Source organism: Phragmites australis, chromosome 3, assembly GCF_958298935.1.
Source record: "Phragmites australis chromosome 3, lpPhrAust1.1, whole genome shotgun sequence".
Classification (NCBI taxonomy): domain Eukaryota; kingdom Viridiplantae; phylum Streptophyta; class Magnoliopsida; order Poales; family Poaceae; genus Phragmites; species Phragmites australis.
The window spans coordinates 1384380-1512139 of record NC_084923.1 but is presented as its reverse complement, the minus strand read 5'-3'; the positions used below and the strand labels follow the sequence as shown (position 1 = coordinate 1512139).

Genomic DNA, 127760 nt, shown 5'->3' with positions numbered 1-127760 from the left:
AAAGGTCAATTTACGGTTGGTCTTGTTGTTCGAGTCGTCCCGGTTCTTCATCATCAGGCATCGCCTTCAGTTCCTTCATTGTGTTCTTGCTTAGAACCTTGACTTCGAGCCTACGCAGATTAACGACGAAAAACTCACAATGACTAAGCAACAAAACAACAAAACAAAACCAAAGGAAACAATAAAGCGAAAGAAAAACGACTGAGGAAACGACGAAAGCTAGCCTATCATAAAGATGATTGACAACTCTAAGCTAAGCGAACTAACATACAGAGACTAGCGATGTTATCTAGTGAAGCTAGGTTAAGTTGTTAGCCTAATTATTTTATTAATTTAAGAGAAAGCATAAGCAAGTTACTATTTACTAGGCGAGCATCTATTAGCTTACCTGCCAGAATGCGACAATTTATGGTTTCTACGTGTAAGCGAGTGCACGTGTATCGACATCAATGTATGTGCGATACTTATGTCTATATGTATGTGAGCACGTATACATATATATGTAAGTATACCTCTAGGCGATTATATGTGTTTAAGTGTCAAGATTAATATTCTAATCTATAACACTATTTTAAGGTTATCGAGTAATTAATTTTAATTACCTAGTGTTACTTAATTGTTACTCTAATTAAGCTATATTTTATTACTGGCATAAAAACATGCATGTAATTAATTAACTAGGTTAATATATTATTTAAAACTAACTAGTTAATTATTAAAATGGTATTCAATTAATTAATTACCAAATTAAATTATTCTATTACATTCTAATGACATGTATTTATTACCTAAGCAGCTACACTAGTTAATCTTATTAAATTGATAAAACTAAGATTAAACCTTATGGATTAAGCATGAAATAACAAACTATTCTAAACATTTAAATTAAAAGATTAATTCTTTAGTTTATTCCAAAAACTATTCTTTAATTAACAAAAGGATTAAGCCTATACCTATGCTAGACTAACATATGCGACTAAACTACCATTATAACCTAAACATAATTATGGAATTAACTAACTCAACTTTATTTAATAAAATACTAAATTAAATTTAGGTTCAATACCTCGACATGAATTAAATACTAGATGAGAAATTAAACGAACTCCAAAAATTATAAGATTTAGCTAAAAGATAGATTATAATTTTAGATGAATATCAGCAAAAGAATCACAAAAAACGGAGTAAAACGGAGAACATATGGCTTGCGAAGGATTGCTAGAATAAAAATCCTAAAAATTGGAAAATGGCACCATGTTGCGGATTCGGTCCATAAAGCTTGTGGACTGGTGGGGCTTGTGAGGGAGTCCGCTGTGCACCGAATTCGGTGGACTCGGTCTGCAGCTCAGTGGATTTGGTGGACTGACTGGCCCATGTGGGCGGTCCACCATGGGCCCGTAGCCATGGACCGGTCGGTGGACACGTGGGGCCCACCTGTTGGTGTGAGCCAAAGGGATAAGGGAGAGGAGGTCGGCTGTTTCATTCGTGCGGCTCACAGAGAGGGAGCAGACGAGAGGGAGACGCTGGCAGAGAGAGAGAGAGATAGAGAGAGAGAGAGAGGGAGAGAGGGAGGGGGAGAGAGAGCTCGATGGAGAGATAGCCGGAGGGATGGAGGCAGCGGGAGAGAGGGAGCGGCTGGATGGCGGTCAGGCTTCTCGGCCAGGCGTCGTGGAGAGAGAGAGGGAGCCAACCAGGGAGGTGATCGGCGATGTCGACGCACGTGGCACGCGAGCGACAACGCGGGTGGAGGGGAGAAGGCGGAAGGGGCGACCAAGGAGAGAGGACATCAGAGGAGGGTGCTCGGGAAGGGAGCGGCGCACATGGCTTGATGGCAACACGTGCACGACTACAACATGTGGGACGGCGCGACGTGGCGCGATAGCGCAGTCGAGGGCGCGAGTGGCGGATGGAAGATAGGCGCATGATGGTGATGCTATGAGGCAACACGTGCGGCTTAACACAGAGGAGCAGAGGAAGATGGGGAGAGGGAGGCTCACCGTGAAGACGCGGGCGGGAGAAGCAGCGGTGGCTCCTCAGTAGGACGACGAGTGTGGTGATGGCATGAGCAACTGCATGCACGGCAGAAAGTTTGGCGGTGGCTTGAGGCCGGGCTAGGGCGTGCCGTGGCTGGGTCTGGCCCGACGGCGCGGAAGGAGGACGACACTGATGGGGAGGCCAAACCGGTGCGGCTGAGCGTGGGTGAGCGGCACTTTGGTGACGACGAGAGGACGTGGGGATGCAACGATGTTGGCACGGACCGTGGCAATGTGCACAGTGACGGTGGCCTAGACAGTGCGGGCCAGTAGTGTAAAACATCAGGAGCACGCGTTCTCGGCTGCTGGCCGGGGCGGCGTGATGGAGCTATGCGGCTGTGTGCTGTGTTTGTGTGTATGCCTATATTTGTATATATGGTGTGTGACGTGGGGAAGCTTGCAGTGAAGGAAAGGGAGGAGGAGAGCAAAATGGCTTTTTCCTGCTCGGTGAATATCAGAGGGAGCCATAGCAGCAGTGTGCTTGGTTTTGGTTGCTCGGGTGAGAGGGCAAAGGAAGAGAGGCATATGGGTCGATGGTGCCAAAGAGATGAGAGAGGACTTTTGGGCTGACCGTGTGGAAAGATCAGAGGGAGTGTGGGAGATAGAGTGATGGGCTGGTGGCTATGTGAAAGTGAGAGAGAATTTGTAAACTTGATATATAAAGATTCAATTTGAACTAATTATGTTTGAAATGATTTTGTAATAATTCAAATTGAGTGATTTGAATTGGAACGGATTTGGATGATGCAACATATAAGTATCCAAATTTGAAAAGAGGTGTATGATGATTCAACTGAAAGTATTTGAATTTGAAACTGAGTTTCAAATTAAATATTTGAGTTTGAATTGATTTTGGAATGAAGATTCAAAATACGAGATTCAAACTTAGAACTCGGTTTTAATTGAATTGTATTGAAATGAATTTGCGAAAAGATCAAACTAGAAGGTATTCGAATATAACTTGAATGATTCGAATATGAAATCAATGGTGATTTGAATGAATCTAGATTTGAAGCTCTGACTTTGGGAGAGGAGTTAGATTCAAGAGAATTGAATTTGATTGGATTTCAGATGAAAAGAATCTAAGAAATAGATTTGAATTTTGAGATGTGTTCAATTTCAAATCTCCACTCAAAGAACCATAAAAGCTATTAAACCAAAATGCATATGATTCAATTACTGCAACGATTAATTTAGAAAGTAATTTGGTGCTATCTGGAATACTTAGCCAAAAAAATATATTTGAATATATACACACGAGTATATATACATTAGATATATATTTGTTTGGTTTTATAAATTGTTTAAATAATTAAAAAAAATTAAACATGAGTGAATTTTGACTATTTTCTAAATGCTAAAATGCATGATGTTACATAGTCAGTCTGGAAACGATGATGTAGATAATGTATGAGCTAGAAGCATGGAAAACATCAATTCTAATGCCTAGAGGAGAAACAAACCAAACAGCTCTAGCAAAAAGGGTAGAGGAAGAAGAGGTGTTCATCATTTTCAGTGTAATTGCAACACGAACAATTAGGAGAAATCTTTGCCATTCTTCTGTGAACTCTTTGCCCACTGGAGATATTTTTTTTAAGGAGATGTCACATGAAAACCTGCACTATAGGGAGGATCTTCTTGTTTTTCCAAATACTATCTATCAAATTATTAGTATGAATATGCCTGTTAAGACTTCTCACAATTTCATTGATCTTACCTTGACATAGAAGCTTGTATGCACTTTGAGTTGTCCATGTACCTCTTTTGTTTGGTGTCCATACAAGAATATCCTCTCCTCCTGCTTTGGTTAAACGTACCTGCATGATGTGTTGAACAAAATCCTCTTTGAAAATGGATAGTAGAAGATCCGTACTCCACCTTTTTGGGTTAGTAAGCCAAAGATCTTTAACTTTGGTGGGGAGATTTAAGTGAATGGTCTCATCTTTCATTTTTTTCATAAAGATCTTGCCATCGCGGACACCAAGGATAATTCCAAATAGATAAGTTACCATCAAACAACTGCCACTAAGAATTATTAAAAACATGCTTACTTACCTTTAAGATTGAATCTCATGTCCAAGATTTAGGGCCTTGAGGAGAGACTCTCCAGAAAGATGTATCTGGAAAGTATTTACCTTTAATAATCTTTGCCCAAAGAGCTTCTGGTTCAGCTCCTTTAGGAATGCAAAGCTTATTCCAGGCTAAGAGGTAGAGAGGCTTTTTTTGTCATTGTTAGAGGGGTTTTCTTGCCACCAGAAATCCCGGATGATGGTAGTAAGCTCATCCAGGAGAGATTTAGGGAGAAGAACATTTGACATACGTAGATATGAATGGAAGAGAAGATGGATTTGACTAGAGTAATGTGGCCTACATGAGAGATGGAATCAACCTTCTAGCCACCTAATTTAGTTTTAAATTTGCCTTTCAAGAAACCATAGGAAAGATTTTTTAGGTTCGTGGGAGATGAAGAGGGGGTGACCTAGATGAGAGGAGAGGGAGTCCGTAGTTTGGATTTGAAGGATGGCAGAGATGTCTCTTTGGATATCAGGGTTTGTATTAAAGCTGAAGTGAATAGAGGATTTACTCCAATTAGGAGTTTGCCCTGAATCCCTACAAAAAATCATTAGAATGTTTTTTATTACCTAGGCCTCTTCAACCGCCGCCCTGCCACATATGATAACATCGTCTACAAGGAGGAAGGGTGGAGTTCATGGGGCCATCTGAATTCCTGAGATTCTCTCGCCATCAATTGTGTCCTATAACATGCAAATGAGGTCATTTATGGCAATGATGAAGATGTACGGAGACAAATGACATTCCTATCGTAGTCCTCGACTGCTCTGAATATTCCCAAAAGATTGGTCATCAATGAGAATAGAAAATTCCAGGCCTGCAATGCAAGTTGCAACCAAAGAAATAAAGTCTTACTAGAAACCAATACGCTTCATATCATACTTAATAAAAATCCACTCAAGTCTGCCAAAAGCTTTAGCTAAGTCTAACTTAAGCATGAAAGCTTGATGGTGCCGGTTCTTTAGATGGAAGGAGTGCATGATTTCATGAGCAATGATGATATTATCAGTAATCATGCGGCCTTTAACAAAAGCATATTGAGAATTAATGATGGAATTAGGTAAATAAGGCTGCATTTTATTGGCTAAAGATTTTGCATAGATTTTATAAATAACATTGCAGAGACTAATATGCTTGTAATTTGTGGGAGCATGACGTTGTTTCTTCTTAGGAATAAAGACAATATTAGTCTTTTTAATGTTTTGAGGAAAATACTTGTGAAAATACAAGTTTCTTACTGGATTGCAAATATCATCACCAATCCAAATCCATGCTAATCTATAGAAGGTCACATTAAAACCATCAGGCCTTGGAGAAGCATTACTTTTCATACTTTTTAGGATACATAAAATGTCGTCTTTAGTAGGAGGAAGTAGCAGGTTCATATCCTCAATGGGATTGATGTGGGCGTTGTCCAGTCTTAATTCAGGTTCCTACGTAGAAGTTGTGAAGAGATCTGAAAGATATGAGATAAAACAGTTACCAATATCTTCATTTGTGTGAAGCTCTCTTCCTACCGAGTCTAAAATGTATCTTCTCTCATAATTCCTCCTCCTTCTTTTGATGACATTCTTATGAAAGAAAGAGGTGTTTCTGTCTCCTTGAGAAATGTACTCTTCTTGCAACGCTACCTATAATACTCACAAATTTTGTTATTTATATGCTCGTGCTAATTAAAAAGGTGCTCTTCCTCACAATGGTCATAAAAGTCAGGAGAGAGAGATTGAAGATTAGCAATTATGTGCTCTATGATCTTGAGTTGATTATTCAGAGAGTTTTTATTATTCCTAGCCCAACTTTGAAGATGATAACCAAGCTGTTTAGTTCTTTTGTGAAAGGGGAGGTGATCATACCTTTTTCAAGCATCTTGACTTACCTGTTGAAAATCTTTCTCATACAACCACCAATTCTCAAATTTAAAAGATCTTTTATTTTTACATTGTTTGTTGAAGGGATAGCCAAAATGGGTGCATGATCTCTATAAATAAAGGGCAAGTGGTAGACGTTAGTGCTAGGAAAATCTCTGCACCAAGAGGCGTTAGCTAAACATCTGCCCAATCTTTAAAAGTTGGTCTAGAAGAAAATCTTTTATTAGTCCAAGTGTAAGCAGGGCCATAATAACCAAGATCAATCAAACCACAATTATTAATAATAGTATTAAAAAAAAGCAATACGATTCCAATTTGGAGCAAATGCACTAAATTTTTCATCACTAGAAAGCTTGTCATTCATATCACCCATACAAAATAAAGGGCTGCCATCAGCCTGAACAAAAGAAGCAACTTCTGATCAGATGTTGTCTGTCCTAATATGATAAGGGTCTCCATAGAGACAAACTAGTCTAAACCTATAAATAGAGCGATTATCCCTAACATTAGCTAAGATATAATTATAGGTAGCCCTAATAACAACTACTTGGGACCACAAAAGCCAAAGACCAACCAAAATACCTTGAGCTAGAACTAGATAACAACAATAAGCAGAAAAAGTGTCAATAATCATATCTGAAGTGTATTTGTTAGACCTAATTTCAAAGATAAAAATTACCTTAGCAAAAGATAATGAAATCAACTTCTTTAGGTGGCACGTCCTAGGACTGCAGAGGGAGCCACCCACCCCTCGATAGTTCCAAGACAAAAGATTCATGGTGCTCGCGGCGCCTTGTGGGCTGGCGCCAAAGCCCCAACAACCATAACAACATCTTGAGAAACAGCAGGCACATTACAATCAGAGCCATCTTCTTGGATATGAGGTAGGTTACAATCTCTCTAACCACCATCTTCAATATCTGCAACGGCTTCTTGAACCATCTAAGCATCTGCAGCAAAGTGCTCATGTGAGCCAGATGAGCTGATGTCCTGCACATTGTCACCACCGAGCACACTAGCAGCATCAGGGGGCAGGTCACCATAGCCTGTAGCAGAGAAGCCATAACCGCAAGGAGGGAAAAAGCCTATGCTGAGATTAGGGAATCCTCCCTCGGCTTGAGAAGTACCACCAGGATTAACAGGGTGGACGATAATGCAGCTAAGAGGGCAATCATTGGTGTCCCTATCCCACCTATTAATAAAGCTTCCAAATCTCCTTCTAGTTATTAAGGGTGGAGTAAGGGATGGAGATGGTGCAGAAGATGCATTAGGCAAAGAAGGGGTTAGGGAGTGGATCAGAGGAGTGGCAGCAGCAACAAAGTAAAAATAGGGAGGCGGAGTGAATTTCTTAGGAGGGGGTGACAACAGAGGTGAGCCTTGGTTCTTGACCAAATGCTTAGAGTGGATTTTTTAGGGTTTTTCTTTTGGCTTGTAGAGTAGGATCTAGGTATCTTAGCATGCTTCTCCCTATGGAGTATTTGATAGAAAGATTGATATGAGTTGATGTTCTTCGCCATCAGAATATTGGTTTGTGAGTTAATAGGGTTAAAATCTCTTGTATTTGGCCTAGGGTTATGGGGGAGAGAGAGGGAGTACCTGGCTTATGATGTGATGTTGAGGGAGAAATCTATGTTGCCTTCATGCCTTGCTTTTGCTGCTTTAATCCTAGCATCTTCTCCTCTCTGGTCTGTGTGTTGTACTGGGTAATGGCTTGAAAGACAAGGGATTTTTTTACTGCTGCCATTGTTGATCCAGACTGAACAATAAAGGAAGACAACTGCGTTGGGTGAACTGGGTCGAGTTTGCATGGGCTTGATAGTTGAAAACCCCACTTAGTTGCATAGCTTGTTGAGAGCCAGTAGAATTATGTACTTGCTCACCCTGGCCAACTGAAACTGGCTCAAAGTAAGAGCATATACATTCTTTGTGGGCTGAACTTCTTTCCAAATAAAGGGTCTGATCCCAGCTCCTTTTGGAAGAGTACTGATATTTCTGGATCTGCTTTGAATGCTATGAGAAAATGCTTGTTGTTGAGCTACAACGGAGAAGATTAACTGCGAGGTTAAACTTGGACCAATCTTCTCGGTGAGGCTCGCAGCTAGAAACAAATAACTACTTTGGAAAAAATCTTTGAAGGATTGAATGAAAGAGTTCTACGATTTTACCTCATGTTCCTCCTTTTCCTCTATTGGGATGTCTTGCTCCTGAGTTCTCCATTTGCCTTAGATTTCCTGAGGAACTTGTGTTGCTTTACTTGGAGTGAGATTCCAAACAATTTGCTGCCACTGAGAACAACTAGATACATTATGTAATAGTTGTCCACACAAGTTGCATATCATGACAATCTTCTCATAGAAAATATAGACTCTAATATTTTTTCTGCTAAAATACCGATGTTGACACTGTCCAGCATCCAAATGGAGAAATTATTGTGATTTGAACATGGTAGCTTAAGAGAAAACCACCAACTCATCTCTAACCCCAAATTTTTGAATAATTTTGTTCACTAAATCCAGAGAGCGAAGAGGTTTTGGAATGCCATATAGGTGTATATTCACTGGAAGGTACCTGAAAGTGAGTGAATCCATAGGTTTGTTCCCCTTAGGATCAATCCACTCCACAAGCATGGTTCCCTCTCAGCAATCCATGGTTACCTCCTCCAAACCCATTTGAGATCTTCCTCATCTCTGAATTGAGCCATAAACAAGTTAGGAATAATTTGTGTAGCTTTGTAATACCTTCTTCCCTAGGATAATCTCATGGCCTTCTCAAAGATCTGGATAGTGATGCTTCTGAACATTGGACCACATGGAGCACCAACCTCAAACAACAGATTGAATGGAGTGACTTGCTTCTCAGTTTGCTTTTCTTCGAGATCAATCTAGATCTCCTCTTTATGGGAGAGATTGAGGCTTTGAAAGTTGAAATCAAGCTCTGTAGTAGTGGTGGGATGATTGGGTGAACGAGATGGAGATTCAATCTCCATGGAGCTTGGCAAATGGGGTGGGAAAGGGGATGTGGTTGGAACAGGGGATGATGGGTGTGATTGAGAAGAGTGCATTTTAGCGATTAGGGAGGAAAGGCATCCGCCTACAAACCTTAATGGCCCAAGATTAGATCGTGTGGCCTAAAGTTATTGAGTAGGTCGTAGTTGGGTTTTGAACATAACATATAGGCTATGGGATGTTCGTCCAAAGAACAATATGGCTTGAACTGTGCTGTTGATGTGTTCACCCATTCGTTGGTTGCCAGGACACTCTTCAATGTGAAAAGCATTATTCTTGATTGAGTTGAAGCTACACTCAACTGCATTGATCTACAAAGATTGCCTTGCTTTGTCTGGGTTGGTATCACATTGGTAAACCAAACTACACTAGCCATACCCAACTTAAATTTATTTCAAACTTGCTAGTATACATGTCATAGGAAGCAATCGTGTACAACAAAGGCGAATCATAGGGGGGTTGGGTGGGCTCAATCTCCTCTACTAGTTATAACACCATTGAAAGAAAGAGGGGAAGGAGGGGAGGGAGGAGGAGGGAGAAATAAGAAGAGGGGAAGGAGAGAAGAACCTATGCACTTTGTTCCTATGTCGACCACTAGTGAAGTAGGTGTGGTTTGATTAGTAGGGACACCCATGGTTAATTGCTAAGACGAGTAATGGAGAATGATTTGCTAAAGGAGGGAGAAGCAAGCTAGCTAGCAGTAATTATAGGCATATCCTCATGTAGTACGTGGATCAGTTGTATGCATGCATGTTCCAGAGCTAGTCAATACTGCAACAATGCTCAAATACTACCGGAGGGAATACTACAATGCTCGTGGTCCCGGACATGTAACAGAGAGGGAGTTAGGGACTGGTCTGACACAAGCCATGGAAACAAACCAATCAAGCAGCGGGCAGCTGGATGGGCACCCCACCTCTCTTCTCCTCTCCTTATGGATTGGTTGCGCGCCCCACAAGGAATTCTTCTTGCGATATCACGAGGAGAGGCGCAAAAAATAGCCAGAGGGGTGACGATGATGATGACCCAAAAGCCTTTCCCTTGCCTGCGGCAGTAACATCATCGATCAGCATGCATCACGACCACTCTTCCCATCGTGTTCTCGTGTTGGATTTACGGCAAAGGTTCACGCTAAGGTCGATGTCTAGCTTCCTTTCAGGTGGCAGCTACACCTACACTTGGGTTGAGCGTTTTTGTAGAATGGGTCATCATGTCCTATTGGTCCCTTTCCAGGATATGGGCGGCTTCAATTCCTTGTCCAAGTTTGATCATGGAAATGGATTTGCCAAGATTTTGGAATGAGAAATGAGCATGGTGCCTGCCGGCAAACTAGGCCATATGCTTTCTCATCGTGGTGTGTGTGTGAGAAATATACTAACAACAACTGCTCAATGATGCTTGCATGCCACAAACAGCCTCTGAGGCTCCGCTAGCCTACTGATATGGCAAAAATCCATCGCAGCGAAACCACCACTAATGACACTTTGCACCAGCTGCTATGGCACTGATAGAATGTACCCCAGGACATGCCACGACATGTGTCACAAGTACTGCATCACATGACACACGAAAGCTTCTCCTTTATACTTATCCCCACTTGCCCCTCATCCATGTTTTTCGCTTTGCACCCGCCTTTGCACTTGTTGCTCCAAGAAAACAAATATTGAGTACAGGTGGACACAATAAACAATCTTGCCGCAGAATGAGGGCCTTCATGCCTAATTTTTCCATAACTAACCTTAGGCAAAATGTGATGAACACAATGGTTCATTGTTATTGATATGTGTACTAATGTCGAATGTTACAATATCATATCTTGATCAGCGGGTATCAAACTATGCGAAGCAAACTTTTAACTTGTTAGTCGTGATTGCCCAATCTCGGAATGTCTAGCTGGAATTTGCTATTGTCGTTGGAATGTTAGGCCGACTCTAGCATAGTCCCCAAACACACGATGTATAACTGTAGCAGGCGCATTTGCCGCCTTTGTTGCCCCGTATCGCACTCCAGCAGAGGTGGCATCCATTGCTACAGTGATTTAGCTACTCTAAATTTAAGGTCATCTCTCTACTTCATCGATACTGTTCACAAAGGATGATTGTGGGTCTAAAGAGAGGAAGAGGGTAATGAAATATAGAAAATAAGATAGTTGTTAGAGATAAAAAAAATAAAAGGTCTATAATAATATTAGAGAATACTGTAATAATATTATAAAAAAAAAAAATTTAAAATATCAACCGGAGATGATCTTAATACAGCTAGAGCAGGCACATCTGGTATCCGAACGCGGTGAGAGGTCATCGTTTTGGAGCTAGATAGACCAACCAACATTACCATTTTTGTACTTAGTTACATGAATTGTCTTGTCCACTATGACAAAGAAATACCTTTTTAGTTACCGCATATAAAACAACACTTATTGTGTGGTCAAGTGGTGTAGATGTACCATCATGTCGAATATCACACAGTATTTTAACCATATCCTACGCACTGTCAGTCAGCACGACTTCACTTGTTTACACCGGAATATGTTTTGATCTTCAGACCGCTTTCCCGCGCCACCTTCAGCTCATACTTTAGTATTGCAGAAACATAATAGATCGATATCCCCTTGAAAAAAAATATGCGCTTGAATCTCTAAATTTCTCGAGTGAAAGAGACTCAATTACATGATAAAAAATGTATTGAATCTCTCCTTATCTTCTTTAGGAAAATTCTTTTGCCCTTTGAATCGATCCTTGCAAAGTTTGGACAAGGATAAAAAAGCGGGAAAAAGAAAGGGAATAGCTATGCAAGGTTTGCTATAAAAAAAAGTTCGCCAAAGAAATTAAGGTTGTTCAATGGGTTAGTTATATTATCAGACTATCATGGGGTCACCCTTAGCCATTAGGTTGTTGAATGGCAAATTAAAAGTCAATACTTTTCTTAATCGAAATGAGATAACAGTCAAAGAAATACGCATCTCCTAACCCCGAAGTAACTTTTAAATCATGTTAACATCATGCGACTAATTTCATCGACTGATATATTTGTGAAAAATAGCTCAGAAAGTACATAAACTAGTTAAAAAGTATCATACGGATTTCTATCTGCGATTTCAGGTGTAAAAATATTTTTATATCAACATTTTAAATAATGGACCCCCAAAAAAACAACTTGCTGAAGTTTTCTTTTTGGAGGAAAGCACACATGTTGTACTACAGGAGTCCTTGAATCATTTTTACTCCATCCGTTCTAAAATATAGAGTATAATTTAATGAACAATTAGTTAAATTATACTTATATTTTAATATACAAAAGTTATATCAATACATTCATATTTTAGATCTTTTAATAAATATTGATTTTGTAACAATTTATAATATAGTACAAAATAAATTGGTGATCAAAATATATATTCAAATACTTTTTTAAATCCTAATATATTTTGGGACCGTGGGAGTATTTGAGAAGGTTTGTCGTGCATACGCTTCCCTACAAAGGTCTCGCCACAGTAGATCCATCCATTTCTAAAGAGCGGGCACAGGCCAGGCTCCAACGCAAGTGACCCATCGTGGTATTCCACGTGTCGCACCGCAAGTGGTTTTCCGTACCTTCCCTGGTCCGAGGACACCGACAGATTCGCTACCCTCGTACACGCACGTGGGTCCCGCCCGCAAGGCTGCTTCTCAATCAAAGCGTGGCCCCACGCTGACTTTATTCACACGGCGTGGTCTCTTCGCGGTTGCACTGGATGACATGTGGCTTGCTTGCCGTTGCCGGTCCCATCTCTCATTGGGAATCTTGATGAGCCCAGGGGTACATCACGAGTCCGTGGAAAAGTATTCGAGGGGACAGTTTGACGGCGAAAGCCACTCGTCAGCTCGCAGCTGACGGTGTCCCCTGGGACGTGAGATTTTCGGTTACCCCCTTGGAGTTACTTCTTTTACACATTTGGCCTTTGTAGATGAACCAGTTTAGCTTGTCAAGAGTTCACGATGGATAATTTTACTACATGCTACCGGATAATTATCTAATATTTAATATATTATTTGTTATAAAGATGAGATGTAGAATTTAGATCTATATATTATTAATATAACGATAGCATATAAGAAATATAATAAATTATTTATGATAATTTGCGGAACCTCCGGTTCACGATACCCTATCAAAGTCAAGTGCACATCGGTTTTTTATTTTTTAAAAATCAAAGGTATATGTCAGTACATGGTACATTTCTCAGGAATAAGTTGCTGACATTTGATGTTCGTGTGATTCTATTTTTATCCGTAATCCTTGACGCGAATGATTGATTGGTGATGGGTTACCCTAGATTCCTAGGGTCTTTTTTTTGACTGAGCTTTAATGTTTTATTTTTTTGGCTGAGAAGCTCCTTTTTTTAGTGTCTCAATCTAATACTTTTCTTTGCAGTTCGTTTTGTGCTCTGTGCCTCTGAATGCTTCAATTCGAACACTAATCACTATCATAATCATAGTATAATCTGTTTGTGAACAGTAGCTTGTCTTGTTCACACATCGAATCGGATCAGGAATGCCACTCAAATACTTCTACCCTGTCTTTCTCGCGATGGTGGATGTTATATTTTTGAGAAACGTACACTGACACTAAAATAAACCTGCCTAGTCATGGGTCTAATACGCGTCAGTGATCATGACCAAGACTGTGAACAGAGTTGTCCTTTCAGTTACTCCCTTCGTTTATATTACTGGTCAACTTTGACCACTTTACTTTTTTACAAATACTTAACTCTACATGTGTCTCAAAATTTTATTTCCAAATTTACTTCTAATATGGCTTACCATATCAACCTAGATCCACATAAAAAAACGACAGACACCCGTATTAAAAAAAATAGAGAAAATCAGGTGGTAACTCCCATTGTAGTTCCTAGAAAAAACACAGAGAAAATTCTCAGGCAACAAGAGGAGCCAGTGAGCCACAAACATCACTTGCAATCTTTATTCCATTGTCGTGTGGAGCGCAACAAGTTCACCCACCTAGATTTAAGTCGAAGGGCAGGGTCATCTAATTTGGTAACGAACTGGACCATTTTTAGGTCCCCTACTTACACTGAAGAGGAGCTCAGTGTAGTAACTCTTGCCTTGTCCTTCTAATATCAGAGCCGTTTGAATTTTGGTTAAGACAATATGCTTGCCAGACTCAGGGGTATTTTTGTCAATCTACTCAAAAAGATGACTGCCTTGGGGTTTTTGTCATGGTCAAAATGGCCAATTAAATGGAAACGGAGGGAGTATGATCCTTTTTTTTTTTAGAGTTGTGCTTTAGCGTAAAGAATTCATGTAGGAATCGGAAAATTTTCCCTGTGTTTCAAACAGGGACCAAGTCTTCTTAACGAGATCATGCCATTTTTTTCTTGTTTGGTTAAGTCTCATGTTGAGATTACTGTATTGCATTGCGAATATAATGGGCAGACGTGCTACAGTATCCATGACTTTAGCCCTTCCGCCTGCTGTGGAGCGAGAAGATCGAGATTTAGTGCTACAGTATCTATGACTTTAACCCTTCCGCCTGCCGTGGAGCGAGAAGATAGAGATTTTGTGCTACAGTATCTATGACTTTTATCCCTTCCGGCTGCTGGTGGGGGAGAAGATCGAGGTTTAGTGCTACAGTAATGTTACAGTATTTGCTACAGTGTATTTGCTACTGTAATTTGTGATTCACGGTAAATTACTGTATCACCACTCGTGTTTACTGTTCAAAATAATGTAGCGCGGTGACTTTGCTTGGCAAAGGTAGAGGATCCCAATCCGTTCCATTTGATAGTTTGAGAGGTCCTGCTAACCAACTCTACGACTTGCTCCATCTTGCATCATAATTGCCCTAGGTGTTGTGATGTCAACAGTGAGGTTTTCATTTCCTTTTAGCAAATAATCCATTATCCTATGCAACGATTATAATTTTTAGTTAACTGTGAATGTTATGTATGTGGACATCAGAGTTTTGTTCATTGAACAACGAGACAAAAGAATCAAAGCATAGTTTTATTTATGTGATACAAAGATATATACCTTTCTTTGTGATGAGGACCGGAATATTAATTTCACTTTGGGTGCTCCAATCACAAGACATGTATACAAGTATATTTTTTATTTAATTCTAAAAGACAGTACCTTCCTTATGACGCCTGCATATGCAAAATTACAAAGGGCAGTAACTGAAACTCCATGTTTTTCTCATCCCCGTCATCCAAAAGTAACATACTATAATATAGAATAATAGTATCCCAAGATGCTTGTCACTATTACATAGTAACGAGCATATGTGGAAGAGTCATACATATCTTTATCAAATCCACGTGATGGTCGTGCAGGGAGGACCGGAGGAGTGGGATTGGTGTGAAAAAAAATCTGAGGTTCCATCCAGCAATGCAACGCTAACGACATGTGAGAGTTCTTCGTTAAGTCCAAAACGAGTACTCCCACTAGCGGCACTGGAAAACGATGCTTTCACGTTACAAGATATCTCTATCCGATTATCTAAATCTTGCTCTCTATATAAAAAGTCTTTTAAAAAAATTCTCTTTTTATTTCTCTATGCACTTCAACCGACTTATTAAATCTCGCTCTTTAAATTCCACTCGTCTATATTTTATTAGCATCCTATAAATAAAATTATTGTAACAGCTATATTTTCAATGATTAAATTTTATATATGTTTGAATTCAAATTGAATTAAAAGAAGAATATCACATGAAATGATAAAAAAGCATACAAATAGAGCATTATAAAGTAACTCACTTTTTCACCATATAACTTAGGGTTATAATTAATTTTAGAAATAATTTCATCACATAAGAAAAATAATAGTGATTTTTCTAGATTTTTGGGAATTTATTTGAAGCCATAACAATTATTAGAAGTTATAAAATAGCTTTTTTAGATAATTTTAGTTCAATTCTACATAGGCTTTTTGAGTGAATACAATTAAAATGTGTTGCACATGCATTATGGAACACATCAGAAAGTTTTAGGATTTTTTAATCAACAGAAGACCACTATTTTGAAAAAAAAAAGATGAGAAGAGAAATTAGAGCTATCAAATATTGTTTAGCAGGTCCACATGTCATTGTCTATTCTGGAGATGGCGAGCGTGTCGCCGTTCGAAGAAAGTAGTGAGCCATCGGAGGAGATGGCTAGCCCAAAAAAGATGGTGTTGAGCATTAATCACTGACAATACTTCCGGGGTATAACGGACGTTGGGTGCGTGATCGACGTCCATTTGGGGTGTGTGTATGAACTCAAAACATTAGGGTCATCCAGATTCAGGCCTCCCATGTGATAACAGTCCTATGTCCTTGTATTCTTTTATGAATTATATAAAACTGTTTACAAAAATGTTTCCCTTTTTACAAGCCCGATCCTCCCCTATTTATATAGCATGAGTGATGTACATACAAACAGACCGTACCAACAATGTGACCGGTCTAACCCTAACGAAACAACTACCCCTAGCTAGTGTTCGAGCTTGTGAGAGGTCATTAGAACAACGTATAGTAGCTTCTGAGCCTATTGATACCGAGCTTTTACGTCACGTAGGACCTCACTAATGAAGTACACTAGTCACTGAAGACCTTCTCGTTCGATAACTAGGGTTGCGCTCGTGACCTATAGGGTAGCTGTAGTATAGAGCAAGAGTTTATCGTCTGTTCAAGGAGTGGTTAGTACAGAAGAGGACGACAAGTACCTTTTGAGATCCTGGAAGGTTGTTTCTGTTTCCGACGTCCACAAGAAGTGATCGCTTTTCTTCACGAGCTTGAAAAGTGGCATCCACTTCTCTCCTAGTCTTGAGATAAACCTGCTCAAAGCCACCATACATCCTATTAGTTTCTGGATTTTCTTTAACCTGGTCGGAGATCTCATCTGATTGATGGCTCTGATCTTGTCAGTGTTTGCCTCTATTCCTCGACTAGATATGAGGAACCTGAGCAATTTCTCTGATGGGACTCTAAACATGTACTTCTCTGGGTTCAGCTTCATGCGGTACTTCTGAAGGTTGTCGAACATTTCTTAGAGGTCCGTGACCAGGTCGTCCCTGGTCCTACTCTTGATGACCACATCATCAACATATGTCGATATTTCTACTGAGCTGTGGTCGAAGAATGAGCTAAATACAACGCTGGTAAGTGGCACCGATGCTTTTTAAACCAAAAGATATTTTTACATAGCAAAAGACCTCAAATGATGTTTCAAAGGCAGTCTTCTCCTCATTTTCTCTATACGTGCTAATTTGGTGGTACCCCGAATTGGCATCTAAGAAGTTTAGAAGATCGCTACCGGAGATTGAGTCAACAAGCTGGTCGATCCGGGGTAGAGGAAAGAGATCCTTTGGGCACGCCTTGTTGAGATTTGAGGTCAGTGTAGTCAATGCACATCCTCCACTTACCATTGTATTTCTGGACCATGACTGGGTTAGCTAGCCACTCTAGGTATTGCACCTCTCGGAAGAAGCCTGTTTCCAAGAGCTTGTCGACCTCCTCACGAAGTGATTTTTTTAGTCGAGTCCAAACTGACACGCCTTTTGTTTAAATGGTTCCACGTCAAGTCGTACTGACAATTTGTGCTCGATCACGTCATTAGGACTCTAGGCATATCAAACGAATTCCACGAAAAGATGTATGCATTTTCCCAGAGGAAAGTGATGAGCGTGAACTCCTATTTTGGGTCCAGGCCAGCCCCAATCTAGACTGTCTTGGATAGTTTGGAGTCATCGAGGCAAATGACCTTGAGCCGATTGTCTAGACTGGCGACGATGTGGACCTTCACTCGGCGACCACTAGGCTCGGCGTTCTTGTTCTGTGACCCAGGATTCAGCTCAACCATGTCGAGACTCCTCTTGTCACAGTGCAGGGCCATCTTTACGTTGCTGATGATAGTGATGGCTCCCGTTGGCCCAGAAATCTTGATGACCTAGTAAGCCTAGTGGGTGACGACCATGAACTTGGCCATCGCTGGTCACCCCAGGATTGCATTGTAAGCGGTCCTGAGGTCCGCCACATCGAACATGACCTTTTTGGTCCTAAAGTTACTCGGCGAGCAGAAGGTGACGGGTAGCTCGATTTGCACCAATGATTTTGCTAAGGAGCCATGGGTGATTCCAAAGAAGGGAGGAGAGGGTTTCAACATGCTCATTGGAATCTGCAGGGCGTCCCGCGCGTCGGCGAAGAGAAGGTTGATGGAGCTCCCTCCATCGACCAGCACACGACTGAGACGGATGTTCTGCACCATTGGTTCAAGTACGATGGGGTAGCGGCCAAGGCGTTTGACCTGCGTGGGGTGGTCGGCCTGGCTAAAAGTAAGAGGTATATTCGATCACTTTAGGCACGGGCTTAGGCCTAGAGTGGTCGCCCACACCTCATGGACCACTAACTTGTACTCTCTGTTTGATAAATACGTTGCAGCGCCCCCGAAGATATGGTGGCCCATGTGATCGGCCTACTAGAAATCCATCGTTGACTAGTTAGGGTTGGCCCCATCCTCACTATCGTTGTCATGCCTAGGTGTACGCTCCCCAAGCTCTTTGTCGATGATGCCCCGCGGGACCTTGCATTAGGTCAGGTCGTGGGCGTTGGTACGGTGTATCGATAGTAGCCTCGGCCCTTCCTTCTGTCATTTTTCTCGAAGCGCCAGCGTGGTTGGCTAGTCTGCTCGACTGTCATGATGTCAGGTGGTCCTGCCTTGCGTTTGTTCTTCTTTTTCTCCTTCCGGTCGACTCCCTTGGAAGAAGCAGACTGGTCGGATGGCGGCCATAGCTTTGCATCGATCTGTCTCTCTCGGGAATCAGTAGCCTATGCGCACTTGTCGGCGAGCTCGAAGAGCTCAGTAGTGCTTCAGACTTCCTTGGTGGTTACCTTCTTGACCATCTTTTGGTCTCTGACCCCCCTCTGGAAGGCTATGACCACTGACCCACCCGTGATCCTTAGAATGGTATTGCGGTGTTCGGTAAAACACCAAATGAAGTCTCACAGCGACTCACCCTATCGTTGTCTGATCTAATACAGGTCATCCTCGACACCTGGCAGGGCTTAGGTCTCCTCGAAGTTGGTGACAAACTGGTCGCACAAGTCCTCCCAGGAGTGAACCGACTGTGACAAACTGGTCCCGTGGGGGAGGTTCATAAGCTAGGATCAGACTGAGACAGTCAAGGCGGTCGGGAAATAGTTGGCCATGACTTTTTTGTGACCTCCCGCATCCTGCACTATGGTGGTATAGATCTACAACAACTCCTCGAGATTGGTTGAGCCATCATATTTTTCGATTAGGACCGGTCAGAACTTGTCCGGCTAGTGCACCTCTCGGAGTCGGGAGGATAGGGTATTGAACCCTATCCCGTAACGGGGGGTCTCTCGCTGATGGGCGACAGCACGTGCTTAGGGAGAGAGACGGTGGTCTCGCGGCCTGGGCAACAGGTTGAAGGAATTTGATGCCTCCCTGTGAGGGAAAGGTGAATGGTAGGGCTGCTTGCTCTTTTCCAGCTCACGCCGAGCGTGATCTCCCTTCTCTCGATCAGCCCTCTGACACTGGATCACACCGCGGAGGTCGTGTTGGAAAAGAAAGTCGCGCAGGTTAGTGGGTTGGTTATTCCAACATAACGGGGGTCTCTGGGTATTTTCTAGTGTGGAGGGAGCATAGGATCTTTCCTACCGTGAGGCCGCTTGCGGGTCTTGGTGATCACGACCTTCACCATCCATTGCGATAGACGTGGAGTTTGCCTCCATGGTTTGGCGTTGAGCAGTCTCAACCAGGAGGGCGAGGTCGTGCAGCCAGGGGCTATTGGCAAACCCTTCGATACAACTACTGGCGGGTGGCTAATAAGCATTCACACCATCTGCAGATTTTGTATGGGTGTCATGGACTCGTAGCTGGCGAGAGAGGAGCGATGACATATCGCGAGGAGGGTAGCCCCCAGCGCCCACATGGCGTGACAGGCTAGGTGACGATGTCGCCACAGACTGCACCCTATGCGGGAGTTCCTCTTGATGACACTATAGTTGTTGGGGCTGTATCGAAGCGCCTCCCTGTTTGGTGCTAGATTAGTTTCCCTCTAGGCACAAGGCTTAGGGCTCATTGGCAGTACCCGAAGCACGATGGCTTCTACTGTCCCGTGCTGCATGGTCAACCATGCAAACTTCACCTTAAGTATCGGAGCCTTTAAACTCCAATTCAGTGTCCCATACTTGGAGCATACCAAAATCATCTGGGTCGTACCCCATGATGAACACCTCATGACGACTGAAGTCCTTAGAGCGGGACTCAGCGGTTGCTGTGGGTTCGGCCATGGGTAGCCCAATCAAGTTATCAGCATTTACCGAAACGCGAAAACACGCCCCCTACCTGGCGTGCCAATTATCGAGAGTTATACCAGGCGATGGGTCCATGATCGACGTGTTTGATGTGTGTGTATGAACCCAAGAGCACTAGGTTATCCAGGTTCAGGCCTCTCATGAGATAACAACCCTATATCATGTTATTGTTTTATGGATTGTATGAAATTGTTTACAGATGTGTTTCTCCCTTCTTATAAGCCTGACCCTCCCCTGTTTATGTAGCAGGAGTGATGTACATACAAACAGATCGTGCCAACAACGTGACCGGTCTAACTTTGATGAAACCAAATGTCCCTAGCTAAGGTAGGTATGCAGACCTTTCACTGGTCGGCTGGCCTACCATGTCCCGTCGCCCCACGCCGCATGCCCGCCTGCGACGTTGTCCCATCTACCGTGCAGCGTCAATGTCTGTCTGTAACGACATCGCATAGCATTTAATGCTATGAGACGAGATACTGTCCATTTACACCAGCCGAGACTTCGTTCGCTGGAGTTGAATAGATAGCATTTAATGTAACTTGAGAGGTTATGATGAAATATATACCCTACGAGCTTACCTCTACGACCAGGGGATGGTTGCAAGAGCCTTGCTTGGTCGTGCGATAGAGCCACAATATTTGAAAAAATATCTATCACCAGTTGGTACTCCTTTATACAGACTCTCCGTGTAGGGAAACTCCTTATTATATACACCTACAGATGACGAGCGGGGTACAGAGTCAATTGGAGTCGATTTTTTAGCTCAATAGCTAAATATAGCGATAGCGAGTGAGATAGAGATCGATTGAAGATGCTGAAACAAAGGAAAATGGATCCATCCTTTACCTTTTCATTCCTCTTTTACTGGCCAGACAATTCAACGGCAGAGTAGCTTTCGTGATCCGGGGACGATCTTAAAAGGTGATTCTGGCGGTGCTCGCTCATCCGGTAAACACAGTGGTGCTGGTGTGGTGTAGAGTATTTACGTCACCAAAGCAGCAACCAATATCTGTTGGATGAGGAATAAATGTGCAGAACGGTCACAAGCACAGGATCAGGGCTGCACATCCGGCCGGTGGTGAGGCCTAGGTATGGACGTGAAACGATATATAAGCTCATTTTAATTTAATTCAATCAACTAATTAATTATTTTAAAATAACTAATTAATTAAATTATACTACCGTAATATAAATATACAAATATCCGTTGATGCTCCGCGCGACCGTCGTCCCCCCTCCATTCCATTCCTCCCGGTCTCTCACACGTCGTGTAAATAGCGACCTGTTACGGGGGCTTACACGCAAAAGTGGCATCAGGCATCATCAGCTTTAATGCCCCCGGCGGCACCTTCCCGAAAAGAGACAGACAGTGCGCATCCAGCCAATGGCGGGGGCGATAGTTTTCCTCGGATGGGAAATGCGGGCTCGCTTTCGCCCCCTTCCTCTCGGCTCTCCCACCTGTCGCCCGCCTGCACATAAAACGGCAGCGGGCACCCCTCCTCTCCTTTCCGTTTCCCTTGCCTCTCCCGCCGGCCCCCACCTCGCTCGCTCGTAACAACAGGCGCGTCACGGCAACAACACGGCGGCAGGGACGGAAAAGGAAAGCCGAGGAGAGGAGAGAAGGAGAGAAAGAGGGCGGGCGGGCGGGGAGCAGCGGCTACGGCCAAACCCTACGCGGCCCCTTGTATCTCCTCCCACCATCTCCCCCCTTGCCATTTTTGGTGAGTCTCCTTTTCCCCCCAGATCCCATTTGCGTTTTCCACTTTTTGCCTCACCCGCCGCCCCAATTCGGATAATAAAACCTTCGTTCTGTCCTCCCAGCCGCGCGAGCCGTCGGCAGTGGATCGGAGAGGAGGACGGAGGAGTTGGTTTCCGGCTGCTGCGATTGGAGGAAGCGGGTGGTTCCAAGATGGTACGGGGGAAGACGCAGATGAAGCGGATAGAGAACCCGACCAGCCGGCAGGTGACCTTCTCCAAGCGCCGCAACGGGCTGCTAAAGAAGGCCTTCGAGCTCTCCGTCCTCTGCGACGCCGAGGTTGCCCTCGTCGTCTTCTCCCCGCGCGGCAAGCTCTACGAGTTCGCCAGCGGCAGGTACCCGCCCCCACCCATCCATGTCCGTTTCGGTCTTTCTTTAGCCAACCAAACTTTTGGTAGTAATCCGGTTGTTGATTTGCTGGAGTTGAATGGATTAGTTTTAGTCTTTCTAGGGAGAGAAAGCCTGCAAAATCCGATGGCTCCTTGCGCCAACTCTTGTAGCAAGTAACTGCGTGACCTCTCCTCTTGTGGCCCGTGGGGGACGAACACGGAACATCTGTACTGTGCAGATGTCTCCCCACCATTCTATCCTTTCTCTCCATTGGCCGGTTTGAATCTTGCCTTGGTTTCGCCACGGACTGCGTTTTAATTTTCCTTGCTGATCCTCGCTACGGCTTGCACTGATCTTTTGCGTGGTTTCAGGCCCAAAGGACAGTTAGTACATGTAGGCAGCTCATTTCCCTGATAAAAAAAACTAATAGACGCAGCCAATAGGGAAATTTGGGCTAAAAAGATGGCAAATGTATGCTACACGGCGATAGACATCAGTCTACAATGGGCCAAGAACGCACTAAATGCACTGTTCCCTCGACATGTACCGTTTCTTTTTTTGTTTGGACTAATTAATCCCATTTTAGTTAAACCGTGGAGCGTTTTGAGGTTGTTTGTAATGTAATCGGCCTTGCCTGTAGTACGGATGGCCTTCTGTGAGTTCGTATGCGGTGTAGAGGCAAAACCAACGCATGCGATATTGTGTAATATGCCTTTACTGTATATGTAGTTCAGTTTTCATGGTATATTTAATCAGTAGATATTCTTGATTTCACATCTCATAGCAGCCTAGCTTAATTAATCAGTACTCTCTTGTTTGCCAGTGATTATAGTTGCATCCACATTTTAGTAGATTTTGGCGTTACCAATTTCTTGGTTTGCATTATGATGATTGAACCAATGCTAGTTCAGTACTCTGTTGTCTCCATTGGTTCAATCATCATAATGAACCAATGCTAGTTTATTGCTACGATATCATTAGTTTGGCATTTTCATTATTCAGCTCGTGTCCTAAAAGTCCAGACCACGAAAAGAAAACTGAAGTTTGAAGCCGGCAAGGATTGAGGCCTGCCATTATATAGGCAACTGATAGTGTCATTTGGATTTGGGGGCCAATGGGAATGGTTAAGGACGGGGCAGTATTATGATGAACAAAGATTGATGGAGAGGACCCGTGTCTAGAAAAAACACCAAGCTAGAGTATCGTAGTACAATTAGGAAAAAAAACATATTGCCAAACTAATGATAAGCTTGCTAGATTGCTTCAATGTGGTCTTTAACAGGAAATTGATCAAATTTCCGTTCACTTTGTTCACTAAAGATCACTAAATCATAATTATGTTTCTTGTGTTATATCTTTGATTGGTAGCACACTAAAATACTACACTTACAAATGAATTCATGTAATTCATGGGTCCATAACTATTCACTTTCTTAATGCAAGTTATTCGACTTGAAATGACTTAGCTAAGTAGAAAGACAATATTGCAATTCGTTGTTCTTTTAAGTTGGCCTCGCTCAAAAGTTTGGAATACTTGAAAATACTATATTTCGTTTCTCCATTTTGGGTTTACACTAACTTTATTTATTCGCTTAAAAAATATAATGTAGATAATCTTGCTTACATAATCAGTACCAAGGGTCCATTTGGCAGGGATTCTAAATTCTGTTTCTCTCAAGAAACAGGAGAAACCTTGCCAAAACCGGGAGAAATGTATCTGTTTTTTGTACTAGCAAGAGAATCGCCCAAAATAATGTTTCTCACTTGATCACCCTCTCACATACACTCTTTAAGAAATCAAAATCAACCAAACTATCCAAACGATTGCAAAATTGATTTTGGTACTCCAGACTTCCAAGGAGAAATAAAATCAGAATAAGAAATTGGAGAATCCAAAACCCTGCCAAACGGAGACTAAAAATAAATACTAGGGGAATATCACTTCCGATTTCAAGCATGTGATAATATCATAATATACTCTACTTCTTTTCCATATGACATAGAAAGAGATCTTCTCCTTACCGGAATTGATATGATACAAATGTAGATACAAGGCCTATAATTATTACTACAAAGACAGGTGCAAAGTTGCCAGAATCTCGATTCGACTCTTGACATCTTACAGCTTTACTATCCTGAACTTAATGGATCGATTCGATTCTATCATTGTTTTTTTCTTTGGTTGTTAATGCAACCTACGTGCTATCCTTACTAGTTATACTGACCCTAACTTATTATAAATAGTTAGTTGCATATGTTCTTTCAACTGTAAAGTTTAACCTTCTATCCATTAACATCTACTTGCATAAGTTTCATATTTTCTTTCAACTGTAAGGTTTCAACTTGTTTAAGTTGAAAAGCACATGTGTTGCTGTCTGCAATAATAGTGTTGAGTAGCAAAAAAAAATTCTCGACATTGAGAATAAATTTTACGTATCAGATGTTTGAGGGAACTATAAAGCAATCATCGGCCGGTTCTTGTGATGCCTTCCTTCATCCAACATTGAAGAAATGATATGATGGTCTAGGAATAGTTAGGTGCTAATCTATGGCATCGAAGACTAATCCAACGGTTCACATTGCTCAACCTCGACCAAAGCAACATTAACAAATAAAGTTAGAAATATAGGAATGGTATAAACAACACTAATGTCTCAATTAGATCATAATTGTAAATAAATTTTGTTAACTTACAATATTAAAAATGGCAAATGTCAACATAATTGATAGATTTAAGAAACAAATACGTTTGACAAAGTAGGGTAGGATCTTAGATCCAATGATTTTATCCTAGGAGGTGACTATTGTAGGAGTCATCCTAGGCACGACACTTCTCAAGGGAACCAACGGTCATCAACCATCATGACACCAGGACTTGGATAAAGTCCCAAAGGCACACTCTGTGTACACCCTCATTTAATTTATACCCCCTTCAAGGTGCCTTCTTTGAGAGGTGTCCTCCTCCTCTTTAGGTCCGCCCCTCCGTTAATAGGCCTAAAGAGAGAAATGTTATCGTCTAAGTCCGCATCGGAGACTACTCCAAAGGTACCCATCCAAAGCAACACCATCATTTGAAAAAAGCACCCTGAAGAACTTAGTTAACCGAGGCCATGGAACGGTCCATGTAATTTGTCCGAGAGCATGACGTAATCAAGTTAGGGTTTCAGGAGTGGAGCCTCAAAGGGAAAATACCATTTGACCCTAGGTACTGCCTCTTTGTTGGAAGACTATTGTTGTAATCTCATCCCTGTCTCCAAGGGGTCTAGCCCTAGAGGCAGCGAGACATGTAATGTTCTCCAGCCAATAAACAATCTGTCGCTTCCCTAAAAAACTTTTTAGGGCCTCCCATCTTTAGTCATTGATCCAAAAGGACTACAAATCTGTTGGTTGATCTTGTAACCACAATTTTGATCATGCCAGTCCTCTCTGATTTTATTCGAGATCCCAATTCAGACCCTAATATTTTGACCCCTCATTCTTAAAAAAAATGTTTTTTTGTGTCCACAACAGGAGAGACAGCAAGCATATGGTGTATTGTGTGGTAATGTTTTTTATAGGATCGTTAAATGATTCAGTTATACCTATACCTTGTTGTATGCTCATGCCTAACCATTGGTAGTTTGTTATGTTAATGATATGGCATGAAAAGATATTTGGTCATCCTTGCATATTTATTAGAACTAGCAGGATGCTCGTGACAAGTCACAGCAAAAATCTAACCAAACTGTAACAAGGAACCCGTGGTGGCAAAACTTTCCATTGAATTACACAACATTGATAACATTAATTGGTAGTTAAAATTGTTATTTAGATAAATTAAATAACAATGCGATAAGTGGTCAACAATTACACATAATCATTACCAAATTGGAATCAAATTACTCCATGGACATTTGACAATGTTAGATTGTTCATTACAAATTTAAACCATCATTTGAATCTATGTGGAGCATCATAAACCCCCCTTGAAGTTTCGAATATCTGCAGGCAGACAAACAATGAAGCAAGCATTGTAGCAACACCTCACCAGCCCAAGGAACGACAGGAACATTGGTCTTTTTATTTGCCTACACGTAATCAATTAGCTCACCTGCAAATGCAAAATGAAAACTAAATCCCAAATGCCGCCAAAACACCTGTCCTGAGCAAACACATGCATGCACATGAAGTGAGATAACCCAAATAAATGACTATCCTTGCCATTTATCTCCAACTAGCAACTGCACATGTGTTTCACACACGTGGAATCAATCTAGGATATAGCAATTTGAAGAAGTAAAAGAATATAGCATAACAAAAAAGGAATTTGCATACACGATGATTGAATCCAGGTGATCGTGCGACGTGGAGATGGATGGTGTTGAGGAAATGGTCATCATCAATCAACTAGGGTGACCGGCGTTGATGAGGTGAGTGCGAGCCGATGAGCGCAAGTAGCTGACACCATCCGTGGAGGTGATCAACACGTGATTGGAGTTGAGGTTGTTGCCTGCTGATCCGTGTAGGTGGTAGTAGGGACCAGAGACCATGACCGAATTTTGAAAATAGATTAAGAGAAGAGAAGAGAGCATAATCGTTGGAGATCTTGTCATAGTTTTGAAAGAGAGGAAGAAAAGGACAAACCATTGATTGCCCTTAGCCTTTGTTATGTGATGATAATTTATATTTATTTAATTTTTGAAAATAGAGTGACAGAAGAAAAGAGAGCACGCTGCAATCAAAGAAGGCGATCAAAGACAAAGCGTAGGGAGTAGGTTGATTATTAGTCGGATAATTAATTGTGACTTTCCATATTATAGGAGACAGCTCTCGCTCTGCCCCACCCCTACCTGTTGAACCCAAGCACGAGCACCCCTTCCCCGCCATCGGCAACCCGGCGAGATGGTTACCTTTCCTCCACACCGGTGTCGGCCACTCCGGTCACACCATCCATCCTCAACCCCCACGTGGTTCCATTTAGTTGGTGGTGGGGTCGTCGCCCTTCGAGGTCGAGCTGCCTGACTGGACGGTCTTCAGCTCTTCATCCATTCCACTGCTGCTTGCGGTGGACTGTTGCTGTCTTCTCAGCCGTCCTACCTGGTCGCTGCAAAAGCTAAGCAAGATTCCCCTCCGTCGCCGCAGCACCGCCAGTCGTCTCCCTTGGCAGGTCTCCTTGTCGCTGCACATCGGGCTAGGCAGTTGTGACCCCTACCTCGTGCTCTGGCTCCGACAGCTGCTTCCCAAGCCTCATGTCACACGACCGTTGTTGCTGATGGGTGGTACCAAGTCATCAACAAGAAGAAGCGGAGGGTGCGACATCCGCGTCCCCTACCGCCTCCACCTCCACGTCCGGTTCTGGTGGATCTGGTGGGCAGGTGCTTCAATTGCTTTGCCACGGATCACGTCGTGGCGGCGTTTCGGAATCCGTCACACTGCCTGAGATGCCAGCAGGAGGGCCACCAGGCCCGTCATTGCAAGAGGCCCCCCTACCCCTTTCTTGAGTCCTCATCTAGGTCGCACTTTCCTCAGGTCACACGTCCTCCTCCCCAGCCCGTCGAGGTAAGGTATGGCTGGATGCCTTAGTGTGCTCTCTCTACACCGCAAATGCTCCCATCTGACACGCTGTTGGACCAGTCGCCCACGCCGTCGGCCATGTCTTGGTCTACGGGTCGAGATTTCTCCCCACCTCTAATCTGTGCGGCGGAGTCTCCGCAATCCCACGAATTAGCTTCACCCTATCTCGACTCTGTCCATGGGCTCCCGGTTCAGCGCTCAGGTTGCTAACTATGCCTCATCCCCCAGTCGGTAGATCTGATCCATGATGAGGTGGACCTCGCCCATGCGCTTGTGGCGCTGGTGGTTGGCACTCGACCTCCGATGAGCACTGAGCAAGTGCTGTCGACTCTTCTGACCTCGTTTGATCTTGAGGTCGGCTCCTTCTTAGACCGTTGTGGCTACCTGGAGGATTTCCTTATCACTTTCTGGGACCCGAGGATTCATGATCATGTCCTTCACTCTGTCTTTCCTGCGGGGTCACTGTTTCAGCTCACCTTCAGACCTTGGACGCGTCAGTCATCCGCAACCGCGGGTTCGATGTTGTTCTGTGTTCTTCTGGAGCTAAAGGGAATTCTGGCACATGCCTGACGGCTATCCACGGCGGAGCACATTTTGAGCTCCTCCTGCTCCACCCTTGTACCGACGCTGGCCACTGTCGCCTTGGAGGACTTGGGTTGTTTTTGTGTTGTTGCTTGGTGCATCCACCCCGACCTCATCCTGGCGAAGGTGACACTGATAGTGCATGAGCCGGTGGAGTAGTACATGAAGTCAAGCCTGTTCCTGCATCCAAACGAGATCGTCCATTCCAAACAGCCCTACCTCTACTATAAGGTCATCGTTTGACTCTGGGAAGTCCAAGATTGGCGCTCACCCTCGGGATCCTCCGATGGCAGCACTCCGCCAGATACCTGGGATTCTAATGGGGATGAGTACCCCAGCTTTGATCAACATGGCCGGTTCGAGCCGTGGCCAAAACGCACAAGGTTCCCGGACCCGCCCAAGGGGGCGATGTCGTGCATGGGATGTTCGTTGGCATCGGATCGCATCTGGGTGGTCGATTGCTAGTTGCCTTCCCTAGCACTCATTGTGCAGTTTCGCTACCGTGCGAGGGAAGCGCGGGTGTTCGACAGTTTCGGCTCTGACATGGTCGCAGTCTAGGCCTACTATGTTTTGGCCGTTCAAGTGTGGGTCATTTTGCTCTACATCACGGGTTGTCTGCAAAAGCAATAGAAAAAGGGCGCTTGGTGGGTCGTGAGCCGCTCCTAGTCATGACTCTGATCAACCCCTCTCTCAAGACTCACCTCCGGTTTTCTTTGACCCCATGGGTGTCGAGGTGGCTGCTTCCTGCCTCTTCCCCCGTCGCGCGGACTCGCCAGACAGTGAGGCCTTGCTTCAACGCCCTGATGTGCTTTCGCTGCCAGTGTGAGACCCAATGGACATGGAGAGGTGCTTGGTTGTTCACAAGAAGATTGGGACCTGCGCAATTACACCGGGCCTTTTCTCCCCCCTTTTGCAGGATTCTCGGATGGCGTCAGAGGTACCAGTGTCCTGCTTGGTTGCGGCGGATCACGGGCAGTGTCCACCCCGCCCTGATTCAAATCTCATGCTGGTGTCGCGCGCTCTCCTCATCCCGTGTTCTGGTCCTGAGATTTGGGCGTCTCACACTGCTGATAAGGATGACTCTGGCGTGGGCTGGGCTGGGCCGCCTCTAGTGCCTGCGGAGGAACCGTCTTAGCCGCCTTCGCTGGCCATCCAAGTGTCCGAGGTTGCGGCACATCCGGTCGATGAAGGCCCTACCGTTGCTGGCGCGCACTCGCCCTCTAGCTGCCCTTTGTGGGCCTACGTTCATAAGCCATGCTTCCTGTTGCACCGTAGGCGTCGTGTGCATGTACAACCAGTGTCTCCATCGTTGGCGCACCCTCCTGCACCGTAGATGCCGTCATCTGCACCTTTGCACCTATTGCCCTAGCGTGCTGAGATTGAGTTCATTGCTCATGTTTCTAGGCCCTCATCTTTGGTGTTCATGACGCCACCAATTTCCAAACACCCTCGGAAGTCTCTGACAGCCGTTGTGCTCCCTTGCCGTCGGAGCCGGAGACTGGCGGATACAGGTCGCTCCTCCAAGACCCATGCGGTTCATCGGGCGCAAGCGATGCTCATGAAGAAGTTGGGAACTATAGCTGACGAGCATCGCATTGATCAGCAAGCGCAAGATGATTGCACGAGTCTATTTTGTAGACCTCTCTCTCGTGCACATGTGGGTTGCGCTTGCGGCGCTCTTTGGATGGGTCGTGCCGGATGATGAGGAGGTGCGCTCAGCCGACTTCCTCGCCGCGGTGTGCTAATTGTTCCCTGTGGCTCTTCATTACCGTGGTCGTTCCTTTGTTTGTGCCCAATGGATGCTGCAAATATTTTGGATTGAAATGTTCGTGGTCTTAATGGGCAGGTGTATCGTGACTCCGTGCGTGAGGTCGTGGCCGATGCTAGCCCTGACATTGTTTGTTTACAAGAGACGAAGCTAGCAGACATTTCTACCAGAATAGTTCTATCGACTCTTGGATCTGAGTTTGATTGACATGTTGCGCTGCCGGTGGTTGGGTCACGTGGGGGTGTCTTGTTGGCCTGGAAGGGTCGTGTCTGCACCCACATTTCTTCTAGGATCGACTCCTACTCTGTTTCAGTTTAGCTTGAAAATGTAGATGGACGGCGATGGTTGATCACGAGTGTTTATGGCCCGCAGTTGGATGCGGAGAAGTTCCTCTTCATGTAGGAGCTGCGCAACATTCGTGCGACTTGTGAGGGCCCGTGGAGAGTCCTTGAGGACTTCAACCTGATTTTACAGGTCTGTTGATAAGAACAACTCTAACGTCGACCGTGCAACGATGGCTGGTTTACGTCGTTTCCTTAACGACCTCGAACTGCTTGAGATTGAGCTTTTGGGCAGACATTTTACCTGGTCCAATGAGTGAACATTGTCGACTCTAGTTCATCTCGACTATGTCTTCTGCACGGTTGATTGGGAGGATCTCTTCCCGGACTGCCTCCTCTAGAGCTCAGTTGTTGGGATTTGAGACCATTGTCCTCTTCATTTCGGGCTCAAAAACAATTTCGGTGGCAAACCGCGCTTTCGGTTTGAGGGTTTCTAGCCTCGTGTTGATGGTTTCATGGACATGGTGATCCAGGCTTAGGAGACCCCGGTAGAGGCCATCTGCCCAATCCAGCGCCTCGCCCTGAAGTTTAATGGTCTAACTAGGAGCTTATAGGCTTGGAGCCAGTGCAAGATCAGAAACGTGAGATTACAACTAAACCTCGCACAGGAGCTGCTGCACCAGTTGGAGATTGCTCAGGATGGTCATGGGCTATCATGCTTGGAGGCCTGGCTGCGTTGTTAGATCAAGAAGTATTGCCTCGCCCTTGCTTCCCTTCAGTGCACCATCGCACGCTCCCGATCGCATATATCTTGGCTAAGTAAGGGAGATGCCAATACATCATTCTTCCACCTACATGCTAGATACCGCAAGTGGAAATGCTTCGTGGCCAGGCTTAAGATTGGAGACCGTGTTCTGACTTCTCAAGACGACAAAGCTCAAGCTATTTGGAGCTTCTACAATGAACTTTTTGGATCCACTCACCAGTGGCAGACCACTTTGAACCTGAATTCCTTTTACCCGGTTGGCTTTTTGCCAGAGGATCTAGAGATTCCATTTGGTGAGGACGAAATGTGGAATACCATTAAGCAACTGCCGCTTGAAAAAGCATCGGGCCCAGAAGGATACACGGGGAGATTCTATAAGGAGTGTTGGTTAGGGATCAAGGAAGACGTATTGGCGACTTTGCTGGCAGTGCATGGTGGGGATGGCAGGAAGCTCCACCTACTAAACTCTGCCTTCCTCATTTTGATCCCCAAATCGCCAGACGCCGAGAACGTGAGAGACTTACGACCAATTAGTTTGTTCAGCTTCACAAAAGTGGCTACCAAGCTCTTGGCCAACCGCCTGGTGCCTAGATTGCCTGCGATGGTCTCAGTTAACCAAAGCGCTTTCATCAAGGGTCATTGCATTCACGACAATTTCCTTCTGGTTCAATAAATGGCCAAATTCCTTCACAATCAAAGGTAGCCTCGCGTCCTTCTTAAGCTTGACATCACGAAGGCTTTTGACTCCATGTCTTGGTCATTCCTGTTGGAGGTGTTGGTGCACTTGGGCTTTGGCCCTCTCCAGAGACATGCTATGTATGTTGTTGGCGACCTCGTCAACACGGGTCCTCATCAACGGTTGCCTGGGCGAGGTAATCGAGCATCGTCGAGGACTCTGTCAAGGGGATCCGCTTTCTCTGATGCTCTTCAACCTAGTGATGGACTTTTTAAATGGGCTATTCATCAAGGCGGAGTAGGAGCGCTTGCTGCAGCCATTAGCAGACAGGGACATTGTCCACCGCCTCTCCATGTATGCCGACGACGTTGTGCTGTTCATCCATCCAACGTACCGGGATTTGTCGATGACCAAGGCCATTCTCTGCTATTTTGGCGCTGCTTCAGGTTTGTCTGCCAACATGCACATGAGTTCGATCATCCCCATCCAGTGCTCTGAGGACAACCTGCAACTAGCCTGTGCGGAGTTACCGTGTGCGATCACCAACTTTCCCTGCATGTACTTGGGGTTGCCGCTATTGATCCACAAGTTGCGCAAGGCCTACCTGCATTTGCTCCTCAACCGACTTGCGGACCTGCTGCTAGGCTGGAAGGTAGGGCTGTTAAACCCTGCTGGCAGAGCAACCCTGGTGTGTGCTGTGCTAACAGCGGTGCGCATATACACGCTCATGGCCTTGGATGTGCCGAAGTGGACGCTCAAGGCTATCGACAAGATTAGGAGGGTGTTTCTCTGGAAAGGCCACCGGCAGGTGCATGGGGGACATTGCGTTGTGGTCTGGAAACGCGTTTGTCGGCCGCTAGAACTTGGGGGTCTGGGCATACATGATCTTGAGCTCCTCGGTGGGTCTTTGAGGATGCGATGGCTGTGGTTGCACAAGACGCAGCCGGAGCGTTCATTGTCCACATTTTGTTTTGCAGTCCACAAGAACGTGCATGCTCTATTCGAGATTTTGTTGGTCGGAGACGGTCGATCAACGTTGTTCTGGTTCGACTGTTGGATTCAAGGTTGATCTGTGGTGGAGTTGGCGTCGGACTTGGTCCTATTTGTGTCGAAGTGGGAAATCGCTAGGCGGTCAGTCTATGACACCTTACAGAACCATGCATGTTGGTCCAGCGTATCAAGTGGTGTTGAGTAGAACACATTCTTTTAGCCCCATGTAAGATGCATGTGCATTGATTATTCCTCCTTGGCCAAGGTTGTTGGGGATTAAGTACCCCTACACATTGTACTAGCCCTTTTAGGGAGCATATGAAAAAGAATTTGTCCTCTAGAGTGAGTGCAGGATGGTAGTGATGTCGATTTCAAGGTTGTGGATTTCCTAGTTCTGGGGCCAAGGCAAAGTGATGTTGTTTTCACACAATAGTTTCACTTTGCGATTTCTATTGGAAATGTGAAGATGTAGGTGAATGTTGATATGAATAACCTTTGAGCTTTTGCAATCCAAGCTAGACAAAACAGCTCGATTCTTGATTTAGTAGACGTGAGTCCCACAAAAATGATGTGAAGTTAAGACCATACTTTACATACTATTCTTGTGGTTTTATTAGATATGATGTACACTCCTTGTAATTTATATATAAATATATGATGTCCTATAAATTTGGTTGTTGTGTTTTAGTATTCTTAATTATATAAATTAAAATTAATTATTATTTGCTTGAAGGATTTGTGGATAGAGGCTTTATAGTATGAAAAAATGTTATGCATTATAGTTTGCTCTACTGGTCTAATCTAAGATTCAAAGAATCATTCTCATGAAACTATTAGTAAAGACAAAACAAGTCTAACTTATGCTAACTATGATCAGTAGGATATTTTTGTTGTGTTACATGATTCAAGATTTTTCAATTATGAACTGGCTAAAAATTTAAAAGTGAGGAAATTATGACAAAAGCACCTCCGAAATCGCTTGTTACGGTGAAGCACATAAAATTACAAATGTGTTGAAGATGCTGACAATAAATGTTTGCCACAAGTAGTTCATTTGTGGCGGGGAATTCAATAGCCACTGGTCCATCAAGATCATGCATAAGTCACAAAGAATTTTTATCCTACATCCAACCCACATTGGTGTTGTTTTTTCAAGGTTCTTCGAGCACACACTATCATGGATCCCTTGTAAAGAGGATCAAATTTACATTTGTGAATAGCTTGATGCATTATTCCCTTGAACCTTTCTAAGAAAATGTGGCAAAGGGAAGGGGAAAAAAATCCATGAATCAAATTCATTGTCTCTACCTCGTAGGATGCTTTCGAGGTCACAGACTGGATAGCAAGGACAAAGAAGGGCACTCATTCTCAAAACTTGTATTCGTAAGTTAGGACCAAAAAGTTGGGTGATACGTACCTTATATATATTCATAGAAAGAAATTATATGAATATATATAATTTCCAGTCCTAGAATGACTATTTCCAGTCCTAAAATGAAGCATGTGTATACTAGTGGTCAATTGTTAGGATTTTGGTTGGTGAAATAAAATGCATGAGAAATTCCTTGATTTGATACCTAACTCAAAATAAAAAACGAAACTATACCAGAAGAGATCTCGACGACACTTGGCCTCCTTGAAGACTCGAATATATGTATGATAGTGAAAACAACATTGTCCTCATTGTTGATTGTAATGCTAGTCATATTCTTGTAACTTACGGCATTTATATATTCTTATATCTGGTCCCTGACAAATTGGCATGCGCCATTATGAAGTTAATGAGGACAATTATTTGTATATAAGACTTATGAAGGTGGCAAATGAGACTTTTTGTGGAATAGACAAGGTGTCAAAAGGGTAGGAGGGATAGTGCCTAGTATCTTACACTCCTAGAGCGTTGGCTAGCTCGTTTAGTTTGGGAGTCCATGGTATGCAGTGCCTCAGAGCAAACAAGACACATACCTTGGTTAGGGATTTGACTTGACATAGACGAGAAAACTTTAAGCCACAAAACTCATGCTTGCTTCTTTGCCTCAGCTATGTCCTGATGAGTAAACAAGAAAAAATATTGAGCTTTGGTGGTAACAGAATATCAAGATAGACCACGGATTTGTTGAAACCCAAAAACATAATGAACGAGTGGTGACACAATTCCTAGATGATACATCCAAGGTACATGGCACTCGAGGATTGTCAGTTATGAGGGCATTAACTTAGTTCATGAACCTTTGAGGCCATGCGCAACTAAGCTGGTGCATGAAGCACATTGCAATTTTATTATTGATGAACATCATCAGGCATATGCACTTTGAGACCTTATGAGGCTATGTTCCTGGAGATTAGGAGCTTTGATACACTATTGAGATGAAATATTTTGCCTAGCTGCATGTTTGCTGAAATTCTGGATGATAAATAGACTGTGCTAGGGATTCACATATTCGCTTGCGAACCCACATTTTACTCAAGTGACCTAGAATATCAACCAGGGCAATAGATTTTGTGATTTGTACCAACATATATATTATGATAGATATTAGTAGGCAGAGTAAGAACTATTGCAAACCATGTCAATGTTCAAAAGTAATGTGTATTTGGAATTAGAGAATTGGTTAAGGAATTTACTCCTAACATTCTGTTATGATTTCTGGTAGAACTGGAAAGCATGTTGGAGACTCCAATTATGGATATCGAAACATGATACAAGTATATATTAATTTGGTTGGCACATATTGATACGTAATAAATTATTCATGCAATTTAAATAAATTATATTATGTAGCTTCCCCAAAAACAACACCATATAGCACCAATCCTAATGTTTCAAACCCCATACAACACTAGCTATTCTGTTTTTGCCCATTCAACACCACCAAAAAAATATTGACATCTTCACTTATTTGCTCCTATAGTTTTATGTACCACGCTAAGCTATGATTAGCAATCGTGTTTTTCACATTGGTTTTTTTAAAGAAACAAGGAATCTACTTCTTTTAACAAGGCTATAGCCTTAATTCCACGATGACATTGAGATTACACTAGTTTTGGTTACCTTATGTAAGATTATCTTAATATGCTCTAATAATTAACTGGCCATTTTTGTTCCAAGACTCATGTGACCACTGGTTCTTTTTTTTTATGCTAGCATTTCTAGAACGGCATTTAAAATTGAATAATAATGTTGGGCTACTATATTCGCAGAAAGAAAGTTGAATCTTTACGGTGCAAAACTAGTCAGTGTTCTTTGGTCTTGTCATTGAATCTATATCTCGTAGACAATCTTGTGGTTTTTTATATAAATATAGTGCCTATCTTTCAAAAACATGAGAATACATAACAGGATTTATATATCTTTGATTTAAGGAAGATGAGGGGGAATTTTAACCCATGATGCCAACCACAACAGCGTTGTGCTGCACATGGGTGCCCTCCGTTAATAAATAGCTTCTAGGCCAAAGCTGCTATTAGGACTAACTATCCAAATTGTTGGCCTCTCAACTCATGGGAAACCAAAGCTGTTCTACACAACTTTTGTTGCATCCCTTATGTGGCCAACTGGCCACAAAAACAATGGTGGTGATGAGCCCTTACAATTGGAACAAACTTCAAGGCATGTTATTGTTATAGTACTAGATGCTCCACCTTATTGGCAGGTTAAATAAATAAAGATATTTTAGTTTCAAGACAAATACCTCTGATGTCTTGGATTGTTGGCTCTACGAAGCCAAAGTACCATAGGTTTAATTCGTGTGGAATAGAATAATAGAAATCAGGTCACGCCCAAACAAACATCTTGTAATATGCAATGTTCAATGAGTCAAGGATAATTATATATCATGTGCACTGAAGTTTCAAGCGATTCAACCGTTCAATAGACCATGAATAAAATCCTACCATCACTACCACATATCATGCTCTCAAAGATGGTTTTAAAGCATATCATGGACGGGAAATGAAGTTGTCCTTGCGAAAGTAACCATCCGTCTGTAATATTACATAGCACAACCGCTTGTGATATTATTTTTTTTTAAAAATAATATTTTCAATGTATGAAAGTTAAAAAAATATCATTTTGCACCTGAGGCACCTCGCGGTTTTCAATAAGTCACAAGTCACGTGATTTTTCGCGGGAAATACGCATGCGTGCGGTTTGTAGGTGTCGAAACCGTGACCTCATGCCTCGCGCATAGCTTCCTTACCATCTCACATGTACATCATTGCTAATAGCAATGAATATTTCATCCTTTTGACCCTTGTTCAAAATTTTGGACAACTATTTGGGCATCTAAATAACTTTAAATGAAAAAGTTATAAACTACAAAGTTATAAATCTTGTCAAAAACTACAATTTTCATATAAAAAGTTTCTTCATCTGACTTCGTATGAATATTTTATGAATTTTCAAATATATACTATAGACAAATATTTATAAAAAGATATTTGTGTTGTTGAACGACACAGGCAGATATTTATAAAAAACAGTTTTACCAAATTCAAGAAACCGTTTGTGTCTAGGAGCCGTCAACACACATACGGCCTTTTACTAAAACCGTCTCATAAACATGTGGGAATATCACAAGTATGTTTTCCTGTCAACCGTCTGTGCGTAATTTATCAAAACAGCTTTTAAGTAACCGTCAGTGATGTTGTGTTTGCTATTGTTGTTTCTGTGGTAGTGCATTTACTAGTAATTATTTCTTTTTTCAGAGTCGTGTGGCTTTACACTAAGAGATTTTTTTTATGGACATTCAATTGGATCATGGTCTAGGGTACCACTTTCTTGAATTTAACTCTTCTCAGCTGAAGTGGGTCATCTCCCCCTCAAATTCTACCAACCTCTGCTGCTAGCAAACTTTAACAAAATAACTGTTGGAACATGACCAGACAATTGTAACTCATGTTCCTTCTTCAATTACTTTCCACACTGCTAAACTTTTTTGTTACTATTTCACTGTTTTTCTCATTTTCCCCTCATTTGATCACAAATGGCATTCCCATGAACAATAATACCAATATGTTTCTTGCTAATTCCTGGTTAATTAGTCTGCAATATTTCACTGACCAAGTAGATTATCCAATCTGTCATTGTGCAAAATACCGAACCAATACAATAGAGTAAATGGGCTAAAATGTAAATTCTATTTGGCCAATTTCTGTACTTATGAATGGGCTAAGTAGTAAATTTTCCTGCAGTTTTCAATCAAGAAATCCAAAGATCTAGTGCTATCCGGTCTTGTTTTCTTCTCATGAGTGGGCTAAGATTCTTTTTGAGTTCCAAACGGAGAAACCCTATTTAGAAACATTATCAAGTCTTACATTGTAGTCAGGAATCATGGCAGGGCCTACTGTAGAACTACCATTTTGTCTGCAGCCTTTCGAACAATTGGACTTTATCTTATCAGGCAAATGGATAGGTCACACATGGCTGTGAAAAAAAGGCAGAAGATTAAGTAACCTAACATGTAATATTCACTTAAACGAAATGCTGAGGAGTGAGAAGTTCCTTTAACTAGTACTATCAAATTGCTTCCATATCCACAAGCCCGGTTCCAATATTGACACGAGGCTAGCCAACTAAGCATGTGTTATAGCTTTGATGTAAAGAGCTCTGGCATAGACCGGTGGCAAACATGTAACAGGCATGGAGAAAAGAGCGTAAGACATCATAACTGGCAATTTTAATCCATGTTTGCATGCTTTATATTTCTGAATCCATGTTTTTCCATGGGATACACCAACTATTCTGAATGTTCTGCGATACATCTAATATTTCGCGGTTCTCAAAATAAATCAGCACTATTCTAAGTTTTGACACAATTTTTACTAACTCTATCTTCATTGCAGTGTGCCGAAAACAATTGAACGTTATAAAACATACGCAAAGGACAATGTCAGGAGCAAGACAGTACATCAAGATATAGAGGTGACAGCACTCAATATGACCATTCTGCTCGATAGACATGACTATATTCCTTGTTATAGTTGGCGTACTATTGTGTCTAATTCCAATTTACTAATGTTCATATTTCATCAGGAATTTTTGTCTATTCAGCGGATCCATATGCTACTTAGCATTAACGACCCTCTGTTCTCAATTGCTCAATGTGCTTTTGTTGAATGTCCATTTCCCAGTGGACGATGCTTCTGCTGAAACGGTGAAACCTGAAAGCACAATTCTTTCCTGGACTGAAGCAATGACGGGGTTCAATTAATACAGCTAGAAAATAGATCATGCGATGCCTAAATGACAAGACCTTGCATGAAAACAATGTAGCAGTTGGAGAATTCTTGAGGAATATTCAGTATATTTAAAGCTTAAAACTATGCTAAATGTGTTTTGTAAAGAATTCAGTTCAACTGTAACCTAGAAGGCTGTGCGTGATTCTTGTCTGGTTCTGTTGGTTTAACCACAATGAATCACTCTATTGATGGTAATAGCAATATAGCATATGATATTTTTAATTTTGAGGGGGGTGACTTCTAAGATTATCTTATCTGAATTGCAGCAAGTAAAAGCTGATGCTGAGGACCTAGCGAAGAAACTTGAAGCTCTTGAAGCTTATAAAAGGTAATTAATTGTATTAGCTCTCAAAATACTGCTGCCCCTTTATACCAGCAAGAACTAAAGAACTGATTTTTGTTGAGATGCAGAAAACTTTTGGGTGAGAAGTTGGAAGAATGCTCAATTGAAGAACTGCACAGCCTGGAAGTGAAACTTGAAAAGAGCCTCCATAGCATCAGGGGAAGAAAGGTTAGCTATTTTCCATGTCACGAGTCTAGGTATGTTTTGCGAGAACGAAGCTGCCTATGTACGCACACAAGCTTACAGCTTTACATGTTATCTTACATGCCAGACTCAGCTGCTGGAAGCGCAAGTCAATAAGCTGAGAGAGAAGGTACCTCAATTCTTGTCAACTTCTTGTCCCACGATAACCTGAAACATCAGAGCAGTTAGTTCCTAACTTTGTGTTGTTTATTTCTTGCACAACATCGATCAGGAGATGACCTTGCGCAAGAGCAATGAAGATTTACGTGAAAAGGTAACGGTAATGAAACATTTCCTGCCATGAAAACGCTGCCGGTTTGAATGGGGCGACCAACTTAGCATTAGACACTTATTATACTGCTTACCCCTCCTGTAATATCTTATGTGCATGGCAACCTGGAGTTCTCAAAGTACCATATTTGTAACATCAGGATGCATATGATATATGTTGCTCTTGATCATTATTTGTGCAGTGCAAGAATCAGCCTCTGTTGTTGACTCCTGCGCCGGCAGTCATCACCGTGGAAGATGATCACACGGACCAGAACGACGACGGCATGGATGTGGAAACGGAGCTGTATATAGGACTACCTGGCAGAGAGAATCGCTCCAACAAGGCCATAGCAGTTAGTCCGGGTCAGGCTAACCATGCTTAAGAAACAGGCGGGGAATAATCTAGATCTCTGGTGTGGAAATGTAAGCCAAGTAATGAAGCCCTATTAAATCAATCGCATTGTATTTAACAGACCTGTGTTTTCCATGGATGCAAATGCAACAAACATCTGACAGAAATACCATGTAGTTGCTGCCGATACCTTCGTTCAGTCGAAATCTAAAGTATACACCTGCTCGTGTTCATGAAAATGCCGGTGTGCTGGGACTTGCAGCTGCTGCTTCGGAAGAGGACGAAGACGAATGGTTTATGAAGGCATGCCCGAGGGTACGAGACTGATTTTGTTTGGATGCGCGGCTCCCTAGTATGCGTCGCCGGTATTGATTGGGGCAACGTTTGGATCTTGTGGAAGTCATCGATCGATGCTGGTTTAATTCGCTTTCTGGGGCTCGACGTGTCGACCGGTTAGAGGGGGAGGAAGGCGAGGCGACTTCTGGAGCTATCTGTGAAGACGATTGAGAGATGTGCTTAAGTTTCATTAAGAGCCGAACCGACATATACAGTACAGAGAGCATGCGGTGTACGACGATTACATGTTAAGAACAAAGCTAACAAGCAAGAAAACGGCAGCTCCTAAAGATAGAAATCAATCCAAATAAATTAGGGAAGTTGTGATCCCTGAAGGCCTTGCTGTGTGCGAGAGTCTTGGCCATGCACCATGCCGTGTATGGTACTTCTCGCCTAACACCCCTCTTGCCCTGTAGTTGGAACAGGAGCGGGGTGAACGTTCAAGTTGTTACAGAACTCCTTGAAGACGGAGTAGGGAGGCTTTTCATGAAAATGTCGGCATACTGTGAATTCGTCAGCACATGTAGGACATGAACCTCATCGAGAGCAACGTGTTTCCGAAAAAATGTAAATCAATCTCGACATGCTTCGTCCGTTGATGTTGGGGACTGATCTGGAGATAAACCGTGCTAACGTTATCACAAAAGACAATAATGGCACGCTGCAGTGGTCGATGAAGCTCGATGAGTAGTTAACGAAGCCAACAGGACTCGGCTACAGCATTCGCAATAGCACAATACTCCACTTCTGCACTAGAGCGGGAGACCGTCTGTTGACGCTTGGAAGACCATGAGATGAGATTGTCACCGAGGAAGACGCCATAGCTAGAGGTGGACTTCTGGGTGTCTAGGCAGCCGGCCCAATCCGCGTCAGTGTACACGGTCAACAATGTCAGTGAAGTCCGATGAAGCTGTAGGCCATGATCAACTCTCCCCTTTAGATAACGGAGAATCTGCTTCAGGAGATTGGCATGCGGCTCACGCGGATCATGCATGTGAAGACAAGCATGTTGGATCGCGTATGCGATGTCAGGACGGGTAAAAGACAATTACTAGAGAGCGCTGGCAATGCTCCCGTAGTCGGTGGCATTGGCCACAGGTGCGCCATCTGCAAGAATCTTGGTACTGGTGTCGACGGGTGTGTTGCATGGATTGCAATTATTCATGCTAGCACGAGCCAAGATGTCCTCAGTGTATTGACCCTGCGAGAGGAAGAAGCTGGTGGCGGTGTGTTGCACAGAGACTCTGAGGAAGAAGTGCAACTCGCCAGAGTCCTTGAGTGAGAATTTGTGGTGAAGCAAGGCGATCACTTGCCGCCGCAAGGATGAGAATGAAGTCGTGGGGACGATGTCGTCGACATACAACAGGAGGTAGACGGTGTCGTTGCCGTGGTGGTAGACGAAAAGGAAGGATCCGCCTTGGACGCTGAGAATCCCAAGGACAAAAGGCATGTCACGAAGAGACTGAACCAGGCCCGTGGAGCCTTCTTGAGGCCGTACAGGGACCACTTGAGGCAACAGACGTGCGTACTGCGTGTCGGATCGACGAAGCCAGACGGTTGTTGACAGTAGACCGTCTCGACGAGTGTGCCATTGAGGAAAGTGTTGTTGATGTTGAGTTGGTTTACAGGCCAGTCATTGGCCAAGGCGATGGTGAGGACAGTGTGCATCGTAGCCAATTTGACAACTGGGCTAAGCGTCTCACCAAAATCCATGCCTTGCCGTTGGGAGAAGCCACGAAGAACCCAACGAGCTTTGTATCATCCAAGGAGCCATTAGGATTCAACTTGTGTCAAAAAATCCACTTCCCTAAAACAACATTAGCATCAGCAGGACGGGGAACAAGGTCCCAAGTATGATGAGCACATAAAGCATAAAACTCATGCTGCTTAGTGAGACGCCAATTGTCATCGTTTAGAGCGGCACGGTAGGTGCGAGGAATAGGTGAGGGCATGCTGCGCGAGCGAACTAGGTGGGCTTTGCACAGCTTGTGCATTCGACATGAGCAGCGCGGGTGCACCAAGCAGGAGTGACGTGGGACCACATTGCAGGGTCGTTGCATGCGTCGGTGTTGGTAGCGCAATGGGTAGGGGCAGGGACAAAGGGCATGAGTGACTCAACAGATAAGAAGTCAAAGTATAAGGGTGCCAGCATGTGTGACTGCTCAAAAAAGGGAAAGAGGACTCGTCAATAATGACATGGAGAGAGATGATGATGCGGTTTGTGGAGAGATCAAGATAGTGGTACCCTTTGTGATGAGCAGAGTAGCCAAGGAAAACACAAGACACGGAGCGAGGTGCGAGCTTGTGGGCAGCTATGGCGAACAAGTTGGCATAACACCAACAACCGAACACACGAAGGTGGGAGTAATCGGGCGCTAATCCAAAGAGAGCTTTATGGGGGATGCCGAAATTGAGAGACTTTGTGGGATGAAGATTAAGGAGATATGTGGCAGTATGGAGAGCCTCGACCCAGTAGGGAGGAGGCATGCTGGCCTGAAACATTAGGGAGCGGAGGATGTCGTTGGTAGTGCGAATAATGTGTTTCGCCTTACCATTTTGCTGGGACATATGTGGATATGACATGTAGAGTGCAATGCCATGGGAAAGGAGGTGGATGTGCATAACAGTGTTGTCGGATTCACTGCCATTGTCACACTGAATAGCACGGATGGTAGAAGAAAACTGGTACGAACATGAGCAAAAAAATTGCGAAGGATGCCAACCACCTCGGATTTCAGGTGAAGCGGGAAAGTCCACAAGTAATGAGTGAAATCATCAAGCACAACGAGATAATACTTGTATCCAAAAATACTAGGGACTGGTGAGGTCCAAAGATCAGTGTATTAACTCAAAAGTTGTAGTAGTGTGTGTAGATGAAGGGTAAAAGGAAAACGCACATGTCGAACCAGTTGGCATGCATGGCACAAAGGCTTCTAAATGAAATATGGGATGCATTAGCAAGGTGGGATAAAGCCTGAGCACCAAGATGCACTAAGCGATGGTGCCACAAAGTGGAGGAACATGTGACGGCTAGTGCATGGGGAGCGCATGATAGCCAACATAGAGGATAGAGGTCACCACGACTATTGTACCTGATGATCATGTTCTTGCTTTGAAGATCCTTCATAGAGAGGCTAAAAGGGTCAAATTCGACAGAACAGTTATTATCAACGGTAAATCAATGAACTGAAATAAGATTTTTGATGATCGATGGTGTGACGATGACATTGTTCAATTGAAAGGAATGTGAAGGAAAATTTAGAGAGGCCTTGCTAGTGCGGGTGATTTGAATGGGGGACCCATCACCGACAATGGCGTAGGGAGATGCAACGGAAGAAACGGGAGAAGAGCATGTGAGATTACCATGGTCCGAGATCATATGCGCAGATGCCCCAGAGTCCATAAGCCTGTCGACGTTGGGAGGAGCTAGCAACATGGTGTTGAATGCTTGCATAAGTCGGACATGGAGCCTTGCATGAGGCTGTAGAACTCCTGCTCGAGATATATGACACGTGTATCGGCGTTGTCGCGGTAGATGCCCTCGATGCGCGACCAGATGGTGTGTGCAGTGGCGGTGGAGTCCATCACCATGGCAAGGAGCTCAGGTGAGATGGCCTCGTACAGCCAAGATCGAACGAGGGCGACGAGACGGAGCCGTTGTGCATCCGGTGTTGAGGTAGAGAACACGCGCAAGTGATCATCGAGGGTGAACTTCTCGACAGCGACCTCGAACAAGCCACGCCATTGAGCGCAATTGCAGAATTAGAGGTCGAGGGTGACGGGAACAAGGAGTTTGACTTTGGAGACGGTGACGACCTGTGCCCATAATGCGGCCTTGGCCAGCGCAGCGAGGCATGTGGCCTCGGCGTCGGCTTGCATCTCGTCTATTTCGATGGAACCAGTCATGGCGATGGAGAGAAAGAAGAGGTGAGGTAGATGGGTTAGGCCAGGATCGTATCCTTCACTGGTACCATGAAGACGATTGAGAGATTGTGCTTAAGTTTCATTAGGAGCAGAACAGCATATATACTAAAGAGAGCGTGCGGTGCACGACAATTACATGCCAAGAATAAAGCTAACAAGCAAGGAAACGGCAGCTCCTAAAGATAAAAACCAATCCAACCAAATCAGGAAAATCTGAGATCTCCTAGATGTCTTGCCGTGTGTGAGAGTCCTGACCATGCACGGTACCATCATGCCCTACCTTCGCATCATGCATGGCACGGTCGGCAGACACTCTCGTCATTTCTAACCCCCTGGGAGCGTGAGAAGAGCCGCTTTTAGGGATTGAGCGGCTCGTGTGGGATCTTTTGGATGCGAAGGTAGGGGCATGATGGTCCTCGTGTGGCACTGAAATTCTACTGGCAGCGCATCATTCCATGCGAGGACGCGCCTTTGCTTTTGTTCCACACTTGCGGTCCAGCCTCCAGCGCAGCTGAGTCTAGACTTCGTCTTTGGGATGCATCGGACCAGGACTTGCTCTCACAGCAGAGATGTAGAGGTCGTGCGATCCATAGTCTTTCCTCCCCCGGTCTTTTTTCTCTTTCTCTCTCTCTCTCTCTCTCTCTCTCTCTCTCTCTCTGGCAGGCCGGTATCACAGTGTGTATGTGGTCCATGAATTTGAAGTGATGTGTTGCGGCCTGCGGGCGAACGGTGAACCTGTGATCTGAAAGGCCCTTTTTCTTTGTAGGCAACGGGCTTCTGATTTCAGCCCATCAGTATTTCCCCTCCCCCCCTCGGCAGTCTCTCCCTCTCAAACTGTGAATCACGCCGTAAAGAGCACACTTTTCATATAAAAGTGGTTAAGAGGTAAAACCATAACTAGGTCATACACATGCGATCATAACATTGGAAGAAACCTGGGAAACTAACTCAATTCGCTACAAGTAATTCACTAACAATATTAGAGAAGGCACTATCCACTGGAAAATGCAACTGATACTCAAATATGAACCCAGTTCTCACATTACAAAAGTATCTTGCCGGACAGTACCAAAACCAAGGAAATAGGTACAAAACCCTAGTACTCAAATACTATAAGGGATGGTGTATCTGACCGTACAATGCCGAATCCATCTTCCTGATATTTGGTGTGATCAGCAACGGAGCCGGGCATTTAGACGAGGGCCGAGGGAATACAATTTCCTCCATGCTCTTGTTTCCATAGTTAAGGACTCCAATATTGAGGCGGCAGCCGCGCTTGCAGCTCAAAGCCATGCCCTCAACGTCATCTGTGAAGTAAACATGATTTGATTTCCCGAGAAACAACGTATGGCCATCCAAGCTATTTAACTTCACTAGTTTCTTGGCTGCAACACAAACTTTATATATTTACATCGTCCCAGCTTTGTTCTCAAATGTTGCCCCGTGCCCATGCCCATCCAACTCTTCTTTTATCCAAAATTTTGGTCTCCAAACTTGCAGCAGATCACCCCATGAAGCCTGAACAATGTAAAGCCTATCAGGCCCATAATAATAATTTACCCTGTCTATAAGTATCTTTGCCGTGACCATAGTCCCACTGAGATTGAAGGTGATAGTTTCGCCGAATGAAGTCACTGCATATAATAGACCATCCTTGTAGATGCAGTCCTGAAAATGTGTATGACTTGGCAGCCAGGTCCACTTCTCATCCCCTAACCTAGCAAATGAAAGCTGCCCAAATGGATTGTGGATGAGCACCACGATATAGCTTCCTGCAGATGTATCATAAAATATAAATGCCTTACGATGGGGGTAGTACCGCAACTCATCAAGATCAAGTGCTAAGGGCGATCTAGTAACCGATTGTGCAATGTTCATCCTCAAATGATACTTACAAACTGCACCTGTATCGTCAAAAATAGGTGCCACCTGCTCAATGGTGATCACCGACGGGAGAGCTATCTGTTCACTAGTGATTGGATTAACAAGGTGCATCTCAGATTGCTCATCAACAGTAATCAGCCACCCATTCGAGGACCCAATCAGATACCTTCTGTGGATCGACGGCTCCGGGGGAGTTAATTTGTAGGTCCTCTATTCTGCGAGGCTGTAGACGCAAGCAACATTCTCACAAGCAGATTCAGAGGTGTAGATGAGGCACAGTGTCTGGAGCCATTTGTACTGCCCAATGCTACGGACGCTGGTATATGCAGAGTTCCAAGAGGCGCAGACAGAGCCTACGCGCACGAGGTCAGGGATCTCCAGTAGACCAAATATATCTATCAGCATATCCTGCGGCAGCTCTAGCAATTTGACTGCTGCAATGTCCATATGATGCCTGGCCATATTATCATGAATGAAGTTATTAGCTATTTGTAACAAACACCACTTCATTCCAAAACCAAGATCCCCTACCCAAATGGCAAGAAGTTTCTATTGCTACCCATCTTATTTTCTCAGATGTCAGTGACCGGGTAATATATACAAGGTGGCCAAAACAGCAATGTGTACCTATTAGGGAGCATGCTACAAGACTTGCAAGTGAAATTGTTAACAGGAATCATGGTGCGCAACCAGCAAGGAATTCGAGCGACCCGGAGCAAACGTTTAATACTAAAAATATGGAGGCACGACAGGATTTTATATTGACGATATCTAATAACAGAAAACATATTCAAGTTTGCAAGTTTTAGCAAGATACAATTGCACTTATGTAGAATACAACATAAAAGAGTTCTTAGAAAATAGTCTGATGCTTGTGTTGAAAAACACAAGCCAGGCGTCCATAACAGGTGAACTTGAATCGAGCACTCATAACTATTGAGCATCAGGGATCTAGAAAAGCGATGTACTATGTCAGTAGGCGTGTGGAAGATTCACTGAATCAACTATGCAATTCAATAGCCGTGCCACAGCTCTACAATAGATCTATATTTATTTCACTTCTTCTTGTCAAATAATAATTTCCTCGAATTACACGCACAAATAGGCGTGCCTGCTTGAACTAGCGCCCTCGCGACTCGCGCCCGCGTCGGCGTCACGCCCGATGCACGCTCCCCCAGCCCCGACCCCCTCACGCCTGGCCTGTGCGCTCGTCGAGATGTAGAGATTTAGATGGAGCAGGGTGAGGATGGGTTTTGCCTTTACCCACCCCCACCTGCATGTCCTCCGTCTCACCCCGTGGAGCCTCGACTTTGACCCGACCTGCCCTATCCTATCCTAATTAAAGTCGTTAAAAGATCTAGATCAAATTTAATTATGAGGTAATAACTATTACAACATCCAAATCAATAAAAAATCGTATCTAAGATTCATAAAATATAACATAACAATAGTTATATATATATATATATATATAAAATAAAAGAATAATAAAATTCTTAATAAACTCATTAAACATGCATATAACCTATACTTAGGATGGAATGGGACCGTCCCGATCGATGCCCCCACCTTATCTTGTCCCGTTCTAACCGGTGCCCCGCCCCTTCTTACCCCCAACTAAGATAGGGCGGATGGAGACCCGATGAATCGCGTGAGGACTTAGATCTCTATCAAGATATTGCCCCTGGTCTGCGTTGTCACCGCTCGGTGGCGCCTCCCTCAGCCCAAGAGGCAGAGCAATCGACACGGGCAACACAAAATGCCCTGCTTATGTGGGTTGTGACGCACAGGAAACACAACACCTAGTTAGGATGGGCCGACCCGTCAATCAACGGGTAGCAGGACATACATTGTAACAAGCCCGGGCTTCATTAATCAGAGAACCGGAAGGACCTCAATTTTATCTTAATATAACAAAGCTAAAAAAATCATCCCATTCGCTCTAAAGATTTAGAAATTATCGAAAACAAAAACCTATGCCGTTGAATGTCGTGATCCCTAATTTTAACAGTCAGATTTTTCGTGGATTATTTGGATTAGATATCGTACTAAAGATGGAATCTATTATGTAATCGATATGCCTAGACACTGGACGCGAGATTGACTGCTAGAGGCTATCTTCTTCTTCCTCGCTAGCCCTCTATTTTTTCTCTTCTCCTTCTTCTTTTTCCTCATGTTCCTCCTTCCTGTGCATGGAGCACCACAGGTAGGAGAGGGCTTGAGCTCCCCTGTCCCCGGAGATCCGCCCCTGCCTAGACAACTTTAGAGTCTGATGTTTGATAAAATATAATTTCACCGTACTATTCAGAACAACTCCAAGTACAGATAGAACAGAAGTCGATCCGGACAACATGTAAAATAGCTTGCTAGACATGTGTTACTAGAAGGCACAAATCCAAGGAGAAAATTAGACATGTGTTGCTAGACATGCGGTAGGCCGGGCGTTTTTGGTGGACCGGCGGCGCACCTGCACTCCCGTGCCGCCTCCCCATGGACTAGCTAGGGATGGCAACGACGGAAGTAGCGCCCCGGCGGTACCGACCCCCGACGGTTCAAACTCACCTGCGCTCCGGGCCCGACCCTGGAGTCGGGGTGTGATTTCCGTTGTCCCCGGCCACCAACGGGTCTTTTAGCCCGAGAAAGAGCGGTGTCGAGGCGTGGCTCGGGACGAAGATGAACTATATATGGCGTCGAGGTGCTACGCTCTACGAAGACGGAGAACGCATCGATGCTCTGGACGGCGAGGACGCGGCACGGGCGCGCGACACTGCATTGCGAGGAGGTGATGCGGGCGTGCAGCTCTGGATGGTGACTTGGCGAGGGTCAGGTAGGCGGCGAAGCACCACTGGACGTGTGCAATGGGAACCCCAAAGAGGAGCTAAGGCATGCTAGATCCTCCAAACCCTGAGCTAGGCCATTGCGGTAGTGGTTGGTTCATCAAATCGAATGGGACGGAACAGATTCATTCTGTTTTTAACTGTTTGGATAAAGAATAGCGAGATGTAATAATTCAAAATTAAAGAATACTTTTTAAAGATTCGAGATGGAACTATTTCAAAAAAAATTATGGAACGCAGTCGTCTCACTTCAATCGTGACACTAACGGTGGATCCGATGTACTAAAATAAAATCGTTCTATCCCACCCATCAAACAAATATCTATATATGAATGAAATCATCTCATCCTCAAATACATGAATGAAATCATCTTGTCTCACCTCACTCTCCAACCAAATACTATATAAGAATGTTAGAGCCGGAGCGAGTACAAGATCCGAAGAGGAGTTAAGACGATAAAAAAATCGCACACCGCAGCTGCAGTTGGGCTTCCACCAAGTTTACAAAACCATTCAAAGTTCTGAATGCAAACCTCAGCGAATTAACAAAGATCACAAAATTCAAGCCGTATTCGACAAAATTCAAAGAAAATTTACATACCAAAATTTGAATCCAACTGCTGGTTTAGATTGAACTGAGAATGAAAATCGGTTGAATTCCACTAAAAACCGAGCAAATTTGATCAAAAACCAATCATTTCTTTTGGAAAGCTGCCGACTTAAAAACCGGTCAGTTTTGTCGAAAACTACTCGGTTTGAGACAAAACCGAGCGATTTTCGTCAAAAATTGTAGAATTGCACCAAAATGCATATAAATCAAAAACAATTCAACAAATTTTGATGTCAGATAGTATTACCATGATCATACTATTTATAGAAATTTCCCAGATTTTTTCATATTTTTCGATTCAAATTTCAATATTTCCAAATTGTACCAAATTAGAAAACAGTTTACCGTTTCAATCGCACCAAATTGATCCAAATTTTGTGAGATCATGTGCTAAAAAATTGATAAATGCATAATTAGCATAATTGTGACATTAGCGAAAGGCGCAAAGTAATATGTATGCGATGATATGCTTGATATGTTCGTGGCAGTATAGTTATAGATGTGCATGTGTTGACATGCATGTGATGATAATGCTCGTGATAATACGGTTATATTTGTGTCTTTGATGTGTGCAACATATTTATGTGAATGGTGTTGTACAGATTGATGTGAGTTAAGTTTATAAATTTTGTGCTCGGAATTATGTGTTAATTTTATTCATGTGCAGGTGTTGTCTTAAAGGCGGACGTGGTCAATAATAAACTAGGTTTAATGAGGAACTAAAATCAAGACGATCAGGCGGTCACATAAGAAGTTCAAGCTAAGGAGCGGTGTATGTAAAGTAGATCACACTATGAGACGCACACAAAAGTTATACAAGCTACGGTGTGATAGAGAATTACACCAAAAGACGTGATCTGTGGTGTAGAGCGTCATTACGTATAGAGCGAATGAATTATTCTATATGTATGTATGTGTATGGAATAAAGAAGTGTAATGTATGGAGTGTACATGGCTTGGATTAATGCGAAGCCGTGTGCTAGCATGCTGGGCTCTGGAGGAAGCTGGCAGCTGGTGCTCGTATGTGGGCTGCCGAAGAGGTTCGTGAAAAAATAAGTTGAAATATTTTTTTAGTTTATTTGTAATAAGTGATTGATATTGGTATTTATTTTATTCGATGATTTTTAGTTTTGTATGAATTTTGATGTGATTTGAATTGATTTTAGATTTTATTTGAGCTGATGATTATGGATTAACTAAAATTAAAGTTAGAGATATGTGTTTGCTTGTCTAATTGTGTGCAGGTGATGAATGTAACTTGACAATTAATAGTGGAATAATCGAGGTCAAATAGAGTGCTTAGTGCCAGACGATCAAGTAGGCCAAGCGGAGTCAAGAGTGATCCTAGTTGAACATGTGGAGGTCAAGCAAAGTATGAAATACGGATGGAGACGGTATGTTGACAAAGACAAGCAAAAAGAATGTCGGTGCAAATGACAAGATGATATGAGGGATTGGGAGCGGAAGAGACTTGCTGCCGGTCATTATTGCAAGATGAAGACCACGCGTGGACGTCGGAGTGTTTGCTTAAGACGTAAGCAAGTGATGAGTCACGTTTTGAGAAGCGTGCTACGATTTTGCAGTTTGGCCTTAAAACCGTGAAATGATTAGAGGAGTATATTGCACCATCTTAAAGCTTGTATTGAGGCGAAGCTAAGTCGTGAAGGCGATGTGGCCGTCCGATGAATCGAGAAGAAAATTGACTAAAAATATCTTCGATGATATATAGGAGTATACTACAAGATAAGAGTATTTTAGAAAAAATTAGAAAACTTATGAGTCAAATTTTCTAGTCTTATAAATAAATATGTAGGACTATAGGAGAAGATGAACCAGCTATTTTGAGCCCCTTATGTCATCCATATGAGAGTTTTATGCTAGGATTTTAGATGAGATGAAGTGGAGTGCTTAGCCTATGTATTAGGTGAATACTTTGTAAGAATTTTTTTTAATCTGCTTAAAATAGGGCTGACATCTGCTACAATGAAGTTTATTTTTCTTCATGTTACTGTACTCACCTCCTTCTAGTTTTCCTCTATTGGTTCATTTGCAAATTTGCAAGTTTTACTATCTGCTTGCGTTTTTTGGTTGAAATTTTAGCACCTTGTGAGATCATTCTTCTTGTTGCTAGATGCATAAAATTCATATACACATGCTTATATGATGAGGTCTTGAATTTTTTTACCTCTAGACAATTAACTTGAAGAATTTCGTTGTTCGGTATTTATCTTTTCTTGTTTTTCTGTAAGTTGTGATATTTCGAGTGCTAAGATATATAGATTGATCTTAAATGGAACATATGATTCATATATCATTTGCGGAGTCATGTTACGTCGATTTTCTCATGTTAAAACTTATTTCTATTTTTATTTTTTAAAAGTTTTAAGATGTGTTAAGTGATCTAAATAGAAAAAAGTTATCAATTTTAAATAGATTTATTAAGACATATTCATTCTGTAATCACTAACGTCGTTCCTACTGTTCATGTGGAGCTGAGAGCGGTCGCACACTGGTAGGGATAAAAACAATCAGAAACGATCGGAAGAAGCTTTCATCATTTCCACTTTCACATATTTTTTTTTCTCGAAAGCGAAATCGAAAACGATAGTACCGAAAACGAATACGGTGTCGATATTACGGGAACATTGATAACGATATTGTCAGAACGGAAACAAGCCGATATCGATCGGGAATCGAAATTATAGAACGATAAACACTGGCGTAACGCTACTCGCAATCACGCAATCACGCCCATACACTATGTATAGGATCAAGTCAATTGATCGATGATTACACACAAACACATTATAAGGATAATATCAAATGTTTAACTTAAGTAATAATACCATGCATATTCGACTTATGACAGGCCAACCACACACATAAGTACTGAAGTATACAACCAAACACTAAAATATCGTAACATGCTAACATCCAACGAGATAGACATATTACATATAGTTTTTAGTTCAGATTTAACATAGATATATAATAGTTTAGACTTGACATAGATTTATATGGTTGGGCTATTTGTGGATGTGGGCCTTCAGATATGAGGGTGAAAAACGGTAATTATCGAGCTTAAAATACGATAATTACCGGTTAAATACGGAAAAATGGAAACGATCGGAAGAGTCCAAAATCATTTCCACTTCTATTTTCGGGATATAATACCATTTCCATTTTTATTTCTTCAATATATCATTTCCGATTGCTACAATCAAAACTCTTCGAAAACAAACCCGATATATATCGTTTCGTTTTCATCCTACACACAGGCACGCGCACTGGAGGCAGCAGGCCAGTTCAGCTCAGCTGCGGTGCGGCCCAGGTTGAGGCCATGTGGCCCAGGCGGAAGTTGTGATCGGTTTGGCCAGCTGGGTATAAATATGTACGTACTGTGCCGATCGGTGGTGACTGGTGAGAGGACAGTACGCGAGAGTTTTAGAACAGACCGATCTATTTTGTAGAGAGAAAATAAGATGAAAATTAGGATTTTGCGATGAAACTTTTATGGATACTTTGAGAGGTACTTTGTAACTTATCTATACAATAAAGTACAAACTTTGTAAGTTTCTTTATGTGCCTTTTGTGTTCATCTTTTCGTGATGATTTTTGATGGATCATTGATCCTCATGATTTGTATTAATTTGATTCATTTAAAATCATCATCAATTATTAAGGCAACTCTCTGAAAAAATTAGTTGGTCGAATTTTAGTAATTTTTGCAATATTTATGTTTGATCTATTTTCGTTACAATTTGTTACCATCTGTTTGCGAATTTTATATCTTTAGTTACAGAGATCTCATCGATGTGATTCCTATGGGTATAGTTTTGTATGATTATCTAGTTTATACAGTAAAAAAATTAGTGCAATCCAACGTTCAATTTTTCTATACATCATTTTTAATGACGTGATAGTAGTAGGTCCTGAACTGAATTTTATGAATAAATCAAATATTTGATTAGGACGATTTAAATTTTAAATTTAGCTTCCACAATCATTCATGCTCTCTGATTAGGTAGTTTGCGATATTCTATCCTACAAATTTGCGAATTTCGCTCAATATTGTATGAATTTGCAAACCCTAGCTTCCACATGACGATGGGGACGTTGCACGCTGCCACCGATCATGGAGATGCCACCACCACCTCACCAAGCTTGCAAACGCCATCGATGGGATCTTGGTGAGGGAGATCGCGCATGTGGGCTTGGGGTTGGTAGTTCGGTGACGGCAATTACGAACTCGAACGACCTGGGCGGTAGCCTTCATCCTTAACATTCCCAAAAGGGCTTCAAATCTTGCACAAATAGAGAGAGTGAAAGGAAGAAATGGAAGTGGGGAAGCACGAGGAACCTGTTTGTAGTCACCGGCAGCGAAATCGCTGTGGATTGAGGTGGTGGCTTCAAGGAAAGAGCGGGGAAGAGAGAATGTTGAGGAGAACCTACGTGAGGAGCCATGCTTGGGAGAGAAGAGCAAAATTATTTTTTAATTGTTTGTGGGACCCAGACTTAAAAGAGGTGAGATGAGGAGCCATGTTTGACTAAAATCCATAGAGAAATCTAGAAATCAGACAAAAAGATTTGTTGCTGGTCATAGCGTTAGGTACATGTTTGGTTCGTGCCTAATTTTGACACGTCTAAGTTTGCCAGAGGTCCCAAAGAGGAGGGTTGTGGATTTTAGTCAAATATGGCTCTCTTTGGATTTCCTCTGAGGAGAGTGGTACGAACATTGATGAACAATGAGAACGGACACTGGGCACAAAGACGGGTCAGAGATGAGCAAACTTATCATCAAACCATGGACTGTGTTGAGAACGAGAGTCTTGTCGGTGACGGATTGATCGATGTCTGCTAGTGCATCGGCGGAGGTCTTCATCTTGCAGAAATAGTCATTGACAGAGAGATCGCCTTGAACATAGTTCTTGAACTCCCTTCATGGTAAAGTGCATGGCTCTCTTTGTTGTTTTGAAACAAGTCAAGGATCTTCTCCCAAACAACGGCAGCATTGTGATTGTTGTCCATCGTAATCTCAAGAATCTCTGGCACGATGGAGTTGTAGAGTCTTGTGAGCACCGTGGCATCGAGACGCGACCATGTGGCATCGGGCGACACGGACGCGCCTTGGATGTGGTCTTCCAGGGCATACTTTGCAGGGTGATTTGGAAGAGGCTACGCCATTTCGCGAAGTTGGTGGCGTGGAGGTCTAATGTGATCGGCACAGGGATTTGATTGTTGCAACGGCGGCTTTGGCGGCTACTACAGCGTCAGCAAGTTCCTCAACGGAGGGACCGGTCATGTAGGTGGTGATTGGTGGAGGGATTTCGGCGATCTGATTAGAGTGGAGGTTGGCGGAAGCAGTAGGATTTGCCTGCGCCTGGTACCATGAAAACGTGTATGCATATGGCAACACACGCCTTGATTTTACTGATAGATGGAGTCCGAATATATAGCAATACATGAGCAATAGAATGCTAAGCTATCGCTGATTACATGCCAAGTTTGTTACAACCAATTGTAAAAAGAATTAGCAGTGGTTATAGCTGCACTAGACTTCACGTGGTGATTGTTGGTATGCCGGGTTCCAAACAATGCACCGAATCGTGGCCAAGACATGTCGCATAGCACGTTGTCTAGGTGGCATGGCAGTGGGGTGACTAGACTAGCTCCTCCACTACTTGTTGGTTTTGCTCTTGCCCTGTACCGTTGGAGGAAACCAGAGGCGACGCGAGCGGCTGAACTACGGCCTACCGCAAATTGGATTTGGAGGTGGTGGTGGAATGGGAGTGGAGCCCGACAATGGAGTGCAGAGCGAAGTAGAGGCCAGCGAACGACGCCTAGAAGCTGAAGCTGAGCAAAGGTAATGGGGATTGGGAGCTACAAATCTACGACTCAAATATTGAATAAGCCCACCTGCGTGATCATGTTAGGCTCCTCAACGGTGGATGGTGCTTAAAGGTATGGTGCTATGCTACATGAGCTTTTGGTATTAGGGCTTCAGGACAAGTCACAACTCGCTGACTGTAGATGATAGAGTTACAACCTTCAGTAGTGACAAGGAAGACTAATGATGCAATGGATCGGTATGGCAGGACATAGGAGATGAACTTGGGCCGTGCACCGTTGGTTGCGGCAATAGGCTTATGAGGAGTTATGCTTGACTGAAATCATTAGGGAAATTCAGAAATCAAACAAAAAATTTGTTGTTATATATGCTGCTTGAGGCTGTGGTGTTAGGTACATTGCATGCAAGGCACAACCGACAAGCCGCATGTGGTGGATCGGTGACAAGGGACATAGATGAAGACAAGGATCCTCAAGGCTGGACATGGTATATGATAGCCGTGCTTGGGCCAGGCAGGTTGAGGCAAGCGGGCAAAGAGTATAAATAAATCAAAGAAACACCAGCTTTGCGAAATTCACACTATAGACAATAAATTTATTGACTGGTTGTATATGTATTTAGGACATAGGGCCTTTAAAAAAAAGGAAGAGCATAAATAAAAAAAAACAAGTCCAGTGCTGAAGAAATACTCTCTCAAATCTAAAATAAATATCGTTTTGGGTTATATGCAATCAGTTGTTTTAAACTTTAGCTATAAATTATTTTTTATATATTGAAGTTGGATATTAACAATGAAAAAGATATATTTATCTTAAAAATATTTGTATAATAATATATTTTTAATATCTTATATATATTATAATAAAAAGTAATAGTTAAAATTATATTAGATACTATATCATATCAAAACGACACTTGTTTTTCCGGACTAGAGCGAGTAATAATCAAGGTACCGGCTAGCGTCCAAAATCTTGAGGGTTAAGCTAGTTCTATGACGTCAACGCGTCTTTTACTAACTCACGCTTGTATTTTTTTAAAAAAATTTAAAGGTATTCACACTTGTATTGGAGATTGCAACACTGCGCGTGCACTCTACCTCACCTCAGTCGTTACGTACGAATACAGCAACACGGAGGACGTGTGGTGCAGACAACCAAATTTCACAGGGTGTGACGTGAGAGGATCTCTCTCTCTCTCTCCAATGATGCAACATGGAGATTGCAACGGTGAGTACACAGCAGAGAGGAAACAAGACATGCGTAAGCGAATCTGTGTGTCAGGTACTCAGGTTCTCCCTTCTCTTCGTTTTCTCCTCCTCTTTTTATTCTCTTATTTTTCTCTCAATCATACCAACAAAATTAAAGAAGCCTCAGGAGCTCACAGGTGTGTCCAGACCAGGGTTCAAAATGCATTGTTAACCGCTCGATATTTATGGTTATCGATCAATTCGCTGCGATTCGTATTCAGAAGTTGATCGGTTTTCGATTAAATTCAAATTCAAATTTTTTAAAAATTAAAATTTTTAAAAAATCCGACCGATTTATACTAAATTTCATCAAATTATTGTCAAAAATCGCGAATAACGAACAAATTGCCGGACCTCGATATTCCATCTTGAATCGAATTTTGAAACCTTGTACAGACAAGGGGTTTGAGCCTCCTCTGCCCCACTATGATCCGCTCGTGAAGACATGATCATGTCTTCATATATGTACCCTCCTCCATCGAGCAATCATACATATCAGCATTATTTTGCTTGACTAGCTTCTTCTGAATCCAATAAAATAAGAGGAACGAACACGTACCTCATGCTGAGCTGTAGGCGCCTCGTCATCGTGTATAAACAAAGTTGGCATTTTCTTTTTGCTATAGATATATGGGAGTGATTAGTAGTAGGTGTTAGCATGCGGCGGATGCATTGCTAACAATAATGAGGGAACTTAAATACTTGTTTAGGTCCGTTGGTATGTTAGCCGGAAGCTTCTCAAAACAGTGACATCCAAATTTACTATCCTGAATTTTGCGGTTGCTTTGACAAAACTTTGTTGGATTGTATGTCATACCCAAATGGCTCATATATATATCATGTCGACACTATATGTGAATCTGATCAAGCTTTTGAAAGCGTCTCAGATGGTAAATATTGAGTCCATAGAGCTACCATCCCCATGCTGCAACTTTGGAGCTTATTTTCGGTATATGTACGAAAAAGAGATGGAACAGAGGTTATTTTCAAAGGTTGGCAGGTAAGTTCAGTCGTTTCCCCAGCTAAAAGAACGCATAGCTAACAGCAATTGTGGCGATTAGGATTGCAACCTTCCACGCGGGTTTGCCGACGGGGTCGGTAGCCTTTAGCAGTCAAAATCTTTCGGCGGTGCCTACTCATGGACACGTGGTTTGCAGACCATCCATCATATCTATCTATTTTTTAATAAGAGAGAGAGAGATATTATCTCGCCTCATACGCGTGTATACATATCCAAATACTCCAGCTAACTTACGCGTTCAATGAATGATCGACATGCATATCCAGATATCCAGCGTTATGACGACTCAGAGTATCTCCAACGGAATAGCGAAATTTTATTATCTATATCTATCCACTACAGAAGGTTTTTTCTTTATATTTCTATATATTTCAGCAGACTAGCCAAATCATACTCTTTATATTCTATTAGCAAAATTGGTTCAGTGACATTAAAAGGTGATAGTTTTAGAAAACGAACACCAAACTAATCCGATACACTTTAATACCACCGAAAAGATGTCTATTGTTGAAAAATATATCACTCTGTTCGATTTTAGTGTTAACCGTGATAAATAGGACCCTTCTGCCTTGTCCTTCTCGTATATACATCAGTTGGAACCGGTTAAAATGTATTCTTTTTATTTATTTTATAAATAAAAAATCGGTATGATTTTAGAAGCTCTATATAATTATCTTTTAAATTTATAAAAGAGGATAGAAGAAATGAAGTTTCCAAGTGAAATGCTAACTTGCTGGTCTTATCTCTCGTCTCCGGAAGCGAGGCACGCGCACCAGCCAAATTTGGTAATCCTCTCTCACGTGATGATAAATGAATAGGGATGGCGATACTGCTGCTGGGAGCTTGTTTTCTCCGACCATAGCGAAAAATGGCGATACCAAGTTGGATACCGCGTCTGCTATAGATGCTCTCAGTAGTCCAGTCATCAACAGTCCACAAATCAACATCATTGCTGACAAAGCATGTTGGAGACTCGAGTGGAGCATTCGTAGTCGATGGATCGTGTCATCACGTCGTGTCCGTCTCAGAGCTTAGCGAATGCATTGTATGCAGGCCGCCGTGCATTGGCACCTTGCCTTCCGAAACCAAATGGTTTTCGCATCTTTTCTCGTCGGTCTCCAGTCCCCAGCGGTCCAGCACCGCATGGGCAAAACGCAGGGAAGGCTGAGTATGAGGCCCCAGGGACCCCGAGGACTCGATGCATCAACAGGAAGCACGTCCCGGTCCAGTTCACTCCGAAACGCCGACGAATCTTTCTTTGCCAGTGTCGTGGAAATGGAGGGCAAGGGGAATATTTAACTTTTTTATACTCTATTGGAGTGATAATACCTTACTAAAAATGATAAATAAATTCCCTTAGATCTATAACAGTGAACTCAATAACAAACAAATGCCATAAGGCAAGAGCACCAAAGTTTTGTGCGTCGGCTCAGTGCTGCTCCGTACGGACTTCTTGTGGGACAAACTCACAGACATAATCAAGAAGGAAAAGAAAACTTTTGGTCACTCCTACCAACTTGTTTTTTATGTGATGTTTGAGAGATACGAAATTGATATTAAAAAATAACTCTCTAATGCATGAATGTGTTATTAGTTTTTTAGACCTTCAGACAATTTATTGTCTCAGTCATCTAGAATGATTCAAAAAGCTAGGTTGTTTCGTAAGGAATAAGTTTTTTTTCTTATCTTTAAATTATTTATCACATCATCTGTTTATTTAAGTAAACATCTAAGAAAACTGTATTGGGAGTGGCCTTAGCTTTGTGCTATCGCACGTTTTGCCTGTGCCTGTTGTAAGCATGAGAGATTGGCCAGGCGATCGGCCATGGACTTCATCCGAGTGCAGTAGGCGAGCACGGACAGATCGCCCTGGAAGAAGCGGCGAAACTCGGCGTTGAGGTAGACAGCACGTGTCGACCTATTGTCGCGAAACAGATTGCGAATGCCACGCCACAGAGAGAAAGCAGAGTCCTCGTCGTCGGAGACGACGCTGAGGAGGTCGGGGGCGACGCGGTTGTAGAGCCAAGAGACAATGGTGTAATCGTTTTGCACCCAGTCGGAGTCGCCCCTTGGGTGGGGAGCCATTGACGTGGTCCCCCAGGCCATACTGGCCAAACACGGCGGAGAACGCGCGTGCCCAGGCCGTGTAGTTGTCGTCGTTGAGGTCCAAGACGATGGGGACCCTGGACTGGATGTTGATGGACTGGACCACCGTCGGAGGAGCGGGATCAGAGTGGAGTTGGGCAGTGTTGGGAAGACGCAGGCCGGAGTCGACTTCCGAGTCCGACGAGGAGGAGGAGGAGGAGGAAGAAGAACTCATAGCGGCGATGGGAAGAGCAGCGAAAGTTTAGGATCGGGAGATGGCTGATACCATGTAAGCATGAGAATGATTGCAACCACGCCTTGTATTAATCAGTGTTACAGATACATATACAAGTACATGAGCTAACTGCATAAGCTACAAACGAGGAGAACCACGGGACGTGGTCACCGCATGACTGCATGCTAACACCTGTGTGTTATTAGCCGGTGTATGTACAGTAACTATATGTCTAGGAGATATCGCGAGGTAGGCGCATCAAACCAAAAGGTCAAAAAGAGAAGAAAGACAGAGAAGACGCTGTCATCTTGGCCGATCGGCCTACTCCTGTTGTCGGTCGATTAGTGCATACGTTTGCAACGACTGAGAGGCAGTCGCGCAGCCATTTTGTGGACGCGTTCACTCAGTGATGTTAGTCTTTATAAGACTCTCAGAAAATTTACTGTCTCAGTCCTCTAGGATGATTCGAAAATTAATTTCTTTCGTAAAAAATAAATTTTTTCTTATCTTTAAATTATTGATTGCATCATCTTTTTATTTAGATGAACACATAATTAATATCAAAAGACAGCATTAGGAGTGGCCTTAGCTTTGTGTTATCGCACGTTTTGCCTGTGCCTGTTTGTTATCAGCCGTCATATGTACACTAACTCTAGGTCTAGGAGATATCGCGGGGTAGGCGCATCAAACCGAAAGGTTAAAACGGGAGAAAAAGAAGACGCTTTCATCTTTTGGATCGTCCTACTCCTGTCGTCTGTCGACTAGCGCATACGTTTGCAAAGACTGAGACGCAGGCGAGCAGCCATTTTGTGGACGCGTTCACTCGGTGCGGTGAAAAGGAAAACGCGAATCTATGGTGACTCCATCTTGTCTTTGTGCGGTTCTTCATTTGGCTGTTTGCTCGTGGCCCATCGATTTTGCAAGCAAGTAGTGCCCTCCAGGTCATTTTGAGGCTAGAAATGCGGTTGGTGAAATCTGACCGTTGTTAGTAGCCTCGACCTCGCAAAATAACCACACAAGCGACTGACCATGGGATTTGAGTTCTGACTTCTGACCAAGTCATCAGACGTTCGTAAGTTGCTAAATTTGATTCCTTCTCTGTTGGACATGTCAGTGTCGATGGCTACTCCTTTGACTGCAGGAAGCAGGAAATGTATGCAGTCTAAGCAGTGTTTGGTTTAGGGCGAAGGTTCCAGCCAACGGGGAGACTGATTGAACACAAACGTTCAAAGCAGCCGCTTTGACAGAGGGAAAACTCTCCCGACGGCTTCCAGAGAAGAGGAAAATTCTACAAAAATAAATAGACCTGATGACCAATTTGAACATTGTAACTTGTAAGCATCGAAAACTATGAGCTGCTGACTTGTAGTTATTCTCTGTAATAAAATGAAGAACTGGTCCAAGCTGAGCACTCCCTCGAATCTTTTTCACTTGTCACTTAGGGCCAACATGGCCTTCCCTGTAAAGCATTTGACCATTGATTTTCCAAAGGCCTTACCCACAGAAGAGAGACCGGGGATCTTACTTCACTCCCCCGACCACCTCTGTCTCACTGTCTGTTGGATTCGATCCCCACCAAAGTTCAGGACACTCGAATTGACTGCCCTGGCTCACCTGAAATCCGTATAAGATCTCCACGGATTTTTGCCATGGCAACTTGATCTCCTCCGTCGGCTCACACGCCAACAGTGGCGGTGAAGAGGAGCCAGCCGGCCAACCGCGCTGCCGTCACCGGCGTGATGTCACCCCGTTTCCTCCCGCTGACGACCGCCCGCCCGCCCGGTCAACAGAGCGCGTGATCGCTACACAAATCTCGACGCGGCCCCGCGGTTTTGCGGCTGGTGGTCGGGGCCCGCTCCTCATGTTCGAAGCGCCATGAGCCATCGTGAGTCATGACATCTCGACTATTTATGCAGGAGTAAGCCATTGCAGGATACACATGGAGCGCACCGGCATCGCATAGCTTGAGTGAAGTGGGCGCTGTCCGTTACGTTTCTGATCCAGTGGCGGGCATGGCGGACCAGCTCATCTCCACGGCCGAGCACGAAAGTCTGCCGGAAAGCTACGTCCGGTCGGAGACGCAGCGCCCGCGCCTGGACGAGGTCGTCGCCGACGCGCACATCCCGGTCGTCGACCTCGCCGACCCCGACCGCGCCGCGGTCATCGCCCAGATCGGCGAAGCCTGCCGCACCCACGGCTTCTTCCAGGTGCTGAACCACGGGGTACCGGTGGAGCTGATGCTGGCGACGCTGGCGGTGGCGTACGAGTTCTTCCGCCTGCCGGCGGAGGAGAAGGCCAAGCTCTACTCCGACGACCCGGCCAAGAAGATAAGGCTGTCCACGAGTTTCAACGTGCGCAAGGAGACCGTGCACAACTGGCGTGACTACCTCCGCCTGCACTGCCACCCGCTGGAGCAGTACGTCCCCGACTGGCCGACCAATCCACCCTCCTTCAGGTACCCAGCATCAAGCTCAGTACCCATTTCTTGCTTGCATTATTTATCTGTTGCTCGTTGGATCTTCCTCTAGGACTGAAAGAAAAATTATTTGCTTAGTTCACAATGGTTAGTTAATATGGGGTTCTGCACCCACATGTTTCAGGCCTTCAGCATTATTTTTCCTTGGAAAAAGCAGACTTTTAATCGCTAAGTACAGGCACCAAAGCAAAATTATTGATGCTAAAATTTTTTATAACAGAGGGACGTGGGGCTGTACACCCTCACCACCGAGATATTTCCTTGATTAAAAAAATCCATCTAATTCCTCCTTAAGTAATAGTTGAGAGAGAGAAATTAAGAGCGTGTTTGTTTGAGTTTCTGTTTTTAGATTTTGTTAAAAAAAATTGTGCTTTTGGTTTGTTTAAAAATAGATTGTTAGTTTTTATAATAAATTTTTAGCTTCTCAGCACTGAGTTCATTTTGCTTAGAAGTAGGCTTTTATTTCTTTAAATTCCTATTTATTCTAACTTCTACATCAGCAGAAGCAAAAAAAAAAACAAAAAACAAACAACACCTAAGACACTTCAAGCTTCAACTACAGAGAGAGAGAGAAAGGAACCATTTCCCTTTCCTTTCCTCATGAGACTGACCACTGAAGCAATGACCAGTGTCTCAAGGGAAATTTGAAAATGACAAACTACCATGTGTGCCTTGAACGGCTCTACCATGTGCTGGAGATGCAGGGCACTCCATTTTAAACCCTTTCTAGGACAGACAGAGCTCCTGCTCTCAGAAAAAGATAAGCTCCAGTGACAGAAATAAGGAAGGGGGGAATGGCAGTGGTCCAAGAGACAACCACGCCACTTATACGTAGTCGCTGGTGTGAAAGCAAGAACTGATGCCAGTGCGAGTGCGTGACCAGCCACGGCCTTTCCTGCTTCTAAAGAGGCAATTTTTAGCATGGGCATCAGAGGAACAGAAAAAGGTGGCTACGGGACAACGCAACGAGAGCCGCACTTTCACTACCAGAAAAGCACATGTGGCCATGCACCCAATCACATGAAAATCACAGCAACAAAAACGATGAGGTGGCCATATGGTGAGTGCTGGGAACACAATCCACCAGTGCCGATTGCGTAGGCCCCTCTTGCGGCTTGGAGGGGGCTGTGGATTTACACTTTATTAGGAGCTTGGCAAAAAAACATAAGCTCGTTGGAGTTTTATGATGATCAGGTAATTAACCAGCCACAGTTTGTGTTAACCTTGCCGCAGGGAGATCGTCAGCACGTACTGCAGAGAAGTCCGGGAGCTCGGGTTCAGGCTCTACGCGGCGATCTCCGAGAGCCTGGGCCTGGAGGAAGACTGCATCAAGAAGGCGCTGGGCGAGCAGGAGCAGCACATGGCGGTGAACTTCTACCCCAAGTGCCCGGCGCCCGAGCTCACGTACGGGCTCCCGGCGCACACGGACCCCAACGCGCTCACCATCCTGCTCATGGACCAGCAGGTGGCCGGCCTGCAGGTCCTGAAGGAAGGCAGGTGGATCGCGGTGAACCCACAGCCCAACGCGCTGGTCATCAATATTGGGGACCAGCTGCAGGTGATGCACAGTTATCTTTCAGCAACTTGTACTGAATCTTGCCGAAGTCAAGTAAAGTGATCAGTGAAATGCAATTGCATATGTATCTACTTAGTGTCGCGTCCGTTTTTATTTTAGAGTATGATAAAAGAAGATTAAAAAAGTTAGGTTCATAAATTTTGTGCATTTCAATATTTATTTATGAATTTATCAGTATTTAACACATTCAACTAATTATAGAGAAAATAGTAGTACTTTTATGTATGCACATAGTTTTAATATGCAGATGAAAGTAATACTAACTAAAAAAATATTTCATATTTTTTTTGAGTTTTAGATATTTTTCTGTGCATTTTAGATTTTTTTCAGCCAATTTATTAATATAACTAATATTTTATTTCAACATTTTCCTGAAATTTCCTAAAAAATGAAAATTAGATATGTATGTGTATGTATATGTATATATACACATATTAACTAATACCATAAGCCCACTGCTACAGTACACTACAATAGCAGAGGGCCTGAGAGTCCAATAGTATATTTACTTGATTACTTGATTAGTAAATTGCAGAACATCTAACCAAGATCAGTTTTAGCATTGTTATGCGTACAGGATCCTCTTGAGATTCTTTAGGCAAGCGACCAAGTTAGGTAGCAGAAGTGCAGTAAAATATGGTTGGATCTGCTTCAGCAAGCCTGCATGCACATAAGACGAGCACTTTTTTTTACGGCGCTACACCTAAGAGCGCGGTCTTCAGGAGACCAGGGGTGCGGGACGGGGGATGAACAGCCCAATAGTTAGTTGAACCATTTCATGTGGAACAAGACAATAATCCGTGTGCTAGTATACAAAATCAAAGCATATTTCAGGCTGTCAGGTACTAGCTCCTCTTAATGCACTAGCAGGACTTTTAATTGAATATTTCCGTTGCAGGCACTGAGTAACGGCAGGTACAAGAGCGTTTGGCACCGCGCCGTCGTCAACTCCGACAGAGCAAGGATGTCCGTGGCGTCGTTCCTGTGCCCGTGCAACGACGTGCGCATCGGCCCCGCCGCGAAGCTCATCAGCGAGGACTCGCCGGCCGTCTACAGGGACTACACCTACGCCGAGTACTACAAGAAGTTCTGGAGCAGGAACCTGGACCAAGAGCACTGCCTGGAGCTCTTCAGAACCTAGCAGCAGCACCTACATAATACCGCACGCCTTCTGTTTTGCCTTGTTGTGCGGTTTACATCTGTACCGTCTAGTTTGTTAATCGAGAATTGTCAACTCAGTCGCAATCAGCAACCCCTCATCAGCTTCCCTCCACAGCCAATCGCTCAACTGATCTCAGGAATTCAGCACTCCTACAGCTGGACAATGTCTGCCGGTCGTTCTTGGTGTCGACAGTTTGTTCGGACTTCAGCAGAAAGAATCAAAGAAACCACGGAGGTCGACTTTGCATCGCGAATTGGTTACTCAGTTGCAGTAGATGAACAAATTTGATAGGCGATCGAAGCGATGGGTGTTTATAAAATCGCAAAAAAAGTGTTTATTTCTATTATATAAAACACGAGTTGAGTTGATTTGATCTCTTAAAATTTAAATAATTTATCTAATTTTATCATTCACTCTCAGCCTCTAACCTTCCCGTCTCGTTATCGACTACAGATATAAAATCTGTTTTACTAATAAAGCAAATAAAAAAATTAAGAAAAAATTTAGTAAATAATCTTTTTCTCTTTTATGAATCCTATTTAAAAACAAACTATGCCATCCTCCCAACGTATTTATTTGGAGATGTTCTTATAACGAATTCACATCTTTATACTTGATTTTTATGTTCAATATTATCATATCTAATTTTATATTTTTGTTATAACATACAGACGCTCCAGTAAATTACAATGGAGCAGTCAATCAGCCGCGGGGCAGATACGGGCCGAGCCGAGCCGATGCCCATTCGTGCTTGTCAAGGTCCAACCCCGTGTGCCCACCGCGCGCATCGCTCGGCTCGGCTCGGCTCGCGTCGCGTCCTCGTGTGGACCAGAAACGAAGCGAAATCCTACTCGGCGCACGGAGTCCGCAAGCTTGGTCGCCTCGTTGCCTTCCATCCGGCATCATCCTCGTCGACGCGCAGCTCCCGCTCCCATGGCCACCGCCGTGCCCGCCGCCTCCCTCCAGTTCTCTCGCCGCGCCTCCTCCCCTGCCGCCGCAGCTCGCCGTCCCAGGGCCCCGTCGCTTCGCAAGCGGCATTGCGCCGTCAGGCCCTTGGGCGCCGCCTGCAGCCCGCCGCGGCAGCACAACAACGGTTGGTATCCGCTAACTTGGTCCTCCTGACCCGACGGTTGCTCCCGCTCGAGCTGTATCACCCCTTTCGAGTGTCTCGCTCTAGTGACGTTTGTGTGGCCTGGCGCAGAAGAGGAAGGCTCCAGGCGGCGACAGGTGCTTGTGGCGGGGGCCGCCGCGGCCGCGGCGTTTCTGTCTCGGCCTAATCCGGCAGCATGTGAGTTGCTCTTTGCATTTACTACTATCAATTTATAATGCTGGCACTCCATTCTGCAGAAGTGCGCACCTTGCAGCGCACAAGGAATCAAACTTGCATTGTGAATGGCCTCTGAATACGATTCTGATCACAAACTGCCTTTGAATGCGATTCTGATCTGGTATAGTCGCAGCAGAGGCTAAGAAAGGGTTCCTGCCTGTCACCGACAAGAAGGTTGGCTACTCCTTCCTCTACCCATTCGGATGGCAGGTGCGATACAGTTTATGTACTTTACCTGATCAGAAACACAGTTCAGGTTAGCTGATTTGGATTGCACAAGCTATTTATGGTAATCTGAGGTTGATGATTATCCAGGAAGTGGCCGTGCAAGGGCAAGATAAGGTGTACAAAGATGTAATAGAGCCTCTGGAGAGTGTGAGCATCAACACTATTTCCACCAGCAAGCAGGATATCCGTGAGCTTGGTCCCCCGGATAAGGTTTACTCTTCTCAAAAGATGAACCGGGTTAATGCATCTAGTTATGCAGGGAAGAAGGTCCCATTTTGATCAGTTATGCTGTCTTCTCCAGGTTGCCGAGGCTTTGATAAAAAAAGTTTTAGCTCCGCCATCTCAAAAGACAAAGTTAATTGAGGCAAAAGAGGTGTGCCTTCCTTCCTATTCATCATGCGAGATCTAACAGACATTTAAACTTACTACTGACTTATTCTTTGTGACATTACATGATTATTAGAAACAGGCACATAATTTAGAAAAGACTGAAGCCAGTCGTGCTGAACTCGAGTTTTTTATAACGTTCAGCCAATAGGATATGCCGCCTTTCTTTGAAAATAGCATCTGAAGTAAACGAGTAAAATCGATCCGTTCTACATTTTTTGTGTAATGCAAAGGCGGATGAACCAACAGAATTATGGAAACATATTTGTTGGAAACTCTCTCATGCTCAGTGCCAATACGTGGTAATGTTTTGTAACAAGCCAACAAGTCTTGCAGAGATACTACCTGGAGAAAGATGGACCTAGCTGCATACCAAAATCCATATAAACTACCGAGGAAATTGAAGAGTATATCATGCATTAGAATTCTTGCAAATATCTACCTACACATTGAAAAGTAGCGGCAGCTTACCACCTCTACTTTCAGTTTAGTGCACCCGCGTGGAAATTTGATACCTGATTTTCAAGTCTCGGACGGTACTTGTATGCTATAGGAAAAGTATGAAAGATTAGTTAGTAAAGTGTAGGTGCTAATCTGACAAAAGGTACCACCGTTACAAATCTCTCTAAACTAGCTAGTACTTTTCCTTTAGAGTAATAGAATCAATTGATCAGTTATCAAATATTCTGTAATCTACATTTTGACGTGCTATTCTCTTCTGCGAAAGATATATTTTGGTAGTCTTATGTTGTTAAATTGACAAGACGCACTCTATTTCTCAGAATGAGGTTGACGGGAGAGCTTACTACATTTTTGAGTTCACAGCTCAGGCTCCAAATTACACCAGACATGCACTTGGTGCAATTGCCATTGCTAATGGTACTTTACTTCTATGCTACATCTTTTTTGCTTAGTAAGATGTCCATTTATTAGTATTTCACCCGTCCTTTCCATTAACTTATTTTGTCAGATTTGTACTCTCTAAATTGTGCTTGAATACTATGCTAAATGCTGTGATTGGTTACCGTCATCTATTATGTTCTCATTCTGGATGGGATGCTGCAGGCAAATTTTACACATTGACTACTGGAGCAAACGAGAGGAGATGGGAGAAAATGAAGGATAGGCTGCATACAGTTGTTGATTCCTTCAGAATTGAAAACAGAATATGAGGGATATCTGAGTTGTTGTGCTGATTTTCTTTGTTGATTCGTTTGGAGCTGCAAAGAGGTTTAATAGTAAATGTCGGGAATATGAATTATACTGATCTGTTTTCTTTTGAAACGTTTGTTTCGAGTGTGTGTGTATATATATATTACTGTGCTCCTTGGAGTAAGGAGGTCTAGACCTCTGAGGTGTAAATTTGTCACCAAATAGGCAATAGAAAGTCTTCTTCTGTGGGAGATTCGTATCCGTGGTTAATCCTTCATGTTCAGAGCCAAAATTTCGGTTTGTGTCAAAACCTAAAGTATGAAATTGTCATGCGTTCTGCCAGCATTTGGCTAAAAAGCTCCCGGCAGTTTAATTCAGCGATGCTGTAAGAAGACGTTCTGTACCCTGTCTCTGATGAGAAGAAAAAAGTACATCAAGCATTGCGGGCATGTTTGTTTATCCTTCCTGCCTGTTTCTCTCCTGTGCAGCCGTGCCATTTCCAACTTTTGCATCAAAACACGGAGGAGGAAATACGTCAAAGAAGTGCGGTTGCATTTGCAGACCCCTCTCACGAGAAAACGCTTTTCTAAACACAAACGTACCCTTTTGTTGACTACGCTTTCCTTCAGAGAAGGCGGAATCACTGGGGAAATGCAGCTAAGAGCGGATTAGATAGGAGGGGAGCAGAGCAGAGAACACTCCTGCACTCTTCTCCTTCCCGCTGCTGCTTTTCTCTCGCCCTCGCCTGCAGCGCGTCGCGATGAACACAGCCATGGCCACCACATCCTTATCCCTCCATGGCCGCCCTTCCCAGGCCCCCACAAAGAAGCTCTCCTCCCCGTTTCTTGGCGCCCCCGCTTCTTTCCTCCGGTCGCTGGCGCCCGCGCCCACCGCCGGCCCCTCCCGGCGGACGCTGGCTGTCAGGGCCATGGCGCCCCCCAAGCCTGGAGGCAAGCCCAAGAAAGGTCCGTACTCTTCGTCGTCGTCTCCAGGCCTGAAACATCAGAGAGGATGTTTTTTGCGCCTAAACCTTTGTGCTTTAATTGTCCTGCAGTGGTGGGCCTGATAAAGCTGGCCCTGGAGGCCGGCAAGGCGACGCCGGCGCCGCCCGTCGGCCCGGCGCTTGGTGCCAAGGGTGTGAACATCATGGCGTTCTGCAAGGAGTACAATGCCAAGACTGCCGACAAAGCCGGCTACATCATTCCCGTCGAGATCACCGTGTTTGATGTGAGCTTAACACTTGACACTGTCCATTATACTATGAGTTTGCCTGAGCATCGATTTCTAATTGTGTAATAGTTGTCGTAATGCTTGTGTCTTTGCCTTGCATTTTGTAGGATAAGAGCTTTACCTTCATCTTGAAGACCCCACCGGCATCAGTCCTGCTACTCAAGGCTGCAGGTGCGCACCCTGTACATTAGCATGAATCTGTTAATAGTTATGCGGCACATTCATCAAATTGCCCAATTTGTAAAAGCAATTTGATATAAAGGAAAAGGATTATGCTTGGTTGGTTTTTTTTGTGTCCATCAAAATGCAGCAACTCAATTATTGTTTTGTTACATGTTGATATAATAACAGTGAATGCACTTGCAACTCAATTTAGTTTGGAGTTAGTCGGCAGTTGCACAATGATTCACTAGCGGGTGTTAGTAACAGTAAGTACTAGTACTCTATATGATTCAAGACCTTTGGTTCTTTAGGAACCCAGACAAGCAATTGAGCAGCAATCTGCAGTATACACTTGATCATGTTTTTTTATCCCGTTGTGTTTTAACTCTAGCTTTCCATTTCCCTTATCTCATGAATTTATTTTGAAGTTCGTTAATTTGGATATACAGCATAGAGAAATAAGTTGCATGGACTCCGAACACATAAATTTTGTTTGCATGTTTGTATGTCCATGAACTTTGGAATGCCAAGAATGAACGCATCAGTGCCTGCAAAATGCATGTGCTAACATAAGAAACTTGTGGCTGACAACCAGCCATCTTTGTCTGTGCATATATTCTATTTTCATTTAAGATTTTCTTACCTCATTTTCTCAATCCTGATTGTTAGGTATCGAAAAAGGTTCAAAAGAGCCACAGCGAGAAAAGGTTGGAAAAGTAACAGCAGATCAGGTACGCGCAATAGCTCAGGAGAAGTTGCCGGACTTGAACTGCAAGAGCATCGACTCCGCTATGAGGATCATCGCTGGCACTGCCGCTAACATGGGCATAGACGTTGATCCTCCAATCCTTGAGAAGAAGGAAAAAGTCCTCTTGTAGTCTGTTTTACTGGCACCCGCAGATCATCTTACCAATGGGCATCTGTAGAATGCTTTCCTTTTTGTTCGTCAATTCGCTGTGCCTATTTGGAGTTCCCTTCTGGTGTCAGTTTCTTATAGTCCTGTTCACCAATCCAACTATTTGGTGTAGAGCTTCAAGATTTTCTTGCGAAATTCTTATTATATATCACATCTGTGAAGGGGTATTACAGTTCTTTTTGCACCAGTCATAGCACAATTGGTCTAGCAGAGCAGTATTATACAGTTTCCAATGTCTTCAAAGCAAACCTCTTACTTTTTCTTCTTTTTGCCTTGTTTTGAGTCTATACCTGATATTTTAAAGGTGATGTAAAGCTCACTATCTTCTAAATCTTATGGTACTTTTTAATGTTGATTTTGTATCCAAAACAAAATGGTTTAAATGCTATCGCCAAGATGCTAGTTTTTTGCTAGGTATTTCCCGTAGACGTATACACATTGACACAAAGATGAACCTAAAGATTATATTGACATATAATAAAAATAAGAGTAAATTTTAAGAATATATAACTATTTTGACATATATTGTAGAAAACTATAATTTTTCGTGCACATTTCAAAACCTACAATTATCCCGACACATGTTGTAAAAATTATAATTTTGTCACCGTGGACCTACCTGTCAACCTCTATGACATTTAATTGGAGAATTAATCGTAGGCTCATCTGTTGTTGAGGATGACAAATAGGTTTATAGTGAAAAATTTGTAGTTTTTTTACAACATATGTTAAAATAGTTGTATGTTTTTAAAATGAGCACTAAAAGTTATAATTTTTTACAATATGTGTCGAAATAGTTATAGATTTTTAAATGTTACTCTAAAAATAAACAAAAATAATATGATTTGAAAATATTATTAAAGATAATAAATAAACAAGACTTCCTTCTCGCATAAGTATTAACTAACTGAAAAACAGAAACATATAATTTTTTCCTATGCCTGGCATCTAAGTCAAAGAAAGCAAACCTGACTCATTAGGTCACTGATAGACATAGCGTTAAGACAAAGATTCCTTAGCATGAGAGCAAGAGCCTTGTCGATTTCACAGGTGCGCACAAAGATCATGACCATGCTCTCTCGCATCTCGTTCAAAACATGAACAAGATAACAATCCTAAAATGCACATAACAAAAAGTAGATCAGAGAAAATGACGGGAAAAGGTGCTCTGCTGTGATGGTAGACAATATAGAATTCAGTGCAATCCAATAGCTTCATGGCAGCTATTATTTTTCATAACTGCTTATTAAATGTATTAGAGAAAGTTCAAAGAATTCACACAAGACATGTTACTGAACGAGCCCCGCTACACATACGATCAGACCGTCCGACCCGCTTACGACCCGGCACAGCCCCGCACTACCATAACGGGTGGACCAAATAAGAGGTACAAGAACTGACCTTGTAATATGCAGGAACAAAATAAAACTATTGTCTAAGCGTATCGACAGTAGATGGAGGCTGCTTCAACCTGGTCGCAAAATAAAGGTTGTGATCATAAGTAAAAGATAGAGTAAACTTTTTTAAAAAAACTACAAGTTCTTTGGCATATGTAAAAAAAAATTGCACATTTAAGAGCATGTAAAAAAAAACTACAGATTTGAGAGGGTGGCCCACATGTCAGTGTAGCAAAATATTACGGCTCTCGTTATTTTGTGTTAGGCTGCCATGTGGGCCATCCTTGTTAGATAGGGTACAAGATGAAAAAAAATTCAAACCTGTAGTTTTTTAAAACATATGGTCTTAAACGTGTGGGCCATCCTTGTCAGACGCTGAAGGTGGGTTCGTCGGCGTCAACGTCACCTCCGGCTGTGGTCATATCAGGCATGTTTAGATATATGATTTTTTATGTGTGTGGGTATGTGGTTTTGGAAGTGAGTCATGCTTCCTCGTAGATGTGTTGCCGTCGATGGTTTTTGCACTGCAGTTGAAGTTGAAGGTGCATGTGCTTTCCTTGTTCGGTGAGGCTAGCCGTTTGCTCGGATCGCAAAGCCTATACGTTCAGCGTTTTTAAGATTTATTTTTAACAGATCATTTGATGTGACAAAAAAACTGAAGTTTTCTTACTATTAGAGAGTTCGGCTTCCGACTCCTTCCTTAATGCGATGCTCCGTCCAACTCTCTTGAGGTATTGCTATGTCCGACTGGTCCAGTCGGAGATGAACCAGAAGAACACTGCTACAGTGTAGGAGGTACTGTTCCCATACTGTAGTAACTCCAGTAGAATCGGTACCTAGTGCTACAGTGTGCTACAGTACTGCGGAGAGAGAAAATAGTCCTGCAAATCTGCGGAGCTACTGTAGCACCAGTTACACTATATGAGCACTGTAGCAACACTGCTCACAGAGACCGGCAGTGGCTCGGAGGAAGAAAACAAACGTCTGTTACTGTATCAGTATTGTAGCAACACTGTAGCTGTACTGTTTATAGAGGCTAATATCTGGCCCGAAGGAAGAAAAATAGGAGTAAAAGGTAGAAAATAGATAGCTGCTGGAGATAAAAAAAAATAAAGGATGCTATAATAGTGATAGGGGATGTTGTAATAGTATTTTTGAGGATGAAAATTTGAGATAGCTGCTGAAGATGGCTTAAGGTTGGCATTGCTATATTCCTTTTCTTCAGTGACCCCTGTGTAAATGGTGTTATGCAATGTAATTTCCATAGTTCATCAATGAAAAACAAACCTATATATATATATATGCGTACTACGTGAAAAAAGGGCTTTAGCGATGGTTAATAACCAGCATTAGTGACGAGTCATACCTATTATCTCGAACGCGTCACTGATAACTCGTCTTATAAGGTCATATGTGACGATGTATCATAACCGTAACCTATCACTTATGAGGTCATAGCTGACGTGTCGTAACACCCATCATTAATAACTGAACATAAGTAACGGGTCATAATATTGATATGCCACTTATAACTTATGAACATTTTTTGTATTTTTTGAAAAAAAATCAAAAAAAATATTTTTTTTACTTGAACCATCCAAACATAGGGCCCTATTCTATGTCCCACAACCACACTATTTTTCAATCTAGCCTATTCCATGTCCCACAACCACACCATTTTTCAAATTATTTTTCAATCTACGTTCTGTGGGACTCGAACCCGCGGCCTTCCCTCACGCTCGTAGCTCCCTTACCGTCTACACGTAGTTATGATAGAAATTAGATATTTTATACTTTTAACCTTTTTTGTTGAAGGTCATAGGTGACGGGTCATAACCGTGACCTATCACCTATAACTGATTACTAATGGGTTAGAATCGTGATCTGTCACTAATGACTAAACATTAGCGAGGGGTCATAATCTTGTTCAATCATTAATGACTGTTTTTGCTTCATCTAAATTTATACAAATATTTTATGAATTTCATCGAGAGTTATAATTTACGTATAACTTTTTTTTATCAAAATTTATACAAATATTTTATGAATTTCTTAATATCTCATCCAAATGATCGTAATTTGTTAAGTGATTCAGAGTATCTTTGATAAAACTGGTATAATTTTTACATATAAAATCTAATTTTGACGTTTTTTTACTATACAAAGATCTACAGAAAAAATTACATCTGTTTCTCCCCGACTATGTCGGGATCGACAAATTTTTTGAGGCCAAATTTGACCTATTAGGTTGAGTTCTCGCCCCGCTGAAGTTTCTGTACCGTTTTCGAAACGCGTGTTTGTATCCATAGCCACCACCCCTTATATCAAACTTAACCTGAAATGTTGCTAGGTTACTATTCTAAGTGCTGCTGAGATGAGAAAAAAATAAAAATAAAATAAAAATGTCAATAGCCTATTGCATTCCATCTAATCTAAAATACACGACTATGTAAATTCACAACTAAGTCTGACTTTCTTTCATTAGATGTAGATACTCTTGATTAATCAAAAGGAACAATAACAAATCAAATCCAACCAATTAAAAAGAATAATAAAAAATAACTAGTCTGATTTGCTTGGTTACCACAAATATAGTTGGCTACTCAGGATTTCAGGGACTGGATCAACAGCATGAAGCCTCGCCTCTGTTATGGATGGCAATTGGACCCTGGGTCCAGGTACTCACGGGTTCCACATCTAACGGGTCTAGGTTCGGGTTTCATTTTTCATCCCCAGGTTTATCGGGTTGAGTTTCAATTTTTACCTGCAAGGACCCATCTGATCATTCGAAATCCATTCAACCCTGCTAGCCTGCTCCCCACCCTGGACCCAACTACCCCTCAGCCCGTTCAACCTCGGCCTCCCTACCCCTCCGCCTTCCCTGCCCCCCGCCCTGGCCTCGGGCCTCCCACCTTGCCACTGTCCTGGTCAGCCTCCGTGCTCAGTTGTCGCCTCATGTCCGCCTCCCCATCCTGGCCTCCACGCCTAGCCCCGCGCACCGCACCTCCTCGACGCTAAAGCGGCTCCACGCAGTCACCGCCCCTCCACTGGTCTGTCTCTATGCGCCGGTGCATGCTCCTCCGCCCTTCCGCGCCGCCCCTCTCCGCGTCGGTGTCGCTCATCTGCCCTTTCCGCGCTGGCGCCGCCTGCCCGGCCTCCCCAACGCCTGACAGCCCCGCCACCACCCTGCCGCCCCCTCCGCGCCCCCGCTCAGCATCCCCGCCGCCGCCCAATTAGCAAGGCTCCCTAACCCGACTAGCACCTGAAACCCGATGGGCGTCCGGCGGGTGCGTATTCAGATTTCATTTTCCACCCGTTTAGCATTTCGGGGTCGAGTTGGGTTAGTTCTCACGGGTTTCAGGTCGGGGCATGGTTTTGCTCCACCCGACCTGTTGCCATCCCTAGCCTTTGTAGCATTTTCATAGTTCTTTTCCTTTTTCACCTGTTTTGCTAACTTAGTATCTAAAAATATGACTAACATACTAATTATATGTATTTGTATTGAAAGGATGTTATATGATAATAGACTTATGGTTGATCGTAAATACTCAAGAAATAAAGCTACTGGAAGAACTCTATTAGACTGGGAGAACAGAGTAATTGCTCTAGGTGCTGCATGTGGAATGGCTTATCTTTATGCTGAGGGCGGCGATAAGTTTATCCATAAGTCTTTGGTGATGGGTCGTAACAGTGACCCGTCACCAATGAAGTTATTAGTGTTACATTAAAAAATAAAAGAAAAATATATTTATTAGTGATGGATCATAACTTACCCATCACTAATGACTGGTCTAGAATGATTCGTCATTGATAAATTTGTCATTAATAACTAGTCTAGTATGGCACTTTACTGATAAGTCATCATTAGTGACGGAGGTTAAGATGACTCGTCACTGTTACCATTAGTGATAGGTCATGTTACGATCTGTCATTAATTCTGTATCTGCTTTGTCTATTTTTTATATACTGATGCCAAAAAACATGTTGCTTTTTTAAAATTTACTCTAAAGAATATGAAGTACATCAAGAGGTCATATTCTGACGACTTATTGATGTTTAAAGGCAAAGATAGAATGTCACCTTAGCAGGATTCCTGAGACAGGCACGTTGCAGTTTATTTACCTAAGTTAGCGCAAAGGAAACATTATTTAGTCAAACAAACTACATATAAAGCAAAGCCATCATGCACTGGTTAGAAAATTAGTGCATGATGATGCAAAAATCGTGCCGGAGCAAATACGCTACGAAAGACAGATTTACATGAGATATCAGAAGACCAAAGCATGATGACATTTGCCAGAATAAATATGAGAACCTACACTTTCCATAGTTGCGGGCAATTTTAAATGGTGTGATACGATTGTTATTATCAACACAAGCAGTGAACATGGCTGAAACAACTTAATAAATTTGATCCTCACAATTATAGTGGTTTCAGTTCTCCAATTCAGAGTCCCATAAATCAAGTAGTTTCAACTAATAAATCAACAAGTACTACGGTATCCACAAACCTTTTTGGTCATTGTCGCTGAAAAAAAGGAAAGTTCTCCGTTCTTTAGGGATCTCTTTTAGAATGTCATCGAGGGCTCTTTCTCAAACTCCACATTAAGTAATTTATCAGCTTCATCCAATACCTAGCAAAACGAAAGATAGGCCTGACATCAAAATAGCCTCGAGTTCAAACAAGTTACTGCAACAACAACCACAATACTTTTAGTCCCAAGCCAGTTGGGAACACTCGAGCTGAAATCAAACAAGAGTCACACTAATAAAAAAGGATAATATATATATGTATAAAATAATAGCAATAGTAATAATAATAACAGTAGTAAAACTGCCTGATTGGACAAGATGTGGCAGCCCAATTGAGTTGCGTTGGTAGGTCAGTGGCCAGACAGATGGGCTTCTAGCCCAGCCCATCCAGTTGCTGCAAAACTGCTGAAACAGCAAGGACGTTTGTACTCCGCTCTTAGGATATGTTTGGTTTGTGTTCATATATTACCACACTTTCTTTTCATTAATAGTGGCGTGTCATAGTTTTTGGAGCTGACAAGATGGATATATTGGTTGAGATCTAACTTTACCACAACTAACTTTAGCAAAAAGTGACCGCCACAAAATAAAGTTTGGCAAATGAACCGGTATATGACATGTGGCCCGTGATGCTAAAGAATTATGGCAAGCCACAACTTGTGATGGTGCATCAAAACAACATCATTAGAAACTGTGGCATGACCAAACTAACGCGTGGCAATATGTGGTACCGAATCAAATATATCCGATGTGGCATGACCAAATATGCACAACAGTTTGGATCAACTTCATCACATTCAACCAATCTCTTGTCCCCCTGTAATTTGGTCGACCAACCAGAGACTCGCGCGCTCCCCAGACGAGTTAGCTGACCTCTGAACCGTTTTAATAAGCAATGAGTCTATTTTATTTTTTAGAACTATCATATTTATCCAGATAATATCATCTATTTTATTCTTGAGGTTGTTTTTTTTTATTTTTATGATGTGGTAGCAGTTTCGTCACGTGGCAGTCCTAATCATACTGCATAGTAATTCGATTTTTCTTTATAAAAATAATTTATAAAAATAGATTATTTCGAAAAATAAGTTTTATGTTTAGAACAAAATCCAAAAAATATAAAATGATTTAGATAAATATTTTAATATGCTTTTAGCTCTATTTTTATTTCTATAAATATTATTTAATGTTTTCTAGTGTAAAAATTATTCAAAAAATGTTAGAATAAATATTTTAATTTGGAAAATAGTTTTAGAAAATATAGATGAATTCTGATAAAGTTTAAAAATACTTTTTTGATAAAATAAATGCTTCTATATGTTTTGGTGCATATAAAATTAGTTTTAATTCTAAAAAAATAGGTTTAAATTCAGAAAAATAGTTTTCATTGTTTTTAGTCGTAGTTTCGTGTTGTTTCTAGCCATTTAAAATTCGTTTAGTAGTACTTTTGTGCATATTTTGGGTATATTTGAGCACATTTGTGCACATTTTTGGTATATTTTGGGCACATTTTTGAGCATATTTTGGGCACATTTGTCACATTTTGGTCCTATTTGGGCACATTTTGATCACATTTGGTCATATTTAGGTTATATTTGAGCACATTTTGATCATATTTAGGCACATTTTAGACACATTTGACCATATTTTGGACATATTTGAGCATATTTGGGTACATTTTGGCATATTTGACCATATTTTGTCCAAATGTGCCCAAAATGTGCCCAAATATACCCAAAATTTGCCTAAATATGACGAAAATGTGTCAAAATATGGCCAAATATGCCTAAAATGTGCCCAAATTTAGAAAAAAAGTATAAATATGTGCTCAAAATGTGTTTAAAATAGGTCCAAATGTGCCCAAAATGTACTCAAATGTGACCAAAATGTGGCTAAAATATGTCAAAATGTGGCCAAATGTAGCTAAAATATGGTCAAATATGCCAAAATGTGCTTAAAATGTGCTCAAATATGTCCAAAATGTGTCCAAAAGTACGGCTAAATTCTTGCATAAGGACACATCCGAGGCCTATACGATAAGCATCGCAATAGATATCGAAAGTCTTGCTCATATCTGGTTGAACGAGAACTGGAGCGGTCGTGAGCAACTTCTTCAACGTCTGGAAAGCAGACTTACACTCACTTGACCACTCGAACTTGTTGCCTTGCTTCAGTAACTCGGTCATTGGCTTGGCAAACTTGAAGAAATTCTCGATGAACCAGCGGTAATAGCCCGCAAGTCCGAAAAAACTCCGGATGTCCGTGACATTCTTGGGTTGTACCCATTTAAGCAAATCTTGCATCTTGCTTGTGTCAACTGCAACACCATTTTCTGACCGAACATGACCCAGAAAAGCTACCTCCCTAAGCCAGAACTTACACTTGCTGAACTTAGCATAAAACTGATGATCTCTGAGTCGGTCAAGAACAATACGGAGGTGCTCTACATGCTCTGCATCAGTCTTGGAGTATATGAGAATGTCGTTGATGAAAACCATGACAAACTTATCCAATTCCTCCATTAACATCATGTTCATCAAATACATGAAGAATGTTGGCGCATTCGTCAATCGAAATGACATGACGGTGAATTCATATAGCCCGTAGCGGGTCGAGAAAGCCGTCTTTGGAATATCCTCCGGGCGGACCTTGATTTGATGATAGCTCAGTCTCAAGTCGATCTTCGAGAAGACTCGGGCTCCGGTCAGTTGATCAAACAAAATATCAATTCTAGGGTGAGGATATTTGTTCTTAATGGTGACCTTATTCAACGGACGATAATCAACACACATCCTCAGAGTATCATCCTTCTTCTTCACAAAGAGTGCCGAGCATCCCCAAGGTGAGGAGCTTGGGCGAATGAACCCCTTCTCTAGTAACTCCTTCAACTGCTTCTTCATTCCGCCAATTCGTTTAGCGGCATCCTATAAGACCTTTTTTATATTAGGGCCGCTCCGGGCATGATATCAATAGAGAACTTCACTGCTTGGTCGGGTGGTATTCCTGGCAATTTATCCGGAAAGACATCCGAGAATTCCCACACCACAGGAATACTTAACAGTTCTATGGTGGGGACAGCCTTTAAAGCAAAGAGACAAGACTCAACACCCTCAAGCTTCAATTGAATACGGGTGTCGGACGGACCATTCATAGTAACTGCCCGCTGAGCACAATCTAAGACTGCCTTATTCTTGGTGAGCCAGTTCATCCCCAATATGATGTCTATCCCCTTCGAGTCCATCACTAACAAATTCACACCAAAAGATATCTCATTGATGATTACCGAGGCGTTGGGCATGCATTGCTTAATAAGGACCTTGGCTCCAGGTGCATCTATAAGATAGGGCATAGGGGTGGTAGTCGCGATGCTTGTGGTGCAAGGGTTCAAGCAGCTTAGCGACGTCATCGTTGGTTCCGCTACTACTGTTGTCGGTTCCGTCTGGTGGTGCTTGGCTTCTCGGTGGAGTATCCCTGGCAGTGGGCGTTGTGGGCGGTGATTACCTTCAATGCCGGAGGAGGGCGCGTGGCTGATCTTCATCGCGAGCGTGCTCATGTTCTGTTGGTGCCTATTGCTGGCTCCCTCCTGCTCGGCAATAGTGGGCCAATCCCTTCTTCGCCGGGTTGGTTGTGTGCTCGGCGTTCGGGTGGTGGGTTCAACGGGCACCTACCTAGTTGGCGTCGTTGATGCTTTCTGCTCGCTCAACTTCTCCTCACTCTGCCGACACCCCTCGGTTTGGGTTGGCACTGATTTCTTTCCTCTTATGCCAGGCCAACTGCGATGACCTATGGGCTTCTTCGAGGTAGGGGAAGGGGTGAGTTGTTGCGGGGATGAGGCCTTGGCGTCCGCTTTAGGCCTAGCATGGCCTCGATGAGGGTCGCATGACAAGTACCATCTTTTGTGAATGTTTCCGGGGCGGAGAGCCGCGAACAAAAGCTTTGCCCAGCTTGTTGGTGCTAATATCGTTAATGCCTTTGGGCGCCATTCCCTCCCTAGAGGCGACATTATCGCGTCTCCTCCACCCTAGATGCTTCTCCGGGTGAAAATCATGTTCGGGTGTCCGGAAGGGCGACAACGACATTGATGTCGTTACCTTCATGAAGGTGTCACTTCTAGAAGCGCATGCTCTTTTCGTTTGTTTCGTCGGCTTATTCTATAAGTTTACCCTTACGTCCTCAATTGACGGCGGCTCTTCATTCTAGATTGGCGCTTCACGACAGCGATTTGGTCCAACGTGCGCTTCTCCAAAGTGACGCGTGTGTTGTTGACTTATGTGATAGAGAGGTGCGACGTGGGAGCAGAGCTCCACCCACCGAGATCTAAGGGAGCAGAGAGGTGTGGCGTGGGAGCAAGGCTCCGCCGATCGAGTTGTGAGGGTGTCAGCTGTTTGGTTGGTTAGAGTGCGTATTGAATTAGATTGATCTTGTCTGTTGTCTGGTGGTACCATTTGGTGTGAGCGTTGTCTGTTGAGATGGGGTCGTATTGTCATGTTGGGGTTATATGCCGGTTTTTCTATTTAAAATCATGCATTTGTGAAGGTTTTTAATCTGATTTTTTCTTTTTTATAAACTGTGTTAATTCTCTTCTTCTTTATATATATCAATACTATATACTACGCGTGGAAGAAACGGCGAGCTCTCAGCATGCTTGGTACTGTGCACTGTACCTCCTTCAGCTCCGCCTATGACAGGAGGGTCCTGATGCCAGCGCCAGCTCCTGTCCAGCCTATGTCCAGAAAAGTCCAGTGTCTCCGTCCACCAACTCTAGCCACTGGCGGAAAAATCATCGCTTGCACCTGCTCCCGCGTTTCGCTCGCCTCCTCACACCGCCCGCGAGCTCCTCCGTCGCCTCCTTGCCTTTCCCGAGCCGCTTCCCCAGCCGAAACTCCCACACGCCCACCGATTCTCCCACTCGATCCCGCGGCCAAGCACGCCGGCCGCGGCTGCCTTCGTCGCTTCCGGCCCCGACTTAGCCGTCAGGAACCTTGATATCGATCTCCCGGCTGCCAAACCCTTCCCTTAATCCTGAGCCACGGTGAGCTCCGCCGTGCCCCATTGAACCTCCCGCATGCGTCCCCTTCCTTCCTCCCTCGCCACAGCGGCTTTAGTTGATTGTCCTCTAGGCGCTTCATGAATTGGCTGAGTTGGGAAAGTTGGGAATCCATGGATTCCATCTGATTTTGCTGAGTCGATTACAGCGGGGTTTGAGATACAGCTTTGCGTCGATCTCTTGGAGGACAATAGCTTAGGGAAAACTTTCGATGGATTGGTCCGTTGATGTGGTTTGGGAATTGGATTGAGATCTGGTGGAATTGATCAGAATGGGAGGAGGGCAAGGAGTCTCTCTCTCTATTTCGACTTGGTTACTACATCCAGGCCGGGATGCGCTGTCTTTTTTCCCTCCTCTACTTTCCGCTCGATGCAGTATCTCGCTGCCGGTCAGCATCTCCCGCAAAAAAGAAGAAGAAGCAAAACCGGTTGCCCATAGCCTCCTCTTCTCTCCAGTGCTCTTTATTTTACTTATTTGTTGTCAAACCTCGAGATGGTTTTCCAGAGATTGGCTACATCGCTAATATGGAATTGTTTCTCTAGGCCAAGATTGCTCAAGCGTATGTGAAGACATGAGCTCCATGTTTGAACATCGTAACTGATGAGAAGCATTTTCAGTTGACTTTGGGATGGCTTCTCAGTGTTTATTGCGAGATGCTTAGCTCAATTTCTTGCACTGTATAGGAAATTTTCAGTAACCTTGATGCTGGCACTAATGAATTATTTGTTCCCTGTTTTGTTGTTCCATCTTGAAATGAACCTGCTAATATTTGCATGGTACATTTGATCATTTTGCCTGTCATGTTGATTGTTGACCATCAGATGTAAGCGCCGCCCTCACTAAAGATTGTGTAGCTCTCAGCAAACAAATAGTGTCAGCATTCTTGCACCATATAAGTGTAGAGATTATTAGTAAATAATAACATATACTATATCTTTAAAGGAGCTCTTCAACTTAGCTGTAACAAAAACAAAAGGTTGGACAGAGGGAAAAAAGACAAGAACAAGGTAGTAACTCTTTAACATATCATAAATATATATTTGCGTGTTTCAGAGTAATACAGTTTCTGTAACTAATTGATCTATTTAATTTTTCCATGTTAAAGTGACCACTATTTTCCACCGAGACATCACAAGTTGCAAATTGGTATAAAAAAATGTTCATAATAGAGATTTTGGTTTATTATTTTATTTTCCTTGAACTCCTTAACATATATTATATATATCATACCTAAGTGTTCTAGGGCAATGTAATACCTATACTGACCAAAACGATTTCACTAGAAAAATGATGCACATATTTAAAGATTTCTGGCTCTTTTTTAATGATAAATGTGCAAGTTATTGTTCATAGCTAAGGTATGTTGTGCTTCGTCTAACTTTTGCTAGCAGAAAATATGCTGCTGACCACTATTCTTACAATATATCCAAATATATGTACCTTTACTTCAATATGATTTAGATGAATGTTTTGTGTGTGCAGGAGTTTACAGTTTGGAATTTGTGATTAATTTAATAGTTGATAGATGTTATGTGTGTATGGATACCGAGAATCATACCTTAAACATTGCAGAACATAACAAAATTTTCCTTTATGTTCCAAACTTAAGTTTCAAGTAATTATCTATTTTTGTTCTATGATACTTAGTTATATACATGTCATTAAGTCGTAGACCTCACATGTGAAGGCGTGTGCGAAGCCACTCCCTTTCGCCTTCAATGAATGTACTAGCTATTGACAATCTAGGTATGATCTGATTACATTTTACACGCTACTAAATTCTTTTTATGATCTGTACCCTCTAACATAAATCAATAATATATATAATTTATATATGCTAAAGCATATTCCTAAAAAAGACCAAATATATTTCTGTAATAATGAAACAAGGAATGTATCAGTATATATTTGCTCAAACCTAATATCAAGAATCACAAGTGCCTGAAATCCTATGGTCTATGCTACTGAACTCTAACATCTGCCTTACAACATCACTCTTGATTGCTCTATTATACCCAAAAAAATATTTATAATGGCACATTCGCATGTGTACATGTGTATCACTATGGTCGCAATTGACCCAGCTAATTTCGATGAAGAGGACCAAAAAATATTGAGATTGTTTTCTTTGGTGTCACTGGAGAAGAACTGACGGGTGTTCCAGCTTTAACACTCGCAGCGTCTTCAGCAATAAATCCAGAGATAATGCCTTCAAAAATTACACAATTATACGGAAACAAGTACACTTTGAAGATTAGTGTCCCTTTTTCCTCCATGCAGCGAGCATATATATCATTTCAAGTAAAGTTCATAATAAATATAAGTGGCTCAATTATTCCTGAGCTACTTACAACAAGCCAAGTACCATGTACATGCTAAGACATGAATAGTCTTTAAAAAGCCAGATAAACCGCTGGCCTTTTCTCTTTCCCTTCATACTTGACAAATATATACATTACTAAATTAGGAAATAGAACCAATGTATATCTACATCAATACTTACTAATCATACTTATGGTTTCACATAAACTACCTTAGCTCGGGCACACAGCTCAGCATTTACAATTCCACGGGTACCACAAATTTCCTATTTCCATATTATATGTCCATAGAATAGATGTCACAGGGAGTATAAATAACTGTAAGAACACGAAAAGGAAACAGAGAGCATATTGTCTTTAGGTGAAACAACACGAGCACAACACACTGTAAGTATTATCATATATTCATTCCAACAACATTACCAAAAGCAAAAAAACCATAACAAACTAACTTTTTATTGCATTATACAGGCTTTAGCTACAAATGTGAAAGAATCAGGTAAACACCACTTCACTGAACAAGACCTAGAGTCATCTGATCCAAAAACATAATCAGGTTACAAATTTTTTTCTCATAGCATTATTTCATTTCCTATTTCTAAACCCTGTAAAACAAATGAATCATCTCATGCACTTAAACTCAATATACTTCACAATAAAAGATCTGGTGCAAAGAAACAACTGTTCAAAGACTAAGCTTTTCCCAAATGAATTTTTGATGTGGTAAGACCTTTACCAATGAATATACACATGTATTTCTTTTCAGCTCCTCCAAATACCAAAAAAAAAAAAACAAATCCTAACTATTGCCCTCTTGCATCTTTTTTTTTATATCAAGTATCACCGTCAATTACCAGCGCTAGCTGTTTATCTAAGTCTTACTTTTCATGTACCTTCAAGCTCACAAATATGTAAACATAGCGTCTTGCTAAACAAATCACACTACCAGAAAACCAACTACTATATAGCATGTTACTATATACAGTTACTGTATACTTTGCCTTTTAAACTACGGAATTCAATTTCATGAAATACTGTTAAGTAGTTACTAATACATCCATCAATACCTCTTCTGTAACCATCAACTTATACCCCTCACATGTTCATTCATCAATGGATTTCTGGTAGTGTGATTTGTTTAGCAAGACGCTATGTTTACATATTTGTGAGCTTGAAGGTACATGAAAAGTAAGACTTAGATAAACAGCTAGCGCTGGTAATTGACGGTGATACTTGATATAAAAAAAAGATGCAAGAGGGCAATAGTTAGGATTTGTTTTGTTTTTTTTTTTTGGTATTTGGAGGAGCTGAAAAGAAATATTTCATGTATGTTTGTTAATATAAGTACCTCCAACACATATATTCAAAACAGGCGCAGCAACGCGCGCAATACTGTCTAGTATATATATATTCGGCTAGAGCTCTACCTTGCCGTGATGTTTTTAAAAAAGTTTATCACGCTATAGATTTTTATATAGTTATTTGGTTGATTGTGACAACTATAACAATACTTAATTTTTCTTAAATTTACTATACTTATAGTTAAGAATTTTTAAGACATATTTAACTAACTTTATATGTGATAAACTTACGCGAAACGGACGCCCTAAGTTAGACCAACTCCAGCATCCAGTGCTACAGTACTTTGCGGATACTGTAGCACTGGAAATCAAATCCAGCAGAATCGTACCTAGTGCTACAGTGCTATACAGTGTTACGGAGGGGAATGTGGTGCCGTATATTTGCGGAGTACTAGCAGCTACTGTAGCTGTGATGCTTATCCAGGTTAACCGAAAACACGCCCCCGGTACTGTAGCAGTACTGTTTACAGAGGCTGGCAGCGGAGCCGGAGAGAGTAAAAGATGAGTAGAAGGTAGGAAATGGGGTAACTGCTGGAGATGAAAAAATAAAGAATGGTATAATAGTGATATAGGATGTTGTAATAGTATTTTTAAAGATAAAAATTTAAAATGACTGTTTGAGATGACCTTACTTAGCCCAGCGCAGCGAGGAGACTTGCCTGAGAAGTTAGACGTCTTTTTCTCTCGAGAGAGAGAACGATAGGAGATGGAGTTCTGTGAAGTCCGGCGCCAGGTTATTAATGGCGGCACATGAGGAAGGAGGTGTACACACACGAGGTGACTTCATGCACGTACGCCGAATCATACGCACCGCTTTACCGATCGGGCCGATCGGCTCTTGTATCATGGGTGCGTGCGCGCGCGTACTGCTGCCTCATCAATAACAGGATCCGGTACGTCCTCCGTTTGACTTTGCTCGCCGCGCGCGCGCGCGCGCGTACTGCATGCGCCTGCCTGACCAGCTCGTCCAGCCGCCGCTTCTCCGACCTGCCGGTGCTCCAGCCGCGCGCCTTCAAGTGCCGAAGCACGCCCCTGCAACGTGCGTAAGCCCAGCGCTGCTGGGGAAAAGTAACCTCACCGGCCGCACGGCGCGTCGATCGACCGGAGCACGACATACACAGTGCCCCGGCAGGTTTAGCTATAGCTATAGCTGCGCGCATGGGCCGCGGCACGGCAGCTAGCTGGGGGGAGGGGTAGCACGCCGAGAATGATTTTGCGAGGCGGAACGCGCGGCGTGCGCCAGGAGCAGAATCGGGGCAAAAGCTTTCGCATGGGCGTTGTTTGACCAACAGAGCCTGAGCCGAGCCGCGCGTAGGCCACCGCCCGGCCCGACGCAACCGAGCTAGCTAGATACAGTACATGGCAACGACACCCGATGAGGCAAAGCCTGCCCCCCTCCCGAGGAGAAACAGAAGCTGCAGCAGCAACAGCAAAGGACGACGACGCAGAGATGGGCGTTGGGCAGAGAAATGCAGCCAGAAAGTTGCATTGCAAGCACGGAATCCAGCAGGATTACAAATATTTGTATTTACACGGCGTACACGGATGGGTCATCTCATCATCTCCCAGAGCATCACTGCTCACTGCAACCTCTCCAAGCAAAAAAAAAAAAAACTAGAAGGCTTTCCTGCGTTAGCCCTGACCCTGCTACAGTGTGACCCTTCCCCTGGCCAGTTGTGGCAGAAAACAGACAAGTTACAGTGAGGCTGCCCTGCCTGGACCACTGCAGCCGTTGCCCATGGGCCCACCTGGCTCACTGTCTCTACCGGCCGTCCTCTGTCCGTCGTGTACATGCCCACCTCTGCGATTTTGACCCATCGTCTCCGCTCCGTGCAACCTCCAGCCCTCAGCAGCATGTGCCGGCGTAGGCGAAGATCTGGTGCACCACCGTCGCCACCTCGTCAGCCGTCGCCACCTCGCACCCGTCCTCCATCTGCACGTCCCGGAATTTCAGTAAGAGTAATCACAGTGTGCTCACAAACAAGTTAGTAAATAATAAATATTGGTTTATTACCTTGTAAGTAAGCTACTATCGACAGTAAACTTACTACCAGCTAATAAAATAATAAAAATCAATTCTCTCTCATACCCGTCCTCTCTCGCTCTCAATTGTTATTGGGAACGTAAGGCGGCTGGAAAAACTGATTTTTTTTTTTTACTTAAACGTGGACCTATTTTAATGCCCAATATATTATGGCAATTGAAACAACAAATATACAGACACAGGATCCACTCTTACTACCTAGGTAGACATTATACTCCCTCTAGTTATAAATATTTATCATTTTTTATTTTTCACGGTTTTTATATACAACATTGACTATTATTTTATTAGAATATAGTTATAATATCTATTAAAATATATTATTATAAAAATATTTTTTTAGATAAATCTACAAGTATTGAATTTTATATTTTCAAACTAAATATTTTGAAAACTATTAATCGTCAAAATTTTAAAATTTTGATTATATCTTGATCAAAACGACAAGTATTTATGATTAGAGGGAATACGTTATAGCTCTAACACAACACATTCAGAGCTGTATTTTTGCTATAAAGACAACGTAGGGTCGTTGGGAAAACTGATTTTTTTACTAAAATGTGAACCCATCTTAATACCCAGTATATTATGGCAAATGAAACAACAAATATCTATTAACACAGGGCCCACTTTTACTGGCAAGGTAGGCATTATACGTTGTTGCTCTAACACGACACATTCAAAGCTGTATTTTTGCTACAAAGATTCCAAGGACGAGAGAGAGAAGATCAAAAGACTCAAGAAAGCTGAGGTTTGTAGCCACAAGTCTGTCTGTAAATTAAGCCGTTGTCTGCACCATGTACTCTGCGCTCATCGTATTCGAACACTCCATCTACATACTCCAAAGCTCCGTAACAGAAACGTACGAGAGCCACTGCGCTTTCAGAAATCCCACGCAGCATTCCGGGAGCAAAACAAGCCATTCGCTTTCCACACCTAATAGGTGCGTCATGCATGGAGCGCATCCTCAAGATATTTGTCTGCCTCCATGTATGGTAATTTTGTCTGTTAATACACTACGTAAATCCTAATAGAAGTGGATGACACGATCTAGGTTACATAAATTTTATGAGAAATTAGCAGTCTAAATGTCTTGGTTCAGAACCGGCTCTAAGATATCTGAAGCACCATTAAGGCTGTAGCAATCAGCAGCAAAATCTCATGGAAATGCATATCTTTTCTAGGTATATGACAATCAGACAATGTTTACATTTTTTTCAAACGAAATGCAAATTACTTTAGTGAATTAAACTTAAATTACCCGTACTCTTAGCAACATCAAGAACAGAAAAAAGTACTGTTTGCATCAGTCAAACGCATGATGGGAACAACGATGAGTACGTACGTAAGGAATGGAAGGAAACATGACAAGAAGTAAAAGAGATTGACATTTGTGCTGACCTTAAGGTTGAAGCAGTACACGACGGTGTCATGTCCGACGGAAGTGATGGCGAGGTGCAAGACCGCGAGCCGGAGGTCCTCCATGGCGGCAATGGCGCGCACAATCTGCCCGGGCCACCGCCTCCCCGCGACGCGTACGCGCACGTGGCCGCCCACCGCGGCCATCGCCTCCACGTCCACGCCGCCGCAGCCGCGCGCCTCCGAGTAGCTCGTGTACTGCGGCGACACGAACACGCCGTCCAATGCGGCCGAGGCAGCCGTAGCCACCACGCCGGCCCCGCGACGCGCGGCCGTGGCGGCCTGCAGTGCCACCAGCTGCTGCTCGAGCTGCTTCACGTAGTCGATCGCTCCCCCCACCACCGTCGCCTGGTCACCCTGCATTGCATTTTTGTTGCATTGCATGGTCAGAAATGCAGCATTGAATCTCATACGGATGTTTGCATGGCTGTGCATGGCTTACGCGGGGAATGTAGCTGGAGGGGATGAGGGATCGGAGGGAGGCGAGGTGGTCGTTCATGAGGCGGCGCCGGTTGCGCTCCACTGCAATGTGCGTCATCCGCTGGCTCTCGGCCCCCTCCGGCTTCTTGCGCTTCTCCGGCGTCGGCGCAGGGCGCTGTCTCGGCCTCGGTCGTTTCCTCCGCCTCTCCACCTTGGTCACCGGCGCAGCCTCCACAGGGACTGCCGCCGCCTGCGTGACGCAGCTCTCGAGCAGGTCGAGGTCGGCGGCGACGCACGCAAAGGCGTGTCTCTTGCGCTCTTCCTGCTCCTCCTCCACCATGACGCCCGCTCCCTGGAGCAGCGCTAAGAAGGGCATCTGGTCCGCGGCGCTGGTGCTGGCCGAATGCTGGTCCGCCCACTGTTCCATTACCCCCACCGTCGCCATGCCATCGCCAGTGCACGAAGAACCAACAGCAGAGCAAGAAAGGCACATCAGCAACAGCAGCAAGAACGGCAACGCCATGATTAAAAGAGACAGTAGCTGTCTACTCCCGCTCCTACGAGGGCACAGTGGCACGCATTGAATGGTGCGTGCGTGCGCGCGCGCAGAGCTGCGACATCAGGGAAGGGAAGGAGCAAATGAGGAACAAAAGAAAGGGAAGGGAAAGGAAGCAGCATGCAACCCGCGCAGGTCAATTTAATACTCCTACTCCATTGCATTTACAAGCACACATGCATGTACAGCTCCAGAGACAAGCTGCTACGAATGGAAGCTGCTCGCTCGCTGGCTCAGTTACAACTAGCTAGCAAGCAAGCAGTAGTCCCCTGGTTATAGCTTACCAGCGAGGAGGCGATGGGCCCTTGCAGTTGCATCCTCTCCATTGGAGCGAGCCGTGTGCACAATGGCACAGTGATAGAAGTAACTGCACTAACGAGTAATGAGCCCCTGAGGCTGCAGCTGCAGCTGCGAGCCTGCAACAGCAACACCCTCCCTCCCTAGCTCCTACGCCTGGTTGAGCTCCACCACCAGTAGCGAAGGTATTAGCAGCAGCAGTACTGTGTGTATAATGGAACAGGGAAGAAGGGTGGCTAGGCGAGGCGAGGCACGGGAACCTTAAAGAAAGGGTGAAAGGGAGAAGAGAGGGAGGCGTTGTCTCTTCTCGAGCGTGTGGGGGTGAGTAGGTTAAGGAGAGGAGGAAGGACCGGGACCGACAGGGCATTTGAAGGGGATCGATTTGTGCGAGACGTGAATTATTGTTGGCGACTTGACGTAGCCGGAGGGTAGGGGGTGGCGCACAGGGCAGACTTGCAGATTTGTCGGGCCCGAGGACGAGGGCAGGGGAGCGTGGGGACTCAGCCTCCGCCCGCTTTGCGGCCCTCCCCTGGCGCCCAGGCGGCTGGGATTGGGACTGTCCTCGGCCACCGTGCGGTCATGATAGGATTGGATTGGCCTTCCGATTAAACAGTTTTGTTACGCCAACTCTAATAAAATTCTCAAATCTGCAAATTTCAGTGCTGAAGCTGTAAATTTGCCTGGTTACTGTAGCATCCGCAACACTGTATCAGTTATGTAGCAGTACTGTAGACAGAGGACGAGTCCGGAGGAGGAAAAGACTGCAGTAGTACTGTAGTAGTACTGTAGATAGAGGCTGACCGTGAGTACGAAGGTAGGGTAGCTGTTGGAGATGAAAAAAATAGAGAATACTGTAATAGTGATAGAGAATATTGTAATAGTATTTTTAAATATAAAAATTTAAAATAGCTGCCAGAGATATCCTTAAGCAAATCATACTGTATTAACGCAGGTGATTTGTACTTGTGCTTTAGAAAGTCACAGCCGACCAGGACTTACTGACTTGAATGCCTCAGGAGTTTTGATGTGGATTAGCACGATCAAGTCCTCTAAGTTCCTTGAGAAAATTTTCAGATTTTAATCTTGCGGCTGGTTAGATCTCTTCACTGTGCATGCGTACGTGGAGTGCCTGATTCCATACATAATGGCGTGAGATATCCATACTTGTGTTGAAATTGTGTATTTTGGCATGCCGCCAAAGTAGCGTCTGCACGGTCCATATGCATCTGCATGGTACGGGCCAAGTACCGCTGAAAATGATCATTGACGTGCTGGGAGAGACGAATTAAGATACTTAAAATTAGTCGGTTTAAAAAAAATTATAAGATAAATTTATATTAACTTTTATCTAAAAATATTTTACTTTACCTAGCGTGTCTACACTATAAAAAGAGTGTAACATATAAATAATTCTAATAAACTAGTCTAGGAAGGTAAACACGTAAACGTAAATTATAAGTATATAAATGCAGAAAGGTAAATGAGTTTGAAGGAGCAAACATGACACAAATAATTCGGTGCGTATATTTTTCTGGAACTTGTCCTACTCAATTCAATCTTTATCCCAGCTTCAGCAACTTTTTCATATGTTGCGTACATAAAACTTACTAAAGTATTGTCGGAGGATGAACTCCTGTCGCAGGGATCCCGAGAGACCCCTTTTTTAAGATTCGGCCGAGGGATGATCCTGAACGAGCTTGTCTGGGAGATAGATGGGAGAGGAAATAAATGCAGTGGCTGGTGGTGGGAGATGATCGTCCTAGTGCAAGAAAGATGTGTGCACCGAGGTTTAGACAGGTTCGGGCCGCACGGAGGCGTAACACCCTACTCCTGTGTGAGTGCTATACCTTTCCTTGAAGGGAATTCTTCAAGGATGTATCTGGTTACAGGGGTGAGCTGTCTACAGAGAGCTTGAGACTTTCGTGTTCTAGCTTGGCTCGAGCTTGTTTGTGATGTTCTTCGTCTTTTTATCAGAGCTTCGGGGGCTGTCTTTATGTGTTCTCCATCCTTTCCTTTTATAGGCGCGCCGACCTCGACTTATCCTGAATGGGAAAGAGGGGGCGCGAGTGCCAAGGCGCCACGGAGAAATGCGTCATCATTCCGTCTTGGAGAAGTGACAGAGGCGGTGGAAAAATGCGGCGTGCATCCGACCATTCGTCACTGTAGATGTCCTCCGGCGCTATTAAGAGGGCCCACCGGGCAGCCACAGAGTTGCCCGGTGCGCTCACCCTGTCTTGTTCTTCTGCTGGGGCAGGGTGGCAGGCAGAGCGCTTCGATTTTGGCAACGTTATCCCGAGGCACCCGGGTGAAACGGGACGGGACCCGTGCATTTAATGGTCCCACTCCCCCCTGCCAGAGCATGGTAGGGTCTGACACTAGGGCGTGGGCAGCTGAGAATGTCAGGATGTCAGGCCGCGCGTGCCTATTAAATGCGGCATTGGGCCTTTGACTGGCTGACACCCCGACGATGGGACCCTTCGGGTCGTCGGACGATCTTGCGCGAACCTTCGGGGAACCGAGTCCTCGGGGGCTGCCACGTGCAGCCCCGAGCACTCTCTCCCGAGCACTTCGGTGAGACCTTCGGGGAACCGAGTCCTCGGGGGCTGCCACGTGCAGCCCCGAGCACTTCGAGGGAAACTTTCGGGGAACCGAGTCCTCGGGGGCTGCCACGTGCAGCCCCGAGCACTCTCTCCCGAGCACTTCGGTGAGACCTTCGGGGAACCGAGTCCTCGGGGGCTGCCACGTGCAGCCCCGAGCACTTCGGGGGAAACCTTCGGGGAACCGAGTCCTCGGGGGCTGCCATGTGCAGCCCCGAGTACTCTCTCCCGAGCACTTGGCTGTTTGTATCATCGGGGGATTACAGTACTCGGGGGTAGGCGAGGACCCTTCTGAGTACTTCCTTCCCGGTACTTGGACTCTGCGGGTCATCGGGGAACTGGGGTGCTTGGGAACCAGAGGCGGTGGCCCCGAGCACCTTCTCCCGGGACTTAGCTTCTTCTTATCTTGCAGGGTGGACCTCGCGGGATGGTGACGCGTGGCGGATGGCCGGCCCGGTCTCGGGACTCAATGACCCCTGGTTCCTAATACACCGACAAGTATATATTTGACAAATATATTAATCCCATTAACTATATTATCATTAATCACTAAAATCACATACATATCCTAACAAATGTATGTTCGCTATAATCTCCCTCTTTTATGATTGATGATAACACAATCAAAACAAGTGGCCAATAATAAATTATATCAATTATAATGGACACAAGGTCACACCTCTTTGCTTGGATGGTAAGAACAACCGATGATACCAATTGTAAGGGGAATATATCATCTTTATCATATATTGTTCTTACCTTCACATTGTCCCCTTTTGTTGTGATTGATATGGATACAATTTTCATCCTTTCTCTATCGTCACTATCTCTCTTGATTGACCCATACAAGAGATTATTGTTTTGTGCGCTTCTTACCTTGATATCATTTGTAATCCTTCTATACGTGCTTCTTGCATCATACTTCTCCCTTTATCAACAATATTGCATATTACTTTGGTCACTAAAAGTCTCTCCCCTTTGTCAATGTTGGGGGAACGCTTGAGCTTTGAGATATTTAGACAATATACTGAGACATTAATGTAGTGATCATGGTACCTCAGTTACCATGAGGAATGTAAATGGGTGAAATATCTAAAGTACCCCTCTATGCATATGATTATAACATAATATCTAAGGACAGACTGGTAATTTCTCATGCCCTTTATCTCTATAAATAAGCCCTCAAAGGGTAGGGGAGGGGGATCTCAGATTTTCCCCCATTACACAGACCCTGTTCGCTCTCTCGCTCTCTCTTCTTCGGCACACAGTCCATCCCTAAGCTTGAGTCTCCTTGTTGTAGGAGGACTCTCATCGCATTATGTTTGGGGCATGTTTTCATGCCCCAATAGCTAGCGCTATCCGTGGGGATCCTAAGCAAGAAGCCGTGGGAGGAGAAGAGCCGTGAAGGATAGCCAATCAGCATGGGTCACCCTAGGCCTAGCGGGCACGGGAGCTCAATGTTGTGCTGCATGGACGCACAAGGGGGTCACCATCCTACGGCTAACTGCGCGTAAGCTAGTTGTCACCGGTCATGTGTGCACGAGCCTGGTCGAGACCGTTGCGCCGTAGCCTGGGCGTGACGGATTGCCACCATGCGACCACGGGTGTGTAAGCTTGACACCACAGCCCGCTATCGCAATGCAGCAAAATCGCCTCCACGCCAGCAAATAGTCCAACACCCTTGTGCTGGGCACCGGCTCCATCAGGATAGTGGCGAGCATGACGCCTAACACACCATGCGACACTCTGGGACGGAGCCACCCACGAGCTGCGAAGCCACCTACTAGTAGGATACGGAGTTATCCCACCATACAGAAGGTACTACAAAAGGCTACATTGTCAATACATATCTCATTACAAAAGAGTGAGCTAGATAGATCAATCAGATCGTGACAAGAAGTAGATGCATCTACCTTATGATTGAAATTAAAGAGAGAGTTAGATTGTTTCAAAGAGGCCTACGGTTAAAATTCAATGCCCTCAAGTTTTGCCTTAAGCTCTTCATGCTCTTTATTTAACAATTCAAATTTATTCAATAATTATTTATAATTAGAAACTAAGGTAGCATTGATGTCATTAAAGACATTGAATTTTTTAAGCTATTTAGCTTGTTTCTTTAAGACCCTCTGTTGCTTATTAATCAGTTCAAGAAGTTTTTCTTGAGAGTGTGAATCCTCATCGGATTTATTATCACTTACATCGATTTTCATACCTTTGGTCATAAGCCACTTGTGTGATGATACCTTACGTGATGATGACCTTGAGAAAGAACTTCTCTTTGAGGGTGGATGGTGAAGTTTTTATCACTTGATCTTGAATCTTTATCTTCACTCATCCATTGCTAATGCTTTGGCTTTTCCCTTTTCCCTCTCTTGTTCTTGGTTTTCTTCTCCCTCTTGATATGATCAATTTGTTGACTAAGTCTTTAATGGAGATTGGATGATCAATCTCAGCATTGATTCTCTTGATGTCATTTTCCAATATTGAGATGAGTTTGGTGATCTTGGGGTTTATTTCTTCATCATTTGAGGTGACTTGCTCATCTTCTTTATGTGAAGAACCGTCCAAACAGTATTCTAGTTAATCATCAGGAGGATCATTATTCATAATCCAACCTCGACGATTAACCAGAATCATGTTCCCGTAGTCCCGGCACGTGTTTTGTGCACAAGGATTGGAACACAGGCCTCCAACATAGTACATCACAACATAGCTTAATAAATAACAAGCAATAAACATTTATATTACAAAAATTAAGCATGCAACTGATTCCCCATGTTTGACTCTCGCTCTTGCTCCCCATCTTCTCTTGCATGTGTGGGCAAGGAGTTTGCTTGCTTATAAGGGCAAGGTTCAATCCCCATGTTCATGATCATCTCATGAGTGGTAATCTTACCGAGTACTTGACTTGGAGTCAGTTTGCTAATGTTGTTTTTGTCATAGATGATGGGGACAATTAACTTGTATTTTGGAAGGAGTGCTTGTATTTCTTCTTACCACTTGATCATCTTCAATTGGCATCAAACCTAGCCTATTGATCTCATTGACAAGAATATTCAAACATGAGTATATGTCATTATCACTTTTATTGACAAGTTATTTAATGCTATTGAGCTGAGAGACTAGCGCATGATATTTCTAATTGTGCACATCATTAGTGCCTTCATGTATTTCAATGAGGTTAGTTCAAATATCATATGTATTAGTGAAAGAATATACTCGATTGAATACATCGATGCAAAAATAAGATAAAAGAATACTCTTTGCCAAAACATCGAATTGTCTCACCTTGTTTGTGGGACATTACTTTATTCTCTTCTCGGTGACTTTTCAAACATCTAAACTTTTGGCTTGCAGAAAACAAGTTATTAGAATCTTTCACTAGCGGAAGTGAATACCATCAAAATATGGAGCACTATCAATATCCATCCCTACCCGGACGTCACAACTCACTAGGCGATAAAGCATAACCGATCAAAAAGAGACCACAACTCAAATGCTATTTAGATTGGCATATACTTGTGAAAAGGTGTGAGCCACAGCTCTAATACCAAATGAACGAGATTGGTGACGTCCTAAGAGCGTGCGCGGGAGGTGAGGGATTTGGACAGCTAAAACTAATTGGCTCTAAAAACTTCACAAGATAAATCTATATCAATTTCTATCTAAAAGTGCTCTACGTTTATCTAGTGTTTCTACTCTACTGTTCAAAAGAGTTTGCAATCTATAGCCAATCTTAACAACCTACTCTAGAAAAGGTAAACATGTTAAGGTAAATTGTAAGTATGTAAACGTGGAAACGTAAAGGAGGTAGAGAGAGCTAACTCGGCATAAATGATTTTTATCCCGTGGCATCGATGACATAAATGCTACCCCCAAGTTCATATTGGAGCAGCCACCTAGGCAATTGCTCTCGGTCGGCACCCGGTCATGACCATTGAGCTACATAGGCCTCACGTAGGTTTAGCCATCAAGCCACTAAAGTAAGGCTCACCACAAGCCTCTCTTCTGGTCACTACTCACCGTTTTGACTTCAAAGCTTGAGCCACCAAGGCAAGAGTCTTCGCGTCCCCGTACAAGCTTCTTGTTGCCACTTCACACGAAGCCGAAGAGTCGACAAGCTTGAGCCACCAAAGCTCATGATGCCGACGACTCACCAAGACTTCAAGACGTCGATGAACCACTTGGTACAAAGTAGGATTACTACTTGATCCACTCTCTAGGCAGCAATACCTAGCAACAAGTCTCTCTAGGCCTAATAGTACTAATTACTCCCTAATCTTATGCTAATTATCTTGGATGATCACTAGCACTTTGGTGGCTTGTATGTCTCCTCAAGGGTGTATGTGAGCTTCTCTAGACTCCAGCACACTCGAATGACCGAGTGAGGGCGCACATATAGCCTCAACCCTGTGAACTAGCCATTCTTCCAACATCTTAAAAGACTGTGAATACCGGACATTCCAGCGTTAACAGTAGTGAGAGGAACCATCTAAATAGTATTCTAGCTAGGATGATCATTTTTCATAATCATGTCCACAATAATTAACCGGAATACAATTCTGATAGTCTTGATATGTGTTTAATTCTAGGATCGGAACACATAATAAAGAGCGAGTAATTAAATTAAGTTACAAGTCCTTAAGTAGGTTAAACTTAAAAACAAAATAAATAACTTGAATATTTGTTAGAGTAGTTACGCGGCAGAATAAGTTATATGACGACAAAAGATGGGTAGCATCGTTTGCCCTAAGTCGCCACCCCAAACTAACAACACACAAGTAGAATAATCGGGAGTGGGCGCTCGGGGCCAAGAGCAGTTGGTCCCCGAGTACCCAGAGTTTCCCGAGGACCCGAGAAGAGGCAGATCGGGGAGTGGACGCTCAGGGCCAAGAGCAGTTGGTCCCCGAGTACCCAGAGTTCCCCGAGGACCCGCAGGGACTCCACGATGAGGTGTTGATCGGTGGGAGGCCCGATGCTGCATTTAAGGGGGAGCGTGGCCGGTCACATCCAACCACTCCTCCCCACGCCTGTCGTACTGAGTACGTCAGTCCCTGCTACCGCCTGGCAGGAAGGCGTGGGAACAATTAATGCGGCAGGTCCCATCGCATGTCTCTTCGCGGGGCCCATGGAGACAGACTGCTCGAAGATATCTTCGATGGGCTCGAGGCTTATCGCCTATCGCCCCGTTACATCAGACCGTGTCAGTGCTACTCTGACCAGACGGGCATGAGAGGGTACTCAGAGGCTGGCCGGTGGGCCCCCTTGCACCTGCTAGAGTTGGGACGTGAAGACCGACGGGACCGTCCGAGGGGTGCATTTTTAACCCTCTGTAACATCAACTATAGACCCATGATTGTTGTTTTCCATTTATTCTATACGGGAACTTGTGCCCTCGTTCTGGGCACTCCCTGGAAGGCCTCTCCTCCGTAGATAAAAGGGGGGAGCACTTCGTAGAAAGGGGGCGGGAGGCAAACAAGCCAACCTGAGTCCTGAAGCCTGACTTAAGACTTCAGATAGCCAGAACTTGTAACACAGAGAAAGAGGAGAGTGCTAGAGATCCAGAGAAAGGCATTCCAAGAGCATTAATAATACACTAGACACATATGAGTAGGGTATTACGCCTCTGTGTGGTCTGAACCTGTCTAAATCCTTAGTGCATTTACTCCTACTAGCCAACGATTATTTGTCCCGCCTAAGTCCCATACACACGCATTAACCTCACGTACGAGGTAGATCCAGGACTAGCCCCCGGCCGAATCTCAAAGGGGGTTCCTCAGGATCACCGCTTGCGGTGTTCATCCACCGACAGAGGTGGAGCTACTGGTTTTGTAGCTGAGTGAGAGAGAAAGAGGTGGTAGGGGCAGCTAGTGGGTCTCATGCTTTAGAGTAATATAATATTTCAGCTGAAATTCTATTCCTTCTCTTCCATTTTTCTATTCTCTTTTATTTACCCAAAAGGATGCTCTAATGCTCCGTAAGAATTCTTGTGCAGTGATAACAAAATAAGATGAGCCCAATTTAAATTGGACTCACCCACCATGCATATACGGGATATAAACTAAAAGAAACTTTAGCATCGGGTATTTTCATAACTCTAAACGCAAGTTAAACCACCAAAAAAATTTAACAAGCACTCAACAAATAAACATGATGCTCGTGATATATACTTATGCTTAATGACATGATTACGATTTTGAGGACATGATAAATAGTACACGAATCGGAACATCCAGAGTGTACAGCAACAACAACTAACCGTTGGACCCCATGCAATCTCATTGTGAACACCGGATGTTTCAGTGTTATCTTTAACTCCATTATTAGACCACCCGATGTGTAGACTTAAGCCAACCAAGCCATTTCTCTTCATTGTGCATTTGTCCGACATGTAGATCTTCAGTGCATCGGAACATCCGACGTGTATAGCTACGTCAAAACTAGTTGTTGCAATTACAGGATCCTCCTGCGAATATTCCGATACATACGTCGAATCATCCAACATGTATACTTCTATTTTCCACTGAACTAGAGAAAATCCCTCTAAATTTTGCTCTGACGTATTCAACTCCTAATTGTTGGACCATCCGCCGAGTACAAAATCAGAGACGGAAGCTTCGTTATTTACAATTGTACAAACCCGAAGATGGAAGCTCTGAAGTTTATAATTCTTCTATCGTCGGATCATCCGGTATGTTTTTTAGACTGGTTCAATTCAACTCAATTTTTATCTCAACATCGGTAGCTTTTTTATGTGTTGTATGTATAAGACTTACTAAAATATATACTTAACAAGCATATTAGTCTAATTAATTATATTATTATTAATCATTAAAATAACATGTAATACCCTAACCAGGACATGTTCGCTACAAGTGCTCACCATCGGACCACTGATGCATGCCAGGTCGCGTATTTTCCGGAGGGATCGATCCGTCTGGCTACCCTGTACAGGCTGTACTGCGGCGCGAACGTTCTTCGCTTCTACCACCTCAGTAAACCCGTGCGTGCATGTACTTGCGCATATATGCTACTAGCACGTACGTAGTGGCTAGTGCTAGCTCACTTCTGGTGTTAACGTCGATGCATGTTTTTTCCCTTTAAGCCATCGTTTGATAATTTTTATGTTTTCTAGTATTCTTATCAACGTGATGCATGCGTGTACGGTACTAATCCGTCCAGTGATGGATCGGATTATTTACGAGTATGATAGTTATGAAACAAGACAAGAACTCTGCGCCCTTGCCGTACGTGTACACAAAATCCTGCAGTACGGAATCTAATACAGACAGTGATGGACGAAACGAAATCGATTGACGAAACTCATGCTTCTGCAGTGCGCAAAGAGAATTCATGGCCCGACGCATCACGAGATGTGCCACACAGCGATAGTTCCTCTTGGCTCGGTGCCTCGTTATAGCTAGCACTCGATCGATGGATCCCACGACAGCCGGCATCGCCGCAATGGCGCTAGCTACGAACCAGGCAAATGGAGCGCCTGATCAGATGGAGACGAGGAGCAGCACGGATTCTGCGCGAGATGGCACGGTACGCACGGGAGAGGCAGGGAGAGCACGCGAGCGCGGAAACGGAAAGGGCGAAGACTTTTTGGGCGGATCGGATGGGATGGCCCAGCGGCGCGAGAGGCGTTTGTCACGCACACTCCGTCGTGCACGCGCGCGGCCGGCGACAGCTTGCGAGCGCACTGAAGAGACGGGTGTTCGCCACCGGAGTGGAAACGGCCGGCCGGGTGCATGTGGTGCTTCTCATCGAGAGTCGGAAGTAGGATAGATAGGTCGCTTCAGGCATACCCTTAAGCTTGTTATGGGGACTACTGATTGGAGAGAGCCACGGTGTGATGTGCTCAGCCAAATTTGACGAGGACAATTTAATTAGTGAGGTATGCTAATCTGATTTTAATTTGGTAGGGTCCATGATCCTTGAGCTTATGATATGAGGATGCATATACGGTACTAGCTCATTGCATTTTTTTTTTTGGGTTGTAATCTTTTTCGTTACGATTCAGTTCTATCTTTAGAATTACCTTGCGATTTAAGTCATCATATACTCTATGCAATGCGCTCACAATGCTTAATACAAATTACCCATTGCAGTATAGTTATCCTCCTACATGATATCAAGTCGGCACCATTTTCGAACTGTCGCCTCCACAACTTCCGTTGTGCCATCCCGGGAGATGATCCGATCTCTATGTTCTCTCCCTAACTACATATCCTGTAGTTTAGTCATTACTGATTATCCAACTGGCTACACTTACAATTTTTCCCGATTCACTTTAGATCGGGTTTTCTCTTGATCGTGAAATGTATTCTATTTTCAATTATAGATCAATTTGTGTCACTCTGTTGTTCCTGCAACGCTCCTCCTCTCCAGATTTCTCTGCCTCGGCTTCAACCTCTCCGGCACCTTCTCTCATCTGATGGTACCACGGCATGACACAACACGCTCGTTCAGACACCCCCTCTTTTGTGGCCTTCTAAGCACCATCATCATCACGTCAAATCATCACCGTTGGCCCATCATCCGTGAGCACGAACCTTGCACCACTGAGAATAAGGTTGTTAGCTTGTTGCCGCATGTCCTCTCAGGCTGCAACGCTAACACTTGTGGTCACGTCATCATTGCTAGGTCATCACCTCTCTGAGCAGTGGCTTCACCTCATGTTGCCCGCCCTTGTCACCACGTCAGTTATTGCTCCAAGTTAGCGCCTTCCTCTGACACCTCCAGGCCACCGTCGTTGCCCCCATCGAGGCTGTTGTTGCCACCGCTAATTGAGGTCCTTAGGCACATCAACCTTACTTTGTGCATGCATATGTTTGTGTTGGTGCTTTTTACATGCACCCTTCTCCACGCCTACGACCATTATCACCTCGCTCTCAGCTACCTTGGTAACAAAACAGTTATCATCTACTTGAGCACACTCTAATACAGTCTGAGCATCCGCGATTCTCGATGTTAGAGTATATCCGATGTTTATAATATGATAGGATTGATTGTAATTTCATCATACAATTTGATTCTATCTTTAGAATCGACTTGTAATTCAAATTATGTACTCTATATAAATACGCTCACGAGACTCAATATAAATGATCTATTACTATATATTCATCCTTTTATATAATACTAGCGCATCAACCTGTGCGACTGCACATGCTAGAAATTTAGCTTACAGCTGAATTCTAGATATTTGTGTTAATAATGGTTGTATATTAAGATACATCAGCTATTTATATTTAAATATTAGAATGTAAATATAAATGTAATTTTTGTTCATAATATTGGAATCATGTTTATTATTTGTGAATAGATATAATTTATAATTTTCATTTTATGTGTTATACAAATTGTTTTTTATTTGTTTCTTGATTTTTTTGAAATTATTATTATTATTAATGTCGTCACCGTATCTCATATTATTTTTTAAAAATACATTATAAATTCTTTGATATTATTTTTATGTGATAATCCGTAATATGTTTGTGTTCTGTTGTTTTAATTTTGTAATGCTTGATTACACGCATATTTAATTGGTATATTTTAATTGATTTAGAAAAGTGTGTTGATTGCTAACGTAACTAAGTTGGAGTTTGTTAATGTAACCTTGTTAGACAAAGAGTATCTATAAAAAAAAGAAGGAAAGGTAAGGCAAGAAGTAGTCTTAGAATTGGACTCTATAATTTGTTTTTTAATCTTTTATTTCATCTAGTTGTTGATCTATGGTTACAGTTAGTCAATCAATGGTTACAGTTAGTCAATCAATCAATTCGACGGTTGAATGTTTTGCTTTTTTTTATGAAAATTTCTAAACATTTTCTAGAATTAATGTGAAGGCAAAAAAAAACCCTTCAATTAGTAAATATAAGATAGTATACTAAAACAAATCAATCAACAATCGGATATACTCTGATAAAATAGAACATCAAGTAAAACTGCAAACGTAAGGGTTCGTTTCGCCCAGAAAGTGCATAATGTTAGCATTCCACACATGATTATCGCGTAGTCACACGCGTAAAACGTAGGGCTTCTCTGAAGTTTTGTCGAGATAAGATAGCGCAAAACCATGGCCCATTGGCCATTGGGAGTCTGGGACCGCAATATATACCGGCCGCATACATCCACGTCGGCGCCGGTACAGTGGGCGCGCGATGTGATGCAATCCCTCGGTCCCTCCCTCCCCCGGCGTCCGGGCAAGACAAGATCGATGTTCCCCCGCAGCGAAGACGCTTGCATAATTGGTGATCGATTACGAGATGGAACAAGCCTGGGCCGCTTCTGGTCGGGATCCTCTTCGAGAGACAACCAAACCCTTTTCCTGCAGCCAGGCACCCAGCCTTTTCCCCTCGTCTCCATTGCCTACGCCGCAGTAGGATGAGGTTTTACTTTTACCCGCTCTGTGTTTCTCTTGTTCAGCTTCTTTGACCACTGGGAGCGTAGTGCCCGAGGTGTGCTGTCCTTTCCCTACCTCGCGCACTTCATCGGGATAGCTTTCTGCTTTCTTTCATGGCCGAGTGGTGGTAGCGCACGGTTACACTCTTCCACCTCAGCTTTACTTACCCCTACGTCTCGTCGCTGTAAAATATACTAGTGTGGTCGAGTCTACCATCAGCTGGCTTCACCGTAGTGGTGGTAGCACCGTAGCAGTGCAGCGACACCGCCCATTACTCCTTGGCAGGTTCGCACCACCAGTTTGATGCGGTAACAGGAGCAGCACTTCATGGCCGGCTGTGCACTGCCATCTTTTTTTATTAGGTACAATCGAGTACGTATCCGACTCACGCACCATATTCACATCCTAAGTGTGCATACACTTGTGTATTTTAAACACATGTTAAACTTATAGTGTATGAGTACGCACATCCTAATTAACTCGTATATGTGTGGGTGTCCTATGTTATATTCAGAACCTATCCTGAGAGCAGCCGAGGATAAGCCCCCTGGTGTCTCGAGGCTCGAAGGCTGGTGTGCCCTGCGATCTGAACCAATACATAGGTGCGCGAGGCGGTAGAAAGGTGTCAGCCGTTGCATGCATGCCGCTGCTCCTGCACCACGCTATCCAAGCTTGCCATGATTTGGGACTTTGACACGTACGGTCAGGCAAGCACAGAGATGGAAGTAAATATACTTCAGTTCCGCACACAAACTCCCTTAAATTCTTTGCCCTGGCTCCTGCTGTCCGGGGCATAGTCCATCTACCATGAACTTTTTTGTCAGCTGTCACGTTGCTCTCAGCTAGATATAGAGCTTGTTTAGATAGTCGTGGCTTTAGAGCTTTTAGCTGTCTAAGAAATCGATTTGAACGGTTGAATTTTGATTGTTAGATTTTATAATAATTTTTTAACTCTCAGCGCACTAAAAATTAGAAAAACTTTTCACAATTTACTTCTCAACTTTTAATTTATTTCAATCATAAAGGTTTCCTCAATCAACTAAAAACCAAAAAATATCAGGACCAAAAGCCAGCCATAATGCACATACGGAGTCCAAAGGCTGGAATGATGCTGCATGAGGAGCCGAGGGGAGCGAGCCTTTGGATGCATGCAACGGCCGGCCCGGCCGGGAAATAATTGGGGAGATTTGTTTTGATTGCCGGGATCTGGTGACCGATACAGCCAGCCATGCATGCCGCTCCAAGTACCAAACGGTACCGCCCAGTTTTAATTCAGCTGAGGTGTGCCTGGTCCGGTGAAAAATCTCCTGGCAGCCACATGCAAGGACCGGATGTTTGTAGTAGCACGAGACTACCGAGTAACTTGCCTCTGTTTCCGTCCTTGTTCTCACTGTTACTCGTACAAGCTTACGACCAATGGAGCATCAGCTGGCACCACCTGCCTATCCCCGATGCTATTGCTACCTGTATCTAGCATCACGCTGCGTTTTCGCTGCAAAACTATGCAACAAACACAAGAGTTCAAAACAATTAACACATGAAACCTCCTTCCAGCTCCAAGTGGTGCTCCATCCTTTCACCCAACAGAGCGACAGAGATGGCTGTGGTACCACTTACCAGGCTCACCCGTGCCCTCTTCGATATTTTTCGCGCCAAAACATGGCCGCTCTTCCCCGCTGATGGAACCGTCAGCCGTGGGCGCTGTACTGCAGCCACAAATGCATAAGACAGAACTTGTTCTTCACTGGCATGGCTCCTCTGCAGTAAATGTAAATTGGGGTTTGACGTACCATCAGGCGTAGATCTGTGAAAATGTGATAAATCTGCTAACCGTGATGTGTGTGGCTGGCACCATTGCGAGATAAGCAGGCAGGATAACAGATAGGAAGGTAGAATGCTCAAAGTGGAAAGCATCGATGTAAAAGAAGTAAATTTTACATGCTGTACGTGCAATTTTGCATATGGTTTTCATACATCATACCTAGTTCGAAAATAAAAAGACCTCGGAGCTTGAAAACTTGACCGCAAGGCAGTTAAAGAAAGGTCTGAACAATTTATATTTACAGATTCACATATTGAATATACAAATATAGCAAGTCTAAGGTCATTCAAACATGATATAATAAGACGACCATAAAGCAGTGTTATATACAAAAGTTCATGCCATCAGAAGCTCACCAATGCACTAAACACCTCCTAGACAAAAAGGGGGTGGAGGGATGGACTAATGCTACACGGGAACAAAGCCAAGCTTTGCCGCGATGCGAATAATTAATCTTTCAGTCCTTGTGGACTGATCTCTGCTGTTGTCCAGCAACCTGAGCACTGCAGAGATGACTCTTCAAATTAGCTATGTACCTATGGATGCGTTGCTGATTCGATGGTGAAAGGGAAAACGGTGGATTTAGTGGCAAAATAGGTGCTTCCTGCGATATAAATGTGAGCAAGATGATAGCTTTTGAGTATAGCGCCACTGATCTACTTTGATGTCCCAAGACTTCATTTGCCTGAAACAAATAAGTAATAAGTAAATACAAAGTATCAACTGTAACCAACAAGTGACTAAATGCTTTCAGCCCCTAACCCCAAAATAAGGTTCACATGTGACGAATAGTAAAACCCTGTTTCTCCTGTCGTTAGATCCAGTTATATCTGGTAGATTCTACTGAAGATGTTGAATGAAGTAGAATTGTGTTCAGGTATCCAGTTATGACTGGTGCAGTTCCATAAAAGGAGCAAGCTATGGCTGGTAATGGGTGTCTTGTTTGCAGAACAAGCTTTGCTCTTAGTGAAATGTAAAACAAGAATACTCATTTCTGACCCTAGTTATTGATGTAATTTCCTACTGGCAGCCATTAAAGGAAGCATGCCTGGAACTAGAGGTGACCACTGAACAACTGCTTGGACAACCAGTAGTATATCTTGAGCGTTGATACAATATTACTTCATTGAACGACTTTCTTGATACGCATTAACTATTAACTATCCATTTTAAGTTTACATCATTGCACAACCATGAATCATTTGGTTGAAGCTACATTGTCACGGCCGGTGACAGATATCAGCGATTGGAGATTGTAGCGGTGCGGAATTGGTAATCTTGGACGCAGAACCGGATGCTTGAACTTGGGCGGTGCCATGGTGACAGTGCCTAGGAGCAAGGCACGGGATAAGGGTGAACTTTAGGATTCTAATTGATTGCCTTCCTGAGTTCTCACAATTACAATATATAAATGGCTATGGCTAACAAATCCTTAACTAACTCCAATCTCTATTCCTAACCGAACCAATCTATTAATCCAACTCAATCTCTAACAAATCCAACTACGAACCTAACTTGTTGACGAAGATGTAGCTGCAGCCGTCACGACTCCTTGGCGCACCTGGTGTTGATGGTAGGTCTGTCCCCACATGACATCTCTCCCTCCCTCAGGAAACAGCTCATCCTCGAGCTGGAAGTTGGGATAGCGTTGACGGAACTCTAGAACACAACCATGAGGCATCTGTAGGCCCTCCCATTGAACCAGCACTTCCCAAATGCCACGCTCAAACATGAACGCAAAACAGCAGCAGACAGACACAACGCGCCCATTGTGAATAATAGGAGAAAGTGGCGGTGGTGCAGTCGGAGGATCACCGATGAAGGGTTTCAATAAGTTGATGTGGAACACCGAATGAAGATGTACCTGTCGTGGTAGGTCCATGCAGCACGCCACCTCACCAATGCATTCCAGGACCTTGTAAGGACCACCGACGAGCCAGCTTGCTTGAGGATGTACCGGAAATAGACATTGTTGGACGGTGATGAAGACGAAGCCATACCCATTGGCCTACATCGAATGTGAGAGGCCAATGCTTGAGCTTGATGAAGACGATCCTGGACGCCACGGAGGAAGGAGTCCCGATCCACCAGTTGTTTGTCCACCGCCTGCACTCTCGTCGTGCCCAAGTCGTAGGAGCGAAGAGTAAGCGGGTCGCGGCCATAGACGACACGGAACGACGTTGCTTGGAGCGTTGTATGGAATGACGTGTTGTAGCAATATTCGGCCCACAGAAACCATTGTAGCCATTGACGTGGACGATCACCTGTCATGCACCGCAAACACATCGCGATGACCTTGTTGACTGCCTCTGTCTAACCGTCTGTCTGGGGATGGAAGGCAGTGCTTTTGAGAAGGCGAACACCCGTGAGCTTAAATAATTCTATCTAGAACCGGCTTGTAAAGATTGTGTCGCGATCGGAGACAATAGTCGCCGGCAGCCCATGCAGGCGCACCACCTTCGCGCAAAGCACTCGGACGACAGACTCAGCTATGTATGGATGTGCCAAAGGAATAAAATGAGCTTACTTCGAAAACCGATCCACCACGGACAAGATGATCGTCTTCTCGTGTACCTTAGGTAACGCCTCGACGAAGTCCATTGCGCCGTCTACCCAAATGTGTTTCGGTACTGAAAGAGGCTGAAGAAGACCGGCCGGGTGTTGCGTTGAAGTCTTGTTGCGCTGACAGGTTGAACAGCCACGCATGTAGTCCACGACAGCCGCACGCACGCTTGTCCAAGTGAAATCGCTGCGGACGTGGTGGAGCGTCTTTTGAACGCCTTCGTGTCCCGGTTCATGAGCCTCCGATATAATCAATGGAATCAACGGGGAGGTACTGGAGAGGAAGATGCGCCGGTCACGGATGATCATAACATCGTGTACTAACCACGTTGGCCGCAGCTCGCCATTGGTGATCTTGGTCACTAGCTCTTGTAGCGCAGCATCCCCTGCCATTTCCTTGCAAATATCATAAAGGGGGTCGAACTGCGACCTAGAAATTGCTGCTAACTGCTTGGCACCAACGCCACCGTCTTGACGAGATAGGGCGTTCGCCACCATGTTCGTCAAGCCAGGCTTGTAGTCGACCACGAAGTCATATCCGAAGAGTTTACTAACCTAACGATGTTGTGGAATGGTCAACAGACGCTGATCAAGCAAGAACTTCAGGCTATAATGATCGGTCTTGATGATGAAGGCACGTCCCCAGATATATGACCGCCAATGGTGTACGACGTAAACGAGGCCAATGAGCTCACATTCATAGGTGGCCAACTTAGCGTGTCGCGGCGTGACCGGTTTGCTGAAGTATGCAATTGGACCGCTACCTTGATGTAGTGCCGCTCCGAATCCGGAGCCTGATGCGTCGCATTCCACGGTGAAGGAGCTGGTGAAGCTCGACAATTGCAATACCAGCACGGTGGTCAGAGCGTTCTTCAACTTGTCGAAGGCGGACGAGGCCTCGATAGTCCACGCGAACCCCTCCTTGAGGAGATTCGTCAAAGGTTCAGCAATGGCGTCGAAATCCCGGATGAACTTACGGTAGTATCCTGATAAGCCCAAGAATCCTCGCAGTGCGCGAACGGAGGTCGGGCGCCGCCAGTCCACCACCGCCCTGATCTTGGCGCTGTCCATGGCGACGCCGATCTTAGAAACAACGTGACCAAGATAGGCAACAGACGTCTCTCCAAACGAGCGTTTCAAATTCTTAAGGGCGAGTTTGTGCTGGCGAAGGAGGTGGAACACAACGCGCGTAAGTCGGAGATGGTCAGCCCACGGCCTGCTATAGATTAAAATGTCATCAAAAAATACCAACACAGGGCGACGCGGGGAAGGGTTTAAGGATTTCGCTCATCAGGGCCTAAAACGTTGCTAGGGTGTTGGTAAGGCTGAATGGCATCACGACGAACTCGAATAAGCCTTCGTGCATGCGGAACGCCGTCTTGTGAATGTCGTCATCGTACATGCGGACCTGATGATATCCAGAGCTCAAGTCGAGCTTAGTAAAGAAGCACACCCCCTTGAGTTCGTCTAGAAGCTCAGCCACCACGGGAATTGGAAATTTACCACCGAAGAGAAGGCGGACTTGCTACGGTGAATAGGCCCAAGATGTAGCATTTCAACGCATTGACTTTCAACCTCGTTCTTCTGAATGGGCGGATAGCGATACGGCCGAACGACCACAGGCAGTGTGCCCGACAGGAGATGAATGCGATTATCGCACGCCCACGGTGGCGGTAGGCCCATAGGTGACTAGAACAGATCGTTGAATTCCTCCAATAGCGCGTCAACAACTGCCCGTGCCGAGTAAACGCGCCAGTTCAATTGTGGTGCACGGCCTGCAAGCCCATGCCCAATGACGCGGTGATCACGTCGCCAAAAGGACATGGTCATCTTGTCAAACTCCCAAAGAATGGGCCCAAGGGTGCGTAGCCATTGCACCCTTGGGACCATGTCGTGTTCGCCGAGATCGAGGGCATAGAGGTCAAGGTGGAAATCCTCGTCGTGGACGCGGACTGGGACGCGGCGGCAAACTCCCACGCTTGGAACGCGATCCCTGTTGGCCATGGCGACTTGGAGTCCTGAACAACCAAGTGGTGTCAGTCCAGCCTTGGGCAAGACCGCGTCCACGATGAAGTTATGCGTGGATCCCGAGTCTATGAGGGCTTGAAAGAGCTGGCCGCCGATGGAGACGCATCGTATTGCCGTGCTAGACGCCCGAAAGCATGTGCAGAGAAATCTCTGGTTCATCCTCGACGTCTTCCTCACAGCAACCCCCGTCCTCAGGAAAATCCAGGACAATTTGGAACAACTTCTTACACCTATGCTCGGGTGAGAATTTCTCCTCGCAATTGTAGCACAATCCCTTGGTGAGGCGGTCAGCCATCTCTGCCGGCGTCAGGAACTTAAAGCGGCGCAATCTGTTGGTCACCACAATCTCTGGATCCCCGACGTCCTTCAGGGTTGGTGCTGGTCGCGACGCATTGTAGTGTTGGCCAGGGAGATCCACGGTGGCCTGCACCTAAGCGTGACGTTCGTACGGGCGGGCCAGGTGCATCGCATCTTCTGGAGTTTCAGGTTGGCGCAATTCCACATCCGTGCGGAGCAAATCAGGAGGTCAGCGGTGAAGACATGAATTTGATGGCGTTCGGTCATCCTGTTGCACCGGCAGACCAAGGCAAGGAACTTATCCTAGTAATCGGCCATCGACCCAGTCCGACGAAGCTAGGAAAGCTCACCAAGATGGCTGTCCTGAATTGCCAGATCGAAGCGGCGATTGACGAACTTGATGAAGTCCGGCCACGTTGTTTCGCCATGATCCCGCGTGAGGCGGAAGTACCACTGCTGGGTGTTATCGTCCATATGGAACGAAGCTAGCCATACCTTGCGATCTTCCGGCGTAGCCATGCCGCAGAAGAATTGCTCACAACGATTGAGCCATGGCAGTGGGTCGCTGGCGCCATCGTATTACGGAAAATCCAGTTTGTGGTAGCACAAAGGAGGTCGGTCGTCGTCCTGTCGAGCGCTGATGTCGTGCATGGCTGGTAGCCCATCGTCGTGCTTCTTCGGACCGGTCGCTGTGGTATGGGCTATGGGCGACCTGGTGTTCTCCAGACGAGAGAGCCACGTTGTTGCGCAGCCACCTGATTTTTTAGGTCGTTGATGTCGCCTTTGATCGTAGGAATTTGGCCGACCATCGCTGCTAGCGCCTTCAGCTGAGACGCTATGTCGTCGAGTTGCCGGACCACGTCGTCGATATTCTTGGAGGCGTCGGCCATCGAGATCGGAAGAGTTGTCTCTGATACCAAGTTGTCACGATCAGTGACAAAGATCAGCGATCGGAGATTGTAGCGATGGGAATTGGTAATCGTGGACGCAGAACCGGACGCTTGAACTTGGGCGGCGCGTGGTGGCAGCGCCCAAGAGCAAGGCAACTTTAGGATTCTAATTGATTGCCTTCCTGAGTTCTCACAATTACAATATATAGATGGCTATGGCTAACAAATCCTTAACTAACTTCAATCTCTATTCCTAACCGAACCAATCTATTAATCCAACTCTATCTCTAACCAACCCACCTACGAACCTAACTTGCCGACAAAGATTTAGCTGCAGCCGTCACGACTCCTTGGCACGCCCGGCGTCGATGGTAGGTCTGTCCCCACATGACATGGTTACATAGTGGAACCCCTATGCTTTGCCCATTCATGGCTATTATTAGGGGATGCTTCCAAACTGTTCCCCCTAAAAAAAACAGAAAATAAAAAAAGGAAACACTATGCATAATTTTTTTGTTCAAATTATATGTACATGCATCCATGATATGCATAGAGAAATAGAGGTTCCAAAGAAAACATCGAAGAAACCCAGATAGTGATACTTACAGCGCCACTTTTCCCATATTCTAAAGCATTTTGGAATATGATATCCATTGCATCTGGCATCTCGGTGTTATCTGGAAAAGAATGTTGGTTATAACTAACAATCAATACTAAATAACAAGAAGAAGATACCAGTGTTCCTGACCATTGTTCTCCCGCAATCTATGCGATATCTTCTCTGCACGATCATATGCCTTCATGAACCCACTTTCAACCCAGGAACAAACAGAAACTGGCCTAGTGAAATCCAATCCTCGCACTACATTCAGAGATGAGCGATCACTCTTAGGCAGGAAATGTTCTTGACCAGATTTAGAGAAACTTTCATCATCTGATGCATCCATGAATAAGCTAAATGCATCAAGTGCCTCTTTCCAGATAGCTAATAATACGAGTTCAACTGATAATGCCTCCAGGTCCAGCCCTTTAAAAAGCTACATAACACAGAAAAGCAAAGACACATATAAGAAAAGCAGGGGTTATCATGTCCCAGTTGTCAAACGAAATACCATTGGTATGACCGTTTAAAAGGGCTTTTGTGTGCCATTGTTGTATTGAAATTTGGAAATCAATAACATTGCAACAAAGAATTGTCTGTTTAATTTCAATATAGCAAAAACTCCAAAGGATGTAAATTTGAGGAAAAGACTGCTAAGGACAGCTGGCTTGTTCACAACCATAAAAGATGTGTTACTGCCGAAGTGGCGAGGAATATTAACTAAGAACTGTAAAAGCATGCGCCTCACAAGAGAATTATTAACTGTAAAAGCACACTAAGATAGAATGAAGACGAATATCATGTTTAAGGGTCATCGTGTTATTTTTCAGTACAGCAGCAGTAGTACCTTCTCCCGAGCAAGTTCTGTAAGAACAACAACATATTGATTCAGAATGTGAAGCCTCAAGTGATAATCAGGCTGCTTCTCTCTTCTATCTTCTGCAGTGGTTGACTCCTGGGAAATAGACACTGAAGTACATCCATGGTTTTGTACAGCAATAACTCTACGGATCAAGTCTCTGTTTTGATTCTGAACAGACCCTTTGCCAGTGGACCTATCATAGATGGCAGTTCTTGGACCTGTATCATCTTTTGTGGACTTCTCGAGAGAAGACATCATCTCTATAGAAGTACAGTTTACCGGAACTAGTACATATTCTCGCTCTATCCACTCCCATGAATCAAATACTGGAAAAATATACAAAATTAGTGCCTAATCAGAAGACATAAGATATGATTTATAGATGGAGCGAAATGTACTTTTTGAATTTTTTGAATCCACACTTCCAGACTTTGCTTTGAGGACAACAGAAGAGGTGTTCTGGCATGTATCCCTTAAATCAACAGCATGATGGGACTCACTGATAAGTTCGCGTTTCCTGAAATGGCATAATAAGCAAGCCTCAACATGGGAGAAAATATAACATTACAAAACCAAACTATTCCAAACATACAGAAAAATCTAAAAGAACTGCAGGATTGTTGCACAAATGAGAAGTACATAATGTACTACAAGCTTCAACAAAGGAGGAAATACAAACTATAAAACTTAAAAATTTAAACTACTCCGAAACAAACAGAAAAATCTAGGAAATACTGATAATAAAACTATTCCAAAATATACGGAAAAATATAGAAACAAAACTGCAGATTGTTGCACATATGAGTAGCTATGCCGAATTATAGAAGTACATAATGCAGTATTCCAAAAATCATTGAACAAATATTTGTTTCTTTTTTTCTCGAGCACGCAGGAGAACTGCGCATCATTTAATTAAAGAATGAATAAAAGGTCCATACACTGAGAACACTACAAAAAAAAAACACGTCATTGAACAAATATCAGGGACAAACTACATATGGTCAGCAAAATTCATAGAACAAATTCATTTGTGAGCACAAGAACAGAAAAAAAAATAGTGCATACATTTATTACATACATTTTTGTTTTTTTGTTCTCTCCACTACTATTGAATTTGATCGTTCAAGTTATGTTGGCACACACCACGTCAGTAGTAAGGACTAAGGTACCCATTAAAACTTTTTTTGGTAAACATTTCAGCAGGGTATTGCTAAGCTAAAATTCAGGATTGAGTATAGAAACAAAGTAGATGATGCAACAGTACCATATGGATGAATACAAGCACCAGAGTGAAGGGATTACCTTGTTGTTGCCAAAAACTTGTGATTGAAGAATTCCTCAAAGCTTATTCTCTTCACTGCAAAACCAAAAGCAAATTTTAACCTGATTCCCCAATTGGTAAAGACTAAACAGGTCAACACCAACAGATGAATATCAAATTGAGGTTGCTCACAAAAAAGAAGAAACTTGAACCAAATAAAATTACTGCAGAGAATTAAATCAGTTAAGGCACTCCTGCTTTGCACAAAATAAATAAATAAAGTGGAACAGAAGGCCAACTTGGATCACGGCGAAGGAGCCTTCTGCACAAGTCAATGCAATCAGGACATAAATCAGCTTCAATTTCTGAAGGGAAACTAAGTTCATCGGAAGCCAGGATGTTTTGGCGCAGCTGTATTTCAAACACAATGAGCAAGCACCCATTTTAGCGGACACATTGATCACATTGTGGTTGTATGTATATATACATCTGGTTCTACAATACAAGAGTAGCAAACCTGATAATAGTTACTCCCAGAAAATGGCAACTTCCCTGTGACTAGCTGGAAAAGAATGACCCCAACACTCCACAAGTCTGACTGCAAAGCTTTTTCAACGAGAGATTATTGGCCAGTAGTTTTAAAATCCACGAATTTGATGCAAGATAATGAGCCAACCTTTGCATCATAGTCCTTCCCTTGCCAAATTTCTGGGGCCATATACAATGGCGACCCACATATTGTGGCAGCTAAATTTTCGTGCATCAGAGACCTGAAACCACTCCAAAAATGTCACAACACATTGATCACTTATATGCAGTATTCAGAAGTAAATATGTAGAGGATAAAAGTCAGTATGAAAATCATATCATTGTGAAATGAAAAAAGATAGCAGTTATAAATAACCTGATGCTATCAAGTCATTTGATAGAGGAGGGAAAAAAAATGTCCGGTAATAGATATATATGCAGCGATGGGGAAGATGATGCTCTCACCTTGCAAACCCAAAATCACCAATTTTCAATATGATGGCATCACCATTAGTTGATAGTAGAAGGTTCTGCATGTTTCACAGCTTGATCAGTATGGAGTAAATAATGCATCTCGAAAGCATATGATGGTAATAAACCATAGTTAGCCAAAACAAATAAACACATGGAAAAATTACAAGCATATGTTGACTGGACAAAAAAAAAATATAAGCATCTCGAAAGCTATTCTGTACTTTCCCTAATCATATGTGACTGGACATCAAATACAAGCATGACTAAACAGGAGTGGTTTGACATTTGATGGAATTGGAATTGATTGGGGGTAAACCCATTTAACTATTTAAGTGATGTTTAGTGCTAATTTGTCGTTTATAAATCCAGTTGCTATATATGGACTTGTACAAGCAGCTATAAACATCTCTAACTCCACACACACTCTTAGTCTTAGTTTGGCACTTGGTACACAAATATAGACATCCCAGACACCAATCAGGGTAATCAGGAGCAAAAATCCATCCATGAAAATCAGAATCTCCCCCCGGGGGGAGGGGGGGATCACGCCCAAATCAACAACGTAAAATGACAAAATAACCCTGAAATAAAACCTGCGGCTTGAGGTCTCGGTGCACGATGTTCCTCCCCCTCAGCACCTTCAGCCCTTCCGCTACGCATCCGAAACAACAGAGTAACCAACCCAGAAGCGACACATAAAAAACAAGGCCGCAATATTTATTTAGATTGTTTAAAAACACAAAGCCCGATTAAGAACATACCGAGCTGCCGCATCAAGTCCTTTGCGGTTGCCTCCGGCAGCCGCCCGTGCTTGTTCAAAAAGGAATCGAGGTCCCCTCCATCGCAGTACTCCAGCACCAGGTTCAGCACCTTCCCTGTCTGCGGCGAACAGCACATGGGCATTTCACTCGTGTCAAATCGTCAACCATACTAATTCGAGTTCTATAGAGATCGTGATCGTGGCGGATAGGTAGGGGAGCTAAGGGGGGATTGCGTACGTCGATGGTGTCGAGGAGGCGGAGGATGTTGGGGTGGTCGAAGCTGTTTAGGATCTCCCTCTCCTGGAGGATGCCGTCGTGCACGCGCTTGTCGACGAGCTCGCGGTCGATCGCCTTTACCGCCACGGGCGCGCCGGTGCGGCGGTGCGCGGCGAGGAACACCTCGGCGAACGAGCCCTTCCCCACCATCCTCTGCATCTCGTACTCCCCCACCACCCACGGATTCGCCCTCGCCATCGGCCTCGCCTCCCCCTCGTCCTCCATCGCCTCTGCGGAGCTCGCCGACGCAGTCGTCGCCGGCGAGTTGTTTGGGGTTTCGTTCAGTTTGAGCGAGCGTGTACGGTAGTTTGGATTAGGGGGCCCGCGTGGTGGCCTAGTCCGTTACGGGCTAAAATTTTCGTTTAATTGCGTTTTTTTCTACGAAAAATATACGAATATTTAAAAGTATCTAATACTAATAAAATATATTTCACGATAAATCTAATAATACGAAAAATTTAGTTATTTATAAATCTTTTTTAAAAAAAACATAAGACCAAAATTGCTACAGTAAAAATTGTGATAAGTAAAAAAAACAGAGGTAGTAAAATATTCGATATCTCATATGCTCTGATTTTCGACATATGAGATACCAAATATACGCTATAGCTACATATTCGGTATATATATTTGGCACCTCATGTATGTTAGGTCCGTGTTTTTTTATAATATATTGAAAATTAGTTTTCAGTAAATAAGATATAAATATTTATATTAAAATTATAAGTGTAATAATATATTATTTATTTTTATAAATATAATTATATATATTACCTAATTTTGGATTTTATGCCCGTTGCGGTTATTTTTGTCTTCGAGTTATCTACCATACGCCACACATCACGTCAGTCACTTGAAACAGGTCGTTTTTTCCAGATACCTCCGCACCGTAACCACTCCAGTTTCTATTAGCTATCACACTGACGCGGTGGGCTCGATTCAGCGGGGTCCACTTTGTCAGTGGTAGTACGGAAGAAGTATCTGGTTCTCGTTTACTTAGCTAGTGCTGGGCCGGGCCCGTGGAGTGTCGGCGTGGGCCTGGGTGTACCTTACGCCCTTTTCGTACGAACTCTTCTACAGGGGGGTTTCGTGTGGTACACGCTGTTGCCTCCGAGTAGGCTACTGTGCTGACGCGACGGGTGTCGTGTGCGATGCGGCAACGCTGCCTCCAACTTTTGGTCCGGTTGGCCGGTGGTGCGTGTCGAGTCGAGACATGTGCGGTGCGGGGAAATCGGGCTCGCGTGCAACCGCGAAGACCCGTGAACTGAAAAATCCTGTTTGTGCTTAGCTTTCGGCTCCACTTTGAATCTTATATTTATAATCTAAGATAAATTAGTTTAAGTCTCTATTTTAAGAAATAAAATAATTTACTCGAACATTTTTATATATTTATAACTTTAGCTCATAATTTTTTGAAATTAGAATTATTTAATTCTAAAATTTCTTAGACATAGAGCTCCTGTGACCATATCTTTTGTTCTATAAAAATGGATGAGCGTCAAAAAGGTGCGGCTGTGGGCTACTGAATTGGGTTATCTTTTTTGTGGTTGACAAGCTCCTTTTTTTGCAGAATTTTATCTTTCTGACCTAGATTTGGAGCCGAATGTTCTTTTGTGCCACTCCGGAGCCGAATGTGAATGTCAACTTGCAATCCTGACTTTTCGAACTGGATGTTGTCTGGAGTCGAGATTTGTCTCCTCCTTTTGTCGATCATGCATTGCAAGCCGTTGCTAGTTGTTTTGAGCTAAGCAAGATGCTTCCATCGATGACTTGATTGATGGGTTATGATACGCGTGAATTTCTTGGAGCAGATACATGGTTTGGGTGTGCACTTTTAGCTTCCAAATTCTTAGACAGATGCAAGGTATTTCTCGGATTAACATTAGCTGTCTTTTTTATTAACTTTGGGTTTTGTCTTAGGCTTAAGATCATCCTTAACCATATTCTCTTCATTTCGTTCCCTTCCCAATTCTCTTTTCCGTTCTCATTTATTTTCTCTTATCTCCAATAGCTTTCCTTCGAAGGGAATCCCGAAGGGAAATGAGAGAATCCCGTCCTGAAGGGAATGACTCTAAGAATACCGTCATAAAGAGAACCATGAAGGGAAACCGTTGGAGCGCTAAAGGGAACGAAAATCTCTGTCGTACTGAGTACATCAGCCCCTGCCACACCTGGTAGAAAGGCGTGGGGATAATTAATACGACGGATCCCATCACACATACCCTATGGGGCCCACAAAGGAAGACAGCTTGAAGATATCATCGATGGGCTGGAGGCGTATCGCCTGTCGCCCTGCCACGTCAGATCGTGTCAGACCCACTCTGACCGGACAGGCATGCGGGGATATTGAGCGGCTGGCCGGTGGGCCCCTTGCACCTGCTAAAGTTGGGGCGTAATAACCGACGGGACCGACCAAAGGGTGCATTTTCAACCCCTGTAACATCAAACTGTAGACCCGTAATGGTTGCTTTCTATTTATGGTTTACGGGAACTTATGCCCCCGTTCTGGGCACACCGAGCCTCCCCCGGTAGGATAAAAGGGGGGAGCATTTCGTGGAAAGACAAGCTAAGTAGAGGCAAGTTAAGTTCAGACAAAGGATATCGAAGCTCTCGAGAAGGAAGCTCAAGACTTAGATCAAAAAACCTTGTAACACAGAGATCCAGAAAAAGACATTTCAAGAGCATTAATAGCACATCAGACACACAGGAGTAGGGTATTACGCTCCGTGCAGTCCAAACCTGTCTAAATCCCTTGTGCCTTTACTCCTACTAGCCGACAATCATCCGTCCCGCCTAAGTCCTATACATTCGCATTGACCCCACATACGAGGTAGATCCAGAATCAGCCCCCGGCCGAATCTCAAAGGGGGTCCCTCAGGATCCCCGCTTGCGGTGTTTATCCACCGACATATGTGCACTGTCTTCATCACCGAAACTTCCGGTGTGTAGAACTTCTTCTATTCTGGATTTTTCACACATTCTGTTGAATGCTCCGGTGAAGCCTCTGGTGTGCATCACTTCATCACCGGACTATCCGGTGAGTAGTTCTTCGATCTTTTGTGCTTGGACTCTTCTCTAAAAAATTAGTCTGGTGTCCTTTTCTGATCGTCGGATCTTCCGGTGAGTGCAATTCACTTTGACTCCTTCTGATAGAATTGCTCTAACATGTATATTACTTATCACCGGATCATCTGGTGAGGCAAACTGCCTCTGAACATAATACTTCGGTGAGTGCAATTCTTCCAGCGCTGGAACTTCCAGTGAGAACAATTTCTCTGGAACTTCTTCTAATTCAATCAAACTTTGTTCCAACTATTGTGGCTTCTTGATGTATTGCATCCATGAGACCTACTAACATATATTCTTGATAAACATGTTAGTCCCATTGACTATGTTGTCATTAATCACCAAAATCACAATCATGGTCTAATAAAGTCATTTTCACTACAGAGGCAAAGATCACAATCTCTCCCTCACGGGGAGCAGGCATGTCCTTCACCGCAATGCACTTGGACTTGGGAAAATCTGGCTCTTTGCCGATGCGCGGCTCCATTTGGGGGGGGGGGGAGGAGGCAGGAGTGGCTAGAGGGACACAGGTGGAGATAGAGAAGATGAGCTTTGAGTGTAAGGGCTTGGAGGCTATGGGGATGGCGAAAGGCTTCATGGGCAAGCTTTGGCTTTCCAATATATAGGACTAACGTGATATCTCAACTGTTGCGCGGAGTTTAACTGTCTAAAAATTTGAAAGGTCGCATTTTGGGGGCTAAAATTCCCTTAGGTTTGACTGAAATTAATGTTTATCTCCCACAATGTTTCTCCATGTCTCTCTGTAAGTTTAAAATCTCCCATCGGGATACGGCTTTATGGGCCCATCACAAAAGTGGATTGCGTTGATAGCCACTCCTAGGGTGAACTCGTGTTGACCTGGAACCCGAGTGGTATGACCAGGTCCACCCATGACCACGCGGCAAGCCGCTCAGACTACCACATCCTCGAGGTAGTTTGTAGGCTACTGTCGATGTATAGAATAGGGGTCCCCCGTTTTGAGGGTCTAAACCAGCTAATATCAGGTGGCAGCAAATTTTTTCCTAGACCAGGGTCCCACCACGCGATCAGTCTGTGCATTCGCGATCAGGATCCTTACCACATAAGGAGATCTCACAACCACCTTCGCTGGTCACGGGACAGATACTCATCTAACCAGTCCATTCTTATTAAATGCTTTTCGCTCAAGTATTTTTTCCTTTCCTATGTACTCCTCCCAGTAGACAGGTCATAGCCAACATAGAGGTGCCATACCCCGTCCCATAGCATTAAACGCTACGGTACGCGTGCGAGGCTGCTTCACAGGCACGCGTGCGAGACCGATGATGGGGCAAGGCTGACCGGTTGACTGGGGTGAGGTAAGCGTAGAGGTGTCCAACATATGGGACGGGCTCAACAGCTTAAGGGTGGAAGGTTTAGATGGGAATGAGTCGACTACTTTTATGTCTATTTGTAAGTTTTCCTTCTCTTGTATATAAAGAGTAGAACAAGTCTAGCATTGGGGGGACTCATATATAACCAATGCACAAACACTGATAATAAAATACACAAAACATATGATTGTTACTCTTCGGGAGTCTTGAACTTAGATAACCCTTGTGTTCTTGAGTTCATCACAAACACACACATCGCAAATATTGTTCATACGTCCATCGATCGGTACACCCTATAATCATTGTCAGGAACTAACCCTCGACAAAAACAACCATATCGTGGAGCATTTATTAGCTCATATTGATTATGTGCTAGGTGTAGTGTTGCTAGAATGAGTTCATCATCATGCGAGGATAATGACGACGACAAATCCAAGAGAGTTCCACGGCTTATTTTGCTATGTTTGGGGAGAAACAACATGGCAAATGGCTACTAGAAACAACTAGACGAATGAACTTTTATATATAGACCGAAAAATATAACCATTGAAAATATTTTTATTTATAGGATATTAATAAAATATAGGTGATTGAAATTTAAAGACTGAGATTTAAGAAGTCAGTCGGAGCGCGTAGAAAATAGCGGAATTTAAGAAGTCAGCTTCAAATGCTCCAAGAGGAATTATTTATGATGAGCAACTAAGGTCAATCAAGCATGAAGTTGCTTACTAGTCAACTAATTGGATAGCTTTAAACTTACCAATGGCTCTGAACATGTTGTCGACCAGTGCGTTCTGTTTAAACAAAAGCTAAGCAATTGAGCTGAATGTCGATCAAGATTTTTCTGAAAAATCAGTTGACAAAAACCTCCCTTGAGTTGTTCCAAACCATCGTGAATGGCTCGCAAGTTCGTGCATTTTTCTTCAGAATGCATTGGCCTGCAGCACAGCCAGGTGGTTTTTATCATCATCTGACTTTCTGCAGAACTTGATTGAAGTGTCAAACAGTTATATGAACGCAATAAAACTGCGTAAAATTTCTGGACTAGGGGTTATTTGGGTCTTGACTCAAACAAAATTTTGGTCACCCTTAGTAAATTTAGTTTCCACTTGAATTAAGACTAAAATTTGACCGCATATCAAAAAATTTGACCGCGAGACTAGGCGAGGTTTCGACGCCTAAAACAACTACCTCGATTTTGACTAATCAAAATTTTAATTTAATGTCAAACTAATCACTATACTATTTATCCCGATTTTAACATGTCTTCTATTTTTGATATGGCCAAATTTTTACTCTCGTTGGAGTCCAGAACCAAACAGCCCTGCCTGAACGCGCTGCCGAGGCCACGAACGCTGGTTGGTGTTGGACGCAGGACACGTGATCCCTGATCGGAGCTGGTGCCGTCTTAAAGGCAGGGCAACCATGATACAGGGGATCCCGGGCGGGGGTGCCCATAAAATATCTGGCACAGTAGAGTAGCATTGTTCACTTGAGCCACCCTTGTCAGCGTGGAAGGAAAGGGCAAAAGCCAAGAAGCCTTCACTCCGCTGGCAGATGATGAACGTAAATTTGGGGAAGGAAAGGCAGATTCTTCCCCGGGGAAAGTGTCAGCTTTTTTGTTCATTGTCACGTAGACTCATTGTCCTTCACTCCTTCTCATGTGCTCCAGTATTTGTTCATTTGTTGCGGCGAGATTTTGTTCGATTTTGAAAGGGGCGTCGGTTGAACGAACCTGGACGTGTTCGGTTCTCTTTCGTGTTGCGAACCGGCTAGGTTCAGGTTCAACAACCAACAGTGGTTCGTCCAAATCCGTAGCTACCAGCAACTCGATGATGTTATAGTCTGTTGCTTTTCGAGCTTGGGCTGTAGTAGAAAACAGACTAAAATCTGTTGTCGCAAAAACTAAGCATACACTAGCACTTGGAATTTGGAAGGAAGAACTCGCATGCATCATGGTCGAAGTTTAATGCACAATGTATACTGACGAGGTCTTGATTACTTGAAAGCAAGCATAGGTTTGACTACCGAAATTGATATATTATAAAAAAATTTGGTTCTATAAATTTTCCTGTTGACTTGTAAATAGTACTCCGATCAGTGTATAAGCACATCCGATAAGTGAATAGTACCCGAGTAGATAGTATTCTGGCTATGGTAAACAGTAACTCTAACCAGAGGAACAGTAACTTCGACCGGACAAACAGTAACTACGATCAGTGGTCATAACTAGCGAGACGATCAGTGATCACGGTTTGTTTCAACAGTTATTCTCCGGATAGGTGGAAGAGTTGATCGGATTCAAGTATATGGATACATTAAATATGTAATCGAATCCAATAAGACCAAACTATAATAAAAAATACTCAGTTAGATATATGAGAGTTTACGTGGTCGATTAGAAAAATGTTGGTTATATAAAGTTTGGAGATCAAAATACATATCCGAATCATATCTGTAAGTTTTGTTCGGTTTGAATTAGAGTCATAATCTCTTACGGCTAAGACCTACCAACCTTTAAATATGAGAGAGTCCTATCCGATTGAAAATAATGAACCAATCGATCATAACACAATCTATCTTTCGTTTTTATCTATTTTGCTTAGTTTTTTAGTCATGTTCTCTCTTCCAATCTACATTTATATCTGTTCTTGATCTCGACGATCAAGGACAAGCCATCGATCATTCGCGTTTCGACGGGGTCCCTCCCGAGCGTGGGTGACGATGAAGGCCTGACACCGCAGCACCACGACCGAGGTATCCAGGGTGTTGCTCATTGAGTTGTGCATACGAGGTGCTCAATGTTTGGTGTTATATTTTTTCACGTCAACACACTTTTTTGACTCCGCTAGGAAGAAACTTTCGACTGACTTTTAGCTGAATTTTAAAACCTTATTATGACAAACAGATCCGAAGTCAACCCTGACAACATCATTGTGCCTGCCATTGAGGAGCTAGATAAGGAGGCACAATAAAAATATAAAAGGTGCAAGATGTAGTTTGACAGGACGTTTGCTTCACGCTACCAAAAGACGAGGCATGGTATCGTCTGGAAGGAAGGAGATTTCACGCCTATCTATACCAAGCCCAAGGTAACTTCTACTGTAAGTATTGCACCTCCTTCTAAAGAGAAAGTTATTTTGATGATTGATCAACAAGTAGGTGTTGTTATGAGTAACAAGTTTGATACATTAGTTAAGGGTTTTAATCAATCACCTAGCAGTCGTTTAGAGTCTATGATTCTTGAGATGCAAAATATTAAGGATACACTAAAATGACCTCTATCACATGATACTAATGCCTCAACTTCTAATAATAATGGTAGTATTCAGCAAGGTACGTTTGATTCATCAGGAAAATTTATACCAACTATGCCTACACAACAAAATATGCCAATAAAACATATTTATAGCCGAACTAATATTGTAGGTTCGACCAGTTGTGACACCACCGCCTACTTCACTAGATGCCGCTAAACCAGATGTCACACTATTTGTTTTTCCATTATCAAACACTACATCTAGTATAATTAACTCGGTTCCACATGTAGCTAATAGTAACAGCCGATTTAATGACATTTCAGCAAACATGTCGGTAGCTCCATATAATACCGTTGTATATAGTACACCACATATACCTCCACAAGGCTCCAATATCCCTTATGGTCCATTGCCGGAAGCTTATTTCAAAGTGCCTCCACAGAGTACTCTGTATACGTAGCCCGTTGTGCTGCATTCTCATGATACACCACCACAATCTTTTGGGTAATAGTAACAAACTAATGTGATTCCTACTTGGTCTCCGGCTGAGTAACCTATGAGACATGAAAAATATTAGAGAGAAAATGGCTAGTATTTTGAAGGAATACTTGGGGTAGAACCTATAGATAGAGCACATGTCTATCCAAAATCATACCCTAATTTCTATGATAATATTTAGTTTCATAGAGGGTATAGAGTGCCTGAGTTTATTAAATTTACTGGATATGATGGTAGAACTACTTTAGAACATATCACTCAATTTATCTTGCAGTGTGGTGAAGCTAGTGCTAGCGATGTGTTAAAATTGAGATTATTTCTTTTATCATTGTTTGACCCTGTATTTACCTGGTTTACTTCTTTGGCACATAATTCTATTTATATGTGGCCCCAATTAGAGCAGAAATTTCATGAGTATTTTTATACTGGAGACACCGAGGTTAGATTGTCACATTTAACATCGATTAAAAAAAAACAATCTGTCGATGAATACATTCGAAGGTTTAGAAATACAAGAAACAAATGTTTTAATTTACAATTTGTGATAGAGATTTGGTTGACTTATCTTATTCTGTTTTATTTTCTCATTTAAAGAAAAAGATAGAGAATCATGATTTCTTAGATGTTAGTCAAGTATTAAAAAAGTTCTAGCGCAAGAAAGCTGGGCTAAAGAGTCTAAAAATATTCATAGATCAAATGATAGAGTAAGAGATGATCGTCCTAATATGTGCATGCTTGAGTATGACTCTAAAAATTTGGATGATGGTGATATTGATGTATGTGTGGCCGAATGAGTTTGGTCTTCTAAATCTAAACCATTCATTTGCTCTGCTCTTAAGCCGATACCTCCTAAGTATCTGTAAGAAGAAATTAAGTTTACTTTTGATATAGCAAAGTGTGAATACTTACTACATGAAAAACAAATTAATCTGTCTTATGGTCATGTGATTCCACCATTATATGAATTAAAGAGGCGAGCTTATTATAAATGGCATAATTTTTATTCTTATGATACTAATGATTGTAATATTTTTCGTTGACAGATTCAATCGGTCATTAATGAAGGATGATTGAAGTTTGTAGAGATGCAAATAGACCTTCAACCGTTCCCGATTAATATAGTTGATCTACAAAACAAGAGCATATTAATTCGGTCAACTCAAGTTGAATCAGCTAAAGAGAAAAACGTAATCGTTGATGAAGAAATGCCAACGCCTTTTGAGGAGAATGAAAACTTGTTGAAAGAGACGTTACTTGAAAACTTTCGAAGGCAAAGGATTGGTCGAGACTACAAAGAACACTTCAGCCGCCAGGGTGCATGTTAATGCTAAGCCAATGATGATCAAGCCAAAGAATTCAGAAGTTGGCAAATGAAAAATCAACGAGACGAAGAAACATGACAAAATTGAGAAATTCAAACCCACTTTTAAGCAACTCTTGTCTAAATATGAGAAAGATAAGGCTATCCAAGCAAATACAAATCGACCAAGTGGAGCTAAGCGATCAAGATCACCTTTAAGGCAAGGAGTGCACAATCATCATCAATCAAAGGAGGATAATGCTTTTAACATCGACCCGCCATTTGGTATGGCGCCATGGCCCTGGATGGCTCCTCCAATGTATTTTCCTCCTTGCCCAACTTAGGGCTATAACGATATGTGGATGACACCCTCTCCCATACAATTTAATCCTTTTTATTCAATGTGGATAGCACCATGAAGGTCGGTATTTGATAGAATATCACGTCCAGTCCATGACCAATTAAAACGTACAAATCGGTCTAGTGATGTTCAATATACTAGAGATGTGAAGAAAGTATACCAGACCGAGGAGGGTAGTGCTTCTACTCAAATTTTAGATTCTAATGTTGATAAAACATGTATTAGTTGCTGGTATTATTAAGAGTGGTTTAATGAAAATATTAGCTGAAGAACTTAGCAAATGACTATTTTTTTATAAATCAATAAAGTCTAAACAAATATCTATTGTTGTACAAGTTGTTCCAAGGGCTAATGATCATGAAGCAAGTAGCAACAAGGTGTTTTCTAAATACCTACAGCCGAGGTGGTGTCCCTCAAGCTTATCTCACACAAAAAATGAAGATTGCAGCGGCTACGCATGCAAGAATTTGTGGAGCAACAAGCTGAAAGTTATGGGATGCTACTTTAAACGAGATTAAGCCAATGCAACACGTGAAGTAAATATAGAGACCAAAGTTAGATGTTATAATAGCTCATGCAATAGTCCCTTCGCCAACAACAACGTCGGCGCCTATGCAAGATAACAAAGAAGATGAAGAATTACTTGATTATGGAGAGTCGCCGGTACATGCTAATGATGCTTCACCAACCGAAGGTATGTATATTAATATGATTTTTATATTACCTTCAGAGTTTCTATTAAACAGTGTGGTGATCAATAAGTAAAGACGTAAGACCGATGTATTAGTTATCATCATCCTAAGATATTCATGGCCGATGTTTTGACCACCACCCTAAGAAATGTAGAAGAAGAGAAGATTTATTTTTTGGCAAGCAATCTTAAAAAAACAGAGAGGACACATGTTGACTGCCGAAATTGACATATTGTGAAGAATTTCGGTTATGGAAGTTTCCTGGTTGACTGATGGATAATACTCTGACTAGTGAATAGTACCTCTGACCATGATGAATAGTGTTCCAACCATTGTGAACAATATTCAACCAGATGAACAGTACTCTGACCAAACGAACAGTGACTGTGATCAGTGGTCACGACTAGTGAGGCGATTAGTGACCATGATTTGTTTTAACAGTTGGTCTACGGATAGGTGAAAGAGTTGGTCAGATTCAAGTACATGGACATGTTAAGGATGTAGTCGAATCCAATAAGGTTGAGTTGTAATAAAAGATATTCAGCTAGATATATGAGAGTTTACGTGATCGATTAAGAAATATATGTTAGTTATAGAAAATTTAGAGATCAAAAGCCATACTCAAATCACATCTTAAGTCTTGTTCGGTTAGAATTAGAAGTCCGGATATCTTACGGCTAAGATTCACCACACTTTAAATATGAGCGGATCATGACCGATTGAAAACAATGAACCAATAGATCAAAACACAATTTATCTTTTGTTTTTATCTATTTTGCTTAGCTTCTGTAGTTCTATTTTCTCTTCCAATCTATATTGCTATCTGTTCTTGATCTCGATGACCAAGTATAAGCCGCCGACTATCCACGCTCCGACGGAGTCCCTCCTGAGCGTGTGTGACAATGAAGGTCCAACAACGTAGCGCCATGATGAGGTATCCTGGGTGTTGCTCAGGATTATGTACACGAGGTGCTTACGTGATATCTTTTTGCATCAACACATATACTGTTAGAGCGTGGTATCCATACAAAAACGAATCACACCGATTGCTAGGAACTAAATGCAAGCAAAGGTATACATGATGACTTAAGGTGTGTTTGGTTTCCCGAGGTTTTGTAAAGCTGAATCGTATAAGCAGACCGAGAGAAAGCGGGCTGAGTAGAGTAATATTTGTTGAAAGAAGAATATTTATTTGGTTGTATCTGTTTGAACAGGTTGAGCTGAGTTTCTGTTTGGTTAACTGAGCTGAGGTCGTACGACTGGATGTAAAAATTGAGATTGTGTTTGGTTACTCATATGAAGATAATTTGTTATACTAATAGTGGGCATGCCTGTATGAGTAGATATAGAGCCTGAATCCATTGGATCAAGCTGTGAAGTGAAGCTCTAAAGTTAGGATGAAGCTATATATTGAATCAGATTGTAA

The 127760-nt window shown here is 43.4% G+C and overlaps 7 protein-coding genes across 11 annotated transcripts; 4 read left to right on the top strand and 3 right to left on the bottom strand.

Moving 5' to 3' along the window:
* The first annotated feature begins 21720 nt into the window (after positions 1-21720).
* Positions 21721-40623, top strand: LOC133911451 (MADS-box transcription factor 50-like). 2 transcript variants are annotated; one of them, XM_062353694.1, is made up of 8 exons: positions 21721-22026; positions 22127-22396; positions 38852-38930; positions 39514-39575; positions 39659-39758; positions 39862-39903; positions 40006-40053; positions 40247-40623. In XM_062353694.1, exons 2-8 carry the CDS (start codon positions 22215-22217, stop codon positions 40427-40429), a joined length of 696 nt encoding a protein of 231 aa, XP_062209678.1. In that variant the 5' UTR covers positions 21721-22026; positions 22127-22214; the 3' UTR covers positions 40430-40623. The 2 variants fall into 2 exon arrangements, with proteins under 2 accessions (XP_062209678.1, XP_062209679.1); XM_062353695.1 differs by having other exon boundaries at positions 21732-22026; positions 40006-40047.
* Positions 40624-45766: 5143 nt separating this feature from the next.
* Positions 45767-47154, bottom strand: LOC133910856 (probable F-box protein At4g22060). Its single transcript, XM_062353095.1, is given in 1 exon segment — positions 45767-47154. A coding segment is annotated over 1 exon segment (987 nt). The 5' UTR covers positions 47053-47154; the 3' UTR covers positions 45767-46065.
* Positions 47155-62314: 15160 nt separating this feature from the next.
* LOC133911449 (flavanone 3-dioxygenase 2-like) lies at positions 62315-65882 on the top strand. Its single transcript, XM_062353692.1, has 3 exons — positions 62315-62879; positions 64134-64458; positions 65375-65882. The coding sequence occupies exons 1-3, from the start codon at positions 62437-62439 to the stop codon at positions 65615-65617; spliced, it is 1011 nt and encodes a 336-aa protein (XP_062209676.1). The 5' UTR covers positions 62315-62436; the 3' UTR covers positions 65618-65882.
* On the top strand, positions 65827-68993 carry LOC133911448 (psbP-like protein 1, chloroplastic). 2 transcript variants are annotated; one of them, XM_062353691.1, is made up of 8 exons: positions 65827-65968; positions 66310-66731; positions 66840-66926; positions 67099-67175; positions 67281-67403; positions 67495-67566; positions 68363-68459; positions 68646-68993. In XM_062353691.1, exons 1-8 carry the CDS (start codon positions 65913-65915, stop codon positions 68750-68752), a joined length of 1041 nt encoding a protein of 346 aa, XP_062209675.1. In that variant the 5' UTR covers positions 65827-65912; the 3' UTR covers positions 68753-68993. The 2 variants fall into 2 exon arrangements, with proteins under 2 accessions (XP_062209675.1, XP_062209673.1); XM_062353689.1 differs by having other exon boundaries at positions 67093-67175.
* Positions 68994-69147: 154 nt separating this feature from the next.
* Positions 69148-71216, top strand: LOC133911450 (uncharacterized). The gene is made up of 4 exons (XM_062353693.1): positions 69148-69697; positions 69787-69959; positions 70070-70133; positions 70794-71216. Exons 1-4 carry the CDS (start codon positions 69493-69495, stop codon positions 71000-71002), a joined length of 651 nt encoding a protein of 216 aa, XP_062209677.1. The 5' UTR covers positions 69148-69492; the 3' UTR covers positions 71003-71216.
* A 15936-nt stretch (positions 71217-87152) lies between these two features.
* Positions 87153-90802, bottom strand: LOC133911447 (transcription factor bHLH57-like). Of its 2 annotated transcripts, XM_062353688.1 has the most exons (4): positions 90423-90802; positions 89605-90000; positions 89145-89519; positions 87153-87632 (listed from the first exon to the last, which is right to left on the bottom strand). In XM_062353688.1, the coding sequence occupies exons 1-4, from the start codon at positions 90462-90464 to the stop codon at positions 87546-87548; spliced, it is 900 nt and encodes a 299-aa protein (XP_062209672.1). In that variant the 5' UTR covers positions 90465-90802; the 3' UTR covers positions 87153-87545. The 2 variants fall into 2 exon arrangements, with proteins under 2 accessions (XP_062209672.1, XP_062209671.1); XM_062353687.1 differs by lacking the exon at positions 90423-90802 and having other exon boundaries at positions 89605-90405.
* A 14659-nt stretch (positions 90803-105461) lies between these two features.
* Positions 105462-116146, bottom strand: LOC133911445 (serine/threonine-protein kinase ATG1a-like). 2 transcript variants are annotated; one of them, XM_062353685.1, is made up of 13 exons: positions 115767-116144; positions 115530-115647; positions 115362-115420; positions 114760-114824; positions 114443-114536; positions 114284-114364; positions 114066-114177; positions 113808-113862; positions 112904-113022; positions 112491-112831; positions 111791-112079; positions 111649-111719; positions 105462-105950 (listed from the first exon to the last, which is right to left on the bottom strand). In XM_062353685.1, exons 1-13 carry the CDS (start codon positions 116028-116030, stop codon positions 105723-105725), a joined length of 1896 nt encoding a protein of 631 aa, XP_062209669.1. In that variant the 5' UTR covers positions 116031-116144; the 3' UTR covers positions 105462-105722. The 2 variants fall into 2 exon arrangements, with proteins under 2 accessions (XP_062209669.1, XP_062209670.1); XM_062353686.1 differs by lacking the exon at positions 105462-105950 and adding an exon at positions 111209-111499 and having other exon boundaries at positions 115767-116146.
* Between the last annotated feature and the right edge of the window lie 11614 nt (positions 116147-127760).

What these genes read in the sequence shown, in the direction of transcription:
- LOC133911448 (XM_062353689.1), top strand. Translation starts at nt 65,913, where the DNA reads ATGAACAAATTTGATAGGCGATCGAAGCGATGGGTGTTTATAAAATCG. An exon ending in TCGGCCTAATCCGGCAGCAT is followed by an intron (nt 66,927 to 67,092) that starts GTGAGTTGCTCT and finishes GATCTGGTATAG; the next exon opens with TCGCAGCAGAGGCTAAGAAA. An exon ending in TGCAATTGCCATTGCTAATG is followed by an intron (nt 68,460 to 68,645) that starts GTACTTTACTTC and finishes GGGATGCTGCAG; the next exon opens with GCAAATTTTACACATTGACT.
- LOC133911447 (XM_062353687.1), bottom strand. Translation starts at nt 90,105, where the DNA reads ATGGCGTTGCCGTTCTTGCTGCTGTTGCTGATGTGCCTTTCTTGCTCT. An exon ending in CCTCCAGCTACATTCCCCGC is followed by an intron (nt 89,520 to 89,604) that starts GTAAGCCATGCA and finishes AATGCAATGCAG; the next exon opens with GGTGACCAGGCGACGGTGGT. An exon ending in TGTACTGCTTCAACCTTAAG is followed by an intron (nt 87,633 to 89,144) that starts GTCAGCACAAAT and finishes CGGGACGTGCAG; the next exon opens with ATGGAGGACGGGTGCGAGGT.
- LOC133911449 (XM_062353692.1), top strand. Translation starts at nt 62,437, where the DNA reads ATGGCGGACCAGCTCATCTCCACGGCCGAGCACGAAAGTCTGCCGGAA. An exon ending in ACCAATCCACCCTCCTTCAG is followed by an intron (nt 62,880 to 64,133) that starts GTACCCAGCATC and finishes ACCTTGCCGCAG; the next exon opens with GGAGATCGTCAGCACGTACT. An exon ending in ATATTGGGGACCAGCTGCAG is followed by an intron (nt 64,459 to 65,374) that starts GTGATGCACAGT and finishes TTTCCGTTGCAG; the next exon opens with GCACTGAGTAACGGCAGGTA.
- LOC133911450 (XM_062353693.1), top strand. Translation starts at nt 69,493, where the DNA reads ATGAACACAGCCATGGCCACCACATCCTTATCCCTCCATGGCCGCCCT. An exon ending in TCGAGATCACCGTGTTTGAT is followed by an intron (nt 69,960 to 70,069) that starts GTGAGCTTAACA and finishes TGCATTTTGTAG; the next exon opens with GATAAGAGCTTTACCTTCAT. An exon ending in CCTGCTACTCAAGGCTGCAG is followed by an intron (nt 70,134 to 70,793) that starts GTGCGCACCCTG and finishes CCTGATTGTTAG; the next exon opens with GTATCGAAAAAGGTTCAAAA.
- LOC133911445 (XM_062353685.1), bottom strand. Translation starts at nt 116,030, where the DNA reads ATGGAGGACGAGGGGGAGGCGAGGCCGATGGCGAGGGCGAATCCGTGG. An exon ending in GGAAGGACTATGATGCAAAG is followed by an intron (nt 114,365 to 114,442) that starts GTTGGCTCATTA and finishes AAAGCTTTGCAG; the next exon opens with TCAGACTTGTGGAGTGTTGG. An exon ending in TAGATTGCGGGAGAACAATG is followed by an intron (nt 111,720 to 111,790) that starts GTCAGGAACACT and finishes ATTCTTTTCCAG; the next exon opens with ATAACACCGAGATGCCAGAT.
- LOC133911451 (XM_062353694.1), top strand. Translation starts at nt 22,215, where the DNA reads ATGGTACGGGGGAAGACGCAGATGAAGCGGATAGAGAACCCGACCAGC. An exon ending in TACGAGTTCGCCAGCGGCAG is followed by an intron (nt 22,397 to 38,851) that starts GTACCCGCCCCC and finishes TCTTCATTGCAG; the next exon opens with TGTGCCGAAAACAATTGAAC. An exon ending in ATTTACGTGAAAAGGTAACG is followed by an intron (nt 40,054 to 40,246) that starts GTAATGAAACAT and finishes TTATTTGTGCAG; the next exon opens with TGCAAGAATCAGCCTCTGTT.